The sequence below is a fragment of the Cnephaeus nilssonii genome, assembly GCF_951640355.1.
Source record: "Cnephaeus nilssonii genome assembly, chromosome: 4".
NCBI classification, from domain to species: Eukaryota; Metazoa; Chordata; class Mammalia; order Chiroptera; family Vespertilionidae; genus Cnephaeus; species Cnephaeus nilssonii.
Window position 1 is genome coordinate 43,212,959 of NC_137075.1, and position 135,235 is coordinate 43,348,193.

The 135,235-nt window shown below is 44.1% G+C and overlaps 3 protein-coding genes across 4 annotated transcripts in view; 1 reads left to right on the plus strand and 2 right to left on the minus strand.

Annotated features, from left to right (window-relative positions):
* BMF (Bcl2 modifying factor) overlaps positions 1-2,011 on the minus strand; it is a 20,743-nt gene extending 18,732 nt beyond the window's left edge. The window contains exons 1-2 of the mRNA XM_079769089.1: positions 1,823-2,011; positions 1,387-1,513 (exon numbers count right to left, since the gene is read on the minus strand). The gene's annotated coding sequence lies outside the window, so the exon portion shown is untranslated. The remainder of the gene's footprint in view (positions 1-1,386; positions 1,514-1,822) is intronic.
* Positions 2,012-14,786: 12,775 nt separating this feature from the next.
* Positions 14,787-15,408, minus strand: LOC307098504 (ribonuclease H2 subunit C-like). Its single transcript, XM_079769345.1, is given in 2 exon segments — positions 14,787-15,278; positions 15,281-15,408. Coding segments are annotated over 2 exon segments (486 nt in total). The 5' UTR covers positions 15,345-15,408; the 3' UTR covers positions 14,787-14,856.
* Positions 15,409-33,980: 18,572 nt separating this feature from the next.
* Positions 33,981-114,115, plus strand: BUB1B (BUB1 mitotic checkpoint serine/threonine kinase B). 2 transcript variants are annotated; one of them, XM_079768052.1, is made up of 23 exons: positions 33,981-34,205; positions 37,012-37,158; positions 44,948-45,007; positions 45,415-45,559; positions 60,533-60,729; positions 64,036-64,205; positions 68,850-69,064; positions 69,241-69,332; positions 83,090-83,319; positions 86,508-86,620; positions 87,136-87,251; positions 89,129-89,178; positions 94,554-94,614; positions 94,732-94,837; positions 101,811-102,085; positions 103,365-103,498; positions 104,165-104,305; positions 104,854-104,954; positions 106,108-106,257; positions 107,469-107,611; positions 110,674-110,845; positions 111,837-111,943; positions 113,329-114,115. In XM_079768052.1, the coding sequence occupies exons 1-23, from the start codon at positions 34,174-34,176 to the stop codon at positions 113,558-113,560; spliced, it is 3,189 nt and encodes a 1,062-aa protein (XP_079624178.1). In that variant the 5' UTR covers positions 33,981-34,173; the 3' UTR covers positions 113,561-114,115. The 2 variants fall into 2 exon arrangements, with proteins under 2 accessions (XP_079624178.1, XP_079624179.1); XM_079768053.1 differs by having other exon boundaries at positions 86,529-86,620.
* The last annotated feature ends 21,120 nt before the right edge of the window (positions 114,116-135,235 follow it).

Genomic DNA, 135,235 nt, shown 5'->3' on the forward strand with positions numbered 1-135,235 from the left:
TCACTAGTCTCCCTGATTTCAAATCTTTTCCCACAGCCTACCACTCCTGCCAGTGCTGAGCCTTAGATTGGTACGATCTGCCTCACAGGAGGAAGTGAAATTTTGCCCTTTCTCTGTGACCTCACTCACGGCCAAAATACTCAGGTTGTTGATACGAGTTTCTTGGTAATAAAGAAGTTCCTCTTGCTCCACCTGATGACTCTTGGAAGTCTGACCTTGGAGCCACCTAGCATCTTGAGTTCCCAGCCCAGCCCCCTCCACACTAACTAGGAACCCCTCTGGAGCAGCTAGAAGCAAAAACCACCTGAATAGTTAAGGATACAGAGAGACAATGTTTGTCACTGCCAGATTCAATTAGAGATCCCCTGGGAATTCTGCTTCCCAGTCTCTTGCCTTTGAAGAACAAGCCAAATGGTCTGTGGGTTGGTAAAGTACTTAAAGAAATCTCAGTTAAATTCAGAAGTCCTGGCTTTCCCAAACGCAAGCCGTCTGTCTCTCTGTCCCTCCACCCCACCTAGTCCTGAAGCTATGGTCCTATCCCTGCCCTCTTCCCTGGAGAGTGAGGAGATGGCCACTTGGATGGCAAAATAGGCACCTGGTTTTCTTTGAATATTGTTTCCCAAAGGGGGCTGCGGGGAGGGGGGGGGAGAACTCCAGCTTATCAGCACCAGGAAACAAAGTTTCCTGCTGAAAAGACCAAAGGCTGTCCTGCCAGTCAGCTGGCAGGGGCTCCCCTCCCGTCCCTCAACCTCTCAGCAAGCCGGCAACCCCAACCTAAGAAGGGGCCTCCAAAGCCAATCACAACGAGGACTCATTGTCTTGTTTCTTCCTTTGAAGCCCGTCACCTCCCCTCCCCCTCCCCCTTCCAGCAAAGCCCCAAAGTTCAACCCTTACTGGGACTGGACGGTGGGGGAGGTACAGCCAGAGGGTGTGGCTCTGCCAGCCAGGGTACCCTTCCTACTCTCAACAGGAACTGCAGGTGGGAGCCTCGGAGGGGTGCTGGGCAAGGTCAAGTATAAACTAGGATACAGTAAAGAGAACCTCTTCTCCCCGTCCCCAGACCTGAAGAGGTGATGTCCAAACTGGTAGGAGGGGCACTTCCTGAGAGCACTGCTAGGGAAGGCTTTATTCCTAGCAAGGGGAACTGAACTAAAGCCCGCCGTAGCCATCCCAGTCCCTATGGGCTCTAACAGGGATGCTGAACTTAAGACTCCACCTCCCAGGAGAAGGCAGAAGGCGCTCTGAACCTCGACAGGGGCTAAAATCTGGGGGCGCGCGCACACGCACACGCGCGCGCGCGCACACTCTCTCTCTCTCTCTCTCACACACACACACACACACACACACACACACACACACACACACACACACACACACACACCAGACCTGGGTGACTCCAGGAGAGAGTGTCGGCCTCCGAGTCGTGATGCCAGGGCTCCGCGCCAGGGTCCAGCGTGACGAGCTCTCGGGGGCTTGGCGCCCAGACGCAATTGGGAAGGAGAGGAAAGCCCAGCTGTTAAGGAGAGGGGCCTTCAGACTCCGCGGGGAGGCAGGACGCCCCACAACTTCCTGCCCTACCCCAAAGTAAGATCCGGAGACCGGGCTGTTCTCTGGCGCCCAGGTCGGCTCGGCAGTGCACCGCAGGCTCCCTTGCCCACCTGGACCCAACTCCTGGGACTCTCAAATGCTACGACCCCAAGTTGCCTCGTGGAGCAGCGCACCTAGATGTGGGTTCTGCACCCCGTTTCCACAGCCCAGCGCCCCAGTCCTTCATGGTCACCCCAGATACCCGCAGTCCAACCCTTCCCGGGCCCCCACGCACAGCGCGACTCCTCGCCCCACTTCGCCGAGGAGGTGCGATCCAACTCCGCCCGGCTCCCGGCCGCCCGGGCGCCCTCCGGGCTGTTGCGGGGGGCGGGAGGCGCGAGCAGGGGCAGCAGCCGCAGCGGGCGGGTGGGCGCGGGAGGAGGCCACTCCGCACCTCGCGGTATTGTTTCCAAAATACGCCCGCTCTGGGCATCCCGCAAACAGCTGATTAGGCCCCGCCCCCAGCGCGTCACGCCGACGGCTGGCCAATGGCGAGTGGAGCCCCAAGTCCCGGGCTGGGCGGCTGCCAGGGACGGTCAAGAATGTACGAACCTTCCCTTGGAAACATTACAAGGGGCCGAGCAAAATTCTGACCCGCGCCAGAAACGCAATTGGTGCGCCGTCCTCCACGCAGATTCTGTTCCTAACGCAAGCTCGGGAATCGCCAGAGAGTCACCCTTGCATTAGGAACGAGCGAGGGGGCGCCAAAGTGACTTTTGTCTTCTTTCTCGGGAATGGGCTAAATAAAAACGGCTCCAGACAAGGAGGGGAGGGGGAGGCTGAGAGCTTTTAGACGCGGCTGGTGGCGTCCAGTGGGTGCAGGTGCGGGTGCCCGTGGATCCTGGCCTGGTGGCAAAGCACCCTCCGCTTGCCGAGCGAGTCAGGAGAAACTCCAGCCCCAAGTATATAGGAAGCCTGAGAGCATGTGTCTAAAGCTGTTACTGAGTGGCTTTCAGATCAAACACATCCAAAGGGGCCCTCAGGTCCTTGACTGGGCGAGCACTCTTACAAAATAAGCATCTGGCTGAGGAGAGGCGAGATCAGGGACTGCTTGGGCAGTGGACACGCATCCTCTTTACCGCTGCATCCAGAGGTGGTGCTGGTGCTGCCAGGAGAGCAAAGTGCCCTGCAGATGGCATACCACCGGTAAGGGAGTGTGGAGCTTCACAAACATTTATTGAGCACCTGTATTGTGCGGGGTACTGTGATAGGTGCCAAAAACCGGTGTCTGTCCTAGGGAGCTTACAAGTTACTCGGAGAAATAGACCTGAAAATAATGGAAAGCAGGAGGAAATGTGCTGATTTTGGGATAATGACTGCTAGAGATGCAGAAAAATTCAGAATGCGAAGGCGGGAAGGCTTTAGGGAGAAGGCTTTTGAGTTAGGCCTTGAAGGATGGGGAACATTTTTCCATATGGAAAACCAGATAAAACAGCCCAGGCCTAGGGGCAGCAGAATAAAGGAAGCTGGGGAATCTGTCCTGGGGGCAGACTGGGGAATCTGTCCTGGGGGCAGACTGGGGAATCTGTCCTGGGGGCAGACTAGAGGATGGCATCATTGGGTGCACACTGCGATGCAGGAAGAGTGGGCATGGACAGGTAGGTTTAAGTCAGAGTACACAGGTGTCCCTAGAATGCCAGGTTGGGGAATCTGTACTTATTCTGGAGGCCAAGTGGAGCCAGCAAAGTTTTTATAGAAGATGAGGGACTTGGCCAAGCCTGAATTTTAGGGAAGATAAATGAAGGGGCCAGAAATGAATGCGAGGGAGCCAGTCCCTGCACTAGACCTGACGATTGATTATAGGGCCTGATCCCAGTGGCAGGGGGACTGGTGGTTGTAAACTGGGACAGATTTAAGCGGAGCTGGGACCCTTAGCCCAGAGGAGCCTGAAGTCATCTCATACCTTTTTCCTACCCATTCTTTCCCTAGCTCCTTCAAAGGGTACTTCAAAGAGAGCAAACCAGGCTTAGTGAGCACTATGGTTGCTAGAGTTAAAAAACACCGTCCCAAAAGGATGGAGAAGAGCGAAAAGGGAAAGACAGGAGACTCCAAGTTGGCCAGCAGCCCAGTCCCCCCAGGAGTTGACAGGCATCCAAAAAAGAGGTGCTGGAGCCAAAACGAGGTCTATTATTTTACCAGGAGGCTTGGCCAAGAGGGAGTGTCAGAACCTGTCATGCCACATGTGGGGAGATGAGGAGACCAACCCAGCCTCAGTGCAGGGTTCTCGGGAGCCTTCATGTTCGTCATGCAGATCTCCTTCCCCTCCTTCCTTCCATCCTTCCTATTGGCTTTCCTCCGGGGCCAGTGTTTCAGGCTGGCCACTGATGACGATGGGAAGGACTTAGGGTAAAGAGTGGGGCTGAAGGATGAAGCAGCTCTGAATCTGTCCTCTGGGACAGCACAGGCCCCCAAGGGCAGGGGTCATCCTAATTCCCCTGATCCACCCAAGCTGCTAAAGCTCTGTCTGCTTCCTCACAAGGTGGAGTTGGGTCCACAAGGCAAGGAAGCTGGTAGAGCAGGGTGTTCACCTGGGCTCCATGTATCTGTCACACTCACCAGGGTCTCCTCAGCTTTAGGGTCTAAGGAACCCCTAACACTGGCTAACTTGCGCGTGGGTTCACACATACATTTTTGGAGGGGTGGCTCCATAGCTTACAACAGTTTCCCAAAGGGGCCTGTGACCCTACAAAAGGTTAAAAATCATCCTTGTAGGGTAATGGGGCTGGGGAGCAGAGGGGGTCATCTTAGTGGGTCTGGGCAGTTTGCAAGATGAAGGGAGGGTCACACCCTCCAGTGACATTTCTTCTAAGACCTCTCTCCCAGGCTTTCCCAGGCCGCTCCCTCGGGCTAGTTCTAAAGGACACCTGGTGGCTTGGCCTCCTGTGTTATCAGCCTCTAAGGTCAAGCAGCAGGGGCCCAGCCTTCTGAGCCAGAGGGACCAGAAAAGACTGTCAGGGATAAAGGGGTCAGGGAGGTCAGGAGCCTCACTCCCCACCTCTCATCACTGTCAAAACAGACCCCTCCCTCTGGGCCCTTTCTCCCCTGCCAGACAGGGCAGACTCAGCAGAGTCAGGACCTACGCGGCTAGAGATCTGGGATCTGAGCCCCCTGTCCAACAGCAGCAGCACGCTAGTAACAGAGGAACCCTAGGCTTTTGACTAGGCTCAGAGCAAATGCACATTGCAGCTGCAGCAGCCTTTATTTTGGAGAATTTCCTTACTCTCCCCCCGCCCCTTTGCCCCAATTTGTTTTCTCTTCTGCTAACTGACCCTGGCTCTAGAAGGCGGGTCCCCAGAGAAAGGCAAAGTGTGCAGGCCTGAGAGGGAGACTGATCTTCCCCCACAATCCTGGAGGGATGCAAAGAGTTAAGAGGAGCGCTTTCAGCAGAAGAGAAAACCCAGCTCCCAGTAGACAGCAGGCAGGAGCCCTCTCCATTGTTTCACCTGGCTATAGGATTTCTCTCCGAGACAAGGAATGGGCTCTAAAACTCCGGTAACTGGATCACTGGGAAGGGAGGTTTTTTAAAAACCAGCTGACAGCTGAATAATAGGAATTACCAGGCAGGCCGCCCTGGGGTTACTGAGGTTTGTAACTCAACCCCCAGGGAGGGGTTAGATTGGAAACTGATTTATGGGGAAGGTGGGGGTCTTGGTGGGGGAGCCCATAATGGTTGACTCCTTTGCCTCTTAACTCCCTCAAGGAGGGATCCTGAATGTAAGAAAGACCAGGAACCCGGGTGTCCATCCCTTGCTGGACTTGCTGTGCCTGCATGGGAATTAGTCCCTCTCTCCTGGAGGGTTTGGGAGAGAGAGAGAGAGAGAGAGAGAGAGAGAGAGAGAGAGAGAACAGAACAGACAGCAGACAGACAGATTGGCTTCTGCTAATTGGATAAACAAGTGGAGAGACTTGATTTCCCAGTCAATGAGCTCACTGCATGCCAATCACTGGTTCAGTGAGACTGAAATAGAAAAAGCAGGTACTAAAGGGAAAACATTTGGGAACTCAGAAAACTGGATGTAAGGAGAAATGTGGAAACTGAGGCTGCCATGCTAAAGCCCAGTGGAACCTAAAAGATAAGGTGAAATCCATGAATTATGACATTCAGCACATATTCAGTTTTGTTTGGGGGAACATTCAATAAATATTTCCTGAGTGAGCAAATGGATGAATGTACATTTCCACATTTAAAAAATATGAATAGCCCGGCTGGTATGGCTCAGTTTGTTGAGCATCGTCCCATGCATAGAGAGGTCGCCAGTTCAGTTCCTACGCAGGGCACACGCCTGGGTTTCGTGTTTTGGGCTCAGTCCCCGATGGGAGGCATGCAGGAGGAGCTGATTGATGTTCCTGTCTCTCCCTTGCCCTTCCTCTCTCTCTAAAATCAAGAAAAAACATATTTTTGAAATAAGTGGAAAAAAACCTTCAGTGGAGGATTTACCAAGAATGTCCCATGTTACATTGTGTTTGCCACTTGGAATGGTTGGCCTTACCTGCGTTTCTTCTCACCAACAGAGCCTCCCCTTAGAAGGGAAAGGTGATGTCACCAATGCTTTGGTACCCTCAGACCACCTCCAGGCTTGGCGCATGATGGAACTATGTCTTTGGAGACAAATTTGCAGGAAAACTACAAGCATGGCCCTGAGGGTGGTGCCTCCGCTCCACTTTCCCCCACTTCCTGCCCAGCCCGGCGCTCAGCATACCTAGCCCATGGGGGGAAAGTTGGCTTTGTCCTGCTAAGAGACGAAGAAATCCAGTAAGAATACTCTTCCTTTAAATCTACCTCCCCCAGGATGTAGCCTCTTTCCTGGACAAAGCTACATCAATACTTCAGTACGTACTTTCCGTAGGATTGTCAGGGAAACCTCGGAAATTTCAAGCTGAGGCCAGAGAATGACCGATTGCTATCGAGGAAACCTGCCATCCCGGAAGAGCTGGGGACTGGTCCCTTCTGGGCCTGGAGCCTCCCAGTTTTGAATCTGGTGTTCCAGAGGATCTGGGCAGAGAAGGGGAGTTGGATCAGCCGCTTTCCCAGCCCACCCCTCAGCCCCCACGGCCCTGAAGTGGAAGAGGGTTCCTCTCTGGCAGTGAGAGAGAGGCTCAGTCTCCTAGGTGTGAGTTCACTAAACATTAACTAAGCACCTGCCCTGTGCTAGGCCCCTCGCCAAGGACAGGAGGTGCAGATGCAGGCCCTGGGGGATCCTTGAGCGTATCCACATCCTTTCTTCCCAAACATGAACCCTCCTATGCACACCTACACACAAACTAAGAGAAGCTTGGGGACAGGAGGAGAGTATGGCAGGGGGAGCTGCAACTGGACACGCTAAGAGTCAACAGCCTTCTGGAAATGTTTGATGCCCCACTTCTTCCCGGTTCCCAAAGCCCGCCCATCATTAGGTCGAATAGGAAGAACTCTGGACTAGATGTCTGGGTACAGTTCCCAGCTCTGCTATCATCAGATGACTTTCCAATACTCATATATATGTCCTTGCCCCAACAGATTCAGAGGTGGCATAACTTGGGCAAACAGTCTGGCTTGGCAGGGGTTAGGACTTTGGGGCGACACCAGCTTCTTATCCCAATCCTGGCCGAGGTCCCTGGGCTATAATCCAAACAGCTCCCACCTGCTGAGCTATCACCATCAGTGCCATTTTAGGACCTACTGAATGCCAGACATGTGACAAAAGGTGTCTCGTTTAACCCCAAACAACCCCAAGCAGGAGCTATCACCGTCAGTGCCATTTTACACTCAAGGAAACTAAGGTCCCATTTCTAAAGAAAGGCGAGCGGCAGCAGAGCTACGATTTGAGGCCACATCTGTCTGTCTGGCATGAAAGCTGCAGCTCACATCCCCTACATCTACTGCCTTGCAGGCACACCCAGTCCTTCCCCACAGGCAGAATTCACTCCCCTTCCCCCATCAATAACACCGTGTCCCCTGTGCCCCCAGAACAGGAAGGCCAAGCCTGAGGCAACCTAGCGAGGTAAATTCCAGCCTCTCTCAGTTGCAAACACTCCCACAGCTACCACCACCTGTGGCAGATGCGATTGCATCACCCGCAGGAAGCGGTCCAGCAGCCCAGCATCAGCTCTGGGGCACATTTTCAGTTCCTACTTCTAGCCTTGCCTGCGATGAGCCACGGCCTTACCTTCTACCCCTGCCTGACGCTGTGGGTTGAGGCTAATGTGCATGACTGGACAAGAGACTGTGGTCTGTCGCTTGGACGAGGTGTGTACAGGGCCAGCAGGGGCCCCTTATCCCTTTTCTGAATGCTGCCAGATGGGGGAGGGGCGGTTGGGCTGAAGGGGCTTTCCCAGCCAAGGACTAAGATCCTGTGGGCTCAGAGGAAAAGTCCTCCTGAATGCAGGAGACAAGTCCCAGGCAGCCACCATGACTTCACATCTGCCGTTCAAGGATGAGTACCCGCGTGTCTGGGCCATGTCCGGCTGTCAGGCGGGTCAGCGAGAGGAAGAGCCTCCCAGCACAGCCAGGGTATCGCTGGGGTAGTGTCTGGAGCCCAGTAGATCGGCAGACTCACTGAACTGGGCTTTGCTTCTCACTCTACATAGCTGTGGAATTTTCTGGATCTGAGGATAGCTCCTCGCCCCTGTAGTTTCTCTTCTGCCCACCCGGGCTTCTTTCCTCTCTCGGCCAATATCCTTCTCCCTCTCCCCCATGCAGCACTCTTTATCTCTTTCATCTCTCTTCCTACCCTGTTTTTTCCTGCATTTGCCACCTCTCTCTGGGCTCACCTAGGCCCACAGCAGCAATGGTCAGCCCTTCACGGGCTCATAAAATGCTCGACATTTTAGTGGAAGTCATCCTATGTGGCGTTATCATCCCACTTGAAAATGGTTTGCTGGAGTCTGAGGGACATTTTAAATGGCCCTGTGAGTGGCGCTGTCACTGTCTTTTCATTCAGAGAGAGAGCTATACGAAACCGGTGGCCGATAGATGGGTCTCTTGCAACCAGAGATGCTCTTTGCACCACTGAGCTGACTTACTCCTTGGAAGGGGTGAGGGCACCTGAATCAGTGATTTGAATAAATATCAAGTTGTTCTTTTAGGACCAGCCCAGCCTTGACAATATCGGTTTACCTTGTTTGAAAAAATGTCAAAATGCGATGCGTAACGGGGTAATGGTAGGGCCATCCAGGCTCTCTCCTGAGGGTCATCAAACCTGTTTAAGATGTAATCAGCCTTTAAGGAATAAAGCGGACCTCACGGATGCTGAGCGCTTCCTCCAAATCAGACCGGGTTACGGAGCCTATTCCAGGTTTCGTGGCCTCCTAAGCATCCTTGGAGGCTAAGTGGACTCGTGAGGAAGAAACCAAATATCGAGATCCATCCTGGATTTCACAGCTGGAGAAAAATATCAAAATTTCCTGGATGCTTCAGAGTGGAATCATTTTTTCATCCTGACCTCTCTCACAATGAGGATATAAAAATATACAAAACTGACCTCTGTATAAGTCCCTGGCATAAATTCTTATTGACCTTAGGAAGAAACTGCTTCCCCGGCTTACTTCCGCTCCAAGACAGGTCACCGACTAGGACCGTCACCGTTCCTTTGGACGAGGTAAACGCTCAGAGGGGAGGAGAACATAGGTTCTTGGTGTGCTTTGGTTTAGCATGCAGTACTTTGGGAAGCATCCCTAGAGTTTACTAGTTTCCTTGTCTGCAGGAAGCAAGTTTTGCTTAAAAGTTTATTTCTGTCATATAGACCCTGTAGGCAGAGAGCTTCTACATTCCATTTCTTTAGTATTTAAAATTTGTGTCATTGTCTTTGAAATGTGATTTTAAGGAATAATATACTCTTATGTTTTGGGGACTTTGTTTCATTTGATATCTTTTGGTTCTTTGGCAATGGAGATCTATTCCTATTTTACACATCCCTAATAGGTTCATTCTCTAATGCACTAAAGTGCATTCTCTAATGCACTTTATTACTTCTCTGAAAACAAACTATTTCCTTTAATTAAGTATTTATTGAGAACATACTATGTGCTCCAAACCATATTAGGAATGTTAAGGAGGCCACCTCCTGCCTGCCTTCTCACCTTCTGCCCTTATAGGTGTTTTTTTGTTTTTGTTTTTTTTGTGTGTTTTTTTAAAATATATTTTATTGATTTTTTTACAGGGAGGAAGGGAGAGGGATAGAGAGTTAGAAACATTGATCAGCTGCCTCCTGCACACTCCCTACTGGGAATGTGCCCGCAACCAAGGTACATGCCCTTGACCGGAATCGAACCTGGGACCCTTGAGTCCTCAGGCCGACGCTCTATCCACTGAGCCAAACCGGTTAGGGCCTTGTAGTTTTTATTGAGATATAATTGAGATATAATTCACCTACCATAAAATTCATCCATTTAAAATATACAGTCTAATGGTTTTTTAAATATTTCCAGAATTTTTTAAACACCATCACAATTTTAGAACATGTTCATCAACCAAAAAAGAAATCCCATATTCATTAGCAATCACTCTTCATTTCTGCCAACCTCCTCCAACCCAAATAATCACTAATCTGCTTTCTGTCTCTGTAGATTTACCCATACTGGGCATCCTATATAATAAAGAGCTAATATACTAATTAGACCGAACAGCAGAACGACCTTCCAGACGACCTTCTGGATGACCATCCGGACGACCTTCCAGATGAAGCTGGGGCTGCGAGGGCTGAGCCCCTTGCATGAATTTCATGCATCAGGCCTCTAGTTTCATATAAATGGAACCATATACTATATTGTCTTTAGTGACTTACTTCTTTCACTTAATGTTTTCAAGGTTCATCCATGTGATAGCATGTACCAGTACTTCATTCTTTTTTTTAATCACTGAATAATATCCCATTATATGAATATGTCACATTTTGTTTATCTGTTCATCAGTTGATGGACATTTGGGTTGTTCCCACCTCTTGGCTATTGTGAATATGAACATTTGTGTACAGGTTTTCATTTGAACACCTGTGTTTTTGCTCTTTTGAGTATATAGGAGTAGAATCTCTGGGTCAAATGGTAACTATGTTTAATCTTTTGAAGAATCATGTGGGTGTTTTTTTTTTTTAATATATCTTCATTGACTTTAGAGAGGCAGGGAGAGGGAGAGATAGCTAGAAACATCAATGATGAGAGAGAGTCATCGGTTGGCTGCCTCCTACACACCCCCCACTAGGGATTGAGCCCAAAACCCCAGGCATGTGCCCTAACCAGAAATCGAACTGTGACCTCCCGGCCCACATATCACTGAGCCAACCTGGCCGGGCAAGAATCATGTGGGTTTGACTTGCATTTAATTAATGACTAATGCTGTGAAGTATCTTTTCATGGGCTTATTGACCACTTGTATATCTTTGAAGAATGTCTACTCAAATCTTTGCCCATTTAAAAATTTAATTATATGTCTTTTTATTATGTGTTGTAGGAATTCTATACACATTTTGGATTCAAATCTCTCAGCAGATACACAATTTGCAAATATTTTCTCCTGTTCTATTAGTTGTCTTTTTTTTTTTTACTTGTTGTGTTAATGATGTCATTTGCAGCAAAAAGTTTTTAATTTTAACGTTATTCATATTGTCTATTCTTTCTTATGTCTCTTATGCTTTTGGTGTCTTATCTAAGAAACCATTATTTCATCCAGAGTCACAAAGATTTACACATTTGTTTTCTTCTAAGAGTTTTACAGTTTTAGCTCTAACATTTAGGCCTATGTTCCATATTTAGCTAATTTTTGTGTATGGTATAAAGGGGTTCAAGTTCATTATCTTGTGTGTGGATATCTGGTGGTCATAGCACCATTTGTTGAAAAGAGTATTTTGCCCCATTGAATGGTCTTGGTAGCCTTTTGAAAATCAATTGACTATATATGTGAGGGGTTATTTCTGGCCTCTCAATCCTATTCATTTAATCTATATATCTATCCTTTATGCCAATACCATGCTGTTTTGATTATTGTAGCCGTATAGTAACTTTTGAAATTGGGAAGTGTGAGTCCTCCAACTTTGTTTTTGATTTTCAAGATCATTTGGATATTTTTGGGCCCTTGCATTTCCATGTGAGTTTTAGGATCCGTTTTCAATTTCTGCAAAAAAAAAAAAAAAAAAAAAAAAGAGCCAGCTGAAATTTTGATTGCTATTGCACTGATTCTGTAAATCAATTAGGGAGTATTGCCATCTGAACAAGATTAAGTCTTCTAATTCATGACATGGGATGTCTTTCCATGTATTTAGATATTTTTTAATTTCTCTCAACAATGTCTCATAGTTTTCAGCATACACATCTTGCACCTCATTTAAAAATGTATTATTGTTCTGGCCGGTGTTGCTCAGTTGATTGGGCAGCAAACGGTTGTGGGTTTGATTCCCAGTAGGGGGCATGCAGGAGGCAGCTGATCAATGATTCTCTCGCATCATGATGTTTCTATATCTCCCTCTCCCTTACTCTCTGAAATCAATAAAAATATATTTTAAAAAATCTTTGAAGCCCTAGCTGGTTTTGCTCAGTGGATAGAGCGTCGGCCTGCAGACTGAAGGGTCTCAGGTTCAATTCCAGCCAAGTTGTGGGCTCAATCCCCAGTAGGGACTATGCAGGAGGCAGCCGATCAATGATTCTCTCTCATCCTTGATGTTTCTATTTCTCTCTCCCTCTCCCTTCATCTCTGCAAACAGTAAAAATATATATAAAAAATCTTTGGAAAAAAATGTATTATTAAGTATTTTATTGTTTTTGGTGCTACTGTAAATATAATTGTTTTCTTAATTTTATTTTCAGATTGCTTATTGCTAGTGTATTGAAATATAATTAATTTTTGTATATTGACCTGTTATTCTCTAATTTTGCTAAATTCATTTACTAGTCAAATAGTGTTGTGTTTTTCTTTTTGAGGATTCCTAAGGCTTTACTATGTACAAGATCAGGTCATCTGCAAATAGAGATAGTCTTTCCAGACTGCATAACTTTTATTACTTTTTCTTGCCTAACTGCCCAAGCTACAACCTCCAGTGCAATGCTGCACAGAATGATAAGAGTAAAAATTCTTGTCTTGTTCCTGATCTTAGGGAAAAAGCTTTCTGTCTTTCACTGTTAAGTATGATGTTAGCTGTGGGGTTTTGGTAGATGCCCTTTTTCAGGTTTAGGAAGTTCCCTTCTATTCCTTATTTATTGAGTGTTTTTATCATGAAAACATGTTGGATTTTGTCAAATGTTTATTCTTTGTTGATTGGGAGGATCATGTGATTTTGTTCTTTATTTTATTGATATTGGGTATTATATTGATTGGTTTTATATATTAAATTAACCTTGCAATCTTAGGAAAAATTCTATGTGATGTATAGTCCTTTTCATGTATTGCTGCCATCGGTTTGCCAATCGTTGGTTGTCTTCACCTTTTGAGGAGGCACAATTTACACAGAAGAAGGAATAGAGGACACTTAATGCAAAACAGTATATAACCAAGTACTATAATATAAGATACAATCAATGCTATTCTATTAAATACAGGCATACCTCGTTTTATTGTGCTTTGCTTTATTGCTCTTCACAGATGTGTTTTTTACAAATTGCAGGCAAGACCATCTACCAACAAAAAGATTACACTTTGCTTTATCTCAGCAGTCTGGAACCAAACACACAGTATCTCCAAATGCGCCTGTAAATATTTATTGTGCATCAACTAGGTGCCAAGTATTGTGGTTTGGGAAGATAAATCTGCAGGGGCTACGAGCCCTGGGGAGCCAGCATCCTCAAAGTCTGATGACACCCCCCCTCTTCTCCACTTCAGTCATGCCCAAGGGCCATTTAAAAAGCAGCCAGGACTCCTTGAGGATTCATTTAGGTGGCCAGAGATAATATGTGACACAGTTAAGGAGCCAGAATAACAGGGTAAGAACAAAGGTTTTGGAGTCAGACAAATGGGGATTAAAATCCCAGTATTGGCACCTGCTGGTGATAGGGGAATAGTAAATGAACTTCTCTGAACTTAGTTACATCACCTGTCAGGTGGAAATAATTACAGCGCTCTCCTGATGTGGTTGTTGGGGAGCAGAAAGTGTAATAAACTAAGCAAAGCACCTAGCGGAGTGCTTTGGTACATAGCAGATGCTCAACAAATCATAGTTATTACTACGTGACAAGCACTGTGAGACAAGTGTAGGGTAGGGGAAGGAAGTCCAGAAGAAGAGTGAAAAAAATCATTGGCCCTACTTTCAGAAGGCACATGTTCCAGTCAGGGAGTAAAATCCAGCACATACAAAATAAGTATAGCATTATAAAAACAGCATATATTTTCCTTAAAAGATCATATTATACAGGCTATGATAGGAATAAATGGCACTATAATATGTAAAGTCTTTGACACCAAAGTGCTTGATATTGGGTAAGTACTCGATAAATAGTAGTAGTAATAATTAACAGTTGCCTTCACCTAAGTGTCAGTCTAGATCTAGAACAGTGGTTTTCAAAGTGTGGTGCCTGGTCCAGCAGTATCAGCATCACCTGGGATTTGTTAGAAATGCAAATTCTTGCTTTCCTTGCCAGACCTACGAACTCAGAAACTCAGAGGGTGGGGCCCAGCAATCTGTTTTAATGAGCCTGCCAGGTGATTGGGATGCAGCGGTTCTAAATGTTGGCTGCACATTAGAATTACCGGGGGAGCTTTCAAAGAAAACCCTGATGCCCACGCGTCCCACAATTAGACCAATTAGAATCTCTAGGGATGGGATCCAGGCCTTAGAGTTTTTTAAAGTTCCCCAGGCTATTCAAATGTACATCTGGGGTTTAGGACTGTACCTCAAAGGTTTCCTTAAACCAGCAGTGGTCAACCTTTCGAATTTCATGGACCACCAGTGGTCTGTGGACCACCGGTTGGAGACCGCTGCTCTAGAAAGCCTTCCTTTGCTAACCCTTCCCTATTCTTTCCTATTATTGTTGTTTTTATTTATTTGCTTGTGGTTTTATATATACACTAGAGGCCCAGTGCATGATTGAATCATGCACGTGTAGGGTCCCCTACACGCTTTCGCTTTTCACGGTGGAGCTGGGTGCCTGTCCACTCGTGCACCAGGCCTTTCAGAAGCCTCCGGCTCGGCAGAGGCTTCTGAAAGGCCTGGTGCCGGAGCAGACAGGCACCCAGGTCCCCCACTTTTGTTTTTTTGTTCTTGTTTTTGTTTTTGCTGTGAAAGAGCTCATTTATTGGGGTGGTGGACTCAGTGGATCCAAAGTGGAGAGCTGGTGAAGGGATCGGTGGCTTCCAGTTTCAAGCGCTGGTTCTCAGTCCTGCGGCACCTGTTTATGGATCGCTTCGGCGAGGCTGGGCCAGGTCAGGGCCGCACGCACTTTGGCATCTGGGCCAGGGATGCTCTCCAGGCCCCACAGGGTGAAGCGGCTGAAACTGGCGGAGGCACGAATAAAGCGGTCGAAGTCCCACTCCAGCGCCTCTGGGGGTTCCACCAGCTCCTGCTCCTCCTTGTCGGATCCCGCTGAAAAGTCCTGCTTCCCCACCGACTGCTCTTCCATCACCATCACGTATCCCAGCAGGCCAGGCGGCACCTCCACCTCCTCGCCCCTCAGACTGCGGCCCCGAAACGACACTTGGAGTCCATCGGGACCCTGACGGATGGCGGGGGTGAAAAAGCACCCCACAGGGGCGGGCCGGTTAACCCGCACTTCACAGGGCAGGAGGTGCAGCGTGTGCGCAGAGTGACGGGGCGTAGGTGGATGCGGTGCTTCTCCATGTCTTCCTCGTCGCTGCTCTCCATCCTCTGCCGGGTTTCCGTGGCTCGCTGACTGAGGCCAGAGCTCGCTCCCCCACTTTTGATGGTCCGCGGCCGCTGAGGGGGTCTCCCCTGCTGTTGAGAGGCGCAGAGGGTGGGACCCCCTCAGCGGCCCGGATCTGGCCGTTGAGAGGCACAGGCACCTCTCAACAGCAGCGTAGCCCCGCTCAGTGGCAGCGGATCCGTGCCTCTCAATGGCCGGATAGGCCACCCTGAGTCCCGCCCCCCAGCCTCCGCCGCCCAATCGTGGGCGTAGCGGAGTGATGGTAATTTACATGGTACGCTATTATTAGATAGGACTAGAGGCCCAGTGCATGAATTTGTGCACCTTGAAAGGAATTGTGAGCCATGAGGCTGCAGTGGGCATGGGGGGTGGTCTTGGCCCATCCTCCATGCCCCCGCCTGGCCCCTCCCACTGCACAGACCCTCACCCCCGTCCCCCCCTCCAGGCCCCTGTCTGCCAGCAGCCCTGACCACCACTGCCGCTCCCACGAGCTGATGGCTCCAGCCCCGTTCACACCCGCTGACAGCGCAGAGCAATTGGGGTCAGCGCCAGCAGTGGATGCCAGTGGCAGCTGCTGCCCTGATCACCCCTCAGGAGCAGGGAGAGGTGGAGAAGCCCTCAGGGGAGATCGGGGCAGCAGCCACCCCTTGCACCCGCTGATGACACTGAGTGATCAGGACCAGCACCAGGCACCGGCAGTGGGTGCGAGCGGTGGCTTCGGGGCCAGCAGCAGGTGTGAGCGCCAGGCAAGACCATGGCACGCGGGAGCAAAGAATTTTTAGTAACCATCAGAAGCTTGCCTCGATGACAGCGACCAGCACCCTGCCTTGGTCTGGTGCCCCCGCGCACCTGCTCCACCATCCCGCCATGGCTGACACCCACCATGTTCCAAGCTCTGCTGCCTGCTGCTGATGCCTGCCATGTTTCGCACGCGCGCCCCCTGGTGGTCAGCACATGTAATAGTGACTGGTTGTTCGGTTGTTCTATTTGCATATTAGGGTTTTCTATATATAGGTGAGTGTGTTGTTTCCCTTGAGACAGAACTCTCCCAAAAGTAGGCACTTTTGTTATTTGACTCTGGCATAGTTGCTATCTCCATAGTCATAAACGTGGGGTAAATTGAATTCAACATTAGGACAAACTAAATGTTTTCCAAAAGTAAATATTTTGGGGGGACAGAACCCTCCAAGTCGTGTTAATCATGATTAAATGTTATTGTAAAATTTCACTTATACCCTAGTACCGTGGTCAGCAAACTGCGGCTCACGAGCCACATGCAGCTCTTTGGCCTCTTGAGTGTGGCTCTTCCACAAAAAACCACGGCCTGGGCAAGTATTTTGAAGAAGTGGCGTTAGAAGAAGTTTAAGTTTAAAAAATTTGGCTCTCAAAAGAAATTTCAATCATTGTACTGTTGATATTTGGCTCTGTTGATTAATGAGTTTGCCAACCACTGCCCTAATATAACATGTAATTTGTAATTATGAACTCAAATGCAGTATAGACGTTCATGTTTTCTTTAGAATTGTTCACATTTTGGCGTGGAGGGAACATGTAGTATAGTTCTGCTCCCCTTTGACCTTTGGGGGAGAAATAGAAAGCTCTTCCTAGAAGAAATACCTTTGCTAAATAACATTAATATTTATTGTACCCTTTTTAACGATTTGCCAGGCATTATGCTGAATGCTATATGATGATTTTACAGGTTAGGAATTTGGGGCTCAGAAGGCTGTCTTGTTTTGTGACCACATTTTAAATGTAGAGTTGGGGTTTGAAACAGGTCCAACTCAAAGCACTTCACAATACTATATAATCTCTATCTTTAAAAACTTTTTTTATTTACTGATTGATTTTTGAGAGAGAAATTGTTGTTTCGTTTATTGATTCATTCATTGGTTGCTTCTTGTATGTGCCCTGATGGAAGATCAAATCTGCACCTTGGCATGTCGGAATGATGCTCTAGCCCAGCAGTCGCCAACCTTTCAGTCCTCACAGACCACCAGTGGCCCGTGGACCACCGGTTGGCGACCGCTGCTCTAGATAGAGTTTTTGCATTAACAAGAGGGAGATAAGAAGATTCAAACTTTAAAATTAATAAATTTACTAAAGGAGGTTACGTAAAAGGCCCTAAAATACCCCTTCTCAATTTTATGCCGCTTCTCCCAAATCTGCCCTACAGGAAGGGAGACACAGGAGAAAACGGAGCCTCTTTCGGAACCTGAGGTTGAGCTGGGAGTCATGGAACAACGCATCCTACTCCCAGATGGACTGCCATCCCAGGGAACAGACTCTGAGAGCTTGGGCCTGCTGTTCATTTTTAATCACGCAGTTAAATTCCCTCTGGAGGAGAAGGAGGCATCTGCCTTCAACACAAGAGGGTCTCATGTCACCCAAATACTTCACTTATTCATGAAACAAGGAAGATCCTTTATCAGCCCCAATCCTGCACTGACCCAGACTGTCCCAGACGCAGTGCCCACAGCATGCTCACTGGCTGCACCCTGCCCAACCCGGTGTATCTTTGGTGCCTCCAAAGTCCAGGACAATTTCTTAGACAGAAAGAGAACTTGGTGTGAAGCTTAGCAAAGCATAAAAGTGAAAGGGAAGCCTGGGTAACCTAGAGCCCACATGCCCTCCTGTGTAAGTGGCTGTGCAAAATGACACCTTTAGGAGCAGTAGCTTCTGGCCTGAGTTCGGGAGAACAGCCACCAGGCTCCTTGGTGGTATTGGCCAGGAAAGCAGACGCTTCCTCTGCTCCAGACTGTTTCAGGGAAGTGGCTAGCAGTGGAAGAAGGGTGGGCTTGGAATCCTCAGACAGATGGGAATCCTGCTGTGCCCCTTCTAAATTACTTCTTTGAGTCCCAGTTTCTTCATCTGCTTATGGGGATTAAACCAGGTGACAAAACATGCAAGTCCTTAGCATGGGCCAACCACATAGATGCTCAGGAAATATTAGTGTATTAGTGGCAGGGGTATGATGGGTTAGCTGTCCAAGCCTTCTCTGTGGCGCCCCCCTCCAGAACCACCGGTGTCCCTGCTGCTCACTCTCTGTGTCTTTCAGAGCTATTGCTAATTAAGACAGGGTGAGACTTCTATGTGAAATACTTCTCTAATCATTCCCCAGCTGAGGCTACAGCAAACCCTCGATTTATATTCCCAGTACATAACTTAAAAACTCAAATAGCAGAACATAAAGTTGATTTTAATCCTAAAATTATTATTGTAAAAATTAAGACAATCTTGTGACCCCCGTTTCTTCACAGGGGAGACAGTGCCTCACAGACTGGGCCCAATCCCAGGAGGGCTTGGGGCTTTCTTCCTGGCTTTCATTTTTGGGTCTGGGTTCACATTTCTTCATTCTCTCAGAGTCTAGGGCTGAATTTCTAAAAGAAAGAAGAAAAGGAAGTAGAGGAAAAATGAGTTGTTTTCTTTAAAAAGGAAATGGTCCCAACCTATAAATGCCCCCAGTCCTCTGGAATGCCCACACAAACCCCACAATCCCAGCTTGGAAATCTGAACAAAAATAGCACCAGACCTCTTGGGATAGCCACAAATGTTGTGCTTAGTTGCATACATTTGCATACAGTTAGAAGCAAATACGCACAGTGAATTAATGAGGGCTCCCAGTGGTGATTGCAATCAACCCCAATATTACAAGCTGGCCAATGGGAAGCAGGTGGCATGACCACAGGGCAGGGCAGGACAGTGCTGCAGCCCAGAAGCAGCTACTGCTCTGGGGCCTCCTTGAAATGAGGGCCAGAAACCAGGGTCACAGAAACCTAGTGTTCTCTCTTGATCTCTCTGCCCTCCCAACTTCCTCTTTTCCCCTCCAGCTCCAGCTCCAACTGTCCTCCCTTCTCCCTCCAGATCCAGGGGAGGCCATGGCTTAGTGACTTCCTCCTGAAAGCTCTGAGTTAGGGTGGACCTGAGCGCCCACGCGATCCTCAGGCTGGGGAGCGCTCCCCAGTCTGGGAAGCAGGGGCCTGCTGGGCACAGACCCTTTGACAGTGCCCACCCCTCAAGAGAATCTGCATAGTAGCTACAGTGGAGCAGGCATACAGGAGCATTCCAGCAGCATGGAGACTTGTAAGGAAAAATAAATCTCCAGGAAGGAAGGCAGGGGAGCAGACCTGGGAGTGTGGAGGAATTTGGCCCAGATCCATTACACCTGCCTTTAAAATACACCATTAAAGTTTCATGCTTCTTTCTTTCCATATCTGTGGAACCCTTTGTTCTCTGGTCATTACTGACCAGCCTGGCTCTGGGACAAAGCCAGACAGATTGTTCTAAAGTTTGAATTTCTACTGGCTCTCTGCATCTAATGAGCTGTCACTCAGAACTCTGTCCCAGAAGCCAGGGCGTGCCTGGAGGAAGTAGAAGACAACAGCTGGGCCTGAGCCTCCCAGGTTAGAGGGAAGTCTGGATTGCCTAGACCTCTGGCCCCAAATTCCACACTCAAGGAGCTCTGTGCCCTCAGGCCATTAGTTACCTGGTGTCTGGAGGGCAGAGCCAAGCATGAGCAAGGTCTCTAGATCCTATCTAACCCTCAGCCCAGAGCCACACACATGGCATTACTACAGCTAGTTTCTTTATTCACAAGACTGTCCACACTTAGGCCAAGATGGCAGCTGCCAATATGGGATGGTGTGAGAAGAGTCCCCAAACCTATGGGTTCCCACAGCCTTTCCTGAGACTTGCCGATCCCACCGATGTAATCTCTCTTTTGGAGTATCCAGAGGCCCTGTTAAGATGCAGCTGTTGCTAGAAGAAAGCCTTGGAGAAAGGGACTGTAGCTTCCCCTGCTGGAAGTGTTCCAGCTTCTCTGTGGTAATATTCAGCCCAAACCTCCTCCCATGGGTTTTTTCCTTGCTGTGATTTAACAGGAACAGTAAGACAGACCCACAAAACATGTCATTTCAAAAGTGTGTTGCCTCTAATCATCCATACAGTATACCTACTTCCTGGCTCAAGCCAACATTGAAAGAGTCCTGTGCTGAATGCCTAGGACAGAGTTGCTCAAACCTTAACCAATCACCTGGAGATTTTATTATAATGTGAACCACACTTTGATTAGCAAGGCTGGAGAGGATTCAAAGATGAAAAAGACAAGGTCCTTGCCCTCACTTTCCTTTCAATCCAGACAACATTGCATGGGAGGTTGGGAAGAGCCATAATAGAGACACAGAAGAAAGCACAGCAGAGAGGATTTCATTGGTTTCTATCAAAAAGTGCAAGATTTCAAACCTCAGACCACTAGACAGGTTTAATATCTAAGAGGATTTGACAAAAGCATGAGCTGGGGAAGGGGTAGAGTTGGGGAGACACAAAAACTCGGAGAAGTGTGGATGAAACCAACGTCTGTATAATCCAGGCAAATGTGCTGCTGGGATTCTCACTTTTTCTATCTCCGTTCTGATGGAAATTGCTGGGAGGAAAGAGACCGCCATCTTGGACTGGCCAGTGGAGCTGTTTTCTCATAAGCAAAGAAGGCCCGCGATCAGCTGTGGGGAACCTCTGAGAAACAGCTAGAAGAAGTGCATCAGAGGGAGGTGCAGGAGGACCCAGATGTGGGCCCTTCTTGTAAAGGGAGAATGAAGCAAAGTGTACCAAGCAGCCAGAAGGAGTATAACGCTCTGTGGGTTAGTCTTGAGTTCTTGTCATTGCTAAGCAGGAGCCCTGCTTGCTTCTTTTGAATCAGGCCTGCTTTGAAGAGGTGCAGATTTCAGTACAGCCTTACATCTAACACCAGCCCTGAGGACCAAGGCTGATCAATGCCAGGCTTGTCACTCAGGGCAGGAACCTCACACAATCATGAGATTTTAGAGCTGGAAGTTTCTTCTTTGGGCCCAACACCTTCTCTTTAAGGTAAAAAAAATTACAACAAACTCAAACCTGGGCCCAGTGCTCTCTGGAACAGCCCACCATGCCTCCCTTTTCCTGGAGCTGAGATCCCACATGGACGAACAGCTCCACAGTCCTCAGAGAATCCTGCCTGTGCGTGAGGAACGAAGAGAAGAGAGACACATCCCCTCCCTGGGGTGGAGGGGCGAAGGCAAGGAGGGCTGGTTTGTCAGCTTTGGAGCGTCTTCAGAAACCAGAAGGTAGAACTCTGTGTCTGGTGATTCAGTCCCAAGTAGTAGAACCACAAGGAGGGCCCACCCTTCGCTGCTGAAAACAGTGGAAGTTAACCTGGATTTAACCCCCTGGCGTGACGGAGGGCCAGTGGGAGTGGGGCCCAATGGGTACGTAGCACCTGTAGGGTTAGAAAGGCTGGTGTCCGGGTTAGCCTAGACAGTCCCAGCATATAATGTTATCCAAGAATAATTATTAAACATTCCTCCTTTTACTACCCATCACTACTATTGTTTTACACAATTACTCCTATAGTCACTCTGGCATAGCTGCCAGTCTCTGACTGCAAAGGCTGAGGGATGGGGGGCTGAGCCCTGCCTGCCCCCATGGAGTCTTCCTTCCCTGCTGCAGCTCCACTCTGATGGTTCTAGATTAAGGTGACCAGATTTTAACATTGGTAAAGCGGGACATCATTGACCGGGGGTCGGGGGGGGGTGGGGGTGGGGGGTGGTGGTTAATATATTTTATTGATTTTTTACAGAGAGGAAGAGAGAGGGATAGAGAGTTAGAAACATCGATGAGAGAGAAACATCGATCAGCTGCCTCTTGCACACCCCCTACTGGGGATGTGCCCGCAACCAAGGTACATGCCCTTGACCGGAATCGAACCTGGGACCCTTGAGTCCGCAGGCCGACGCTCTATCCACTGAGCCAAACCGGTTTCGGCCCGGGGGGGGGGGGGGGGGTTCTTGATTAAAAATTTGGTCTATATTGTAATCGCTTTTGGTTTTTTTAATAAAGGAAATTCACTTCTTAGATCATCGTTGAATTTGCATCCTCTTTTCTTACTCATTATGTTAAAAATCTAAAAAAAATAATTAAAAAATTTAAAATTATATTATAAATTATTATATACATATTGCTTAAAAACACAGTAAGTAGGTACATAATTACATGAACATATTTTGTTAGTTTATAAATTAAATTAATTTGATTGTTATAAAGTAACTATATTTTAAAATTTATTTTAATCCTATATTTCTTTCTAAATAATAACAATACTAATTTGTATTATTTATCCTCTGAATTTGCCATAATGTAAGTCGTAAGTGTCACTTTCAAGGCCGGCGCTAGACTTTTTGCCGCCACTATAAAATATAAATAATACGAGTACTGTCTGCTAAATTCAAGAAAATTTATGTATTTATGAAATAAATAAATAAATTACTTACCTAAATTATCTGAATAGCTGATTTGTAATGACATCACTTGTTTAACTAGCTTACTAGCACGCAGTACGATGTGTATCGTCTGAGAGACAGTTACAAAATGTTTTCGTCGTTGCCAATCCCCAAAAATGCCATTGTTCATTAAGTCCAAACAATGGTGGTCGAATTCTAACAACTGATCAACAATGCGAACTTTGATAAGCAGTTCTCGATAATCAGTTCTCAACAATTATTTGTTATTATTAAAGTTTAACATTATAAAATTAACAAAAATAATATAAAACTCATATCCTGGCTAAATAGCCACATGGCCGCCGAAAACCGTATATTCCCTTCCTGTTCTCCCGCCGTTCCCTAGCTTGTCGTGCATTCTTTCCAAAAATCGGGACTTTTTTAAAACGCCGCGGGACGCAGGACAAATTGTTAAAAATCGGGACTGTCCCGCCAAAACCTAATCCTTACTGATATAAGTATGTTAACATGTATTGTTCACACTCCACTTATTTCCAAAAATAATTTGAGACAACTTATAGTAAACTAGAGGCCAGGTACACTAAATTCGTGCATGGCGGGGGTAGTGGTGTCCCTCAGCCCAGCCTGCACCCTCTCCAATCTGGGACCCCTTGAAGGATGTCCGACTGCCCACCGGGATCGGGCCTAAATGGGCCGTCAGACATCCCTCTCACAATCAAGGACTGCTGGCTCCCAACTGCTTGCCTGCCTCTGCCTGATTGCCCCTAACCACTTCTGCCTGCCAGCCTGATCACCCCCTAACCACTCCCCTGCCACCCTGATCGATGCCTAACTGCTCCCCGGCTGGCCCGATTGCCCCTAACTGCCCTCCCCTGCCGGCCCAGTTACCCCTAACTGCCCTCCCCTGCAGGCCTGCCCCTCCCAACTGCCCTCCCCTGCATGCCTGGTCACCCCTAACTGCCCTCCCCTGCAGGCCTGGCCCCCCCATCTGCCCTCCCCTGCAGGCCTGGCCCCCCCCCCCAACTGCCCTCCCCTGCAGGCCTGGGTCCCCCCACAACTGCCCTCCCCTGTAGGCCTGGGTCCCCCCCAATTGCCCTCCTCTGCTGGCCTGGTCACCCCTAACTGCCCTCCCTACTGTCCTGATTGCCCACAACTGCCCTCCCCTGCAGGCCTGGTCCCTCCCAACTGCCCTCCCCTGCAGGCCTGGGTCCCCCGCAACTGTCCTCCACTGCAGGTCTGCTTCCCCTCTAACTGCCCTCCCCTGCTCACCTGGTCTCCCCCAACTTCCCTCCTCTGCCAGGCCGATCACCCTTAACTGCCCTCCCTGCTTGCCTGATCACCCACAACTGCCTCCCCTGCAGGCCTGGTCTCCCCCAACTGCTCTCCCATGCAGGCCTGGGTCCCCCACAACTGCCCTCCCCTGTAGGCCTGGGTCCTCCCCAACTGTCCTCCCCTGTAGGCCTGGTCCCCCCCAACTGCCCTCCTCTGTCGGCCCGGTCACCCCTAACTGCCCTCCTCTGTCGGCCCGGTCACCCCTAACTGCCCTCCCTGCTTGCCTTATCACCCACAACTGCCCTCCTCTGCTGGCCTGGTCACCCCTAACTGGCCACAACTGCCCTCCCCTGCTGGCCATCTTGTGGCAGCCATCTTGTGTTCACATGGGGGTAGCCATCTTTGACCACATGGGGTGGCCATCTTGTGTCTTGGAGTGATGGTCAATTTGCATATTACTCTTTTATTAGATAGGATAACAAAGAAATGATAGAATCGTGCAAACAGGGATAAATGAATAAAAGACGTATAAAAAAATGGGGTGACAGTTTTTCCAGAAAATGTGCGTTAAGGGTAATTATTGTAACTGCACACAACTAACTTCCTGGCAGCCAAGTGAAGTAAAGGATACCTGGTGACTTAACATATCTCTCTTTATCAGTGACCTGGGACAAGACTGTCATCTTATTTGTGCCCCCATTGCCCAGTCGCACCTGGCATGGGATAGTAAATGCCCAAAAAGGATTTGTTGACTGAGTGACTGTCTGAATAAAGGAATGGGAGTTGAGTTGTGCTCTCAATTTAGCCCCAATATGCTGTGCAACTTTGGGCAAATAATTTATCTGAAGCTTGGTTCTGAGTCTGTCACTTAAGAGAGTTGTACTACTAGAAGATCTGTGAGACCTCTGTTCATTCTGACATTTGGTGATTTTTAACTTCCTCCACCTCTGGAGTTATTTCTCTGAATCTGGACATTAGCTATCCAAATATCCTCTGTTTAAATACACATATACCACATGAGGAGGTTAGCACAATAAAAAATCCATCAGCATCACGGAGGAAAATTCTCTAATGTTTATATCAGCTAGTCTCAGAGAGAAGTGTCTTGAGGGAGAGAGCATATGAGAGGTACATTTGGATATGGGTAGGAAAGGAAGTTCGAAGCCAGGTGTACTTGTCCAGGTACTCTGGGACTAGTTGAGATTTTGCGAGAAATAGAGAGGAAATAATAAGCCGGGGTAACTAGAAAATAGGGGGCATAAGGACAGTGAGAAATTTTGAGGGCACAGAAAGTTGCCAGAGAAAACACCATCAATTGTCCATGTCTGTCTAGCAGAGTAGCTGGGCATGATGAGTCAGGCCATGGATCCCAGAGGGGCAGTGGGGCAGGGATGGGGCGAGGGCCCATACCTTGTTGCAGGAGAGCTGGCCAGAGGACCAGATGAAAGGCACCTCTGGGCAGCAGGTTGTGAAGATGTGACCTGTAGCCACTGGGACTGTGATAAGCCATGGGACAGTCCTCAGGGTACCTGCATGGCTGAAATAGGACACAAGAGGGAAGAGCCTGTGTCCCGGGCCTCCAGATGCCCCCTCCACTGTGCATGTGCTGGGAAAGAGTGAGATCCAAAGCAAGTGACATGCTTCCCAAGGTGCCCACTTTTGTCTTTTTGTATAACCTGTCACGTTCTCTCCCCCTCACAGATATTTTTGCCATGAGTATAATGTTATAACTTTATTATTAGTCACTCACCCTGGGTAATTCTGATTTTTTAACCCCGGGTACATTGGCTTAATCACAATCCTTGGTCTATAGCCTCTTCCTTCATTGATCCAGGCAAGGCCTGTCTTTGTGTTTATTTATGTTTAATTATTTATTTCAAAGGATATAAGAAACATGAAAACCCAGTGCCAGAACTAAAATATGGGCCATGCCCACATCTACCTGTGTCTTCCTCCTTCACCCTATCCCTCTCCCCACCATAGATTTTTTTTTTTTTTAATTTTATCTCCAAGGCTTGTGAAGTCTCAGTGCTTCTGATTTCTAACCCGCTAATGTGCGCATGCTCAGAGGGGCCCAAGCCTTAGTCAATGACATGTGTTCACAGCGTTATGGCTGCAGTCACCAACTTGCAGTGAAGTCAGACTGCCCACAAATATATTTCACATTGTCTTAGAATTTTATCTAACCCGGGGTTTCTTAACCTTGGCACTACTAACATCTGAGGCTGCATGACTGTTTGTTGTGAGGGGCTGGCCTGTCCTTTGCAGGATGTTCAGCAGTATACCTGGCCTTTACCCACTAGCACCCCTGCCTCCAAACCCCCTAGTTGAGTTGTGACCATCAAAAATGTCCCCTGGGAGAAGAGCAAAATCACTCCTGGACAAAAATCACCAATCTAAGCAAATATTTGGCAATATCGAGTTCTGCAGACAAAGTGCCCCCCGCCCCCAATACACTCCCCTCCCTGAAAAAAATATGCACATCAGTCTGAACAACACCTGGGAGCTCGTTAGAAATGCAGAAGCTCAAGCCCACCCCAGCCCTACAGAATCAGGATCTGCATTTTAACAAGTTCCCCAAGCGATTCATGTGCACAGCGAGGTTTACCAGTAAGAAGCCCTGATGTAGATATATACACAAATTGCACTTCTGTGAATGAAGTGGGCCCAGATGCAGTGCTTCCCAATGGTGGAGGTCATGACCATTTTGGGTGGGACAATCTGCCCCATCCCCATTAAATGCCCACAGTGCTCCCTGGTCCCGCAATACCCTCACCCTCCAGATGCCCGCTGGGAAGCGGAAGCATGTGGGGTGCAAACCCCTGGAGAGGAGTATTTTGCAGTCTGGACAGTGTGCCTGACTGCAGGGCTACCTCAGTCTGCAGATGGGCCCAGGAGGCAAGGAAAGATAAAGAAGTTAAAACTTCACAGTGACCCCCATCCTTAAGTGGGGTGGAGGATGGTGCCATGTGATGAGTACTGGCCAAGGAGGAGCCACCCTAGCTAATGGGAACATGTAAGGGCCGGGGGCTGCAAGGAGGGGCGCAGGGGAGACACAGGAGCCCTCTGGGAGAGATAAGAGCCTCGACCTGCAGCCCAGTCCGAGCAGCTGGGGCAGTTCCCCCTGGTCAGGGCAGCCTCAATGGCTCAGTCAGGATAAAACCAATAGATGAAAACAGCTTTGCATCCAAGAACTGTGTCTCAAGTGAAGAACAGAATGCATCCAGGTGGGTGAGGTGCCCATTTTGTGCCCTGCCCTCTGACCTTCCCAGAGCAGGAGGAATAGGAGGCCAAATGGGATGCCCACCCTAGACTGGGAGCAGAAGGGGCTGGGTTTGCCCTCCAACCTTGCTGTTTGCCAGGTGCAGTGAGTCAGGGGCATCTCCAGCCAGGTCCCTATACCGCCGCTACGCTCCTACCCACAGTTCCCCAGATCACCAGTACGTTCACTCTCTTGCCTCCCTGTATTAGACATGCTGTTCCTTCTGCCAGATTAGTAACTCCTAATCATTTTTCAAGGCCCATTTTGGAAGAACTTTCTGAGACCTCCCTTCTCTCAGCCCCCAGGCTCAGGTGGGGGAAGGGCTGCCAAATTCTAGGCACATGCGGGGTTACAGCTCATAAGCTACCATGTTATAAATTGCTTTTCTTGAACGCTGGACTTGTGCTTTTTTTCATCTTTATACCCCTGGTGTCTGGCACAGCACCTGACATAAAATATTCAATAAATGAATATTGAGTGAACGAATGACATCCTAGAGTGCTTGGTCTAATAGGTCCTGTGCTAGCTATTCTCTGTTGTTCACTTCCCTCAGTAAAGTCCTGGGAATTCCATAATGAGCAAGAACTGCCACGCCCTGCCTCGTGGCTCCACACTTCAATGAGGGATGCAGGATGAAACAGTGGAACAAGCCTTTGACTGCTGGAAGGAGCCTGCAGGTCCAATTTCTTTGCAGTCGAGGAGGAAACTACAGCCCGCGGATGGGAGGGATGAGCCTTTCTCAAACCTGTCTGTGTGGCAGGGTCTTCCCCATGACAACTCCGTAGGGACTCTGTCCCCGCACACATCTCCCAGGTGGCAGAGGTCAGCCTCCCAATACCTCAGCTCCCCTGGTGAAAGCACAGGGACCATAGCTGGCTGACCTCCCTGCCTCTTCTCACGGCATGCACACTACCTTTCCTAACTCCTTACACGGGGCTTGGGTGGAAAATCAGAAACAGGATCAGATTCTGTCTTTTATTAGGAGATGATGTTTTCTAACTCTGCCTGTCTCTGGATTCTCTTCCCACTCTAGTTTTTTGTTGTTTGTTCTTTAATTGATTTCAGAGAGGAAGGGAGAGGGAGAAAGAGATAGAAACATCAATGATGAGAGAGAATCATTGATCGGCTGCCTCCTGTACACCCCACACTGGGGATTGAGCCTGAAACCCAGATATGTGTCCTGACCAGGAATAGAACCACAATCTCCCAGTTCATAGGTCGACACTCAACCACTGAGCCGTGCCAGCTGGGCTCTCCGCTTCAGTTTGGGGACCTGTGTTGGAAGAAAGGCATAGAAACTTCCCAGAGACGGTGTGTTCCGGAGACCTCTGCGCAGAATAAAAGCTGTGTGGTTCTGTCCTGGCTCCAGAGACTGGAGTTCCCATTGCTGGCCCGATCAAGCCCAAGAGTGAGCCTGGGACTCTGAAATGTGAAGCGTTCCTCTAACACTGCAGAAAGGAATAATATTGGCTAATCCTGGGAAAGATCCAAACCTCCAGACAAGGCCAAAAAAGAACAGCCTTTAGGGTAGAGGGTAGAGGGTAGAGGTGGGAACAGAGGCCAAATAGCTTGTCACCTCACATAATTCTTCTCTGAGTCATCTCACATCTAGCCATGGTCAGCTTCTCACTGTGCAATCCAAACATCTCCATGCTCGGCTCCCACAGTCAGCCAAACTAAGTTGCTTCCAATCGTCTCACCCTCTCCCAGCCTGGGGGCCTCTGACCTCTGGCCTTTCCTTGGAAAAGCAATGCAGAGTCCAGATCTGCAGGAATACCTCCCACGGCTGGGCCCCTCAGAATGTCAGAAGCAAACTTTCCACCGTCTGCACCAGGTCCCAGGAGGCAGCGTCTGAGCGAGGAAGCAATGGGAGCCCAGACATACCCACCCCCCAGATACTCCATCCTCCTGTCAGCTTTCCCACATTGGTTGGCTCGGCCAGGAGCCATCCCAATTGCTGTTCACTTATCATGGGATCACCACCTCCTTAAACAGGGATAGACCAGCATGTAACTCATTTCCTCAGGCTTCACTGCTATGGAGCCACAGGAACAGGGTGATGAAAATTGCATTGTCTCTCCCACAGTTAGCACACACAGTGCTTTGTGTGAATTAGAAAAAGCCCCCTCTGGATAGATAAACTTAAAAAAAAATTTATTTTATTGATTTGAGAGAGACAGAGAGAGAATGATCGATTTGTTGTTCCACTTATTTATGCATTCATTGGTTGATTCTTGTATGTGCTCTGATCAGGGATTGAACCGCAACCTTGGCCTATCGGAATGATACTCTAACCAACAGAGCTACCCAGCCAGGGTAACTTTTAAAGATGCCTCCTCTGAGTGAACAAAGCAGGGAAAAGTGTCCCCATTTGTGCCTCTGGTCAAGCACTCTTAGGCATGGCATCATTTGTACAATGAAATATGCAGCCCTGAGTCAGCCCCCTTTTCAAAGCGTCCCTCAGGTCATCTGGGTGTTTTCCAGAGCTCTTATGCTCACCAACCAGTCCAGTTCCCACCCGGGCCTCTGCCCTCCTCTTCCTTTCCTGCTGTCTCTGAGGCCACTGGAGGATATCTCACCTCTGGTGGAGCCAGCTAGGTGGGTGCTGATATCTAGGCCCAGGTGTGGCTGCCCAGTGTTCTCAAAATGGCCAGTCTTTTTTTTTTTTAACATATTTTATTGATTTTTTACAGAGAGGAAGGGAGAGGGATAGAGAGTTAGAAACATTGATGAGCGAGAAACATCAATCAGCTGCCTCCTGCACACCTCCTACTGGGGATGTGCCCGCAACCAAGGTACATGCCCTTGACCGGAATCGAACCTGGGACCTTTCAGTCGGCAGGCCGATGCTCTATCCACTGAGCCAAACCGGCTAGGGCAAAATGGCCAGTCTTTGATGCTAGAGCTGAGCTGTGCCCTTGGCAACTGGGCATGAAGGTAGTGCTGCTGGAGGCCAGCCTCACACAGAACTGACTCCTGCAGCCCCTGCCACAGGCCCCCTCTACACCAGGCCAGGAGTCCTCGGGGCCAGGCCAAGGAGGGTCATGTCCAAGGTGGATCTTAGGTGGCCCTCCCCATTCCTGTTCTCCACAAGCCCATGGGCAAACCCTCCTGCTTCCACCATTCTTCTTCCTCAAAAGCAAACAAAATTACCTGCCAGGGGTCCCACTCATCGGTTTTGGGGAAATATCTAACATGTTGGAGTGAGTGGAGGCTTCCTCTACATATGATGCTGGAGAACCTGAATTCACTCCTCCCACAGAAAGTGACACCCAGAAGGTGAAGTTTACTAAACATTACAACTGGTTGAATCCCTTAACACTGTACTGGGCTTGAAGTACGGAGCTGGCAGCATTCAGATCCCACTCTGCTCTTCCTTAATGGGAAGTCTCACAGTCGCTTTACTTCTTTGAGTCTGGGTCACCTCAGGTGTAAATTGAGCACAGTAGTGAATACCTGGAAACTTTCTAGATTCTCCAAGACCTTCCTGCACACAAAACTCTGGTCAAGTTAATGCCAGGGCAAAGCAGTCTAATTCTGCACTTCCTATTAGCTAAATAGCTTACTTAGCTCTACATCTAAATTTGTTTCTTAACAGCCCAGTTTCTGTTCTCAGCTTGTGGTCCATCTTGACCTTTTGGTTCTTCTGTCAAAAGTAGATAACTAGTATCTCCTCATTGGCATGTATATTTTTTGCATGTATAAGTGTAGAAATTCTGGGTCAGGCAATTTCCAATGGTTTGAGAAGACCCATGAAAAGTAAGGTAGTTCTGTAGAAAAGTAGAAGCATAGTCCAGAAAGGAGTTTTCATGAAGTTAAAGAGAAAAACCCAGCTCCTTGGATAGTAAACTCATACCCAGTCAGCAACAGCTACTGTGAGATGCAACTAGGCAGCAGCCAGTAGCCCCCAGCACTGGGCTAATGTATCTTTTCACCCTTCACCTCCCTACCTCCTGGCAACACAAGATGGTTTGAATTACTATGCCTTTTTCTCATTGGTTCTTCTACCTCAAGACACTTCACCACTGGTAAATACAAGATGCAGATGCTGCTCTGATTGGTTGATCTGTTGCTAGGGTAAAGGCCAGTGTGGTGATGCTGCTTTCCCAGATGTGGTCTCCTTCAGGCCCTGAACACACACACACACACACACACACACACACACACACCCATTTGGTCTCTCTTGACCTTCCTCCCATCCGTGGGACAGTCCCTCCCTCCTCCTGTGGTTGCACAGTAAACAAGCAGTCCATCCAAAGGGTTCCCTGGAGACCCAGAGGTTTTCATCTTAGCAGTTTAGCTTACTAAAGCTGGATTTTGTATAATCCATGAAGGCACAGTTGGGGGAAATCAGCCTTTGATAATCAAGAACACACACACACACACACACACACACACACACACACACACACACAACCTCCACAAGCAAGAGATCATAGATTTTCCTGATAACTGAATCCCTCTAACAGCCACTGGTGCAGATAGGTATGGCTTTGCATGTGAAGTAAATGAATGAAAATGAGGAGCTTGCTAGTCCTTAACTGCTACCACGTGCAACTGTGCCTGAAATTCCACCATTAAGATTTATTCCTTTATGTGTATTCTTCTCCTAGGGCCTAGGCCTACTGTTAAAATACAATGAGCCTTGGGTCCCGGGTCCGGGTGAGGCCGTGCGCCCCTGGATCCGGGTGAGGCTGGGTCCCGGGACCAGGTGAGGCCGCACACACCTGGGTCTGGGTGAGGCCACGCGCCCCTGAGTCCGGGTGAAGCCACGCCCCTGCATCCAGGCGAGACCAAACCAGAGGGAGTCGGATCTGCATTACCACCATTTGTCCACCATCCAGAGCTGAAAAGTCAGTGCCGACATGTACACATAAGGAACTGGTGGACATTGAAATTGGGTCTCGAAAGAACTGTTGGTCCAGAAAGAAACTCACTACAGACTGATTCATTTGCCTGTCAGCATAACTATTATTGCTTGTCTCACATTCGGTTCGTATAAGTATACTTCTAGTAACACATGATCTCACTCATCTAGGGGAAATGATGAACGACATAGACTGATGAACAAGAACAGACCCAGAAACAAGGAGGCATCGATTGGACTGTCGGGCCTCAGAGGGAGGTTAGGAGAGGGTGGGGGTAGGGGGAAGAGATCAACCAAGGGACTTGTGTGCATGCATACGAGCCTAACCAATGGTTAAGGACAACAGGGGGGTGGGGGCATTCGTGGGGAGGGGTGGGGGATGGGAATGGGGGGGATGAGGACAAATATGTGACACCTTAATCAATAAAGAAATTAAAAAAAAATAAAAAAGCCATGATATCTATAAAAAAATAAAATAAAATAAAATACAATGAGCCTAAAATCTGTTCTGAAAGATGTTTGAGAAAGTTTCGTTAGGATCAAATAAGTTTAGATATGTCAACATATTTCAGCAACCTCAGTAGTAGGTAGAATAATGGCCCCCAAAGATGTCCATATTCTAATCCATGGAACCTGTGCATATGTCACCTTATAGGTTCAAGACCTTGAGATAGAAAGTTTATCCTAGATCAGTGGTCGGCAAACTGTGGCTCGCGAGCCACATGCGGCTCTTTGGCCCCGTGAGTGTGGCTCTTCCACGTGTGGGCGCGCACGTACAGTGTGATTGAAACTTCGTGGCCCATGCGCAGAAGTCGGTTTTCGGCTCTCAAAAGAAATTTCAATCGTTGTACTGTTGATATTTGGCTCTGTTGACTAATGAGTTTGCCGACCACTGTCCTAGATCATCTGGATGGACCCAATCTAATCACATGAGCCCTTAGAAGCAGGGAGATTTTCTTGACTGTGATCAGAGAAAGAGATGTGACAGAAGCCAGAAAAACACTATGTTGCCGACTTTGAAGATGAAGGAAGGGGACCACAAGCCAAGGAATACTAGTGAATGCCTCTAAAAACTAGAAAAAAGAAAACAAATTCTTGCTTAGCCCAATGAGATCAGGTCAAACTTCTGTTATACCAAACTGTAAAATAACAAATTGGTGTGGCGTTAAGCTACTAAGTTTATGGTAGTTTGCTCTAGCAGCAATAGAAAACTAGCACCTCCCTCCGAGATTCATGATGCACTTTGGCATATTAGGATCTCTTGGGAGACTTTCAGTAAAGATGCTCATTTAACCCAAAATTTCAGAAACTTATTTGAACACCAAACACTTATTCTCCTGTAACATATATTAGCATCTTAGAAAATGATGTGGAAAGTACTGCATTCAAACATTAACTGTTATTAACATCTTATGATTTAGTTAATGTTTTCAATGTGATAGCAAGGTGAGAGAGACTAGGACACAGGACAGGTGCAACTCTGATACGATGATTACAGAACTAGAATCCAGCTCTTCTGAATTCAAGAGTTGGAAACAACTGGGTCAAAGTAGCCTAAGAACTCAGGACACACGTGAGACTTGGGGCAGACATCAGGGGGTGATCATATAGCCTGGCCAGCCACCCCAGAAAAAAGTCAAGCCAAGTGCAAGCAGTCAAAAATTTCTCCCTACATTCAAAAAATCAAAGACATTTTGGCGCTCAAAGCGTCTTTGACTTGGCCCAGAAACTGGCCTTACACGCAGAAAGCATCTGCAGAGAATTTACGAGTATACCCCTTAAACCTGCGGTGCCTGGCAGCCACATCCTGGAAACTACAACTCCCATTATGCACCGCGACTTGCGTGGGTTAAACCTGGGCTAAACTACAAACCCCAGAATGCCTTGAGCAAAAGGCGCGAATAAGAGCGGAGGGGCGTAGCTACGTCGTCCGTGCGGGACCGTTAAATTTGAAAGTTGGCGGCTGGTCTAGGGGTGGCTGGTTTGTTACGGAGTTAGGTGCATGCCTTTCTTACGTTGCAGAGCACCCTCTGGTCGCTTTGATACATCCAAGGGCCGATTGCAGAAGGGAGCCCAGACGGTCTGCGGCCCCGAGGAAAGGCCCACAGCGGGACAAGGACCTGAGCCGGGGATGCGGGATGGCGGCGAAGAAGGAAGAGGGTGCTTTGAGGTAGGTGCGGAAGCTGAGAGCTGGTCCTGCGAGGCCCCATGGAACCTAACGGGAGCCCGAGGCCCCGCTCGAAACAGTCAAGGAGAAGGGCGGACGGTCGGTAGAAGAGCAGGCCGGGCCGCAGCCTCCTTCCTGGTGGAGTCTGACGCCGGGGGCGAAGGTGCAGACTCCGGGTAAGCCCTGGCCACCGCATGGCCGGCTCTGAGACCCCGCCCCGTGCCGCTTCAGCAGGAAGGAGGCTGGGAACCCCAGGGTTACAAAGAACTTGGAATTTGGGGTGTGGGTGTATGTCTGCGTTTGTATCTCAGCTCAGCCATTTACTAGCTGTTTGACCTCGGACACGTCTTAATATGGAAAATATTGATATTAATCTTACCTTGCCGGGTTCTGGGAGAATTCAAAGTATTCGTAAAGTAACTGACTCCAAATAAGGGCTCAACAACTGGTAGGTGCTCTAATGATGGCAGTAGCATAGTTAGAAATCTAAAGCCTTCTCTGCGTGCTTGCTACTTTTCCATCTGTGAAATATGTATTACCTCCTCTAGGTTGGAATTCTCTGCGTTTTCATTTTTGGGGTACACAATACCTAGATAAATGTTATGCCATGAGCTCTTTAGTTCATGCAACAAATACTTATCGACAACCTACTGAGTGCCAGGTGCAGCAAATAAAAGAGACAAAAACCCTTACCCTCCTGAAACTTAAGTTCTGGGGTGAGATGTGGGTAGGGATAACAGACAATAAACGAGATAAATAAAGCAAAAGTTAGATGGTGGTCACTACTTAAAAAATAAAAAAAAGGTGGGGCAGAGGAGGCTGGTGCAATTTTAGACAGTTTTGAACAGGGGGCCTCACTGAGAAGGTGTCATTTGGGTCAAGACTTGAAAAGAAGCTCTGGAGCTAGCCATGCATTTATTTGGGGGAAGTGCAAAGGCTGGAGGAGGCGCTACACCTGGCGAGTAGCTGAAGCCTAAGGAACCAGGAGAGTCCAAGGAAATGAAGGAAAAAAGGTGAGATTGCAGGCATTGTAAGGACTTGGCTTTTACTCTCATTGAAAGTCATTGGAGAGTTTTCAGCGGAAGAAACATGGTCTGACATGAACTTAAATTGGATCACTTTGGCTGCAGTGTTTAAAAGACTAAAGGTAGAAAAGAATGGAGGCAAGGAAATTAGTAAAGTTATTGAAATAATCCAGGCAAGAGAAGTGGCGGCTTGAGCCAAGCTGGAAACAGTAAAGATGGTGAGAATAGGTTGATGTCTAGATATATTTTGAAGGTACAGCCAACAGGACTTACGGAGTGACTGGGGAGGTGTGCGAAGAGTGTCAAGGTTGGTACCAAGACTTTTGAGCAACTGGAAAAATGAAATTGAGATGAGGGAAGACTGTGGGAGGAGGAGGAGGAAGCAAGGGAGTAGTCTCAACTCAGTTTAGGGCATTTAACTGAGATAATTTAATTGCTAGTTTAAGAGCAAGAGAAGAAATTCAGATGAACTCAAGTATTTATTTATTGCTTACTAGTGTCCGATCCTGTATTAGACTATGGGGGATACAAAAATAAATGGCATGGCTGTTACAGGATTCACACAATATTAAAATGATGTGAGTAGTTACAACCTAAATGAATTTATTTTCTTCTTCTTTTTTTTTTTTTTTGTTAATCCTCACCCAAGGATATTTTTCCATTGATTTTTAGAGAGTGGAAGGGAGGGGGAGATACAGAGAGAGAGAGAAGAAACAACAACAACAACAACAACATATTAATGTGAGAGAGACACATCGATTGGTTGCCTCCCGCTTGGTCCCGAAAGTGAGGTACTTGCCCTTGACTGGAATCGAACCCATGACTCTTTAGTCTGTGGGCCAATGCTCAATCCACTGAGCCAAACCGGCTAGGGCTTAACTTCTTTTCTTTCTTTGTTAAAAATATACTTTTTTATTGATTTCAGATAGGAAGGGAGAGGGGGAGAGATAGAAACATCAATGATAAGAGAGAATCATTGATTGGCTGCCTCCTGCACACCCCTACTGGGGATCCAGCCTGCAACCAGGGAATGTGCCCTTGACCAGAATCCAACCTGGGACCCTTCAGTCCGCAGTCTGACTTATTTTCTTGAAGAGAGTTTTGCTCTTTCATCTAGAGGTCACAGATAACTTTCATTCAATTTTGAAGATTAGTGCCTAATCTGTCTCTCTGTTTTAAACCCAGAAATAATGCCTGTTATTCAGTTGTAGGCTTTTATCTGACCATGACAGAGTTCTGAAGTTCAGAGTCCATACCCAATATGGTGATTGCCCCCTGCCCATAGGCTTGATAGAATGGGGGCAGGGGGGCAGATGTGATCAGTAAAATGTATTTTTGTCTGCTTCTGCTCTGGGCTAGCTATATATGTAAACTTTAGTTTTAAGTCATCAGCTAAAACGTGGGTATCATTCTCATGAACACTTTGCTAATTTTAAATTAAACTAGATGATGCATTCCGTGGTAGGCATAGAACTACTTTTTGTCCACTTTGCCAAATTTATAATAATTGTTTCCCTTCTTTCCTTCCTGCCTTAAATTTTATTCTTATAATACTATCCACAATACCCTACTACATTCTCTCTTCCATTAGGCAAATACTATAGTCATAAACTTGGAAATCAGGTCACAGACTCAGAAGCTTAGAAGTGTAATAACATTACTAATGTGCATGCCCACAATACTCAACCTAATCATGAATAATCATTTATCTGAGAATATTTACAATAATCTTGTGATATATTTCAATATTGATATGAAACTTATTTTTGTTTTCCTCTTCACAGTGAAGCCATGTCTCTGGAGGGAGATGAATGGGAGCTGAGTAAAGAAAATGTACAACCCTTGAGACAGGGGCGGAGCATATCAACACTTCAGGGTGTATTGGCACAACAAGAATCTGCCCGGAACACTACTCTACAGCAGCAGAAACGGTGTGTAGAACAGTTGGAGCTCAACCTGTCATTGTTCATACCCAGCTCTGGTAGATAATGTGTGTGGGTCCATGCACAATGGCATTAGGAGTACTCTTCAAAAATTGGTAGTATGAGAATCTGTTCTCACATGTTTTCTCATCATGACAGATATCTGAAGAGTTCAAGTATGATTAAAAACAAGAGTTTTAGGATTTCATTTCATTGTGAAGCAGCCAAACTCTTGTATCGGTAGAAATGCATCTTAATACAGGGGGCAATGAGAGGCAAAGTAAAGCAAGTATCATATTACTACATTTTCCAAAAGTATTCTGTCATTCTGAATCCCAAACAGAATTAACTCTTTTATTTGATAGTAATCAATTAGAGAAATTTCTTCCTTAAATTCTGAGTACTGAATGAGATTGAATCCGCTATCTTTTATGTGTATTCAATTATTAACTTTTTAGGAAAGTATTTTTGATAATGCGCCAAAATGAATAGTGATCTCCAAAAAAAATGTAAACCTCGGAGAAACTGAATTTATACTAGAAAGTGTCTCAATAATGATTTAACGAATTCTGGATAAACAAAAACTGGGGGGAAAAAACTACATTATTCAAACAGACCTATGGAACTTGCTTTTCTTTGACTAATACATGTTTTGATAAATACGCTTTTTTCAAAAAAGTAAAGTATTGGTTTCTATCCTGGGTCTTTGACAAAATTCTTCCATCATAAATAAATTATAATTTTGGGTTATGTAATGAATATTCTTGTTCATCTCATTAGATCTTTAAAAGCATTGGATTTTATGATTTTGCTTCAGAGCTGGTAGTATTCTGTTCTTCCTGGCTTCTGTGACATTTTACTAGTTTTTTTTTTTTTCACTTCTTCCAACTACACCTTTTTCTTGTTGACTTCCTACTGCATTTACCTAAGTTCTTCCATGTTCAGATTTTCCAGGATTATTTAACTACTGTATATATCTTTTACTTGCTTTCCAAATACCTTTTTATCTACCTGTAATATATAATTAGATAAATGTTTCACCAATTATTAAATACTGAATCTCTTTTCTCATAAATAACCTTTCTTTTTCTACTCCATTTTGGTTAGTGATACCAAAAGTCACCTGAATGTTCTTATTTACTGCTCTCTTACCCTAATTTTATTTAGTTGGTTCCTAAGGACTAGCAATTTTTTAAAAGTATAATTTAATTCAGTGAAATGCTCAGATTTTTATGTATACTATTTAATCAGTTTTGACATGCATTTTAAGACAGAACATTTTCATTACCTCTCTCATGCCCCTTCCCAATCAAAGCAACCAGTGATTAGATTTCTGTCAACACAGGTTACTTTCGCTTATTCTAGAATTTTATATAAGTGGAATCATACAGTTCTTTTACTCAGCATGGTTTTTTTCATGTTGCATGTATAAATAGATTGCTCCTTTTTATTACTGAGTAGTATTCCATTTGTTTATTCATCAATTGGTGGACATTTAGATTCTTTCTGATTTTGTTTGTTTTATGAGTAAAGCTACTATGGACATTCTTATACAAGGCTTTTTGTGGGCATAGATTTTCACTTCTCTTGGAAAGGAATTGCAGGTCATAGAATATGTTTAACTTTTTAAGAAACTGCCAGTTTTCCAAAGAGGTTGTGATATTTTAAACTTCTACCACCAATGTACGAAAGCCTATTTGCTCCAAATCCACTCCAGTATTTGTCAATCTTTTTTGTTTTAGCCATTCTGGTGGATGTGTAATAGTATCTCATTATGGTTTTACTTCCCATTTTACTATCATGGTGACTAATGGTAGTGAGCACTTTTTTGTTATTGTTAATCCTAACCTGAGGATATTTTTCCATTGATTTTTAGAGAGAGTGGAAGGGAGGGTTAGAGACAGAGAGAAACATCGATGTGAAAGAGACACACATCAATTGGTTGCCTCCCACACATGCCCAAGATTGAGCCTGGAACCAAGGTATGTGCCCTGGAATAGAAACCTGGACCCCTCAGTCAGAGGGCCAACACTCGATTCTCTAAGCCAAACTGGCTAGGGCTTATTGGCCTTTTCTATAACTTCTTGTGTGGTGTATTAGTTAGACGTTTTGCTCAGTTTTAAAATTAGATTGCAGGAGTTCTTTATATAAACTGTATAAAAGTCCTTTAGCAAATATGTGTTGCAAATATTTTCTCCCAGTCCATGGCTGTCTCTTTTCTTGGTGGTATTTTTTGATAAGCAAGAAGTTTTTAATTTTCATGAAAAGTAATTCATTAGTGTTTTTCTTTTATGATAAGTGTTTTTTGTGTCATCTCTAGGAGATTGTTGCTACTCCAAAGTTGCAGTGATATTCTATGTTTTCTTCTAGTAGCTTTATTGTTTTAGCTTTTATGTTTAGGTCTATGATTCATCTTAAATTTATCCTTGTGTATAGTGTAAGGTTGGGGTAAAAGTTCTCCCTCCCTTCCCCCTCTTGCCTGCCCCAATATGGATATCTGCCTCCATTTGTTGAAGAGAGTTTTTTTATTTTTTATTTTCCCTATTGAATTGCTTAGGGACCCTTGTCAAAAATCATTTGCTTGTATATGTGTGTATTATTTCTGGACTCTATTCTGTTCCATTGTTCTAATTGTCTATTCTTTGACCAATTATACATTGTCTTGATTAGCTCTATATGTGGCAAGTTTTAAAGTCAGGTAGAGTGTGTCCTTCAAGTCTTATTGTTCTTTTTCAAAATAATTTTAGCTATTTTTGATCCTTTTGTCTTTCCAAATTTTAAATATCATCTTTTTAATTTCTATAAAAAACAGACCTGGGAGTTTGATTGGATTGCACTGAATCTATAGATAAACTAGAGGCCCGGTGCACAAATTCATGCACAGGTGGGGTCCGGCCGGCCTGCCCTGATTGGGGGTGGGCCTGGCCAGGGGGAGGGGCCGAGGGCGGTGGGCTGGCTGGCCCCGACCCTGGTTGAACTCCCAGTCAAACTTCTGGTCGAGGGGACAATTTGCATATTAGCCTTTTATTATATAGGATTTGGAGGATGGCTGATTTTTACTAGTAGTGTCTTTTTATTTTTTCACCATTTCTGCAGATAATCCCCTCATCTCGTACTTAAATTGCCATTTTAGCTTTATAATTGTGGCTGCTTTCCTAATGGTCTTAGTCTTAAAATGTTACTTGGTTAATCTTTTTGAAATCTTGTCATATTCAACATACTCTCCAATTAAAGAACCAACAAGTGGCTCATGCCCTTCTCACCTCTCCAGATAGCTCCATTTGTTCCCAATATTGATGTTATGTTATAGCTCAATTTCCTCTGGTTAAACTTTCCCACCTTCACAACTTAATTTAATATTGATTTCTCTCCTGGAAAACTCCCTTTTTCTTTCAAACGTTATGATTTCTTCACCTTTTTTTTTTTTTTTTTTAAATCCTTATTGTTCAGATTATTATAATTGTTCCTTTTTTTTTCCCCCATAGCTCCCCTCCACCCGGTTCCCACCCCACCTTCTGCCCTTACCTCCCACCCCCGTCCTCATCCACAGGTGTATGATTATTGTCCAGTCTCCTCCTGCACCCCCCACACTCCTTTCCCCCTGAGAATAGTCAGTCCACTCCCTTTCTATGCCCCTGATTCTATTATATTCACCAGTTTATTCTGTTCATCAGATTTTTTATTCACTTGATTTTTAGGTTCACTTGTTGATAGATATGTATTTGTTCATAATTTTAAAAAATATATATTTTATTGATTTTTTTACAGAGAGGAATGGAGAGGGATAGAGAGTTAGAAACATTGATGAGAGAGAAACATCGATCAGCTGCCTCCTGCACACCTTCTACTGGGGATGTGCCTGCAACCAAGGTACATGCCCCTGACTGGAATCAAACCTGGGACCTTTCAGTCCACAGGCCGAAGCTCTATCCACTGAGCCAAACCGGTTAGGGCATGTTGTTCATAATTTTTATCTTTACCTTTATCTTCTTCTTCCTCTTCTTAAAGAATACCTTTCAGCATTTCATATAATACTGATTTGGCGGTGATGAACTCCTTTAGCTTTTTCTTATCTGTGAAGCTCTTTATCTGCCCTTCAATTCTGAATGATAGCTTTGCTGGGTAGAGTAATCTTGGTTGTAGGTTCTTGCTATTCATCACCTTGAATATTTCTTGCCACTTCCATCTGGCCTGCATAGTTTCTGTTGAGAAATCAGCTGACAATCGTATGGGTGCTCCCTTGTAGGTAACTAACTTTTTCTCTTGCTGCTTTTAATATTCTCTCTTTGTCTTTTGCTCTTGGCATTTTAATTATGATGTGTCTTGGTGTGGTCCTCTTTGGATTCCTTTTGTTTGGGGTTCTGTGCGCTTCCTGGACTTGTAAGTCTATTTCTTTCACCAGATGGGGGAAGTTTTCTGTCATTATTTCTTCAAATAGGTTTTCAGTATCTTGCTCTCTCTCTTCTTCTGGCACCCCCATTATTCGGATGTTGGTACGCTTGAAGTTGTCCCAGAGGCTCCTTAGACTATCTTCATATTTTTGGGTTCTTTTTTCTTTTTCAGTTGGGTGTTTTTTGCTTCTTTGTATTTCAAATCTTTGACTTGATTCTTGCAATCCTCTAGTCTGCTGTTGGATCTCTATATTATTTTTAATTTCAGTCAGTGTATGCTTAATTTTAGTTGGTCCTTTTTCATATCCTCAATGGTCTCGCTAAATTTATCAGTCTTTTCTAGAAAATTCTTGAAAAACCTTATAACCTTGGTTTTGAACACTATATCCAGTTGTTTGCTTTCCTCCATTTCTTTCATTTGTGACCTGTTTCTTTGTCTCCGCATTTCAGCTGCTTCCCTGAGTTGATAGAGTGGCTTTGTGTGCTAGGTGTCCTATAGGGCCCAGTGGCTCGGCCTCCCCAGTTACCTGAGGTGGACACTCTTGGTACACCCCTTTGTGGGCTGTGTGCACAGTTTTGTTGTAGTTAAGCCTTGATTGTTGTTGGTATCACTGGGAGGAATTGACCTCCAGGCCAATTGTCTGTGAGGATCAGCTGTGTCTATGCTGGGAGAACTTCTGTGCTGGAGACACCCTTATGAGACAAGACATGCAAAAGCCTCTGTGCTCAGCTTGAATGGGGTGGAGTCTCAGGGCGGAGCAAACAGCGATGGCTTCCCGTCATCCCTGCCCTAAGAGGCCCCTGGGTCTCAGTGTCCTGCGATAATCGCTACAAGCACCTCTGAGAGAAAGCCACCCTCGAGTTTTGCCCGCCGCCAGACAGTCCAGTTTCTCCCTGAATGAGTCTGGGTCCCCAGAGTCTCGCCCGGAACTGGAGTTCAGAGTGGTCAGGAGCTTTTATCTCCCTCCCGATTGAGAAAGCCAGCCGCATACTCAGTTGCCAGCTCTCTCCGCGCATGCGTGCCTCGTACCTCTGGACTTTACTTCTGTAGCTCCTCTGAGTCACAGTGTGCTTTTTTCTTTCCTTCTAGTTGCAGAATTTCCACTCAGCCAGCCTTCCTGTGGTTCTGGATGATATCCATTTTGTCTTTTAGTTGTAGTTTTGAAATTGTTGTGCGAGGCAGCAGTTTAGGTGTTTACCTATGCCGCCATCTTGGTTTTTCGGCATCTTCTTCACCTTCTGAACCTGCTGCTTTGACTTCTTAAAGCCTTAATGATCCATTGTTGGCAATTGTAATATACTGTAATGTTTTGTATTTTTTGTTAATTTTTCATTTTAAACTTTGTCTTATTAGAGTATAAATTTCTTTGTATCAGGGACTATTTTATTATTATTTATATCAAACATAACCTCTTATACAGTTTTTGTTGATTTATCTAAATTGTGGTTTATTACCCAATATTTTCCCCTCTACTCTAACTGGTCAGTCTTAACTCTTAGTCCTTGGCCTTTCCCAGGTCTTTACAAAGTCATATTTTATACTTTCTTTAAGGCACTTCCCAAATTACATGATATTACTCTTCTTTGACTAATGTTGCCCATGGAATTTTTCTTTAACTCTAAGATTCTTTGTGTATGTGTGTGTATGTGTGTGTGTGTTTGTGTGTGTGTGTGTGTCTGTATCTGTATCTATTTAGTTTGTTTCATACTATTATCCTATATGATAAAAGCCTAATATGCTAAGGGTCCAGTTGTCTGGTCATCCGTTTACCAATCAAAGTGTAATATGTTAATGATATGCCAAGGCCGCTCAACCGCTCGCTATGACATGCCTGACCACCAGGGGGCAGGCACTCCAACTGGTAGGTTAGCTTGCTGCTGGGGTCTGGCCTTATCAGGACTGAGTGAGTCGGGCTGGACACGCCCTGGAGCCCTCCCGCATCCCTCCTTGGCCCCCGTGCACCGGTGGGATTCCTAGGCCTGGCCTGTACCCTCTCGCAATCCGGGCTGAGGGACTCCCCCCCCGCCATTCCAGTGCACAAATTTCGTGCACCAGGCCTCTAGTATACATATAAAATAATAGCTTTCATTTATTAAGTTATGTCTAAACATTTTACATTTAAGACTAATCAACCTAATAAGATAGGTACTAGTACTATTATTATTCCACTAGGGGCCCGGTGCACATTATTCGTGCACTGGGGAGGGGTCCCTCAGCCCATCCTGCCCCCTCTCACAGACTGGGAGCCCTCAGGGGATTTCCTACTGACGGCTTAGGCCCGCTCCCTGTTGGAGTCTGGCCTCCCTTTGCGGGAGGTGATCAGGCTGATCAGGGGAAGGCGCCAGCCCCATCACCCTGCTGCTGTAGCCACTGCCAGTCACCGCAGCCGCCAAGATATTTTCATCAACACGGACTCCAGTCCCATCACCATGAAAAAATGACAACTTTCTTTAGGCATTTTCAGGATGTGTCTTTCATAGGATATGACATTTCTTTCTTTTTTTTTTTTTTATCCTCACCTGAGGATATGTTTCCATTGATTTTTTTCCCCTTCCCTCCGATTGCAGGCTCAGCCCCTCCGATCGCAGGCTCAGCCCCTCAGATCACAGGCTCGGCCCCTGCCCCTCCGATCGCAGGCTCAGACAGAGGCTTTAGGCTTGAGCAGGGGGCCCCGCCCCTCTGATCACTGGCTCGGCCCCTCCCCCTCTGATCACTGGCTCGGCCCCTCCCCCTCTGATCGCCGGCTCTGCCCCTGCCCCTCAGATCGCAGGCTCAGCCCTTGCCCAAGCCTAAAGCCCCCGAGGCTTTAGCCTTGGGCAGGGCCCCCCACCCCCCGCCCCTCCGATCGCTGGCTTGGGCAGGGGGCCCCCGCCCCTCCGATGGCCGGCTCTGAGTGACCTGGGTGCCTAGGATGTTCCCAGGACCCAGGAACGTATGCAAATTAGCCGCCATATTTGTTGGGTTAATTTGCATACTCACTCTGATTGCCTGTGGGCATAGCGGAAGCACGGTCAATTTACATGTTTGTCTATTATTAGGTAAGATTTTACAGATGAGGAAACTGAAAACAGAATTTAAATAGCTTATCCAATGTCACTCAGTTAGTGTTACTGGAACTGCATTTGAACCTAGGGAGTCTTGTTCCAGGACTTTAAATTGCTGTGTAATACTGCTTTCCTATATGTTTCTTGGAATTTGTTTCTCTAATTTCTACATGTTTTGTTATGTTACCAGGCAGAATCCTAATTATCTCTATTATTATTCTTTCTGTTTAACAAACCCTCAAACTCCAGTGTAGTTATCTAGATTCACATTAGACATTTAATGACTAAAAATGGAGGTGATACATATTTATTTGGCAACTTTAACTATTGCTAATGTTAACATTGTTTTGTTTAAATTTTAGGGAATTTGAATCTGAAATTCGATTTTACACTGGAAATGACCCTCTGGATGTTTGGGATAGGTGAGTATTTTTTATTCAAACTTAACAGATGAATCCTTATGGCCATGCTTCTCAAATTGGGGTTTATAGAACAGTGTGCCAGAATATAAAATGTTGTCTTGTGGACAGAGAGACAGAATAATCATAGTGTCTCTTCCTGAGTTATTCAAGACTAAAGAAATTTCAATTTTGTAGCTGTGAACTACACCCTTTTATCCCCATCCCCATTATTTCCAATTGGCACTTATTAGAGATACTTGGAAAAGTCTGAGGGATACAAGCTTAGGACATGTCATTGAGGACCTCTAAATAAGCATACTTTCAATATATTAGGTATTTCTGCTTTAAAAAATCCAGAATGGGTCTTGAAGCAAAAACAAAAGTTTATTGTACTTTTAAAATGTTCTTTTCCTTTTCTTCCTGTTCAGGTATATTAACTGGACGGAGCAGAACTATCCCCAGGGTGGGAAGGAGAGTAATATGGCAACATTATTGGAAAGAGCTGTAGAAGCACTACAAGGAGAAAAAAGATATTATAATGATCCTCGGTTTCTCAGTCTCTGGCTTAAATTGGTAAGTTTCAAATACCACCTGAATTTAAAATATTAAACCAAAAGATTTTCTCTAGAAATACTCGGTACACCAAAAAATGGCAAAACCTGAGCCTTTTAGTAGATACTAAACATTTAATAAATATTCAATATTTGGTAAATTGGTTTTACTTTAAAGATAGATTTTAATATAATGTTTTATATCTCTTTACGAGTGATCACAAGGCTGGTATACCTTTCCATGGGAGTGTGTTGTTTGTTTGTTTGTTTTAAATATAATTGGGTCATGCAGTTGTATTGGAGGAGAATGTGTAGGATCTAATACATGATATCAGTAAAATTGGAAAAAGCTTTTGTAGATGATTCTGGTATCCCTTTCTCTGCTTTTTGAGAGTCATCATCATAAAAAATGTTGTTTAATTTTTCATTTGTCTTTGGGCTTCTTTTACCTAGTTTATTGCTCTGTCCAAAAATGTCTGCCTGACTATATTGTACTGTCTTACTTGACATGTAGTTCTTTTATTTCTAGAACACTCTTAAGGGTTTTTTATGAAAATATCTTCATAACTAATAATGACCAGGGTTTCTTAGACATTAATTTCATTGCTTTTATCCTAAAAGAGATAAGAAAAAAGTAAATGATAAATATTTAGAATACAGTGTTAGATAATGGATAGATACTTATAAAAAAAATAAATTTTAAAAATAAAATAAAATAAAATAAATTTTGTGGGGGGTTAAGAGATCAACCAAAGGACTTGTATGCATGCATATAAACATAACCAGTGGACGCAAGATACTGGGGGAAGGTCAATGGGGAAAAAAAGGAGACATATGTACTACTCTTTGTAATACTTTAAGCAATAAAATAAAATTAAAAAAATAAAAAATAAAAAATTATAAAAAATAGGTAATTAGATACTAGATTAGATAATTCTAAGTAATGGAATATTTACAGTGACTATTATAATATGACAAAATATTGATATTTGAAATTGATAAAATTTTTGGCTAAAATATCTCTTGAGGGAGGCTCAACTTTTTTTCTTTTCTTCAAATTTTATGTTTCAATTACACTTTACATTCAATATTATTTTGTATTGGTTTCAGGTGTTCAGCATACTGGTTAGACAATCTTATACTTTATAAAGTATTCCCCCTGATATTTTCAGTACACACCTGGCACCATATGTCATTATTATAATATTATTGACTACATTCCCTATGCTGCGCTTTACATCCCCATGAATATTTTGTAATTACAAATTTATACTTCTAATCTCTTCACCTTCTTCACCCAGTACCCAACCCCACCATCTCCCCACCCCCCTCACTAGCAACCATTAGTTTGTTCTTATCTATGAGTCTTTTTATATTTTGTTTGTTCATTTATTTTGTTCTTTAACATGTTAAGCGCCATGTCAGTCACCGGTGACTGAAACAGAAAGAAAGACAAAACAGGCTTGGCGCTTAACGTGTTAAATTCCACATATAAGTGAAATCATATGGTATTTGTCTTCCTCTGACTTGACTTATTTCACTTAGCATAGTATCCTTTAGGTCCTTTTGTGCTGTCGAAAATGGTAAGATTTCATTCTTTTTTATGGCTGAGTAATCTCACCACTTTTTTACCCACTTGTCTATTGATTGTCACTTGGGTTGCTTCCATATCTTGACTATTGTAAATAATGACCATAGGGGTGCATATATATTTTTGAATTAGTGTTTTGGGTTTCTTTGGATATATACCCAGAAATGGAATTGCTGGGTCATAAGGCAGTTCCATTTTTAATTTTTTGAGGACCCTCCATACTGTTTTCCATAGTGGCTGCACCAATCTGTATCCCCACCAATAGTGCACATGGGTTCCCTTTTCTCCACATACTTGCCAACACTTGTTTGTTAATTTATTGAAGATAGCCATTCTGACATGTGTGAGGTGGTATCTTAATGTGGTTTTAGTTTGCATTTCTCTGATGATTAATGACATTGAGCATTTTTTCATGTCTTTTTGTCATCTTTATGTCCTCTTTGGAGAAATGTCTATTCAGGTCCTCTGCCAATTTTTAAATTTGATTGTTTGGGGGTTTTTTGGTGTTGTTATATGAGTTATTTATAAATTTTGAATATTAATCTCATAAAATGTATCATTGGTGAATATCTTCTTGCATTCATTAGGTTGTTATTTTAATTTATTTATGGGTTTTTTTGCTGTGCAAAAGCTTTTTAGTTTGATGTTTTTTTGTTGGTTGGTTTCCCTTCCCCGAGGAGCTGTATCAGAAAAAATATTACTGTGAGAAATGTCAGAGACTGTACTGCCTATGTTTTCTTCTTAGCGTTTTATGGCTTTCAGTCTTACATTTAAGTCTTTAATCCATTTTGAGTTTATGCTTGTATATGGGGTAAGAATGTGGTCTAGTTTTATTTTTTTGTATGTATCTGTCCAATTTTCTCAATACTATTTATTGAATAGATTGCCTTTATTGAGTATTCTTGCCTCCTTTGTCAAATGTTAATTGACCATGTAGGCATGGGTTTATTTCTTGGCTCTCTGTTCTGTTCCGTTGATATATATGTCTGCTTTTATGACAGTACCATGCTGTTTTGATTACTAAACCCTTATTGTATAGTTTGATATCAGATAATGTGACACATCCAATTTTGTTCTTCCTTCTCAAGATTGCTGTGGCTATTCAGGGTCTTGTGTGATTCCATATCAATTTTTGGACTATTTGTTCTAGTTCTGTGAAACATGCTGCTGGTATTTTGATAGGAATTGCATTGAATCTATAGATTTTCTCAGAGAGTATAGACACTTTAATGATGTTAATTCTTCCTAATCATGAGCACAGTATATGCTTCCATTTATTTGAATCTTCAGTTTCTTTCTTTAGCATCTTATAATTTTCCAGGTATAGTTCTTTTACCTCCTTGCTTAAATTTATTTCTAGGTATTTTATTTTCTTTGAGACAATTGTAAATGGGATTGTTTTCTTAGTTTCCCTTTCTGATAGTTCATTATTGGTTTTTTAAAAAAAGCAACCGATTTCTGAATATTTATTTTGTGTCCTACTACTTTGCTGAATTCATTGAACAGTTCTAGTAGTTTTTGATGAAATTTTTAGGGTTCTTTCTATATGGTATTATGCCACCTTGCAAATGATGAGTTTTACTTCTTTCTTTTCAGTTTGGATGCCTTTTATTTCTTCTTGTCTGATTGCTGTGGCTAAGACTTCCATTCCAGTATTGTGTTGAATAAGAGTGGTGAAAGTGGACATTCCTCAACTTGTTCCTCATCTTAAGGGAAACGCTTTTAGTTTTTCCCCACTGCATATGATGTTAGCTGTGGGTTTGTCAAATACGGCCTTTATTATGTTTGGTATGTTCTTTCCTTTCCACTTTGCTGAGTTTTCATCATAAATGGGTGCTGATTTTGTCAAGTGCTTTTTCTGTATCTATTAATTTGATCATATGATTTTTATCCTTTATTTTTTTATGTGGTGTATCATGTTAATTGATTTGTGGATTTGGTAGCATTCTTGCATCCCAGGAATAGATCCCACTTGATCATGGTTAATGATCATTTTAATGTATTGCTGAATTTGGTCTCCTAATATTTTGTTGAGGACTTTTGCATCTATGTTCATCAGGGGTATTGGCCTACACTTTTCTTTCTTTGTAGTGTCTTTATCTGGTTTTGGAATTAAGATAATGCTGTCTTCGTAAAAAGCTTGGGAGTCTTCCCTCCTCTTGAATTTTTTAGAATAGTTTGAAGATAGGTGTTAGTTCTTTGAATGTTTGGTAAAATTCATCTGTGAAGCCATCTGGTCCAGGACTTTTTTATGTTGTAAGGTTTTTTTATTACTGCTTCTATTTCATTCGTTGTTATCAGTCTGTTCAGGTGTTCTGTTTTTTTCTTCGTTTTGTTTTGGAAGATTGTATGTTTCTAGGATTTTATCTATTTCTTCCAGATTATCCAATTTGTTAGCATACAGTTGTTCATAGTATTTTCTTACAGTCCTTTGTATTTCTGTGGTGTCAGTTGTTACTTCTCTTTCGTTTCTGATTTTATTTATTTTGGTCCTCTATTTTCCTTGATGAATCTGGTTAAAGGTTTATCAATCTTGTTCAGCTTTTCAGAGAACTTACATCTGGTTTTATTGATCCATTGTGTTATCTTTTTAGACTATTTTATTTCTTCTCTGGCCTTTATTATTCCTTCCTTCTACTCACTTTGGGCTTTGTTTGTTGTTCTTTCTCTAGTTCCTTTAGGTGTAAGATTATATTGTTCATTTGAAGTTTTTTTTTTATTTCATGAGGTATGCCTATAATGCTATAAATTTCCCTCTTGGGACTGCTTTTGCTATGTCCCATAGATTTGGAGTTGTTGTCTTTTTATTCTTATTTGTCTCTAAGTATATTTTGGTTTTTTCCTTCATCTCATTGTTTAACCCATGCATTGTTTAGTACAGTGGTTCTCAATCTTTCTAATGCCGCGACCTTTTAATACAGTTCCTCATGTTGTGGTGACCCCCCAACCATAAAATTATTTTCTTTGCTACTTCATAACTGTAATTTTGCTACTGTTATGAATCGTAATGTAAATATCTGTGTTTTCCGATGGTCTTAGGTGACCCTGCTAGCGGTTCTCAACCTGTGGGTTGCGACCCACAGGTTGAGAACTGCTGCTGTAGAGCCTAAGACCATCGAAAAACACAGATATTTACATTATGACTCATTAACAGTAGCAAAATTACAGTTATGAAGTAGCAATGAAAATAATTTTATGGTTGGGGGTCACCACAACATGAGGAACTGTATTAAAGGGTCGCGGCATTAGAAAGGTTGAGAACCACTGGTTTAGTAACATGTTATTTAGCCTCTGTGTTTTTGTTTGTGTTTAGTTTTTTTCTTGTAGTTTATTTCTAGTTTTATACCCTTGTGGACAGAGAAGATGCTTGATATGATTTCAGTCTTCTTAAATTTTTTGAGACATGTTTTGTGTCCTACAATGTGGTCCATCCTGGAAAATGTTCCACGTGCATTTAAAAAAAGTGTATATTCTGCTGTCTTGGGGTGAAATGCTCTGAAAATATCATCTAGTCTAGTGTGTCATTTAAGGCTACTGTTTCTTATTGATTTTCTGTTTGGATGATTTATCTTTAGATGTCAGTTGGGTATTAAAATTCCCTACTATGGCTGTATTACAGATGATCACTCCCTTTATGCCCCTCAAGTATACTTTCTATATTTTAGTGCTCCTATGTTGGGTGCATAAATATTTAAGAGTTATATCCTCTTGTTGGCTTGATCCCCTTATCATTACGTAAGGGGATATCCTTTGTCTCTTATTATAGCCTTTGTTTAAAAGTCTATTTTGTTTGGTATAAATATTGCTACTCCAGCTGTTTGATGTGTTTTTTTTTTCATTTCTATTTGCATTAAATATGTTTTTTCCATCCTTTTACTTGCAGTGTGTGTGTGTGTGTGTGTGTGTGTGTGTGTGTGTGTGTGTCTTTCCATCTGAAGTGAGTCTCTCATAAACATATGTAAGGGTCTTGTTTTGTTATCCATTCAGCCACAATATGTCTTAGGATTGGAGCATTTAAACCATTTGCATTTAAAGTAATTGTTGATATGTATTAATTGCCATTTTTGTTATTATCTTATCTTTTTTTTCCTTTTTCTTCTTAAAGCAGCCCCTTCAACATTTATTGTAATGTTGATTTGGTAGTTATGAACTCCTTTAGCTTTTTCTTATTTGGCAAGGTCTTTATTTCTCCTTCAATTTTAAATTAAAGTATTGCTGGGTAGAGTAGTCTTGGTTGTAGGTCCTTGCTTTTCATCACTTTATTTCGTGCCGATTCCTTCTGGCCTGAAAAATTTCTGTTGAGAAATCAGCTGACAATCTGATGGGAGTTCGCTTGTAGGTAAGTAAGTCTTTTCTCTTGCTGCTTTTAAGATTCTATTTTTGTCTTTAACCTTTGGCATTTTAATTATGATGTGTCTTGCTATGGGCCTCTTTGAGTTCATCTTGTTTGGGAATCCCTGCACTTCCTGAACTATTTCCTTCACCAGGTTAGGGAAGTTTTCTGTCATTTTTTTCAAATAGGTTTTCAATTTCTTGCTCTCTTCTCCTTCCAGCATCACCATGATGCTAATGTTGGTACAGCTGAAGTTGTCACAGAGGCTTCTTACCCTGTCCTCGCTTTTTTGGATTCTTTTTTCTTTTTGCTATTCTGATTTGGTGTGTTTTGCTTTCTTGTATTCCAAACTAGAGGCCCGATGCACAAAATTCGTGCAAGAGGAAGCCTTTCTTCCCCTGGCTGCTGGCACCGGCTTCCCTCCAGCACCAGGGACCCGGGCTTCCCTCGCAGAGGGAGGCCCCGCCCACCCATTGAAGCCTGCTGGTCGGTGGCCTGGGCCTCCCTCTTTGGGGTGATCATGGAGCCCCCCGATTGATTGCCCCACGAGCTGGTGGCCTGGGCCTCCCTCTGCAGGGCGATCATGGGGCGATGGCCAGTCCTCCGACCAATCGCATCGCACCCAACTTGGTTGGCTTGGCGCCAGTGGGTGTCATAGCATGGTCTTGGATGGCTGGCTGGATGGTCGTTCCGCTGTTTTGCCGTTCAGTCGATTTGCATATTACACTTTTATTATATAGGATGGCTGATTTGATTCTCATCTTTATTTGCTGTCCTGTTGATTCTCTGTAAATTACTATTTTTTTGTTGTCAATCCTCACCCAAGGATATTCCCCCCATTGATTTTTTTAGAGAGAGTGGAAGGGAGGGGGAGAGACAGAGAAACATCAATGTGAGAGAGACACATGGATTGGTTGCCTCCCACGTGAGCCCTGACCAAGGCCAGGGATCAAGCCTGCAACCAAGGTACGTGCCCTTGACCAGAATCAAACCCGGGACCCTTCAGTCCTCAGGCTGATGCTTTATCCACTGAGCCAAACTGGATAGGGCTATAAATTATTCTTCATTTCAGTTAGTGTATTCTTCATTTCTGACTGGTCTTTTTTATGCCATTGAAGTTCTCACCAAGTTCATTGAGCATCCTTATAACCAGTGTTTTGAGCTCTGCACTAGTAGATTGCTTATCTGGAGTTTTTATTTGTTTCATTTGGGACGTGTTTCTTTGTCTTCTCATTTTGGCAGCCTCCCTATATTTGTTTCTATGTATTAGGTAGAGTTACTACATCTCCCAGGCTTGATAGAATGACTTAATGTAGTAGGGGTTCTCTAGGGTCCAGTGGCATAGCCTCCCTGATCACCTAAGCTGGGCTCTCCAAGTGTATCCCCTGTATGGGCTGTGAAGACCCTCCTCTTATAGTTGAGCCTTAATTGCTGTTGGCACGTCGATGGAAGGGATTTACTCCTAGGCCAGTCAGTGTCAAAGACTGGCTGCAACCACTGACCATCAATCTCGAACCACTGTGCAGGATCAGCTGTGCAGGGGCCCACCCCACAGAGTAGGGATTACTTCATTTTGGCTCTAGTGCCACTGAGTCTGCCCCTTGGGTGTGTCACTTGTGGAGGTGGTTGGGTGGTGGTCGTTCGACTTGGTCTGAAGCTGTCCATAGGTTGCACTGGCTCTGGGGCCTCCCCATAGATGCAGGCCAAGGTCAGCTGCTGCTTGTGTTCTGCCCCTGGCCACCCAGCACGAGCTACAAAGTGATCTGCAGATGTTTGCTACTTGTGCTGGGCTTGGTCTCCAAGAGAGACCAAGCTATGAACCATGGCTGGCTGGCACTAGTGCCAGGTCTGGGGCCACTTAATGAGTGGTATGGGGCTTGCCGAGGCCAGATGCTGCTTGTTTGAGAGATTTTAAGTCTGAAGCATGAGCCAAGATAAGCCATTCCTATGGAAAAGCCACTGGAAACAGCTTTTTTGGGTCCACAATTTGGGTAGTGTAGGATCTCAAAGAATCACCAGGGCAGGTGAACAGTGATAGCCAAGTTGATAGAGACTCAGATATGGTTCCCACCTGCCTGCTCTGTGGTGAGAAGACTCAGAAAAGGAACAATGGTCTCTACCAGTATTTCTGTTTGGGAGAAAGTTGTTCCTCCAGTTCTTGCCCTGATGCCAGACAAATCAGTTCCTCTCTGTATGCCCCTAATGCCTTTGAACTGCTGCCCCTGGACTAGAATTTAGAGGGAGTGAGTCTGACTAAGCCTGTGAGTGGGCCCTTTAAGAGAAACTGCCTGGGACTCTGGCAGACCTCTGTCTCCCTCAGCCACAACCCCCTCTGGTTTTTATATCCAGAGGTTATGGGGGCTTATCTTCCTGGCACTGGAACCCTGGAATGGGAGGCCTTGTGTGGGGTTGGGATTCTTCACTCCTTAGGGGGGACCTCTGCAGCTGAGATATTCCTCCCAATTTTTAAAAATATATATTTTATTTATTTATTTATTTATTTTTTACAGACAGGAAGGGAAAGGGATAGAGAGTTAGAAACATCAATAAGAGAGAAACACCGATCAGCTGCCTCCTGCTCACCCCCTACTGGGGATCGAGCCCGCAACCAAGGTACATGCCCTTGACCAGAATCAAACCTGGGACCCTTCAGTCCTCAGACTGACGCTCTATCCACTGAGCCAAACCACTTAGGGCTTCTCCCAATTTTTATCTGCCACATGTGGGTGTGGAACCAGTTCATTCCACATGTCCACCCTTTCTATCAGTCAATGTGGCTGTTGCTGCTGGTGGTGCTTTTTTTTTATTGATCCAGAAAGAGGGCAAGAGAGAGAAATATTGATGTGAGAGAGAAACCAATCAATTGCTTCCTGCATGCGCCCCAACCAGGGTTCAAGCCCACAACATGGATATGTACCAGACTGAGAATCTAACCCACCACCTTATAGTGTACACGACGATGCTCCAACCTAGCCACACTGGCCAGGGCAATGTGGCTTCTTCTTTAATCTCTAGTTGTAGGACTTCCATTCAGCCAGAATTCACGTAGTTCTGAATGTTTATTGTTCTGTAGTTTAGTTGTAATTTTGATGTGGTTATGGGAGGAGGCGAGTACCATGTTTATCTATGCCACCATCTTGACTGGAAGACTCTTATATAATACTAGAAGCCCGGTGCACGAAATTCGTGCACGGCAGGGGGTTGTCCCTCAGCCCAGCCTGTACCCTCTCCAATCTGGGACTCCTGGAGGGATGTCTGACTGCCCGTTTAGGCCCGATCCCACAAGGATCGGGCCTAAACGGGCAGTCGGACATCCCTCTCACAATTCAGGACTGCTGGCTCCCAACTGCTTGCCTGCCTGCCTTCCTGATTGCCCCTAACCGCTTCTGCCTGCCAGCCTGGTTGATGCTTAACTGCTCCCCTGCCAGCCTGTTTGCCCCCATCTTCCCTCCTCTGCCAGCCTGGTCACCCCTAACTGCCCTCTCCTGCAGGGTTGATCACCTCCAACTGCCCTCCCTTGCAAGCCTGGTCCCTCTCAACTGCCCTCCCTTGCAGGCCTGGCCTCTCACAACTGCCCTCCCTTGCAGGACGGGTGCCTCCCAACTGCCCTCTCCTGCTGGCCATCTTGTAGTAGCCATCTTGTGTCCACATGGGGGCAGGATCTTTGACCACATGGGGGCAGCTATATTGTGTGTTGCAGTGATGATCAATCTGTATATTACTCTTTTATTAGATAGGATAGAGGCCTGGTGCACGGGTGGGGGCCAGCTGGTTTGCCCTGAAGGGTGTCCCGGATTAGGGTGGGGTTCCCTTGGGGCGTGGGGCGGCCTGAGCGAGGGGCCTGTGGTGGTTTGCAGGCCGGCCACGCCCCCTGGCAACCCAAGTGGAGGCCTGGTATCTGGAATTTATTTTCCTTCTACAATTGAAACTTTGTAGCCTGGAGCGGAGCCAAGCCTCCTGCTGCTCCCTCTGGGGTGGCAGCCATTTATGTGGCAGTTAATTCACCTTCTACAATTGAAACTTTGTAGCCTTAAGTGGGTGAGCCTGGCCAGGGTGTGCGGAAAGCTTTGCCTCCCCTGTTGCCGCCGGCAACCCTGGCCTGCTCTCTCAAGCTCCATTCTGCCGCCATTTGTTTGAATTTGTTTACCTTCTATAATTGAAACTTTGTAGCTTGAGTGGAGGCTTAGGCCTGCAACGGCTATTGGAAAGCTTGGCTTGCTCTGTTACCTGGGAAACCTTGCTCTCTGTGGCTGTAGCCATCTTGGATGGGGGTTAATTTGAATACTTGCCCTGATTGGCTGGTGGGCATGGCTTGGCTGGTGGGCATGGCTTGTGTAGCGGAGTGATGGTTAATTTGCATATTACCATTTTATTAGAGAGGATTCTTATATGTGTTTTATTAAGAGGTTACACTGGGTAAACCTCTAAAGTGACTTAATCCTGGAATTCTATGGTTATATATTGTTGGAGCTTTTAAAAGTAACAATTAATTGATGCTATCTTGGTGTTGGTATTGAAGAGCAATGACATTATTATAAAGTAAAAAAATCATAATCTAGACTAGAGCTCCTGAAAGAATGGTCTGCAGACTGTTCAAGATACGTATAAAAATTGAGTAGCCATTTAGAAATTTTGTTAACATTTCACATTGTCACAACATCCAAACACATTATCTATTTATCTAGTATCTTGTTATCTTGTTTTTATTGTATTTAAAAATATCAGTTCCATGATGGAATGGAAATTTTTAAACACACACACACACACATCCTCCCCCGCCCCCAATACTGGCCCCTTCACCACAGGTAATCTGAGAAACATTATTCTAGACAATCCTCAAATTCAAATGATCAGCCCTAGAATGGTCAGCAATAATCTTAACATTGTACATGGATAACAAGGGGCATATTAAATTATTATTTTTTTCTTTATGGGATAGTCAGGAGGAGTAACAGATGGTTTTCTGACTATCTTTTGATTTGCAGAAAGATGTCTCCAATCAGAGTTATTTTTATAAGGGATAATTACAGTCTATCTAAGGGGATGTTTATTTTTAGAAAAACCCAGTATTTTTAGTTAAAATTGTTTTAGTTTGGCTTTTTAGAGCTTACCAAAAAGATTTTTTTGGGGGGTGGTTACATATAATACAGTGCACAGATAATGTGTTGTGGAATTGTGCACCTGAAACCTGTATAATTTTGTTAACCAGTGTCACTCAAATACATTCAATGAAAAGGAAAAAGAAAAGATTTGTTTACCTTTTGGATCTATTACTCTAACCATGTTGCCCCTTAATTTATGTTTTCTTAAGTGATCTCATTTAGCACTCTGGAATAACCATGGGACAGCCAGCTTTTATTGGCGGTTCCATGCTGCACAGAGCTATTCAGAGAGTTGTTAATAAAGTGAAATCTGTGTTAAGACTGGATCTTACTTACACTGATAATACATTCAGAATTGTAACTTTGCTTGAAGCACTATCACATATGGGAAAACATCACTAATTTGGGTAAGCAGAGAAAAATCATTTACTGAATTACTGCAGAATTAAACTATAAAATACTGTTTTTATGAGAGAGATATATAAATGTAGCATTTCATTTATTCAACCATTTTCTACCAGACCCTGGCTAGGGATTGGGATATAGTAGAGAGCAAAGTTTTCTGTGTTTGTGGAGCTTGCTTTATTGTGAAAGACAGATGTTAAGCAATTAATTGTAAAAGTAACAAAAAAAGAGGGAAAGTATTGAGTTGTGTGGGCATACATACAAGGAGGACTTATTTTAGGCTAGACAATCAGGAAAAGGTAGATATGAGAGAAAATACATCTAATAAACAGGAGAAAATGTTAGCCTCCCTGATAGTAAAAGAACTAATTGGAACACTGAAATGCCATTATTACATGAAGTAAGGGAGTTTTAAAAATTGGTATTTGGGAATTACTATTAGCATTTTAAATTTGTATGACTCATGTAAAGGGCAATTTTTAACTTTTTAACATAGTCCTACTAGGATTTTTTTCTTAAGAGGGTAGTGTAAAACATGAATGGTTGTATGCATGAAGATATTTATTATAGAATTATTTGTAATTGTGCAAACTTAAAAGTTGTTTACTTTAAAAGTAATAGTGAAGAGTAAGCCACAGCATGGAAAAAATGAGTGATGTACCAAGTGTAATAAAAGCAATTTTGATTATTAAAGCTTTATAAAATGATTGAAACAATCATCTTATTCTGTATAAGACTAAAGATAGTACATCAAACTGTCAGTGGTGGGATTTTTAGTGATTTCCACCCATACCCCCTTTCTTGCTACTAGAATTCTCTAGAATTACAAGATCCCTTCTAAAATCCAGATTTGAGGACTCGGTCCCAGCACCTGAGGGAGGCAACCAATTGAAGTGTCTCTCTCACATCGATGCTTCTCTCTCTCTGTGTGTCTTTCTGTCTCTCTCCCCATCCCCCCACCTTTTCACCCTCTCTAAAAATCAATGGAGAAAATATCCTCGGTTGAGGATTAACAAAAATAAAAAGAGAATATTATACAGATTTAACTTTGTCATATAGCTCCCCCACCCAACACACATACATTGACTCTCAGGTAAATTCAGAATTGATTAGCTTTGACATTCAACTCCTGTCACACTTTTTTTTTTTCCAAACTCCTATCTTGCCTACACCCCTACAAACAATTCTCTATGCCTAGAGTGCCCTTCTTTCCCATTCTCTACCTCAGTGGTCGGCAAACTCATTAGTCAACAGAGCCAAATATCAACAGTACAACGATTGAAATTTCTTTTGAGAGCCAAAATTTTTAAACTTAAACTTCTTCTAACACCACTTCTTCAAAATAGACTTGCCCAGGCCGTGGTATTTTGTGGAAGAGCCACACTCAAGGGGCCAAAGAGCTGCATGTGGCTCACGAGCCACAGTTTGCCGACCACTGCTCTACCTGATATAAGTCTATTCTTCCTTCAAGGCCACACTCAAATATCATACCTTCTTGAAGTCTTTCCTCCTTTTTCTCACAAATTAACCTCTTCTGTTCTCTTTGTAGGTCCTTTTGTCTTTTTTTTAGGTCCTCTCAGTATCATCCTTACAACAATGTATTATAACTAGTGCCCCGGTGCACGGATTCATGCACATTGAAAGGATATTAATTAGAAGGTGGCCAGTGGGGTGGGACTGGGCGAGACGGGCTGGACACGCCCTAGAGCAGGCGTCCTCAAACTACAGCCCGCGGGCCACATGCGGGTGTTTTTGCTGTTTTGTTTTTTTACTTCAAAATAAGATATATGCAGTGTGCATAGGAATTTGTTCATAGTTTTTTTTAAACTGTAGTCCGGCCCTCCAATGGTCTGAAGGACAGTGAACTGGCCCCCTGTTTAAAAAGTTTGAGGACCCCTGCCCTAGAGCCAACCTCCCTTGGTTCTTCCCCAGCCGGCCTCCCTGGCACCGTGGCTTGAAGGGCGTCTGCGGAGTGAGCGGGGTCCCTCTGGCAGGTGGGGTCCCTCGGCCTGACCTGTGGGGATCGGGCAGAAACTGGCTCTCTGAGATCCCCCAAGGGGTCCCAGATTGCAAGAGGGCAGTTCTCCGGTGACATACCCCGGAATCTGGCTCCCTCTTCTCTGGTTCTGGGTTGCGTCACCCAAGAACCGCTGCTACCAAGTCAATGCAACTCGGCAACTCCTGCATTGAGCATCTGCCCCCTGGTGGTCATTGTGCGTTATAGCTACTGGTTGGATGGTCACTTAGCCTTTTATATATATACTAGAAGCCCAGTGCACGAGATTCGTGCACGGCGGGGGGTTGTCCCTCAGCCCAGCCTGTACCCTCTCCAATCTGGGACTCCTGGAGGGATGTCCGACTGCCCTCTCACAATCCAGGACTGCTGGCTCCCAACTGCTTGCCTGCCTGCCTTCCTGATTGCCCCTAACCGCTTCTGCCTGCCAGCCTGATCACCCCCTAACCACTCCACTGCCAGCCTGGTTGATGCTTAACTGCTCCCTTGCCAGCCTGTTTGCCCCCAACTTCCCTCCTCTGCCAGCCTGGTCACCCCTAACTGCCCTCTCCTGCAGGGTTGATCACCTCCAACTGCCCTCCCTTGCAAGCCTGGTCCCTCTCAACTGCCCTCCCTTGTAGGTCGGGTGCCTCCCAACTGCCCTCCCCTGCTGGCCATCTTGTGGTGGCCATCTTGTGTCCACATGGGGGCAGGATTTTTGACCACATGGGGGCAGCTATATTGTGTGTTGCAGTGATGATCAATCTGTATATTACTCTTTTATTAGATAGGATGGAGGCCTGGTGCACGGGTGGGGGCCAGCTGGTTTGCCCTGAAGGGTGTCACAGATAAGGGTGGGGGTTCCCTTGGGGTGTGGGGCGGCCTGAGCAACGGGTCTGTGGTGGTTTGCAGGCCGGCCATGCCCCCTGGCAACCCAAGCAGAGGCCCTGGTATCTGGAATTTATTTTCCTTCTACAATTGAAACTTTGTAGCCTGGAGCGGAGCCAAGCCTGGGGCTCCGGCAGCCATTTCTGTGGCAGTTAATTCACCTCTACAATTGAAACTTTGTAGCCTTAAGTGGGTGAGCCCGGCCAGGGTGTGCGGAAAGCTTTGCTTCCCCTGTTGCCGCCAGCAACCCTGGCCTGCTCTCTTAAGCTCCATTCTGCCGCCATTTGTTTGAATTTGTTTACCTTCTATAATTGAAACTTTGTAGCTTGAGTGGAGGCTTAGGCCTGCAACAGCTATGGAAAGCTTGGCTTGCTCTGTTACCTGGGAAACCTTGCTCTCTGTGGCTGTGGCCATCTTGGATTGGGGTTAATTTGCATACTCGCCCTCATTGGCTGGTGGGCATGGCTTGGCTGGTGGGCATGGCTTATGTAGAGGAGTGATGGTTAATTTGCATATTACCATTTTATTAGAGAGGATAGATTATATATATATATATATATATTTTTTTTTTTTTTTTTTTCAATGCAGAAACTATAGATAGTATGACCAGTGATTGTTTGGCACATAATAGACAGTAAGTGAATAGAAATCAGTTAACTGTTAATGCTTTTAATTTGTTACAGGGGCATTTATGCAACGAGCCTTTGGATATGTACAGTTATTTACACAACCAAGGGATTGCCGTTTCACTTGCTCAGTTCTATATTTCATGGGCTGAAGAATACGAAGCTAGAGAAAACTTTAAGAAGGCAGATATGATATTTCAGGAAGGGATTCAACGTAAGGCTAAACCACTGGAAAGATTGCAATCCCAGCACCGGTAAGATGCTTCTCTAGAGCTTGTTTTAACTCTTTATAACTAGTGGCTATAAATGGTCATTTTTGCATCTAATAAAGTACTCTCCATGGATTGGCATGTTTACTGTGTTACTATTCAGTTTTTAAAAGGCATATTTAACATACAGTAAAATGCATTCTATGGTGTACAGTTTTATAAGTAGTTTTCACAAATGAAAAGAGACATGTAACCATTACCATGATCATGATATACTAGTAAACTAGTTCCATCACTCCCTAGAATTCTATCATGCTATCCCTTTGTGGTCAACACCTACTCTCACTCCCAACCCCTGGCAACAACTCATTTATTCTCTCACCCTATAGTTTTGACTTTTCCATAATATCATATAAATGTAGTAATAAAAATATGTAGCCTTTTGTGTTTGGCTTCTTTCATTTAGCATAATGCATTTGAGGTGTAAGAGTTCTTTATATATTCTGAATACAAGTCTTTTGTCAAATAAGTGATTTGTAAGCCTTTCTCCCAGCTTAACTCTGGTGGTCTATTCATTCTCTTAACAATATCTTTTATAGAATAAAAGTTTTTAATTTTGAAGTAGTCTGACATCAGTTATTTCTTATGGATTGCGCTTTTGTTATATCTGAGAATTTTGTCTAGCCAAAGGTCACAAAGATTTTCTCCATTGTTTTCATCTTGAAATTTTATAGTTTTACTTTCACATTTAGATCTGTGGTCCATTTTGCATAATTTTAATTTTTGTATAAGGTTTGGGTCAAGGTTCTTTCTTTATTTTTTTGCAGTTGAAAAGACTTTATCCATTAAGTTGCCTTTGCACCTTTGTCAAAAATCAGTGTCAGTTTGATCATTTGTGTAGTTTTATTTCTGTTACTCTATTTTGTTCTATTGATTTGTATATTCATTAGTGTATACCATGTTATCTAGATTACTGTAGCTTTATAGTAAATCTGAAAATCAGGTAATATGAATTCTCTAACTGTTCTTCCTTTTAGCTCTTCTAATTCCTTTGACTGTAATGTGTTGATTTTTCTTGGGGTTCATTTAAGATATTTTCCTTCAACATTGGTTTTCAGCAGTTTGATTGTGATGTGTCTAGATGTAATTTAATCCATTTGGGGTTTAATGGGCTTTTACAATTTTGTTAAATGTATACCTTACACAAATTTTGAAAAGTTTCAGTCATGGTTTTAAAAATATTTTTCTGTGCCTATATTTTTTTCTTTCTTCTTCTGGGACTTCAGTTTTATATATGTTAAACCTTTTGATAATTGTTCCACAGGTCCCTGAAGCTCAGTTCCTGTTTTAATAAAATTTAAACCTTTTTTCTTTCTATTCTTCAGAATGGCCAATTATTGATTTTGTTTTCAGGTTCGTTTACTCTTTTGTCAGCCCTCTTCATTCTGATATTGAGTCCATCCAGTAAATTTTTTATTTTAGATAATTGTGTTTTTCAGGTCTAAAATTTCCATTTGATTCTTTTTATATATTCTGTGTCTCTGCTAAGAACTTTAGTCTTTTTATTCATTTTAAATGTTTCTACCTTTATCTCATGGAGCATAGTATAATAGCTGCTTTAAAATCTCTGAAAACTCCCACCACCCCTGTGTCATCTTTTTGTTGCTGTTGTTAATCCTCATCTGAGGATATTTTTTCCATTGATTTTTAGAGAGAGTTGAAGGGAGGGGGAGAGACAGAGAGAAACATTGATGGAAGAAAGACACACTGATTGGTTGCCTCCTACACAGGCCCCAGCCAGGTCCAGGGATTGAGCTTGCAACCAAGGTATGTGCTCTAGACTGGAATCAAACCTGGGATCCTTCAGTTCACGGGCCCATGCTCTATCTACTAAGCCAAACCAGCTAGGACACCTGTGTCATCTTACTGTTAGTATCTCTTGATTAACTTATTCTTTGAGAATTGGTCACATTCTCCTGGTTATTTGTGTGTCAAATTCGGATTATATCCTGGACATTTATAATGATACTATGTTATTAGACCCCGGGTCCTATTGGTTAATATTCTGTGGAGAATGTTGAATGTCGTAGTAGGTAACCAACATTCAGATGTCTCAAGTTGTTTCTCATCTTATGAGATTTCAGTGTCTGTTAAATATTGAAGACCTTGGGGGTCTATGTCATGTGTTTGCCTATTGGTTGTTCTGGGACTTGGGCAGTGGTTTATGTTATAGTTCAGTTCTCACAGCCTTTTCTGTGCTGCCATGGTTCTGCCCTGTGCATACATAACTGAGGAGTGAGTCTAGGGTTTGTGTCAATTCCTGTACAGGATTAGGAGATCCTCTTCTTCAGCTCATCCTCTCCCATATTTCTCCCATACCCATTGGCCCTCAGAGCCCCCCTTTCCAAGTCATCTGGCCAGAAAGATGAGGTTTCTCTAGGAGTTTTAACTTTGCACCTTTGCAACAATTCAAAACCATAAGAAAAAAGAGAAGGGAAAACAAACAGGAAACAACCCCATGTCGGTTATTTCTTCAAGTTTGTCTCCTCTCCACAGTTCACTTGCTTTTGTTTACTTTTCAGAGGCCTCAGTTGCTTTTTTTATATTATATCTAGAGATTTTAGTTCCAATCAAAGAGAGACAGGGGGAGGGGCAGGGAGGAAGAGAGAGAGAAGTATGTGCTATCATGGGCATACTCCATGTTGGCCAGCACTTGCAGTTTATTTTTTTGTGTGTGTGGTTTTTTTTTTACTCTTTTGTAATACTTAAAACTTTAGCAGCAGCACAAGAACTTTAGTCTTCAAACTTCTGCCAACTTTACTAAAGTAAAATGTTATGTTGGATGTAACTTTATTTTGAATGATTCCACAAAAATGGTGAGTTGTATGGAGAGAGAAAGAGACACATAAAGGCAGTGATAAAATAATATGGCAAGAAGTTAACAATTGGTGAATCTACATGAAGGGTATTTAGGTACTTTTTTACTCTTGTTAACTATTTTGTAAGTTTTATAATAAAAAAATGGTGGGAAACTCTGACTTTAATAAATTCTGTAATCTTAGGCACCCTGATTTTATCTTCAGACAAACCTAATGGTGATCTTCAGAATATTTTTAATTAGTCCAATTTGGACATTTAAAAGGGGGTGTTAAATCATTCTAGCCCAAACCCTCTCTGATCTCAAGGTGGTTTTCTTTATTCCTGAGAAAATAAACACTTGCTTGGGCTTTTTCTACATACTTCTTCTCCCATCCTACCCTTCTCCCTTGTTTGTTTTAACAAATTAGAACTTTTGAATCTGGTGAGTAATATTCATCTCACCAAAAGTTAATTGTTCATTTTTTACTTTAGACAATTCCAAGCTCGAGTGACTCGGCAAACTCTGTTGGTACTTGAGAAAGAAGAAGAGGAGGAAGATTTGGGGTCCTCTGTACCACAACGAAGTACACTGGCTGAACTAAAAAGCAAAGGGAAAAAGACAGCAAGAGCTCCAATCAGCCGTGTAGGAGGTGCTCTCAAGGGTATGTTTGTTAAATGTTATTATGGGAAATTCTTAGTCTCAGGTGGTAGGCAAATTATATAAAGAGATAATATATATGTAGACATTGTCCTAGTATTCTGAGTACTAGGTAGCAAAAAGAAGGAAGCCTAAGGAGAATTGATATCACATTGTACACAAAAAACTTGTCAGCGATTTTGTGACTTAATTTTAAAAAAACTAATATAGGAAGCATGAAGAGTTTTTGAGTTTAAGAGTTGTTAGTCGAAAAAAGATATGTCTTGTCAAAATAAAGTTTACATGTCCAGAGCCTCAGAGAATGTATTAACATGGTCTTTAGTCTTTTGGGGCCAGAAATTGGGCTCTCTTTGTACCTCTAAAGATGAACAACAATAAGCTTTTTTTAATTCACTATTAGGTAAATTTTATGTTTATAGCAACATTGAACAAAAGGTACAGAGAACAATAAGCTTTTATTAACTAAATTTATACCAGTTAGACATGTAAATGAGAATATTTTTTAAAAATCTCTTACCCTTTCTTGGTATCAACTTACCAATAGTTAGACTGTTTTTTGGAGATTCTACAATCCTAATATATAAAAACCCTGGGTCTGTCACATCCACAATGACCGGAGGCTCGGTCATTGTGGATGTCAACCCAGTCAACCCAGTGCTGACTGCTGTGGCTGTAGGCACGGTGACCCAACACTGACTGCTGAAGGGGCTGCAAATCAGGCCCGGAGAGAGGCAGGGTCTGATCCGTAGCCTCTGTGGCAACTGTTGATCAGCACTTGTCTCTCTCTTTCTCTCCGGACCTGGCCAGCAGCCGCGCCTCCATTTCTCTTCAGGCCTCCACTGGGGCTGCTGATCAGCCCTGCCTTTCTGATCAGGCTATGTTAATAGGCCCAGAGATGCCGACTGGCATAGAAACTGACCAATCAGAACCAAATATGGGTGAACTGTGATGAGCCAATGGTTGCCTAGGAGGCGGAGCTTTTTACGCGGACTGGCATAGAAAGTGACCAATCAGAACCAAATCCGGGTGAACTGTGAGGAGCCAATGGCTGCCTAGGAGGCAGAGCTTTTGACACGGACTGGCATAGAAACCGACCAATCAGAGAAACCAAGATGGTGGCATAGGTAAACACCTGAACTTGCTGCCTCGCACAACCACTTCAAAACTACAACTAAAAGACAAAACAGATATCATCCAGAACTACAGGAAGGCTGGCTGAGTGGAAATTATACAACTAGAAGGAAAGAGAAAAGCACACTGAGACTTGGAGGAGGTGCAGAGGTACGGAGGCACGTGCGTGGAAAGGGGCTGGCAACTGAGTATGCTGTTGTCTTTTTTCAATCAGGAGGGAGACACAAGCTCACGCTTGCTCTGAACTCCAGTTCTGGGCAAGATTGGGGACCCAGACTCATACGGGGAGAAACTGGACTGTGGCATCGGGCCAGAACACGAGGGCGGCTTTCTCTCAGATGTGCTTGTAGCAATCATTGTTCGTGCACGGTGCCGTGGTACACAGAGACCCGGAGACCTCTTCAGGGCAGGGATGACGGTCAGCCATTGCTGTTTGCTCCACCCTGGTATTTCCCTAAGACCCCGCCCCACCCAATTTACAATCCCAACAAACTGTGCAGAGGCTTTTGCATATGAATGGCCTGGCCCTCTGCAATCTAAAACCTAACATACTACAGCTGGGTCAGAGAGCCCCAGAGCCTCCAAAATAAGGCCCAAAGCTGGACAGCAGCTTGCAGTGCTTCATAGCTGGATCTCATCTGGGCATCTCCAAACCCCAAACAAAGAGGAGGAATCTGCAGATCTCTCTAGCTCCTGCTGGGTGGCCTCAGGTAGTGGCTGACTTTGCACCTCCTTGGAGATCCAAGAGCCAGTGTACCCAGTGGTCAGAGTAAGACCATCCAGATTACAACTCTTCAGATCCAGAAGAGACACACTCAGGGGGCAGACTCGGTGAGCGCAAAAGCCCCACTGAAGCAAGTCTTGCCCCATAAGGGAGTCTCCAGCACAGAAGTTCACCCATTATAGACACAACTGGTCCTCACAGCCAATTGGCTTGGAGGTCAATTCCTCTCCAGTGATACCAATAGCAATCAAGGCTTAACTACAACAAAACTGTGCACACAGACCACAAAGTGGTGCACCAAGAGTGCCCACCTCAGGTAATTGGGGAGGCTGAGCCACTGGGCCCTATAGGACACCTAGTACACAAAGCCACTCTATCAACTCAGGGAAGCAGCCAAAATGTGGAGACAAAGAAACAGGTCACAAATGAAAGAAATGGAGAAAAGCAAACTACTGGATATAGAGTTCAAAACCATGGTTATAAGGTTACTCAAGAATCTTCTAGAAACCTCCGAGATATTTAGTGAGACCCTCGAGGATATGAAAAAGGACCAACTAGAAATTAAGCATACACTGAAATAAAAAATAATATACAGAGTTCCAACAGCAGACTAGAGGATCCCAAGAATCAAGTCAAAGATTTGAAATACAAAGAAGCAAAAAACACCCAATTGGAAAAGCAAAAAGAAAAAAGAATCCAAAAATATGAAGATAGTCTAAGGAGCCTCTGGGACAACTTCAAGCGTACTAACACTCAAATTATGGGGGTGCCAGAATAAGAGAGAGAACAAGTTATTAAAAACCTATTTGAAGAAATAATGTCAGAAAACTTCCCCTACCTGGTGAAAGAAATAGACTTACAAGTCCAGGAAGCGCAGAGAACCCCAAACAAAAGGAATCCAAAGAGGACCACACCAAGACACATCATAATTAAAATGCCAAGAGCAAAAGACGAAGAGAGAATATTAAAAGCAGCAAGAGAAAAACAGTTAGTTACCTACAAGGGAGTACCCATACGATTGTCAGCTGATTTCTCAACAGAAACTATGCAGGCCAGAAGGGAGTGGCAAGAAATATTCAAAGTGATGAATAGTAAGAACCTACAACCAAGATTACTCTATCCAGCAAAGCTATCATTTAGAATTGAAGGGCAGATAAAGATCTCCACAGATAAGAAAAAGCTAAAGGAGTTCACCGCCAAACCAGTATTATATGAAATGCTGAAGGGTATTCTTCAAGAAGAGGAAGAAGAAGAAAAAGGTAAAGATAAAGATTATGAACAACAAAGTGACAACAAATACATATCTATCAACACATGAATCTAAAAAGTGAATAAAAAAATCTGAGGAACAGAATAAACTGGTGAATATAATAGAATCAGGGGCATAGAAAGGGAGTGGACTGACAATTCTCTGGGGAAGAGGGTATGGGGGTGCGGGAACAGACTGGACAAAAATCGTACACCTATGGATGAGGACAGTGGGGGTGGGGTTATGGCAAAGGGTGGGTGGGAACCTGGTGGAGGGGGAAAGGAACAACTGTAATAATCTGAACAATAAAGATATATTTTAAAAAATGCAGGAAAAATAAAAGAAACCGACCAGTCAGAACCAAATCTGGGTGAACTGTGAGGAGCAAATGGCTGCCTAGGAGGCAGAGCTTTTGACGCTGACTGGCATAGAAACTGACCATTCAGAACCAAATTGGCCGGCAGAGGAGGACAATTGGGGGCAAGATCAGGCCTGCAGGGGAGGGCAGTTGGTGGTGAGATCAGGCCGGCAGGGTAGGACAGTTAGGGGTGATCAGGCAGGCAGAGGCAGTTAGGGGCAATCAGGCCAGCAGGAAAGGGCAGTTGGGGGCGAGATCAGGCCTGCAGGGCAGGGCAGTTGGGGGTGACCAGGCCTGAGGGGAGGGCAGTTGGGGGGGACCAGGCCTGCAGGGAAAGGCAGTTGGTGGCCATCAGGTCTGCAAGGGAGGGTAGTGGGGGGGGGGGACCAGGCTTGCAGGGGAGGCCAGTTAGGGGCGAGATCAGGCCGGCAGGGGAGGGCAGTTGGGGGTGACCAGGCCAGCAGGGGAGCAGTTAGGTGTTAATCAGGCAGGCAGGGGAGCGGTTAGGTGTTAATCAGGCAGGCAGGGGAGCGGTTAGGGGGTGATCAGGCTGGCAGGCAGAAGCGGTTAGTGGCAATCAGGCAGGCAGGCAGGCAGGCAAGCAGTTAGAAGCCAGCAGTCCCCGATTGTGAGAGGGATGTTAGATTTGAGAGGGTGCCAGAAGGGAGTGGCAAGAAATATCAAAGTGATGAATAGCAAGAACCTACAACCAAGATTACTCTACCAGCAAAGCTATTGTGCACTGGGCCTCTAGTTAGAGTAAAAGAGTGTATATGGTCCTAAAGAACATTTCATTTAGATCATGACGAAGGTTGATTGTATCAAGCAGCCCACAACAGAGAGCACCCCTAATAAATGGACTAATTTTAATTTGTCTTCATTAGATTCAGTATGTCTCAACTGATTTCCATTGACAAAATTTTAAACTGAAAAATGAAGATTTAGGTTAGGTTAGTCTCTGATAAAACTAGACAGTGTTAGAATGATGACTGAAGACAGATGTAGAATTTGGTGGGTTTTTTTTTTATATCTATGAGTAAAAGATTGTAGGTGAGGGAAAGGAGAATATAAGTAACAAACACTGGATTAAAATATTACTTTGATTCTATGGTAGTAGAAGTAACCTTATCTGGCATCTGAGTTGTATAACTAAAGATTTTACATGGTTTTAATATTTTTCTCCTAGCTTCAAACCAGAACAGAGGACTCCAAAATCCACTTCCTCAACCCATGCAGAGTAATTCTAGAATTACTGTTTTTGATGAAAATGCTGATGAGGCTTCTATAGCAGAGCTGTCTAAGCCTACAGTCCAGCCATGGATAGCACCCCCTGTGTCCAGGGCCAAAGAAAATGAGCTGCAAGCGGGCCCTTGGAACGTAGGCAGGCCTTTGGAATACAGGGTAAGGACTCTTACTTTGATTCAGTGTCTTTGCCAACATAAAAAAAGACTTCAGATTTAGATTACAGGAGTATTTTTAGCATCTTTAAAAAGATTCTTCTTGCATAATTAGGCATGGTCTGCATATGTTGTGTCAGAATGTAAAGCCGTGGTAATTTTCATTTTCTTCATCTCCAGCCTCATGACAATACAGCTTCTGTGACAGCTGTACCCTCCATGCTGCCCAGTTTTACTCCATATGTGGAAGAGACTGCACAACAGCCTGTAATGTGAGTTTGATTTCCAGATTTTTTGAGGTGGGAATTATTAAGCATGGGCAGAGGTATCTATCCTAATTCCCAAAGGTATTTTCATATTTGTGGGTATGAAAGTAACCAAAGTTTTATGTTTCCTTTATGTCTATATTCCTTTGAGTATGTTAGGGCTAAAAGACCATTTGGTAATATTTTTACATTCTTACTGAAAAATAAACTTAATAGGTTTATATTTACACTAGAGGCCTGGTGCACGAAATTTGTACATGGGGGAGGTGTCCCTCAGCCCGGCCTGCACCCTTTCCAATCTGGGACCCCTCGAAGAATGTCCTACTGCTGGTTTACAGGGATCAGGCCTAAGCCGGCAGTCGGACATCCCTCTCACAATCCAGGACTGCTGGCTCCTAACCGCTCACCTGCCTGCCTGCCTGCCTGCCTGATTGCCCCTAACCACTCTTCCTGTATTTCTGTTTATAAGAAAGAGTGATGACTAGATAATTAGGCAGTCTCAGATTTGTTCTAATATATAACATTGTGGCATTATAATACTAGATCGTATTTTGTGCCCCAGTGCAACCTAACTCTTAAGTAATCTATAACCCTGTACTATATGGTAGGTAGTGTAGCAGAGTAAAAATAGATAAGATTTAGAGTAAAAATTCTGTCTGATAAGAGCTCATTACTAGGGAGGTTAGTCTTTTTAAAAAATAGATATATATTTTCTTTGATTTTAGAAATAGAGGAAGGGAGAAGGAGAGAGAGGTAGAAACTTCAATTGGCTGCCTCCTGTAGGCCCCCTACTGTGGATTGAGCCTGAAACCCAGAATCAAACTGGCAACCTCTTGGTGCATGGGTGAACACTCAACCACTAAGCCACACTGGCATGGCAGAAGATTATTCTTAAGAAAATAATGAGTATTTATGAAAAATTACCTGAAAAATTTATAGCACACATTTATAGATGTTTAATTTTTTTAATGTTTCAAATTACTTTGTAGAAATAATTATGTCAGAATAAATGTGGTATAGAAAATGTTCAACACTATTTTCATTAAACTCTTTTTCATGGCTGTCTTGTTTGACTTCTCTATAACATTTTTGTTTAGTTTGTGTTTTTCTTAATATGTTTCAGGAACTCTTGATTGATTAAGAAAACCAGCTAAACTTTGTAATAGGAGTTGTAAATATTTTCCTCTAGTTTGCCACTTATCTTTTGATGTTGCCTAGTAGCAACCATTATAACAATATTTTAATTTTTTACACAATCAAATTTTACCATCTTTGCCCTAGCCCAGTGGTCGGCAAACTGCAGCTCTGTTGACTAATGAGTTTTCCGACCACTGGATAGGGGCTTAATCACAAGGAACAACAACAGCCTGTAATTATTGGAATCAAGAGTCTAGGTCAGTGGTCGGCAAACTCATTAGTCAACAGAGCAGCAAACCGCGGCTTGCGAGCAGCATGTGGCTCGCGAGCCGCAGTTTGCTGACCACTGCCCTAGCCGGTTTGGCTCAGTGGATAGAGCGTCAGCCTTCAGACTAAAGGGTCCCAGGTTTGATTCCGGTCAAGGGCACATGCCCGGGTTGCGGCCTCGATCCCCAGTAGGGGCGTGCAGAGGCAGCCGATCAATGATTCTCTCTCATCATTGATGTTTCTATCTCTCGCTCCCTCTCCCTTCCTCTCTGAAATCCAATAAAAAAAATTTTTTTAATCAACAAATTTTACTATCTTTATGATTTTTTTAATGATAATTTTGTTTTTCTCAAATGTCATTTATTAGAAAATAAAATTTCGGAGAAAGTAGGAGATATAATGACAGCTGGGAAGTGGGTACAGTACACAGACCTCTTTAAATCAGGGGCATAGAGGATCAAAATAAAATGAGCTACTGGCATCCCTGGCTGGGTGGTTCATTTGGTTGGAGTATCGCCCTGTATACCAAAAGGTTGTGTGTAGGTTCTATTCCTAGTCAGGGCACATATCTAGGTTGCAGGTTCGATCCCCGGTTGAATCCCCAGTCGGGGTGCATCCAGGAGACAACCAATCAACCTTCCTTCCTTTCTTCCTTTCCACATATCTCTCTCTCTCTCTCTCTCTCGCTCTCGCTCTCGCTCTCGCTCTCGCTCTCTCTTATAAGTACCGCGCGCTAACCGATTGCGCCACTGGAGCTCCTCTCGCTCTCTCTTAAAAAGGCAATAAAAACATATCCTGAGGTGAGGATTAAAAAAAAAAAAAAAAAGAGCTACAGGCAAAAAGCCAGTAACACATCTATGGTTAGGGGCTTAATCACAAGGAACAACAGAGAGGTTCACTCCTGTTTCCCACTTCCCTTACCCCTCCCCACAGCATTCAGCTTTATCCTTGGTGTTTTCAATTAAACAAAAAAAAAAGAGTTTAAATTTTTTTGCCACCCGATGGTTTCAATGAATGCAGCTTCTTTCTCCAGTTATGGAATGAGTCAGCAAAAGGGGGAATTTCTGATCCTTGGAGCTGGGGAGGAAGCTGAAGAGGGACAAACAGTTCACAAAGTATCCCCCATTAACTCTGTTCCCCAATCATGAGGCACATCCAGCCTATTCTGGTTTAAAACATTAATAAGAAATTCAAAGTCTCTCCCTCTTTTTTTCAAGGAAGATAATGCTTTGGAGGCACAAGAGTGAATTTCAAATCCAAATGGTAGGAAATGAGGAGTATTCTAATATATAAAAAGCCAGGGGCCACCCTAGCTGGTTTAGCTCAGTGGATAGAGCGTCAGCCTGTGGACTGAAGGGTCCCAGGTTTGATTCTGGTCAAGGGCATGTACCTTTGTTGCAGGCGCATCCCTCGTGGGAGGTGTGCAAGAGGCAGCTGATCGATGTTTCTCTCTCATCAATGTTTCTAACTCTCTATCCCTCTCCCTTCCTCTCTGTAAAAAATCAATAAAATATATTAAAAAAAAAAAAAAGGCCAGGGGCCATCATGACCGAAACAACCAAACGGACAACCAAACAGCAGGCTGCGTGGGGCAATAAGACCAGCAGGAGAGTTAGTGAGGGACAACCAAACGACTGATCAGCAAGCTGCGTGGGGTAACCAGGCTGGCAGGGGGGTTAGTGAGGGATGACCAAACGACTGATCAGGCTGCATGGGGCGACCAGGCTGCCGGGGGGGAGGGGCAGTTGGGGGTGACCAGGCTGGCAGGGGGGACAGTTGGGGCTGGCGGGGGGGGCAGTTAGGGGCAACCAGGCCGGCGGGGGGGGCAGTAAGGGGTGACCAGGCCAGCGGGGAGGGGCAGTTAGGGGCGACCAGGCTGGCAGAGGGGGCAGTTGAGGGTGACCAGGCCGGCAGGGGGGCCAGTAAGGGGTGACCAGGCTGGCAGGGGTGCAATTAGGGGCAACCAGGCTGGCAGGGGGGCAGTTGGGGGAGATCAGGCCGGCAGGCAGAGGTGGTTAGGGGTGATCAGGCTGGCAGGGATGGCAGTTTGGGGCAATCAGGCAGGCAGGCAGGTGAGCAGTTAGGAGCCAGCGGTCCCGGATTGTGAGAGGGATGTCTGACTGCTGGTTTAGGCCTGATCCCGGGGCCTAAACTGACAGTTGGACATCCCCTGAGGGGTCCTGGATTGGAGAAGGTTCAGGCTGGGCTCAGGTCCCCCCCCCCCCCGCCCCCCATGCATGAATTTCATGCACTGGACCTCCAGTCCTACCTAATAATAGACAAATATGCAAATTGACCATACCTCTGACACTCCCACAAGCCACACCTACCATCCAATCACAGCGAGTATGCAAATTAACCCATCCAAGATGGCTACAGCCACAGAGAGCAAGGTTTCCCAGGCAACAGAGGGAAACAAGCTTTCCGCCAGCCGTTGCAGACCTAAGCCTCCACTCAAGCTACAAAGTTTCAATTATAGAAGGTAAACAAATTCAAACAAATGGCGGCAGAATGGAGCTTGAGAGAGCAGGCCAGGGTTGCCGCCGGCAACAGGGGAAGCAAAGCTTTCTGCACACCCTGGCCGGGCCCACCCTCTTAAGGCAACAAAGTTTCAATTATAACCCCAACAGAAATGGCTGCCGTCGCCGAGGGAGCCCCAGGCTTGGCTCCGCTCCAGGCTACAAAGTTTCAATTGTAGAAGGAAAATAAATTCCAGATACCAGGTCCTCCACTTGGGTTGCCAGGGGGCGTGGCTGGCCTGCAAACCACCACAGGCCCCTCGCTCAGGCCGCCCCACGCCCCAAGGGAACCCCCACCCTGATCAGGGACACCCTTCAAGGCAGTCCAGCTGGCCCCCACCCCTGTACCAGGCCTCTATCCTATCTAATAAAAGAGTAATATGCAGATTGATCATCACTGCAACACACAATATAGCTTCCCCATGTGGTCAAAGATCCTGCCCCCATGTGGACACAAGATGGCCAGCAGGAGAGGGCAGTTGGGAGGCACCCGGCCTGCAAGGGAGGGCAGTTGAGAAGGACCAGGCCTGCAAGGGAGGGCAGTTGGAGGTGATCAACCCTGCAGGAGAGGGAAGGCAGTTAGGGGTGACCAGGCCAGCAGAGGAGGGAAGTTGGGGGCAAACAGGCTGGCAGTGGAGTGGTTAGGGGGTGATCAGGCTGGCAGGCAGAAGCGGTTAGGGGCAATCAGGAAGGCAGGCAGGCAAGCAGTTGGGAGCCAGCAGTCCTGGATTGTGAGAGGGATGTCTGACTGCCCGTTTAGGCCCGATCTGGGACATCCCTCCAGGGGTCCCAGATTGGAGAGGGTACAGGCTGGGCTGAGGGACAACCCCCCTCCGTGCACGAATTTCGTGCACCGGGCTTATAGTATATATATAAAAGGCTAATATGCAAAATGCCCCCTTGGGAGTTCAACCCGGAGCCCGGGAGTTCGATTGCTTGCTATGATGTGCACTGACCACCAGGAGGTGGCGCGGAATGAAGGAAGGCCCCGGCCGGCAGCTGGAAGCCCCCAATTGGCCCTGATCACCAGCTAGGCCTAGGGACCCTACCTGTGCACGAATTTTTTGCACCAGACGTCTAGTTAAGAGATAAGAGTCCCAGTCTCTTCCTCCCAGCTCCAGGGGATCAATCACCACTCTAATCCAGCGTCCCTGAGAACAAAGAAAATCACTGGAAAAACAAGTTTTGGTGTTTTTTAAATCCTCACCTGAGGATTTTTTTTTTTTTATATGAGAGGTGTGGGGGAGGGAGAGAGAGAGAAATATTGATGTGAGAGAGAAACATTGATCAGTTGCCCACCCCTGGCTCATGCCATGCTGGAATGGAACTCTAAGCCTTTTGGTGCACAGGACAACACTCCAAATAACTGACCCACGCTACTATGGCAGGAGAAACAAGTCTTGATGGGACCCCATGCCCCTTTCCTTCAGATAAGGCATCCCTTTGGCTCCAGATTACATAGGTTTATGGTCCCATAGAATGAGGGAAATTCTTATTAAAAACTAGAGGCCCGATGCACGAAGATTCATGCAAGAATGGGCCTTCCTTCCCCTGGCTGCCGGCACTGCCTTTGCTCTGGCCGGAGCTGCCTTTCCATTCCGGCCTGGAGCCGCCTTTCCACCTTCCCACGCTGCCCAGAGGCCCAGAGCGGCTGGGGTATTGCAGAATGCCTGCGTCGTCACCATTAGCTGGTGGGCATCACGAAGGTACCGTCAATTAGTATGTTACTCTTTTATTAGTTTAGATGTGAAAGAAATGGAGCTTGGGAGAGAAGCAGCACAAGAGGAGTGCTGGGTTATGCGGAAGGCTTCCAAGGACTATCTAGCTGGCAGCAATGTTGGCATCTGCAGCCTAGGAGCCCCCTTCCCAGGACCCAGATGCCCTTGGGTGAAAGAAATCAAGGGCCAAGGCATCATATTATCCTACAGAAAAAAATGAAGAGAGTGACCCATGAAGGAGCAGCCCCACCATATTCACAGGGACCAGCTGGCCCCCAGAAGGGTGAGAGAATGGAGGGGTAGATGGCATATTCAGGGCAAGTCCTAGCAAAGAAGGTGAAGATGAGAGGAAAATCTCGTCCCACCCCCCCACCCCGAAAGACTACTAGTTTCTGAATACAGGTCCTTTGCAGAACTCCATAAGAAAGGCCCTTTCCTTACACACACAGGAATCACACTGCTCTCCTTTGGAAGCAAAATCAGAAAGTCTGGCAGCACAGGCCTTAGTCCAGCATACTCAGCCCTTCCTGCTCCTCCTGGACTTGTCCTTAGAGAGGGGAGCTCTAATGGAGGACTCACTGGGCCCCTCCCCAAATAATTCCTATAGAGAGAAAAACAAAACAAACAAACACAAATCTAGAGGGAAAGTCCAATAAAAACCTTATCATACAAAAATCCAAATAGTCTTCCTCTTTTTGCTTTCTGAGGCATATGTGAGTTTCTTCTTACAAGACTTTTGTCCAGTTAGGACAGTGGTCGGCAAATTCATTAGTCAAAAGAGCGGCAAACCGTGGCTCGCGAGCTGCATGTGGCTTGTGAGCCGCAGTTTGCCGACCACTGAGTAAGGACAACATTACTATTTCATTTTTAACAAATAAAAATAAAGCCCTGGTCAGTGTTTCACTCTCATGTCAATGTTTCTCTCTCTCCTCCCTTCCTCCCTCTCTCTGTAAAAATCAATTTTAAAATATTTTTAAAAAATTAAATAAATAAAGATATCTGCCCTGGCCAGTGTGGCTTAGTTGGTTGGAGCATTTTACACTGAAAGGTGATGGGTTCAATTGCTGGTCAGGTCACTTACTCAGGTTGTGGTTCATCCCTGGTCCAGGTGAGTGAGTACAGGAGGCAACCAAACAATGTTTCTCTCTCCCTCTGTCTCTCTCTACATTAAAAAAAAAAAAGATATCCACATTGCTCCCTTGACACAAGGTAAACTTAAAACGTGGCTGCAACCTCACAGCCTCCAACGGCCTGTTCATTACAACCAACTCAAATTCAGTCTGCAGAGGAAGGGATGGCAGAGAGCGTCTTACCTCCTATCACCGAGGCCCCATCCACCTGGATGGACAGCAAGGAGACCTGCCAAGGGCTCTGCCCCTTCACAAGGAAAAGACAAGTCACACAGGGAGAGTCCTCTCCACCAGCTCCATCACCAGCCTGAGGCCCAGGCCAGGGCTCTGCTGGGCTCACGAGGTCTTGTGACTTCAAGATCCTAGTTTGAACCAGCAGATCCTAGTGTGCACCTGACCAAGGAGAAGGTTCTTCCAGAATCCTTGCTCACTCAGCATACTCAGCTGTAGTTCCTGCTGCTGCAGGTCTTCCTTGGGGATCTCATCATACACCAGCATTTCATTGTAGGTGGGGTTGCAGGTTTTTTTTGAGCCACTTTGGTTTTCTTCATAATGGTTTTCTGAGGGTTAGGAAGGAGGAAAATCTTCACATAGAGGTCAATGTCATTCCCATCCAGGAGCCATTGCAAGCCCCGAATATGCATCACCATGATGAAGAGTTTATTGTTTTTGTAGGAGATGGATAGCTTCAACTCCCCTCCCCACTTCCAGATGGGATGGGGCCCAAGAGCCATCTGAGGACTTGGGAACTGATATGGTGCTTGAATCCTTTTCATCCCAAGGCAGGGGGTGGAAGAAGGTATATACCAAATCACACTCAGTCACCTCCAGGTGGTGTGGATCAAATGCCTCTTTTTTTTTTTTTTTTTTTTTTTTTTTGCTGTTGTTACTGCAACCTAACTACCTCTGCTTTTATTCATCCCATTGATTCTTTATGATGTCACAGATCTCCCATGTGAAGCATAGTAACCTCCATCTTGTATAAAAACTGCTGTTTGAAATTCTCTGCTATTGTTAGATAGTCCTTTGTTCTGTAAACTCTGTCATTTTTAGACAGTCTCTTATTCTGTAGAATAACTGTTTCAGTTTGAATAATAGAAAAAGATAAAAGCTTAACTGTCTGACCTTGTAAGCTAGCCATCTAACATAATGGACTAATCCTATCTAATAAAAGAGTAATATGCAATTTAACCATCACCCGGCTACACCCACAAGCCATTCCCACCAGCCAATCAAGAGTGAGTATGCAGATTAACCCAACGAAGATGGCTGCGGCCATGGAACAAGCAAGAGGCTTGGGTTTCCCCGGCAATGGAGGAAGCCAAGCTTTCCCCACACCCTGGCCAGCCCAGGCCTCCACTCAAGGCTACAAAGTTTCAATTATAGAAGATAAATAAATTCCAACAAAAATGGCGGCAGCCACGGAGCTTGAGTGAGCAGGAGGCTTGAGTTGCCCCCGGCGATGGAGGAAGCCAAGCTTCTGCAGCCCTGGCCTGCCTTGGTCTTCGCTCAAGGCTACAAAGTTTCAATTATAGAAGATAAATAAAGCCCAGATACCAGGGCCTCTGCTTGGGTCACCGGGGGATGTGGCCGGCCTGCAAACCACCACAGGCCCCTCGTCCAGGCTGCCCCACGCCCCAAGGGAACCCCCACCCTGATCCGGGACACCCTTCAGAGCAAACCAGCTGGCCCCCACCTGTGCACCAGGCCTCTGTCCTATCTAATAAAAGAGTAATATGCAAATTGACCATCACTCCAACACACAAGATGGCTGCCCCCATCTGGACACGAGATGGCCGACACAAGATGGCCAGCAGGGGAGGGCAGTTGGGAGGGACCAGGCCTGCAAGGGAGGGCAGTTGTAGGCGATCAGGCCAGCAGGGAAGGGCAGTTAGGGGTGACCAGGCTGGCAGAGGAGGGCAGTTGGGGGCGACCGGGCCTGCAGGGAAAGGCAATTGGGGGGGACCCAGGCCTGCAGGGGAGGGCAGTTAAGGGTGACCAGGACTGCAGGGGCGGGCAGTTAGGGGTAACCAGGCCTGCAGGGGAGGGCAGTTAGGGGCAAACAGGCTGGCAGGGGAGTGGTTAGGGGTTGATCAGGCTGGCAGGCAGAAGCGTTTAGGGGCAATCAGGAAGGCAGCCAGGCGAGCAGTTGCGGCCCAGCAGTCCTTGATTGTGAGAGGGATCCCAGATTGGAGAGGGTGCAGGGTGGGCTGAGGGACAATCCCCATGCATGAATTTCATGCACCAGGCCTCTAGTCCTATCTAAGAAAAGAGTAATATGCAAATTGACCATCACTCCAAGACACAAGATGGCTGCCCCCATGTGGACACAAGATGGCCAGCAGGGGAGGGCAGTTGTGGACAACAAGGCCTGAAGAGGAGGGCAGTTGGTGGGGGGACCAGGCCTGCAGGGGAGGACAGTTGGGGGGGGACCAGGACAGCAGGGGAGGGCAGTTGGGACCAGGACAGCAGGGGAGGACAGTTAAGGGTGACCAGACTGGCAGGGGAGGGCAGTTAGGGGTGACCAGGACAGCAGGGACGGCAGTTAGGGCCAATTGGGCTGGCCAGGGAGCAGTTAGGTGTCGATCAGGCTGGCAGAGGAGTGGTTAAGGGGTGATATGGCTGGCAGGCAGAAGTGGTTAGGGGCAATCAGGCAGAGGCAGGTGGGCGGTTTGGAGCCAGCAGTTCTGGATTGTGAGAGGCGTCCCAGATTGGAGAGGGTGCAGACTGGGCTTAGGGACAACTCTCCCTCCCCCCCACCCCCATGCATGAATTTCATGCACCGGGCCTCTAGTACTGATGATAATTCCCATATTTTTATGCCAAATGTTTGTTCTTTATGTATCCAAGATTACAAACTGTAACAATAACTCACACAAAGCCCTTTGTAAAATCTGACAAAGAAGCTGAAAAGGTAATAAATACGAGAAACTTCCTGTGTGACTTCGCTCAGAGATTTGGAAGAAACACCTCCCTCTGGGCCGCGTGCAATAAATGACTCCTAATTAACTGGCTCATTAAGGTGTCCTATATCTCACTCGCTGATTTATGATACAACAAATGCAAATCTGATTTCCTGATCAGAGTCCCTTGCTAGCTCCCCATAACCTATGGGATGAAACCCAAACTCCTTAACATAAATTATTAGACCATTTATGATTTTACCTCTAATAATATCTTTAGTTTTCTCCCCCATATATAGTCACATTATACTGTTGAACTTGTCTAGAATAGCCAATCTTTGGACATTTAAGTTGTTTTGTACTATTTTTGGCTATTATGAATAATGCTTCTTTGAACATTTTATGCGTTTTTGTGTACACACATGTTTTCACTTCTTTTGGGTATATACCTAGAAGGGGAGTTGGAGAGGTATGTATTAACTCCATGTTTAATATTTCGAGGAACTGTTAAACTTTTTCCAAAGAGACTGCTCCTTTTTTTATTTCTACAATGCCATAATGAGGGTTCCGATTTCTCCACATCCTTATTAACACTTTTTATCTATTTTTTGTTTCTTACTGCCTTTGTGAAGTGGTATCTCATTAGGGTTAGTGATGTTGCACATCTTTTCTTAGGCTTATTGGTCACTTGTGTATCTTATTTAAATAAATGCCTATCAAATCCTTTGTCTATTTTTCAGTTGGATTATTTGTCTTTTATAGTTGAGTTGTAAGAGTTTATATATTCTGGATAAAAGTCCATTCTTTTGTTTCTGTATCTAAGAAGACTTTGCCTACCCAAAGGCATAAAGATTTACTCCTATGTTTTCTTCCAAGAGTTTTATAGTTTTAGCTCTTACATGTCTGTGACCCATTCTTAGCTAATGTTTGTGTATATTATAAGGAAGGGTGGGAGTCCAACTTCATTCTTCTGCATGTGGATGCCAGTGTTCCAGCACCATTAGTTGGGAAAACTTTTTTTCCCATTGAATAGTCTTGGTATCCCAGTGAAAATCAATTGACCATAATGTATGGGTTTATTTCTGGACTCTTAAGTCTATTCCATTGATCTATATATCTATCCTTACACCAGTACCAAGCAGTCTCGATTACTGTAGATTTATGCCAACTTTTGAAATCCAGAAGTGCAAGTCCTCCAACTTTGTCCTTTTTAAATATTGTTTTAACCATCTAGTCCCCTAGAAATTCCATATTAAATTTAGGATCAGCTTGTCAATGTCTGCAAAATAGGCAGCTGGGATTTTGATTCAGATTGTGTTGAATCTGTAAGTCAATATAATAAATATTGTTGTCTTAACAATAGCAAATCTTCAGATCCATGAACATGGGATGTCTTTCCTTTGGTTATATCGTCTTTCATTTCTTTCAACAGTGTTTTATAGTTTTCAGAATACAAGTTTTGCACTCTTTTAAAAAATTAGCAGACTTTATTTTTTTGCTTGAGTATACTTATTTTATTTTTTATTCATTAAGGTATTACATATATTTCCTTAGTCCCCCATTGCCCCCCCCACCCCCCACCTGTTCATGCCTTCACCCGCCTGGTGTCTGTGTCCATTGGTTATGCTTATATGCATGCATACAAGTCCTTTAGTTGATATCTCCCACTTAGACTTTATTTTTTAGAACAGTTTTAGGTTTACAGAAAAAATGTGCAGAAAGTACAAAGAATTCTTATATACTAGCCCCACCTCTTTGCACATTCAATTGTTCCTATTATGAATTAACAATTTGTTATGAATTGACAAAGCAATATTGATTCATTATTATTAACTAACTAGAGGCCCAGTGAATGAAATTCATGACTCAGGGCAGGTCCCTCAGCCCGGCCTGTGCCCTCTCGCAGTCCGGAAGCCCTTGGATGATGTCCGACCGCTGCGGAGGCGGAGAGGCTCCCGCCGCTGTGCTCACCAGCCGCCGCTGCGCTCGCCAGCCATGAGCCCGGCTTCAGGCTGAGCGGCACTCCCCCTGTGGGAGCGCACTGACCACCAGGGGTCAGCTCCTACATTGAGCATCTGCCACCTGGTGGTCAGTGTGCATCATAATGACTGGTCGTTCCACTGTCGGGCAATATGAGAGGGCCCAAGCCAGGCCAAAAGACCCCACCAGTGAATGATCGGAGCTGGGGAGGGATGTGGATGGTTGGCCAGCCAGGGAGGGACTGTAGGAGGGCTCCAGGGCGTGCCCAGCCTGGCTCACTCAGTCCCAATTGGCCAGACCCCAGCAGCCAGCTAACCTACCAGTTGGAGCATGTGCCCCCTGGTGGTCAGTGCACATTATAGCGACTGGTCGACTGGTCGGAGCATCTGCCCCCTCGTGGTCAGTGCACGTCATAGCAAGCGGTTGAGCTGCCTTAGCATATCATTAGCATATTACGCTTTGATTGGTTGAACGGACGACCGGACACTTATGTAAGCTATGAACTTCCTATATAATAAAAGCCTAGCTATGAACTTCCTATATAATAAAAGCCTAGCATATTAGGCTTTTATTATATAGGAAGTTCATAGCTTACATTAGATTTTACTCTAATGTGTTTTGCAGTTCTGTGGGTTTTGACAAATGAGTGTCATAGATCCATTATTATAGTGTCACACAGAATATTTTCACTGACCTAAATATTCTCTCTATATTATTTATCCATCCCTCTCCTGAATCCTTGGCAACCACTGATTTTTTTATATATTATCTGTATAGTTTTGCCTTTAAAAAAATTTATTCTGAAATATTGTATTCTTTTTGATGCTGTTATAAATGGAATTGTTTTCTTAATTTTATGTTCAGATTATTCATTGCAGGTATATGAAATACAATTGATTTTTATATATTGATCTTGTATCCTACTTATATTATGAATTCACTTATTCTAATAGTTTTTAGGTGAATTCTTAGGATTTTCTATACATAAGATTAAGTCATCTACAAATATAGATCACTTTACTTCTTCCTTGCCCATCTGGATGCCTTTTATTTATTTTTCTTGCCTCATAGCCCTGGCTAGAACTTTCAGTTTAAATAAAAGTGGCAAGAATGGACATTCTTGTCTTGTTCCTGATCTTAGCAGGGGAAGCATTTCATCTTTTATCATTAAGTATGATATTTATATGGGTTTTTCATAAATGTCCTTTTTCAAGTTAAGCAAGTCGAGGAAGCCTTTTAGGCATATAGATGCTTGGACCCTACCATTAAAGGCTCTGATTAAGTGGACTGGGATAAGGACCAGGTATCTTCATTATGAAAAGGTATATAAGAAAATAAAAGTTATAAAGTCATTCTGACCAAGGATTGAGAACATCTGAGCTATCCTTATTGGGGCACTTTATACTTCATTCTTTTCAAACCTATATTACCACTCTCATTCTTCCCCTTCAGCTGAGAACCTTGAACTTACATCATCAGTTCCCTAAAATTGTATTCCTAATTCCAATTCTTTTGGGTGCTAAACAGTGGGAAATGGGGTATATTGCATAGGTTAATTTCCATTCATATACTGTGTTTGATTAAGAAATTGTATTGTGGCCCTGATGGTGTGGCTCAGTGGCTGAGTGTCGACCTATGATCCAGAAGTTCACGGTTCGATTCCCGGTCAGGGCACATTGCCGGGTTGCGGGCTCGATCCCCAGTGGGGGCATGCAGGAGGCAGCTGATACATGATTTTCTCTCATCATTGATGTTTCTTTCTTTCCCTCTCCCTTTCTCTCTCTGAATTCAATAAAAACATAGTTTTAAAAAACAAAGAAATTGTATTATGATATATATATTTTTTACCTATAAGAAATATAAATATTTGATGACCCTAACTTATGGCTAATTTTCTTCCTAATCATAACATAGTACTTAGAACATGATTGTTGATAACCAATGTAAATTATTTGTAGGCTCTTTTCTCAACCTTTTGTGTTTTTGTTTTTGTTTTAAAAATCAATCACATTTAGTCTTGCTGCTGACATTGTACTTGTGTCTTATCAAAACGTAAAAAATAACTCATTTAATCTGTATGGTTAATAATAATTATTTTGCTTCTTTTAGGACACCATGTAAAATTGAACCCAGTATAAACCATATTCTAAGTACAAGAAAGCCTGGAAAAGAAGAAGGTGATCTCCTGCAAAGAGTTCAAAGCCATCAGCAAGCGTCTGAGGAGAAGAAAGACAAGGTGATGTACTGCAAGGAGAAGATTTATGCAGGAGTGGGGGAGTTCTCCTTTGAAGAGATCCGGGCTGAAGTTTTCCGTAAGAAATTAAAAGAGCAAAGGGAAGGTATGAGTATTGATCTATTTACGTTTGTCATAATAACTTAACTTAGTTGTAGGAAGGTTAGTATATTAAGTCTGAGGAGAATTGCCTTATTTTTTTGTATGTTTGTGATGTTTCTACTGTTTCTCTTTCTATTTAAGCTGAACTCCCATTTCTGCTTTCCATGAGACCCCTGAGGGGAAAAAACTAAGCAACTAAGTCTGTGTTCAAAAGTAAAGGAAGAGAGGAAGCTCTAAACTGTAGGAACAGTTCATATTCACCATTGTAATAGGCAGACAGCTATGATCCCTGACATACATACATGTACATGTCATTAAGTACTTTTTTCATCGTGCCTGAAATATTTCACTTGACTTTTGATACTCTACCTGGAATTTCTCCCAGGACTTACTTAGGTTAACATACTCGGTCACACTGCAATCAGATGATATTTATTTGTATTATTTCTTAAAGACAGTATCTTCTTTCTAAATTAAGGCAAGTTTTACTGTAAGAGAAATTTGGAATTTTGGGAAAATGGGTAGCAGTTCTGTTTTGGAGCCTAGAGTACTTGGGGCAAGAGGTAGTGCTGAATGGGCTGAAAAATTTTGAAGTATAGTATTTGGAGCTTAAGGCATTAGAAGATGAGGGAGAGCACAGAAAAGGAGGTAGGGGAGGGTCCAAAAGTTCATCCACTTAGATATTTTGACTAGAATCTATACCAAGAAAGAAGAAATGTTTCTTTCTACACAGATATCCAGAATAACCTACTATGGAAAGAAGAGCTGGGAAATTTAACCATTACTTATAATTTACTTATGGAAGAATAATTTCTGAGTGCCAGGTGACAAGTTAGAAGCAAACTTCTATAAAGCAGACTGTTGTTAGGAAGTTTGGAATGACTTGCATTTGTCATATCAACTATACCAAGATTGACAAAGGTGCTCTGGGTTCAAATTAATGAATTGAAAAATGGAACCTATGTATATAGGTAGGAGAGGGGGAATGGTTAGAAAGCAAGGAGATGGTTGAGGCTTTTAAAAAACGGGAACCACCCTAACAAAGAAGTAGGCTAGGAAGGAAACCTAATATGAGCTGGGAAAGGAACTAGATACTCAGATAAAAAAATTAGTGTTTCCTTCAACTTAAGTGTCCATCAATAGATGAATGGATAAAGAAAATGGTGTGTGTGTGTGTGTGTGTGTGTGTGTGTGTGTGTGTGTAATGGACTATTATTCAGCCACAAAAAAAGAATGAAATCTTACCATTTGAAACAACATGGATAAGTCTTAGGGATATAATGAACAACATGGTGACTATAATTAATAATGTATTGTATATTTGAAAGTTGTTGAAAGAGTAAATGTTAAAAGTTCTCATTACAAGAAAAAATTTTTGCAACTGTGTATGGTGACAGATGGTATCTAGACTTATTGTGGTGATCATTTTGCAATATATACAAATATAGAATAATTATGTTGTGTACCTGAAACTAACATTGTATGTCAATTATACCTCAAAAAGACTTTAATAATTAAAAGAAAACAGCATTAAAAAACAAACAAAAAACTTATGTTTCTTTAGGAGAGGTCTAGCTTATACCAGATATATAGATGTAAGATGAAAGTACATTTTATTCTCAGCTAGCCAAAGAAGGAACTATGTTAGGCTTAGATAGTATTTGAATAGATGAAAAGACCTCTGAGGCTTTTTAAATACTAATTTCCTAAGCTGGTCTCTGAATCTAATTCATGAACATCTCTGAATCTAATTCATGAACGTGTAATTTCCCTGCTGTGTATAGTTTGCATTCTTATAAATCCTCATGCCTATAATGAAGTGGTTTCTTGTTACTATTAGAAACTGACTCAAAAGACTGTCACTGATTACTTACTATCAAGTAGGAATACTAGAAATGAGGAAGCCACAGGTAGGGCCTACAGAGACAAGTAGTTGTACATTCTTCCCATTGCTACTTCCAAATCATTTTTTCCCTTCTCCAAAACTCGACCTTCTTTCAGATCCGTGTCCTTCCATTTTTTTCTACCTCCTGAGCCTCCTTAGTCACTCCCCATCATTCATTAATCGACTAAGTACCTAGCTCTGTATCTTCCTTTCCACCCCTATAGCATCCAGTAGTATGACTTCTCGATTTTGTGTTTGCCATACCTCCTGTGATCTCTTCTTCAACCCTACTGCCCAACTCTTCACATGGTCTTACTTTTGACCTTATCACCCAATAACTTTTTGATCATGCACCCTGTTGATTGAAGCCAAAAAAATCCAGAAGTCATCTTTGATCACCCTTTTCTTACTGTGCCCACAACTAATGAATAAGCCCATCAACTCTACGACCCCAAATTTTCCAAATCTTTTGTTTATCACCACTCCCATTATTAATCCAAACCACAATCTTTTAGCTAGACTACAACTAGACTTTCTACATTCACTCTGGGCTTAATGCAATCCATTTTGCTCACAACAAATGATCTTTTTAAAAAATCAGATTATGTCACTTTACTTAAAATTCTCCAGTGTTTTCCATTATCTTAGAATGCAATATAAACTCTTTAACCCCATGTGACTTGGCCTCTGCTTACCTCTCCAACCCCATCATTTACTTTTCTCCCTCTTACCATACTGCATACCATGCTGGCCTTCATTTGGATCCTTGAGCACAGTGATATTGTTCCTTCATTAGGGCTTTTGTGCCAGCTAGTCTCTTGGCCTAGACTCTTTCCCTAGGTCTGTATATGATTGGCCCCTAGTTATTCAGATTATAGCTTTATAATGTTTCTTTCTGATAATGATCTCCCCTCATCACTGGCCTTAAATAACCCCTGACTTCCATCCCCTACCCAGTCACATATTTTCACATCACCTATTTTACTTTATTTTTAAACCTGATTTTCTTGTTAATTTGTGTGTGTGTATTTGTCTCCCCCAAATTGAATGTTAGCATCACATGACCAAGGACTTTGCATTATGTACCACTGAGATATAAATGCTCAAGAGTTGTGCTTGGCATGTAATAGATACTTTATTTTTTACTGTCTGAATAAATGAGACCTCAAGTTGAGGGTTCTGCACCACTTATATCATTCACATCTGTAATATTAACATCCATGTTAAGGACATGAAACCCAAACGCAGTTTTGACAGAGTAAATTGCTATGAAGAGTAAATGCCTGGGCCAACTTTATTGTTTCTAGCTGAGCTACTGATCATTGCAGAAAAGAGAGCAGAAATGCAGAAACAAATCGAAGAGATGGAGAAGAAGCTAAAAGAAATTCAAACTACTCAGCAAGAAAGAGCGGGTGATCAGGTTACTTCTCTTTTTTATTTTTAATACATGAAACTAAAGTTTATTGAAACAAATTTATGCAATGTAAAAGCCTAGAAGGTAAAAGTCCTCAACCCCCATTTAGAGTTTTCTGTAGTTCCTTAACTGTTAATAGCAGCAAAGTTGAACAGGAAAGTAATTTAACAAGTGATTTCAAATGGAATTAGTGGCATGTGAAACAATTTATTAACTTCTTAGTTATATTCTAAACCATTGTTTTGTTACCTCTAATTTTAGCTCTTTTTTTCTATTCATTCTCCATTAAAATGGGGCTAACTAAAGAAATTCAGTATATGGTTGGCATTCTCATAACAGTGCCAGTTGATACTAGGAACGTAAATTATTGGAAAGAACTTTTGTGGAACAGACATTTTATCTTATTGGTGGATATCTAGGGGGAAAGTATGATAAAGCTAACTTTGTAACTAAATATTGCAAATAGGTAGCATTTTCTAGATAGAGGGGACAAATTGATTTTGTTTATTTAATACAAACAGCAAGAAGAAAAGATGCCTACAAAAGAGACACCTGAACAGCAAATTGCTTCTGAGTCTCAGGAAATACCAGGAATGACTGTGTCCAATTCTGTTTGTCCAGTAAACTCTTGTGCCAGGTAGGACCACATTGATGGAAAGGATGCTGCTTATGGGAAGGCATTTACAACCAACCTCTGACTCTCTAGTCACTTGAAGTCTCTTTGACTTCTGTAATATAAAGACATGATTTTGCAAGTCTCTGTCACAACATAAACTTTGATGCTGATGAGGGAGGACAGGATAATGACTTTTTTCTATTAAAAACTAACACATCTTTCTTATAGAAGCAATCAAATGTAAATAAGTTTAAAAGGAAAAACTACCCATTTCTGCCACCAAGAGATGACTACTATTAACATTGTTTTTGTTTTGTTTTATAAAAATGAAAGTTTAGCCCTAGCACATGTGGCTCAGTTGGATGAGTGTCATCCCATGAACCAAAAGGTCAGGTTGATTCCAGATCAGGGCACATGCCTGGGTGTTGTGGGCTCTATCCCCAGGAGAGGGCGTGCAGGAAGCAGCCGATGATGTTTCTCTCTCCCTCTCCTTTTATTTTTCTTTAAAATCAATATAAACATTTTTTTAAACACATGAGAGCCCTAGCCAGTTTTGTTCAGTGGATAGAGCGTCGGCCTACAGACCAAAGGATCCCGGGTTTGATTCTGGTCAAGGGCACATACCTTGGTTGCAGGCTCCTCCCCAGCCTGGGCCCTGATCCGGACATATGCAGGAGGCAACCAGTCAATGTGTTTCTCTCACATCGATGTTTCTCTCTATCTTTCTCTCTCTCTTCCACTCTCTCCTAAAAGATCAATGGGAAAATAGCCTCGGGTGAGGATTAACAACAACAAAAAGACAAACACATGAGAGTTTACCACTTTGTAATCTGCTTACACTGTTAATGTTTATCAAACATCTATAATAATAAAAGCATAATATGCTAATTAGACCAGACGTCTTTCTGGATGACCTTCCGGATGAAGCTGGGGCTGCAAAGGAAGCCCGGGTGCCGGAGGGAAGCCCAGGTCCTGGGTGCCAGAGGGAAGCCGGGTGCCAGAGGGAAGCTGGTGCCGGCAGCCGAGGGAAGGAAGGCCTACTCTTGCACGAATTTCATGCATCGGGCCTCTAGTCTATATATAAAAGCCTAAACGACCAGCCAACTGGCCGGTAGCTATGACGCACACTGACCACCAGGGGGCAGATGCTCAATGCAGGAGCTGCCGAGCAACAGCAACTTTGCAGAGTGCCCTCACACACTCCAGGCCCCCTCAGGGGATGTTGGACTGCCGGTTTCGGCCCAATCCCCACAGGCCAGGCCAAGGGACCCCACTCCACAGATGCCCTTCGAGCCCTGGCACCACCCTAGTGCGGCTGGCTGGGGAGGGACCGCGGGAGGTTGACTCCAGGGTGTGTCCAGCCTGCCTCGCCCAGTCCCATCCCGCTGGCCACCTTCTAATTAATTTACTTTCACTGTGCACAAATCCATGCACCAGGCCTCTATTATTTCTATAATGGCTATAATGACTGAAGGTCCATCTTTTTAAGGAATTTTGATTGAGAGTACTAGAATATTTTCTTTATCTAGGAGTGAAGAAGATTAATAAAAAAGCCGCCTAGACTTTCTGTTGTTAATCTTCACCCAAGCATATTTTTTCCATCGCCTTTTTTTTTTTTTTTTGAGAGAGAGGATGGGAAGGAGTGGGGGAGAGAATGAAACATCATTGTGAGAGAGACACATCAATTGGTTGCCTCCCGCACAAGCCTCAACTAGGGGCTGGAGATTGACCTGCAACCCAGGTGTGTGCCCTTGATCGGAAATCAAACCCAAGTCCCTTTAGTGCGCAGGCCAAAGCTCTAACCACTTAGCAACCCAGCCAGAGTAAGCCTACTAAACTTAAAAATTAATTCTTTCTGTGGGTAGTAAGCACATCTTTTAAAACAATTTTCTTTATAGGGAAACTTCACTTGCAGAAAACATTTGGCAAGAACAACCTCATTCTAAAGGTGAGTTGCATTTGACAATGTCATAAAGAACTTGCTGATAACCCATGCTTTATGTAACAAGTGATAGATTTTTTTTTGATAGATATTTTTCTTAATTACAATAAAAAGAGTTGAAAGAAGGCAGAGAGGGGAATTAAGGTTATTATTGTATCTCTGAATCATGGAATTTATAAGCATATGATTTGAGATAAGAGACATTAAAAAAGTGTTTTGAAATATTTGGTTTAATATAAATATAAAGTTATACTAACTACCAAATAATCTTCCACTTTAGCTAGTGTACATTAAATCCCTCACGGGGATTTAGTATCCAGCAGCCAAGACTGGAAAGTGATCTTTGGAACAAAGATAAAAAGCTTAACCCTGGCCAGTTTGGCTCAGTGGATAGAGCGTCAGCCTTCGGACTCAAGGGTCCCAGGTTTGATTCCAGTCAAGGGCATGTACCTTGGTTGCAGGCACATCCCCGGTAGGGGGTGTGCAGGAGGCAGCTGATTGATGTTTCTCTCTCATCAATGTTTCTGGCGGCTCTCTATCCCTCTCCCTTCCTCTAAGTAAAAAAATCAATAAAATATATATATTTTTAAAAAGCTTAAAACTAAGACTATATTATATTCCAATTTGTTATCTTTTCCACTTAGAAACATGTTAAAATGGTAAGAACATGAATATCTACCATAAGTAGTTACTTAAAAAAAAAATTAAATCAAATCTGATTAAAGCTCTAATTCTAATAAACCTCCCACCAAATTATCGTATACTAGAAGCCCGGTGCACGAAATTCATGCACAGAGGGGGGTTGTCCCTCAGCCCAGCCTGTACCCTCTCCAATCTGGGTCCCCTGGAGGGATGTCCGACTGCCCGTTTAAGCCCGATCCCGGTGGGATCGGGCTTAAACGGGCAGTCGGACATCCCTCTCACAATCCAGGACTGCTGGCTCCCAACTGCTTGCCTGCCTGCCTTCCTGATTGCCCCTAACCACTTCTGCCTGCCAGCCTGATCACCTCCTAACCACTCCGCTGCCAGCCTGGTTGATGCTTAACTGCTCCCCTGCCAGCCTGTTTGCCCCCAACTTCTCTCCTCTGCCGGCCTGGTCACCCCTAACTGCCCTCTCCTCAGGGTTGATCACCTTCAACTGCCCTCCCTTGCAGGCCTGGTCCTTCTCAACTGCCCTCCCTTGCATGCCGGGTGCCTCCCAACTGCCCTCTCCATCTTGTAGTTGCCATCTTGTGTCCACATGGGGGCAGGATCTTTGACCACATGGGGGCAGACATATTGTGTGTTGGAGTGATGGTCAATCTGCATATTACTCCTTTATTAGATAGGATAGAGGCCTGGTACAGGGGTGGGGGCCAGCTGGTTTGCCCTGAAGGGTGTCCCAGATCAGGTGGTGGTTCCCTTGGGGCGTGGGTCGGCGTGAGCAAGGGGCCTGTGGTGGTTTGCAGGCCAGCCACGCCCCCTGGCAACCCAAGTGGAGGACCTGGTATCTGGAATTTATTTTCCTTCTACAATTGAAACTTTGTAGCCTGGAGCGGAGTCAAGCCTGCTGCTCCTCCGGCCGGCAGCCGTTTCTGTTTGAATTTGTTTACCATCTATAATTGAAACTTTGTAGCTTGAATGGAGGCTTAGGCCTGCAATGGCTCGCAGAAAGCTTGGCTTGCTCTGTTACCTGGGAAACCTTGCTCTCTGTGGCTGTAGCCATCTTGGTTGGGTTAATTTGCATACTTGCTCTGATTGGCTGGTGGGCGTGGCTGGTGGGCATGTCGATGGTATGGTCAATTTGCATATTGCCTTTTTATTAGGTAGGCTAATAAAAGCCTAATATGTAAATCGACCAACTGGCAGAACGACTGGTCGCTATGACGCGCACTGACCACCAGGGTGCAGACACTCAACGCAGGAGCTGTTCCTGGTGGTCAGTGCGCTCCTCTGGCTTTTGGCTGAGCAGCACTCAGCTGGCAAGTGCAGCAGTGGTGGTGGGAGCCTCTCCCACCACCTCCACTGCAGGCGGGTAGTAACGAGAGAGGGGTCCCAGACTGCAAGAGACCTGGACTGTGAGAGGATGTCGGACTGCTGGAGATCGGGCCTAAGTCAGCAGGTGGACATCCCCCGAGGGGTACCGGACTATAAGAGGGTACAGGCCAGGCTGAGGAACACCCCACCTCCTCTCCCCCCCCAGTGCACGAATCTCCTGCACTGGGCCTCTAGTAGGAAATAAAAGCAGGGAGGAACAGGTTAAACAACACAAAAGGATGTAATTGGCAAAAAATTTCAGCATTATGGAGCAAACAACCCAGTTTCTTTAACAATTTATTTTTTAAAAATTCTGCCCTAACCGGTTTGGCTCAGTGGATAGAGCATCGGCCTGCAGACTGAAAGGTCCCAGGTTCCATTCCAGTCAAGGGCATGTACCTTGGTTGCGGACACATCCCCAGTAGGAGGTGTGCAGGAGGCAGCTGATCGATGATTCTCTCTCATCGATGTTTCTAACTTACTATCCCTCTCCCTTCCTCTCTGTAAAAAAATCAAGAAAATATATATTTTTTAAATTCTATGGAATAAAAGTGACTTGAGAGACATTTTATTTTATTTTACTATTTATTTAATTTTTAGAGAGGAAGGGAGAAGGATAGAGAGATAGAAACATCGATAAGAGAGAAACTTCGATCGGCTGCCTCCTACACACCCACCACTGGGGATCGAGCCCTCAACCCAGGCATGTGCCCTGACCAGGAATTGAACAGGGGACCTCTTAGTTTATGGGTCAATGCTCAACCATTGAGCTACACTGGGCGGGCTAAGAGACATTTTAACTAGTCACAATACATAAATCTTATTCTGCATTCTCAGTTCAGACTTTCTCAAAAATTTTGGTAAAATGTGAAACTTTTGATTGGATAGTTGATGTTCAGAAATTGTTAATTCTATAGTTATGACTCATGCTTTGAGATTATGCTTTTTAAAAAAGAACCTCTCATAGAAATACATACTGAAATTTGTATAGATGAAATGATATGATGTCTTGGATTTGCATCAAAATAATCTGGAGTTGGGTTGAGTTCGGGGAGTGTGGTAGTGGTAGGGAATAAAGATAAACAAGATCATCCATGTTTAGATAATTATTAAACTAGAGGCCCAGTGCACAAATTTTTGCACAGGTGGGGTCCGGCTGGCCCGGCCCCAGTCAGGGCACACTGGGGCTGGGCCTGTCGAGAGGAGGAGATGGCGGGGCCAATCAGGGCTGGATGGAGGGGCTGTGGGCTATTGGCTATCGGGCTACTGGCCCACCCCCGAATGGGGTGGGGGGTGCCGATTGGGGGCCAGCAGCATGGGGAAGGGGCCATGGGTGGTTGGCCAGCTGGCCCTGTCCCTGATTCGGGTGCGGGGCCGATCAGAGGGAGGGGCTACGGGCTGATCAGGGTGGTGGGGGCCATCAGGGGCAGGGCCGGCAGGGGGAGGGGCTGCATGCCAATCAGGGTGGTGGGGGCCAATAGGTGGCGGGGCTGGTCAGGGAGAGGGGCTGTGGGAGGTTGGCCGGCTAGCCCTGCCCCCTATTGGGGTGGGGGGGCGATCAGGGGTGGGGATGGATAGGGGGAGGGGCTGCAGGCCTATTGTGGTGGGGCAGGCTGATCGGTGGCGGGGCTGGCCGGTGGAAGGGGTGGGGCGTTTGGCCAGCCAGCCCTGCCCTTGATCGGGGTGGGTGAGTCTGGTAGTGGGCAGTACTTATTAAAGGACTAGAGGCCCGATACAGGAAGATTTGTGCAAGAATGGGCCTTCCTTCCCCTGGCTGCCGGCACCACCTTCACTCTGGCCGGAGCAGCCTTTCCGCTCCAGCCCGGAGCTGCCTTTCTGCCTTCCCACGCTGCCCAGAGGCCCAGAGCAGCTGGGGTGGTGTGGAACGCCTGTGTCATCGCCATGGCGATGACACAAGTGTCCCGCCCCACCCTCGGCCACTCAGTGCCTGCCTATGCAAATTAACCCGCCATCTTTGTTGCGTTGATTTGCATACTCCTGATTGGCTGGTGGGCGTCATGAAGGTACAGTCAATTAGCATGTTACTCTTTTATTAGGTAGATGACACTTTGGTTGAATGGCCAACCAGATGACTGGACACTTAGCATATTAGGCTTTTATTATATAGGATACTTTTGAGAACAGTAACTGGGAAGAATGGGAAAGAGCAGGTTTGAGCAGAGGAATAAGTAAAGCTTCAATGCTGGCCAGGAATCAGCCTCAGCGAACCACATAGAGAGCTCTTGGGTAAATGGGGAAAAAAGGAGACATATGTACCTGATTCGGCTGGTTCGCTGGCCACTGTGGGCGTCATAGCGACCTGTTGTTAAGGTAGTTATGGTGTTACGGCCATTGGCTTTATATATATATATATATATATATAATCTTTACTTTTATGTGTTTGAAATTATCCTATATAATAAAAGAGAAATATGTAAATTGACCATACCTCTGCAACGCCCACCAATCAGGAGTGACTATGCACATTAACCCGGCAAAGATGGCAGATTAATTTGCATACACAGGCACCAGGCGGAGAGCAGAGCGGGAGAGCCGGCAGCTTGGGATGTGGCTCCCTTGGTCACTCCCCCCAAGCTGCCGGGAGGAGAGCAGAGTGGGAGAGCCAGTGCGTTGAGGGGGCATGGCTCCCTCGGTCTTTCTCCCCAAGCCTCTGGGCGGAGAGCAGAGCAGGAGAGCCGGCAGAGGCTTGGGGAGCTGGTGGCTTGGAGGACTTGGCAGAGCGGGAGGCCGTGGGACGAAGACAGAGCAGGAAGGGAAAACCAAGAGCGCGGGGAACACCAGGAATTCTGGGAATAGTAGTTCTGGTGGCAGCCCCAGGACCGGAAGAGGAAGCCCAGAACGCGGGGAGTACCAGAAATACTGGGAATTCTGGTGGCAGACGGATCTCCTAGACACTAGAGCAAAGTGAGCCTGGAGCAAGTTACTGTTGTGGTGGGGGATGGAGGGAAAGCAAAGGTGGGAGACATAAGTAAAATCAGAGTGTCTACGAAAAATTAAAGGGAAGATATCCTAAAACTTCCAGGAAATCTCCACCAATGAAGCAAAGAAAAGAAGGAATGCCTCTATTATTCTGTGAGCAACAAACCAAACTGTGTTGGGGTCTCAGACAATTCGCTCATATGATTGCAAAGACAGACAGAAACTCCCAGATTGGAGAGGGTGCAGGTCGGGCTGAGGAACCCACCACCGTGCACGAATCTTCGTGCACCGGGCCCCTAGTTCATTATAAAAAACAAACAGTTGCCTTTCTGCTTTCAAACAGTACAAAATATTAATTGATCTAGTTGCCTTGAAGAATAGAGCGTTTACTCTAAAGAGAATAAATCTAGTCTCTTTTTCTATAGGTCCCAGTGTACCTTTCTCCATTTTTGATGAGTTTCTTCTTTCAGAAAAAAAGAATATCAGGTTTGAGTATTTTTGTTCCATTTTGACACTTTAAAGTTTTCCATTTTTATAAATGAGAGTTTACTGTTATCTCTGTCAACAGAAAAATATTGTTAAATGGAATGTGTCTTTTTATAGTCCTCCTACAGATCCTCCACGGGTTTTAGTCCAACGAAAACCCCTTGCAGTTCTCAAAACTTCAGACAGCATCAATTCAAATGAAGATGTGTCTCCAGATGTTTGTGTAAGAAGTATTCCTAAGTTAATATAAATGGACTAGTGGATTGTTTCATTCAATTCTCAAAAAAAAAGTTTAGGTTTCAAGTGAAAATTAACTGACTTGAACAAAGCACTGGCCAGTTTTCTTCCCTCTCTCTCTGTAAAAATCAATTTTAAAAAGCACATGGAAAGATGCTTTTTAACATTATTAGTCATCAGAGAATCGAAACCACAGTGAGATACTACTTCATAAGCACTAGGATGGCTATAATAAAAAAAGACAGACAATAACAAGTGTTGGTGAGGATATTGAGAAATTAGAACCTTTATACATTGCTGGTAGGAATGTAAAATGGTATAGCCACTTAGTACAACAGTTTCTCAAAATGTTAAACATAGAGAGACCACATGATCAGAAATTCTATCCTAGGCTTATATCCAAGAGAATTAAAAACATATGTTAACACAAAAAAACTTGTACATGATTACTCATCGTATTATTCATGATAGCCAAAAAGTGGGAACCCAATGTCCACCAACTGAGGCATGGATAAATAAAATGTTGTATATCCACACAGTGGACTATTATTCAGGCATAAAAAAGAAAGAGGAACTGATACATCTTATAACATGGTTGAACCTTGAAAATACTTTGTTTAAGTGAGAGAAGCTAAACACAAAAGACCACATAGTATATGATTCCATTTATATGAAATGTCCAGAATAGGCAAATCCATAAAAAGAGAAATTAGCCCAGCTGGCGTGGCTCAGTGGTTGAACATTCATCTATGAACCAGGAGAGCATGGTTTGATTCCCAGTCAGGGCATATGCCGGGGTTGCTGGCTTGATCCCCAGTGTAGGGCATGCAGGAGGCCACCCATCAGTGATTCTCTTTCATCATCTATGTTTCTGTCTCTCCCTCTCTCTTCCTCTCTGAAATCAATAATAAAAATATATTTTCTTAAACAAAACAGAAAGTAGATTAGGGATTTCCAGGGAATAAGAGGTTAGAGGAGTTAGAGAGTGACTGCTAATGGGTATGGGGTTTTTTTTTTTGGGGCGGGGGGGAGGGACGGTGAAAATGTCCTGGAGTTAAATAGTGGTGATGATTGTACAACCTTGTGAATATGCTAAAAACCACTGAAATGTGCACTGTAAAAGGGTGATTTTTTTGGTATGTGAATTATATCTCACTTTTTTAAAGTGTGTGTGTGGGGGGAGTATTATGTTAAAAGCCTTAAGCACTTCTTTAAAAGTAACATAGCAAAGAATATTTGTTCTTTTTATATAAAATGCTTTATGTGGCAATAGAAGAGTTATGTGACCAACCATTTGACTTTAGTAATGTTCTGTTTTAACCACTATGGATAGTGACATGACTAGTTTATAAAAATTCAAGTCAAAGTAAATAACTTTTATCATTGACATTTCATTGAAGTTTTAAGGAAGAAAATCATCGCTGTCTTCAAACCAACATCTGGAAACTTGTCTTGAGGTGGAAGAAAATGGAATATGTTTAATCTGAAAATTTGACAGAAGACAAAGAGTGGCTATAATGATTAAAGCAGTGTATTCTCCATATCCTAGGGAATTAATCACTTGGGGAAACTTTTTAAACATGTTTTCCCCCATTTACTTCTTTATTGAGGTATACTTTACATCCAGTAGACTGTACACATTAATTGTACAGCTAGATGAGTTTTTACATGTGTGAATAACTTTGCAATTTCCACATAGATCAAGATGTAGACAATATCTAGCAACAGAAGAGACTAGGGAGCCATTTATGTCTGCAGGTGCTCAGGCCTCATTCTAGCTATACTGAATTGGAATTTCTAGGGATGAAGTCCAAGCATGTATTTTTTAAAACTAATTTATTTTTAATTTATTGGGCTGGCCAGTTAATAAAATAAGCACATATTTTTGTTTGTTTTAAATGCTCTCCCAGATAATTCTGATAGTTTACTGACTGCTATGTAAGGTAACGATGTAGAATAGTAATAATTATATACTGTGTTCCTGAGAATGCCACCAGAGAACATAATGAATGGATAGGCTGGATTTGGAGGTAGTAGTTCTAGGTTCAGCTGTTCAGAAATGGGCTGAATTATTAAAGGAGTCTATCTTAATCTATTGGGGTTTTATTTATTTATTTTAAAATATATTTTTATTGATTTCAGAGAGGAAGGGAGAGAGAGATAGAAACATCAATGATGAGAGAGAGTCATAGATCGGCTGCCTCCTGCAGGTCCCACACTGAGGATTGAGCCCACAACCCGGGCGTGTGCCCTTGACTGGAATAGAACCCGAGACCCTTCAGTTCACAGGCCGACTCTCTATCTGCTGAGCCAAACCAGCTAGAGCTAGTGTTTTGGTTTTAAACCTTTTACTTGAATTTTGTTAATAGATACCTATCAGAATTTCCTCCCTAAAAATAATATGTCTAAAGGGCCATACTAGGTATACCAGTTAATCGAATTTTTTTCAATAGATGGAGTTACACATATGTTGATATATATGGGATTTGATATGTATGCTATTTTGTTATATTGACAGCAAGCTTCAAAACTTCATATGTCAAACTTGCTGAAGATGTTAACATCATAGATATTTTACGCTTAAAAATGTCCAATTTCCTGCCCAAAAAAGAGCATTTGCGGGAAGTTTTAATTCATTACTCTATTTTGAATAGAAGTGCTGCTGAAAGTTGTTGTATACTTTGGGAAGTTTATGGTGAACATGCTCCATCTCAAGATACTTGTGAACGCTGGTTTAAACGCTTTAAAAGTGATGATTTCTATGTGAAAGACAACATCCAGGTCAACTGCAAAAGTTTGAAGACCAACAATTAACAAGCATTATTGGATGAAGATGTGTGTCAAACTCAAAAACAACTTGCAGAAAGATTAAACATTGCTCTGCAAACAATTTACAAGCAATGGGAAAGATTTTAAAAGAAGGAAAATGCGTGCCACATCAACTGAATGAAAGACAAATGGAAAACTGAAAAGTCATCAGTAAAATGTTGCTTCAATAGCACCAAAGAAAGTCTTTTTTGCATCGAATTGTGACTGGCGATGAAAAGTGGATTTATTTTGAGAATCCCAAACGCACAAAATCATGGGTTAATCCAGGTCAACCATCAACATCGACTGCAAGGCCAAATCGCTTCCGAAAGAAGACAATGCTCTGTGTTTGGTGGGATCAGGAAGGTGTGGTGTATTATGAGCTTCTAAAACCAGGTGAAACCGTTAATACTGATCACTACCGACAACAAATAATCAATTTGAACGCTTTGATCATAAAATGACCAGAATGGGCCAGGAGACATGGCAGAGTAATTTTGCTTCATGATAACACACCATCACACACTTCAAAACCAGTTAAAGACACATTAAAAGATCTTGCCTGGGAAGTATTAACCCACCTGCCATATTCACCAGACCTTGCTCCTTCAGATTACCACTTGTTCCAATTGATGGCACACGCACTTTCTGAGCAGCACTTTAAAACATACGAAGAAGTGGAAAATTGGGTCTCTGAATGGTTTTCCTCAAAACAAGAAAAGTTCTATTGGGATGATATCCACAAATTACCTGAAAGATATGGGAAATGTGTAGCTAGCGATAGACATTACTTTGAATACAGCACTTTTGATGTTTCTCTTGAAATTATCGTGTTTTCTTTGATTACAAAATCCGCCATTATTAACTGGTACACCTAGTAAGTCATATTTGCATAAAATGTATTCTTAGACTATAGATACCTATTTTACTTTAGTTTTATAATTTTTAGCCACATTTATTGATGTTGTTTTTTTAAATATTTTTATTGATTTCAGAGAGGGAGAGAGAGATAGAAACATCAATAAAGAGAGAGAATCATTGATTGACTGCCTCCTACACGCTCCCAACTAGGGATTGAGCCTGGGCATGTGCCCTGATCTGGAATCAACATGACCTTTGGTGCATGGGATGACACTCTCCCAACTGAACCACACATGCCAAGGCTAAACTCTCATGTTTATAAAACAAAACAAAAGCAGAACAAAGACAAATGGGGGGCTGTATCAGTGTTAATAGTAGTCGTCTCTTGGTGGCAGAAATGGGTAGTTTTGCCTTTTAAACAGTTATTTATATTTGATTGCTTCTATAAGAATCATGTTTGTTAGTTTTTAATAGAAAAAAGTCACTACCCTGTCCTCCCTCATCAGCATCAAAGTTTATGTTGTGACAGAGACTTGCAAAATCATGCCTTGATACTACAAAAGCCCGCAGGCCGATGCTCTGTCCACTGAGCCAAACTGGCTAGGGCTATTGTTTCTTTTAGATGTACCTCTCATCTCTACTTACAAATGTTATCAGAAATTTAAAGTATATGTCAAATTGATCATCTAGAAAATTAATATCTAGCATCCACAGGGGTTAAATGAAACAGGCACTTTTGTATACTGCAGTTAAATGTGTAAAGTAGTATAATCTCTTTGAGGGCAGCTATACCATATATATAAAGACCCTTAGTGTTCATAACCTTTTGTTTGATCTGATAATTCTACTTTTAGGAATTATTCCTAAAATATTAAGATATTCCTGAAGAATTAAATGTATAAGGATATTTAAAATAGTTGTATAATAGTAAAAAAACAGGGAATAATCTAAAAAAAATTGGTTGACTTCTGATAGACCCACAGTGTGATCATATTGTGTTTGTTTTTAACTGAATATTTATATACTCTTAATTGTTCCACAACATTATTTAGGTATTTCATGAGTTCAGAATCAATAATTAAAAGCAAGGTGAGCCCATATTTCTGCACTCTAGTAAAGGTTTTAGAAGGATATATGCCACACTGATATACAATGCTATGGTTTTTTGGGTTTTTTTTAAAATATATTTTATTGATTTTTCACAGAGAGGAAGAGAGAGGGACAGAGAGTTAGAGACATCGATGATAAAGAAACATCGATCAGCTGCCTCCTGCACAACCCCCACTGGGGATGTGCCCGCAACCAAGGTACATGCCCCTGACCGGAATCGAACCTGGGACCCCTCAGTCCGCAGGCCGACGCTCCTGAGCCAAACCGGTTTCGGCGCTATGGTTTTTTTTAAATCACCACCCAAGGACACTTTTTCCACTGATTTCTGGGAAGAGTGGTCATATTGTTTTTAAAGGATTTTTAATAGCACAGAAAATATGCTAAAAATATAATGAGTAAGAATAATATATACAGCCCTGGCTGGTGTGGCTTAGTTGGTTGAACATTATCCCATGCACCAAAGATCACTGGTTCAATTCCTGGTCAGGGCACATATCCAGGTTGTGGGTTCAGACCCAGTTGGGGTGCATACGGGAGGCATCTGATTGATGTTTCTTTCTCACATTGATGTTTCTCTCTCTCTCTTTGCTCTCATTTTCTCGCTCTAAAAAAAAAAAATCAATAAAAACATTTTTAAAGCATAATATATACAGTTGAACCTTAAACAACATGGGTTTGAACTGTCCAGGTCCACTGCTACATGGAATTTTTTCCAGTATACAGTTGGTCCTCCATACGCCCATGTTTTGCATTCACAGATTAACCAACCAAACAGTATTTTTCATCCGTGGTTGGGAATCTTTGAATGGGGAAGGCCAAATATATGCCTTATTCTATGCCATTTTACATAAGGGATTTTAGCATCTGGCAGAGGGAGGGGGTTACCTGAAGCCAATTCCCCATGACACCAAAGGATGACTTCTAAGTTAAGTTTTGGGAGACTCAAAGTTATCCAAGGGTTTCCTACTGTGCACGGGGAGAGGGTCTCCTCCCTTAACCCCACGTTGTTCAAGGGGCACCTGTACTAGCATATATTTCACTTGTTTTAAAATACTTGCTTTTTTTTTTTTTTTTTTTTTTTTTTTTTCCCCTGGCCGGGTAGCTTAGTTGGTTAGAGCATCGTCCCAATATGCCAAGGTTGTGGATCCCTGGTCAGGGCACATATAAGAAACAACCAATGAATGCATAAATGATAAATAAATGGAATAATCGATCTCAAATCAAAAAATAAAATACACTTTTTAAATGCATAGAATATGCTTGTTCATGTATCCCACCAGATATAAATCTATAGATATAGATAGGACAGCAGCGATTGTTTCTGGGGAGTGATAATTAAAGTGATGGGGAAGGTAAGGGTCAAGTGCAGGAGGGAGAATTTTTCACTATATGTCCTTTTAAATCCTTTGAACTATTTGACTTTATTTTTTAATATATTGTATATATTTTTAGAGAGAGAGGAAGTGAGAGAAAGAATGAGTGAGAAACACGGATGTGAGAGAGACACATCAATCGGTTACTTTCCATATGCACACCAACTAGGGACTGAACCCGCAACCTGGGCATGTGCCCTGACTGGGAATCAAACCAGCGACCTTTTGGTGCCCAAGACAACACTCAATCCACTGAGCCACACTGGCCAGGGCAAATTAGTTGACTTTTTAAAACCATATGTATGTATTACTTTTAAAGACAAAGACATTTTAAATATATTTTTTTATACTTTATATTTTGTTTTCCATATTTTCTACCATGATGGTGAGTTATTTTTAATAAAAATTAACTATTTGGCATAGAAGATTACTTAAAAACTAGTAGTATAGCAGATTACAGAACATTCTCTAGGCCAAAATAAGGATAAAAATAGTTTTAGCCCTTGAGTTCTTAGGTGAAATTGGTTGGGAAAATAACTATTGCCCAGTATTTTTCCTTTGTATGGAGATTCCTCATAGTGTATTTTTGATGAAATGTAGTTTGCTGTTTTCATGATACAAAACTTTTTTCTTCAAATGTTATGATGTGCTTTTTAAATTATCTTTTCTTAGAGATTCTGATATACTACTTCTGTACCCTGTGTTGAAAATCACATAGCTACTGTATGTCTCTCTAAGTAAAAAAGATAGGGCATCCATATGCTTATTGAAATATTTCAACTGAACTCTATTTGATTTTTATTTCAGGATGAATTTACAGGAATTGAGCCTTTGAGTGAGGATGCTATTATCACAGGTTTCAGGAACATAACTATTTGTCCTAACCCAGAAGACTCCTGTGACTTTGCTAGAGCAGCTCGTTTTGTATCCACTCCTTTTCATGAGATAATATCCTTGAAGGATCTCCCTTCTGATCCTGAGAGACTGTTGCAGGAAGAGGATCTAGATGTGAAGACCTCTGAGGACCAACAGACTACTTGTCGCACTATTTACAGTTCACCTCTCAGCATCAAGAAGCTGAGGTGATTGATGATTACAGGTTGCACAAACCAGGTTGTTAAAGTGCTCTCTTATTGTGTGTGCTAATCAGTTGTAGCAATTAATTATCATCTCTTACTACCTGTCAGGTACTGTGCTAAGTGCTTTGCATGATAATAGGATTCCCCCAGATAAAGTGTCAAAGGAATTTAGTAATTGATTTAAATATGCGGGTCAGAAAAGTACATTTTGATGGTTAGGAGACTGAGAGGCCCAGGAGGATCATGGTGTATACCTGATTGGGAGAGAAGACGCATTTATTTTTTTCCTTTAATATTAAGTTTAATAGTAGAATAACTTTTTTAAAATATGTATTTTTTATTGATTTTTTACAGAGAGGAAGGGAGAGGGATAAAGAGTTAGAAACATCGATGAGAGAGAAACATCCATCAGCTGCCTCCTGCACACCTCCTACTGGGGATGTGCCCGCAACCAAGGTACATGCCCTTGACTGGAATCGAACCTGGGACCTTTCAGTCCGCAGGCTGACGCTCTATCCACTGAGCCAAACCGGTTAGGGCAGTGGTCGGCAAACTCATTAGTCAACAGAGCGGCAAACCGTGGCTCGCAAGCCGCATGTGGCTCGCGAGCCGCAGTTTGCCGACCACTGGGTTAGGGCAATAATAGTAAAATAACTTGATACTAACTTTGGTTAGGCAATTAGAGATGTATTTTTAAAAAGTATATTTTGATAGAGAGGTGGAAATGAACAAAGAATAATTAGGAGGGAATGGCATAGAGAGCCAGAGACTAATAAGCCTTATGATCTATCCATATTTAAAAGTTGGCTAATTTTAGCAAACTTATTCCAGCTTCAGGAATATTCTTAAGTTTGCCAATTTTTGTTTTTAAACTGCATTTTCAGACTTTTTTTCCAACAAACTTTTTATCAGATTTGTTAGCATGTTTTCACCCTGAGTGATGTTGGTTTCCCTTTTTCTTGATCCTTTCTTTTTTGCAGAGTAAAAAATCCAGAGAAGCAATCAACAGGAAGAAAGTTAGTGTCTATTTCAGTTTTCTCAATCGTTTAGGATAGATATAGAATAGGCATTTACTATAGATTAGACAAATAAAGCGTAAGTTTAGAAATTTAATGCTAGGTATTGCTTGTTAAGTTACCTAGATTCTGATTATCATTCTACTTTTGTTTCGGGAAAATAATGGCCTTTGAAAATGAGACTATTAAATATCAAAATGTTATATAACAGATAAAATTGACAGGTATTTTCCCTATGAGGATTGACTGATTTGTAATTCTTTCAGCCCAATTATTGAAGACAGCGGTGAGGCCACACATTCCTCTGGCTTCTCTGGATCTTCTGCCTCAGTTATAAGCACCTCCTCCATCAAATGTCTTCATATTCCTGAGAAACTGGAGCTTACTAATGAGGCTACAGGTAAGTACACATATACCACTGACTTGTAAGCAAACATCTACATCCATGTGTAGTGCACACTTATTTATCTCAGCAAACTGAACTGTTTTTCTTTCCTAGAAGTTTCCATAAATTGTGAATTTCTAAAGTAGATTAGTACTAACAGAACATCCTATATAATAATAGGCTAATGTGCAAATTGACCTAAAGGTGGAACAACCAGTTGCTATGATGTGCACTGACCACCAGAGGTCAGACACTCAATGCAGGAGCTGCCTCCTGGTGGTCAGTGTGCTCCCACTGGGGGAGCGCCGCTCAGCCAGAAGCCCTGAGCTGGGCTTACAGCTGGCGAGTGCAGTGGCGGTGGCAGGAGCCTCTCCCACCTCCACGGCAGCACTAAGGATGTCTGAGCAGGCCTAAGCCGTCAGTTGGACATCCCCCGAGGGCTCCCGGACCTTGAGAGGGCACAGGCCAGGCTGACAGACCCCCGCGCCACCCCCCCCTCCCCCGCCCAGTGCACGAATTTTGTGCACCAGGCCTCTAGTAATATCATAAAGACCCGAGATAAATGAGTTTTGTTAGGTTACCAGTATTGATCATGCAATCTTGTTTTTCCCCCTCCTCTGTTATAATACTCATTTTAGGTTTTTTGGGTGTGTTTTTTTACAACTTCTCCTCTTCCCCCAGAAAACCCCATTCAGTCACCCTGGTGTTCACAGTATCGCAGACTACTACTAAAATCCCAACCAGAGCTGAGTGCTTCTGCAGAGTTTTTTGTAGAAGATAGACCAATGCCTAAGTTGGAAATAGAGAAGGAAATTGAACTGGGTAAGTACCATTGAATGCATGTCCTTTTGTGTATGACAGTGTACAAATAAGTGATTATTTTTGTATTTGAGCTTGATGCTTTTGAACAATAAATATTTCTAGATTACAAGAAACAGAATCATTGATAAGTTCTTGTCCTACTAACAATAGGAATTCTGTCTTCCCTTTCAGTATTTAATAAATGATTTTTTAAAATATGTTTTTATTGATTTCAGAGAGAGGAAGGGAGAGGGAGAGATAGAAACATCAATGATGAGATATAATCATCTATCAGCTTCCTCCTGCATGCCCCCTTTTGGAGATCAAGCCTGCAAACTTGGCATGTGCCCTGACTGGGAATCAAACTGTGACCTCCTTGTTCATGGCTCAATGCTCAACCACTGAGTCACACCAGCCTGGCTAACAAATGATTTTGAAAAGTATTTTAGCTGCTACTAACTGACTAATTACAAGGTGCTATTAGCCCTTAAACCAGGAAGTAAAAGCTAGGGGCCCTATATACAGTATATTTCAGTGTTTTTTAAATGAAATCAAAACCTTCTCAACAGATAATGAGGATTATTGCATTAAACAAGAATACCTAATATGTGAAGATTACAAATTATTCTGGGTGACACCAAGAAACTCTGCAGAGTTGACCATAATAAAGGTAGGACTGATTCCTTGTCATTACAATTACCTTGTAAATAAAGTGAGTTGAAGCAATAACTGTGTCCCCCTGGTACCATCAAATTCTTTGAATAGTCTGTAAGCTTCTTATAGGAAAATCACTGATGCTTCAAGAAATCACTCACCATTACATTCCAGGACCAGATATCAAAAATAAGAAGCTATTGTGTAACTCTTAATACGTCCAAACATACTCAGTATTCTGTAATTTTATCTTCTTGGGAAAATTTGAAATTTTCTGCCCTGCTCCAGTATTGACAAGTTACATTCTAGACTTCACACACACACAATATTATTTTGAAATTTTCATTCACCATCATCCCAGGGATTCACATTACCTCATTCTTAGATTGGATGCCCAGTTAATTGGATTTCATTTTTTCCTTCTTTCTTGGTTTAAGCCCTCATGCTTTAGTAGCTTCCTGAGAAGAGATGTATGGAATGTAAGTTTTTTGAAATCTTACATTCTGAAAATTTCTTATTCCACATCTTTACTTGATTGGTAGTTTGGATATTAGAATTCTTCATTTAAAACACTTTTTCTTTAGAAATTTTTTAAAAATATGTTTTTATTGCTTTTTAGAAAGGGGAAAGGAGAAGCAGATGGTCTTGTGGCATAGATTTGGTTGCTCTCAGCTCTTTTGTTATAGATTTACTAGAAGCCTGATGCACGAAGATTCGTGCTAGAATGGGCTTTCCTTTCCCTGGCTGCCGGCACCACCTTTCCACTCTGGCCCAACCCCTTTCCGCTCAGGCCCCAGAGTCGCCTCTTTCCACTCCGGCCCCACCTTCCCATGCTGCCCAGAGGCTCTGAGAGACCAGGGGTGGGGCAGAACGCCTGCGTCGTTGCCATGGTGATGATGGAAGCGTCCTGTCACTCAGCGTCTGAGTATGCAAATTAACTGCCATCTTTGTTGGGTTAATTTGCATATCACTCCTGATTGGCTGGTGGCGTAGCGGAGGTACGGTCAATTTTACATGTTTGTCTATTATTAGGTAAGATACCTTTCAAAACATCCCTTTACTATTATTTCTGTTGGGGTATTAGAAGGGCTGGAGGGAATGTTTTTAATCTGCCGACAATAACCATAGATTCTAATTGCTCTTATTTTTAAAATATCATTTCTTACTAGGTATCTTCTCAAACTATCCCATGGGACTTTTATATCAACCTCAAGTTAAAGGAACGTTTAAATGAGGAGTGTGATTATTTGTGCAGCTATTATCAGTACCAAGATGGCTGTATCATTTGGCACCAGTATACAAACTGCTTCACCCTTCAGGTTTGCAATAACATAAAAACAATTTCAAGTCCTCAAGTAGAGAGATTTGTGTTCCATTTAGCAAAAGAATTTAGTACAAAATTCTTGTTAATTCTCTAGAAGTAGACCAACTCATTATAAATGAAAAGCATTGATCATTTTCTTTTCCCAAGTTATTTTGACTGAGACCTCTTTTAACTTATATCAATGTTCAGACATATACAAAAGTAGATAATTGTGTAATGACCCTGTCATCTATGATCATCATCAGCTCATGGTCCCTCTTGTTTTAAATTCCTGGTTGGTTGATTCCAATTTCTCTGCCATGTCTGGTTTTGACACTTTGTCTATCTCTTCAAATTTGGGTTTTGCCTTTTAGTATTCCTTGTAATTTTTTCTAGATAGCCGATATGATATACTGGGTAAAAGGAACTGCTGTAAATACCTTTAGTAATGTGGTGATAAGGTGTGAGGGGAGGAAGGGGGAGCATTGTATAGTTCTGTGGTTTATGTTTTTAGGAGCCTATGTCTCTGTGTTTCTGTCCTCCCCTACCCCACCTCCTTGTGTGGAACGGGCTAGCCGGAGTGGGCTGGAGTTGGCTTTCCCTTCCCCGGTCTGGCAGGCTCTGGATAACTAGTTTCCCGTGAGGCAGGCCCTGTGAAGAACAGAGCACTCTGGGCTATTTCACATGGTTTCTTCTCTTCTCCTCCTGCAGAAGCACGAGAGACATTTTTGCCACTATTTACTGTGAGAACCTGGTCTAGCTCCTATAGTAAATGTTCACAAAAGTGTGGATCTTTGCTTACAGATCCTAGAAGAGTTACAGAGCTTTTTACTATGACCCCCACTGGATTATGTTTAGAACCCAACCACATGTAACATTTTCTCTGTAATGTTCTTAAGAAGGTTTTGCTGCATATTTTGACTGTAGTATGATTTCCCTAAATGGTTGGAATAAGGGTATTTTAAAACTACCATTTATAGAACACCTTTTATGGGCCAGGTTTGTCCTTAATGCTCTTAGTCCATTATTTCATTACATCCTCACAAACAATCTTATAGGAGAGCAGTGTTGTTAAAACTGGGACAAAGGCCCAACCTACAAAAGAGCCCCCAATTCTAGTACAGAACAACAAGAAAGAGGACAAAGCAGCAGCAAGCAAGGTATTGAATATAAGTGCAGTCACCCTAACTTAAAAGACAGTGAATTTTGTTGTCCTTCTATCTCCAGGATCTTTTTCAACACAGAGAATTGATTACCCATGAAATAACGGTGTTGATTGTTTATAACCTTTTGACAATAGTGGAGAAACTACACAAAGCAGAAATAGTCCATGGTGACTTGAGTCCAAGTACTCTGATTTTTAGAAACAGGTTGGTCCTTTTCATTCTTTTACGCTTCTGTTAGCTTTCTCTCAAACATAGATAGTTGCCATTTTCTTTTGCCTTTCAATAAATGCTACATTGACAAACACAGTATGTTAAGAAAATATTTGCTACCTAAAAATCAATAACCATTTAAACAGTCAATAGTTTAAAAGAATTCAAAGGAAAAAATTATTTTGGAAATACATTAATTCAGAAAAAAATAATTAACCACTCTGAGTATTGTGATGATTCCTGTCAAAAAGAAAATAAAATATGAATATTTTGGGGAATGTAAAGTAGATTGTCCAGTCTTTCTTTGAGTGGGACCAGTACAAATCTAGTGAGTATGCTAGCAAAACCAAGGCACTGCTTAGTTTCAAAGACCAAAGCTTAAGTCAGGCCAAATTAAGGCAATTGCCAAGGGGAATAGGTAAAAACCAGAATACAAATGCAAACTATGCCATGAAAAGGGGCTTAGTGTTCAAATTAAACCCAGCTTAGCCATCAGGTTCAAGGGGTAAGTGGAGAGCAGGAAATAAGAAATAAAGCCCAAATACTAAGAACTGATAAAATATAGAACACATTAAGGCATGTACAGTAGAATACTACTTGGCTATAAAAATACTACTTGGCTATCACCTTTTGTGATAGCATGGATGGACCTGGAGAGTATTATGCTAAGTTAAATAAGCCAATCAAAGAAAGACAGATACCATGTGATCTCACTTACATGTGGAATCTAATGAACAAAATAAACAAAAAATAGAAATAGACTCATAGATACAGAGAACAGACTGATAGCTGTCAGAGGGGAGGGGTGTTGGGAGGCTGGGTGAAAAAGGTGAAGGGATTAAGAAAAAAGAAAACCATATATATATAACATACAGACACAGACAGCAGTGTTGTGATAGCCAGAGGAAAAGGGGAGTAGGGGGTAAGTGGAGGTAAGCAGAGACATTGCTTGGGGCACTGGGAGCATGATGCAGTGTGCAGATGGTGTTTTATTGAGTTGTACACTTGAAACCTATATGGTTTTGCAAACCAATGTCACTATTAAATTTAATTAAAAAATAAAGAACGAACATATTAAGGCATGAACAAGGAAGGCATAGTCCATAGTTTTTGTTTTATGGGAAGGACTAGAGGACCAGCATACCTTTGTAGTGATTATTGGTCTCATGGTATTTGAGTAAAGCAATTTGGTTTAAAGATGCTTTGTCTGCCCCAACCCTGTGTCTACCCCAACCTAAGGTACGCAATTAACTTTCTCTGAGGCCACTGATATAGATAAAAGCAGCAATCATTCTTTACATTTCTCCTGATTACTTAATCTGTAAGAGAAGACTCAATTCAACTCTAAATTATAGTTGGTATGGAAATTAAAGGACCCCCCCCCCCCCCCCCGTATATTTCTGCAATTATAACCAAAAGAACTGGAGCATCCCACCTTCTTTCCTGAGATAGCAGAATCCTAAAATCTTCCCCAGGCATAATACAGCAGCATTTCTCATCCAGGGCACCAAAAGTATTTTGGATAAGATAATTCTTCATGCCGGTCTATTCCAAACATTTTAGGATGTTTTATGTCACTATTCTCCCATAACTGCCCCACCCCATCCAATTAAATACAACTTATATTCCCCCAGCCATGTGACCACCAGACTCCCCCCTCCACCCCCTGTGTTCCCAATGTGAAAACCCCAGGTATAGTTTTTATTTTCACTGTGTTTCACAACACTGAAAGTTTAGAGGATAATGATAGAGTTCTCTGGTCTACCGAAGTTTTAAGCAAAGGGATATTCAAAGCCTTTTAAGGATTGGGCATTTGTGCACTATGTATTTAGATATCCCTTCTTTTTGTCACGATTTGTCAAATGTGGTAGGAAATTTCATATACATTCAAAAGGATTTAAAAGAACCTTTTGAAATCATTTAATGCAGTGCTTATATATATATTTTTTGTGACAAAATGTGATCCAAAATAGTGAAATGCCTTGTCCAAGGTAACAGTGAGTGGCCAATTAGAGAGTGAGGAGATCTTCCTGCTTCTTTTTATTAACCTAAGAAACATTTTTCCTATCTCTCCCAAGTTTTAAAATATCTAGAAATTACAATTTTGTGATGGCCAAAACAGTTGCATCGTATAAAATGGGAGCAAATATAAATTTTAAGGTAAAATAGATCGTTCTGTGCTGTAGGCATACGTAAGTGGTTTAATCAAAGCCTGTATTTAGGAATAGAGGACCTGTCACCAATGTCAATCAGGGATTGGAGGGAACTAACTGAGAAAAGCAGAGAGACAAACACAAAAATAATCCGTTCTTTTCTCTCACATAATAGTTCCTACATCTCTTTGAATAGTAGCTTTATTGCATGGAATAGATAAACCCAAGGAAATAAAATTAATGGTGAATTAGTGCTACAAAATTATTTTTCTGTTTGTTTTTGTTTTAGGAAATAAGGGTTGAAATAAGAGTAAGGTTGATTTTGGTGTTAGTTTAATAAAAAACAGGATAGATTTCAATATAGGTAGCATTTTACAAAAAAAAAGAAGTCCTATATTTTCCGTTAAAATCTGGGAGAAAGGAACCTGAATGAAAATGAAAACTTGGAAAATCTAATCTATAGTAGTAAACAGAAAGGTTATGACACCTGTAAAAGCTTAATTTTCTCCATCATAATTCTCATCAGTGTGTAAATAAATCATTGCTTTTGTATGAGTTAATATGTACAGTGTAAGGCAGAGGCCTGCACTCTACCCTCAGTACTCACTTATGGAAACTTGATCAATGTTCTGTGGTGACCATGCACTATGGTTTAGATACTAATGTTTGTGTCACTAAACTAATTTTGACAATCCCCACTTGCCCACTTGGGTGGATAGACACTGCCAGTGCTCCTACAGGTGTAGTTTCAAAACTAACCACTGGGGGGAGCTGTTGGCATAGCTAAGACACACCTGCAATACCTCTTTTTTTTTTCTTTTTCTTTTTTTTTGTTTAAGACCAGCATGCAGCTTCTTTCATGGCCTATTTTTTATTATCTCTTTCTCTTAAATCTGGGCTTAGAATCTACGATCCCTATGATTGTGATAAGAACAATCAAGCTTTGAACATAGTGGACTTCTCCTACAGTGTGGACCTTAGAGCACAGCTAGATGTTTTTACCGTCAGCGGTTTTAGGACTGTACAGATCCTGGAAGGACAAAAGATCCTGGCCAACTGTTCTTCTCCCTACCAGGTAAGTGTAACATAAGCCTGAGCAAATATGGAGAGGGTTTCTTCATCTCTCTTTTTAGATAAGCTGTGAAAGCTAGTGTTTACTAATATTGTCTCTCCAGGAATAGATGACCTAATTTTCAAATATCATCAAGTCAAGCAAACTATACCATTTTTTTGCCACAACATTAAAGAATATACACAGACACGTGCAAACCCATGATTAACTCAGTAACCTAAGTGTCAGGACTATTTCTAGCACTTATCTATGTAGTAAGTCATTCTCTGTGATCTCTGTAAAATAAGGATAATCTGCTCTGTGTACATAAGAATTGTGAGGATTAAATTTAAAAAATATAAAGGGAACATTAGGACAAATGTAAAGTGTTTTATACATTATATGCACAGCCCTTTCTGACTCAGTTCTGGACAGATAGCATTTGCTGATTCATTATGTAGCATGAACCTGAATTAGTCATATGGACCACGTTTAGATCACAGCTGGAGTCCATGCAAACTCAGTACATCTACAAATTTGAATTTGATAGTCCAGTTGTTTTTGTTACCTTTTGTTCTTAAGGATAGTTGCTAGAGTTGGCTCCATTGATCACTTCTTTGGGGGAGCTTCTCCCTTTACTGTAAGGGTACGGGGCAGTCTACTAAAATCTATGTCATAAAATAACTTTAATCACTCCAGTATCTTTCAACTTCCTATATAAATAAATTGCCATGAATCCTGGTCTGTGTGGCTCAGTTGGTTGGAGCATTGTCCTATACACCAAAAGGTGGCGGGTTTGATTCCCAGTCAGGACATGTACCTAGGTTGCAGGTTTGATCCCCTGTCGAGCTGAGTGTGGGAGACAACCGAACAATGTTTCTCTCTCTCCCTCCCTCCCCCTCCCTCCTTCTCCCTCTTGCCTTCCTCTCTCTAAAAATAAATAAAAATAATTAAATAAATTGCCATGATAGTAGCAGAGAATTGTTTTAGCTGATGGTGCTTTTTGTGATTTCAGGTAGATCTGTTTGGTATAGCAGATTTAGTACATTTACTATTGTTCAAGGAACACCTACAGGTCTTCTGGGATGGGTCCCTCTGGAAACTTAGCCAAAATATTTCTGAGTAAGTATTGGTGATTTCAGGGTCTTTGCCTGCTCAAATAATTTTCTTTTTCTATTGGGTGCTCTCTCTGCTTTGGCAGCCTTCGTTTTCTTAGTCCCAATGCCATGATTCCATTAATTTCAACAGTTTTTATTAAGTATCAGTGGAGCACCTAGGACAAAGGAATTGGTAATTAAAAACAAGAAACTATTCAGACTTCAGGACATCATTCTAGACCTAGATGTATCATATAGACTGCAATTGTAGTATTGAGCCTCTTAGTTAGAAATGTTAGTAGATACATTTCATGAAAATAATTTTCTAACCAATTGGTGTTAGTGTTATACCCCTTTTTAATAGCTGTTGTTATCAAAAGTTAATAACCATCTCTTGAAGATAGTTAAATTTCTAAATTATATACTAATTGTAGACTATTATTTAGTGAGTGGGTAGAACCAAAGCAGAGAACTGAATCTCCTTTGTGAAGAAGTAAATGCTCTTTTAATAAGAGCTACTTGGTCTCAGAACTTTAGTACTCCCTCAAGTCTGATCATGAAACTTATTAAATACCCCATGTTTCACTTTAGTTTATCAGAGCTAATAACTTCCCAGAATAAGTTTACCAAGGTATCACTGATCTATTCTTTGGTTTTAAAAAATCAGTGTTGAAGATTTAACACTCCTTCTCCTTCATTCTCCATTCCCAACAATTGAATTGCATTTTTTTCTTTATTTAATTTAGAATTTGGCCAATCTTATTTGCCTCCAACATATACTTTAAAAATAGGCTTGAAATATAACACAAGACACATAGGATAGTTTCAGGTGCCTCCAGTTGTTTATGATCCTAGGTGGGTCTAACACAAACACAAACAGGTGGGGTCAGTTGGGATTTCCTAACAGCTCTGCCTTATAAAATAGTGGCAACTTCTCTGATTTGAAAAAAAAAAAAAAAAAAGTACAAACATCATAGACTAAGCAGCAGTTACTTCAGTCAAGCTTAGGATTCTCAGAGGATTGTGAAGATAATAAACCACTAGGTAGGGGGAGAGATTCTATAGTCTTTCTAATGACCTAGACTTTAGGAAAGTTAGAGGAGACAAAATTCATTTTTCTTCTATTTGTAGAAGAGAAGTGCTGCATCTTAGTAAACAGAGGAAATTTATTGGTTTAAATGAGAGACTTTTTTCTTTTAAGTGCATTGTATTATGGCTTTTCCCACTATGATAGTCTTTTTAAGTTTCACCTTGGACTTCCAAAGTGCTATTTGAATGATCTCTAACCCTAGAGTTCTAGGCATTACCTTAAATCATATGGTACATAAATGTACCACTGAGTTAAACACAGAAAGAATTTTAACTTTTACATGCCTAATATTGACAGAAATGGTTTTTATATATTTTTAGGCTAAAAGATGGTGAATTGTGGAATAAATTCTTTGTGCGGATTCTGAATGCCAGTGATGAGTCCACAGTGTCTGTTCTGAGGGAACTTGCAGCAGAAATGAATGGGGTGTTTGACACCACATTCTACAGTCACCTGAACAAAGCTTTATGGAAGGTAGGGAAGTTAATTGGTCCTGGGGCTTTGCTCTTCCAGCAAGATAGGCAGTCAAGTCTCTCACAGGTTCCTGCCTAAAACCACTGGTTCTGCTGTAGAACACTAGACCTGTCTATGCTATAAGCTACTCTAGGATGCATTTAGATACACTACCAACACTTTCTGCTTTTTGGTAGTGGTGTACTTCTAGGTAACTGGCGGTTTTTTTACACAGTAATGTACCTACTCTTCTTGTCAAACTTTAACAAAGAACTGTTTTATTCTAAATGGACTCCATGTGAATAGGTACCTTGTTGTCATTCATTGCATTTGTCTCTACTTTTCCCTTTCATAATTTGTGATGTGTACCCTTCTGATCACTGTGTATTTTGTAAATAATAAAATAGTATTTGTTAAATTTGTGCTTCTAACATCTCATCTACTTTTTGCCAACTAAGATAATAAATGGCTTGGTTTTGTAGACAGGAGCTGTTTTACCATGGAAATTTATATATCCTATATTTGGAACTGTTATGATAGGTTCGTAACAAGACAGTGGCCAGACATTTCTTTAGGTGTTCCTGACCTTTCACTAAGTGGTCTAAATTGAAAAGTAGATAAAATATTTACACAAGGCCCAATTTTCTTAACTTTCAAGTGGCAAGATTATGTTTTCAATATATCTTAATTAGAGGCCCGGTGCACGAATTCGTGCACCAATGGGGTCCCTTTGCCTGGCCTGCGGGATTGGGCCAAAACTGGCTCTCCAACCTCCCCTGAGAAGTCCCAGATTGCGAGAGGGCGCAGGCCAGGCCGAGGGATGCAGGAGGTTGGCCAGCCAGGGAGGGACTGTGGGAGGGCTTCAGGACGTGTCCAGCCCATCTCAGACACAATCAGCCGGACCCCAGCAGCAAGCTAACCTAGTCAGAGTTTCTGCCCCCTGGTGGTCAGCATACATCATAGCGAGTGGTTGAGCAGCCTTAGCATATCATTAGCATATTACACTTTGGTTGAACAGATGACTGGACAGTTAGCATATCAGGTTTTTATTATATAGGATGTTTTAATTTTTATCCACCCATCCCCTTTGTCTGTTTATATAATCTAGTGGTGCTGTTGCTACTGGGTCTCTTGATTGTGACAGTGGCTATTAGAAAGGAAAAGGAAAGGTTTTCATTGTGGTTTAGCAACCCTTTAGAAATGGAGTAATCATCATTCTGTTACATACAGAATGACTTGGTGGAGGCTTGAAGGAATAGAAGATTTTGTTGTTTGGAAGATTTGAAGAGACAGAGGTCAGAATAAAAAAATAACTTTGAAGTATGGAATAATTTGGAAGAGAAGTAGTGAGCCCCCAAATGGAAGCATGAACTACACCTGGCCTTGGTGATAGGGAAAAAATTGGTATAAAAGGGCACTGAAAATTATCTATTTCATATCTAAATATCAAAATTAGCAAATATGACTCCATGCAGATGCCTGATTTTTTTTTTTTTAAGCTCTAGTTGTCACTGTTTCTGCTGTGACAGTGAAGATTGCTGGAAAGTAGAAAATTCTAAATATATCTCAACTAAAAATATTTAAGCATATATAGTTGAAGCACTGAAACATGACTCTTCTAGATCCAAGTTAGAAATTCTTGCTCTTATCCAAAGTAACATTTTCATGTTTACTTCGCGTACAACTGATGATGTAAAGTTACGTATCTGTATCGTCTGTGTAATTGAGCCCTTCAGCGCCTCTGCTTTCCTCATTATTCAATCTACTGCTTTGCACAAAGTCATTACTCTGAGGCTGGACAATGAACCTAGATTCTTTCTTAGCATAAGCTTAGCTACGGTCTAGTGAATTCTTCAGCAACCTTGACAGCACGGCTGACAAACCACTGCTGTCTGGAGAAAGCTTTATTTCTGAAAGTCCACTCAGAGGAGAGGAGGAGAATCTGAGGAAGCTACTTACTAGAGAACTTGCAACTGTTTTGCCACCTCTTCCTCCATTTCCCATCCCTCCAACTCCAGGCCTTCTTTGTAGAGGAGAGAAAACAGTATCTGATCAGTTAGGACATCTTAGTATAAGCATAAAACCGCAAAGCGGGCACATTTTCATTTCTCGTATATTTTACGCTTGTTTGTCTTGGGAGAAAGAAGCCTGTGATTTTTGGCAGAAGGTTCAAATAATTCTTATTTCTTGTCTCACTAAGGCAAGAATAGCATAATGAGGACCTGGAAGAAAAATAAACATCTGAAAAGACAGGATTTTCACTTTTGTTTGAAAAGAGGCCATGGAATATACAGTGCCTCACCATTCACAAACTGCATCCACCACCCTTCTACCACTGACAGCCGTGTCCTCCTGTGCGGCCGTATGAGAACCGCCCAGTGACAGTGCTCTAACTGATGCCGGACCTGAGGCTGGAAACAAAACGGTTTCCTATAACAGCTGGACTTTAGACTGTTAGGTGAGCTATTACCTCAAGGTAGATAAGAAAGCCTTTCAGATGGTTAACACTGGCTCTTTGAAATTAATCTCCTTATTGTATTTAGGCTAAAGTTTTTAAGCAAAGAAGTGCTTCTTTTCTGTTACATCCAAAAATGAGAAATTATTCATCCAACTCTTTCTAATATGTTAAAATTTGCTTCCAATCTGGCTCCTAAAGTTAAGACTTGTGAGAAAGGTACATTAAAAAAAATTTTTTTAATATGACAAACTTCAACCTTAATGTGGTTCATAGTTCCACCAAAGATGCAAGAAGCCATGACTAGAATAGGATGGAGGTGGCATTTCCAATCAGTGTGGGGAGAGATGGATTAGTTCATAACTGCTGTGGAGGCAGTGGATTGGAGTTTGAACTCTCATCAGTGCCAGTGCAGTACCTCCGCACAAAGTGGAGGAGGCCCTGCCTCTAGTGGGCTCTGCCTCTCAGTGCACTGTTGCTCTCGGCTGATTCCAGCCGCTGCTCAGCCTGGTGCCCTTGTGCAATGAGTAAGTTCCATAGCTATGCACTGTGGCCTTTGCCTATTTTACTGCTTACCCACAAAACAATTTTAGATAGATAAAAAATGTTAATATAAAAAATGAAAATATAAAATACTAGATGACTTCATAATCTTGTCTGTGTAACATAAAACTAAGATATAAACAAGAAGATTGCTGTATTACTATAGTAGATAAGCAAAGTCTAACATGGCCACTTATCTCTCCCCTCAAAAACAAGAAAAACACGCCATAAATTCAAAGCAGGAAAAATTACTTAAAACATATACTTGTATCATCTTTCACTTGGATTGTCTCAAGGTCTCGTAACTGTCTCAGTATTTCCCTCACCTACCTCCAGTCATATATAAACCCTCCAGTAGCTTCCCCTCTCACACAGCACATCTGAAGACCTATCACCCTGACAACGCCCCACCAGATCTGACCTCGCTGTTTCCTGACCTCTGTCCTGACTCCTGTTTTTCCTTGTTCACTCCAGTCTGCCCACCTGCTTGCTGCTCCTCAAACATGCCAACTAGTTTCTCTCTTTATGGCCTGTTTGCTTTGCCATTTCTCCTGCCTGGAATGTCTTCTCCTGGGTTTTCACATTAATTACTCCCTTATTTCCCTTCATGTGTCTTCTCAAATATCCATTTTATCAGAGGTCTTCCCTGGCCATTCTGTACAAAACAGCATCCCCAAACACACTGCTATCACCTTCTACCCTTCTTTACTCTCTATACTATCTTTTCTTGTATCCCACTACAGTCAAATCTCATTTCTTGAATGTCTCTCATCTCGAATAATTCGGTTCTCGACCAAGTTAACAGACAAAAATGTCTTGGTTGTCGGCCAAAACTTTAGTTTTCAACCTGACAACCCTTTCATGCTGATACCTCAGCATGACAAAAAGCATTAAGCTTTTTGGAGACAGTGCTTTTGTTGTGGGTGATTAGCACTATTTTAAAACATAAAGAGGCCATCGAGAGTGCTAATATTGCTAAGGGTGTGAAAGTGCCTACAAAACAGCAACCACAGGCAATTGGATAGGTAGAAAAGCTTGTTGATGGGATAAAGGAAAAGCATTTAGCCAGTGATAGCATTTCACAGGCAGTGATATATGAAAAATTCCTTTAAGGCTAGTAGGGAATGGTTCTATAAATTCAAGAAAAGAAGTTTTTAAGAAAAGACATATACTATATATAAGAAAGATTTGAAATAGAATCAATTGGGAGTCTGGAATGGATTAATTCAACTTACATTATTTCTAATGATTCAGTTTTATAACAAATTGTTTCTCAGCCTTCTGGAATGAATTAAGCTCGAGAAACGAGGTTCCACTGTACTAGAATTTAAGCTCCTAAGGGCAGGAATTTTGTTTCCTGTAAAAATGCAACATAAACCTGAAATTTTCATCATTCACATAGTAAATAGTTGAAAATTGTGTTTGAGGATGAGGAGAACAAATTTAGTACATTATTGGGTGATTTGTCTGTTTTTATTAAATTTAAATATTTATTTCCTTCAGTTGATAAAGTTTCCTAATATTTATCTTAAACCTTGGCACAGGTGGTCAAAGATAAAGCACTGTTTGTAATCATTGTCCTCCCTGCTTCTAAGGCTCATTATTCCCAAAAGGATAATCAATATGACAGATCCTGGGAAAATAGGAGTCCTGGAACTAATACAGAAATGATGTCAGACCGTTTTGGGGTTTTTTTGTAGACTGGGGGTGCCTTGGCATTGCTACTGGAGGCCAGTCTTCCAATTTGGCATTGAGCCCATAGAGATGGCAGAGCCTGAGTTAGGCTTTGAAAGATGAGTTGCAGGCATTTTCAGCTTATGTTTTAAAAAAAGCTGAGGAGGAAACGTTATTGCCTTTAGGGAGAGTGTATTGTTAGGTCCCCAAAAGAGGAACGCACGATGCCAGAGTGGTGAGGGATTATGAATTTATTCGATCATCCGCACACCGGGTGCCTTAGCCTAGATGGCTCCAGCACCCAATGAGGGGAGTCAGTGGCTTTTAAAGGACTTTTGGCGGGATTTTTCTGGGTGGAGACTTCTTTATGCATACCCTGAGGGAAGAGAATGGAATGTGGTCACCACAAGTGAAAAGTGGTCTTCAGCAAAGGGAATGTCCATAGTGAAGTGACCTGAGAAGCCAGTTCCTGGGGGAAGGGTATCAACTCAATTGATCTATCAAACCTAACATGTATAGTGATGGAGAGAAGAAAGAATGAAGGCTTTTACTTTTCAATTTGTACATTTCTGCACATGTTATGTGTATTACTTTTATGTCTGTAGGATAATCCAGACTAAGAAATTATGGGCCATGGTTTTGTCATCTTTTCCCTTATTTACATTTTAAAAATAAAGAAAAGCCTAGTGAATGTTGTTGTTGTTGTTTTTTTAATGGGAAATGTGAGACTCTTTATTATCCAAATATAAAAGCAAGATTAATTTGGAATTAAAATGAGAAACTGAAAATAATTTTAAATCATTGAAGATGATATAGCTAAACTTTTTAGTATGCTAAAAATTCATATATGATCAAATGTTTTGTAATGTTTCTATTCAAGATATGCTTTGTAAAATTACCATCTTCCTACTATTACAACTTCCTATGTCTGTGAAGGGATTGAATTATATAAAGCTCAACTTTTTTTCAAAACAAATATAGTTTTTGGCTTTCATATAAAAACTTGACATTGTATGATTAAGAAAGAAAGAAAGAGTGATGAGCTTAAGCTAAACTTCTGTAAACATACTTTTTCCCATCAGAGCATACGGCTTTAAGTAATCTTGCTCTTGTAAAGGCTCCTGTGGCAAACTTTTGGCTGCTAAACATTATTGTCCCCTAAGTTCAGATTTCTCTCCACGGGAAATAGTGGTTGCCCAATCAAACTGCTAGTTTTCAAACCCCATGTGAGCAAAGGACGTCTTAACTTTATATACTCCCAGAAATTAGCACATAGTTCTCAAAAATAAGTAGTGAATTTAAATGTTGGAAACGTGCAGCAATGAGTTTTAAAAAATGTATATTAGAGCCTTGGGGAGGGTGGGGGGTGGAATCTATCCTAGGCTCTAAATGTGCCTGGTATGTCGATCTCACTTTCATATTTCTTGTGTCACTTCATGTATGTTTCTTTAACCTTCAGTTGTCATTGGCTGCTGACCTTACGTTGTGCTACACTTCATTGTCCTGTTTACTCTTTTCAGAATTAAATATTTTCAAAGATTTACTTATTCCATCAAAATGTGTACTTTATTTCCCACGTATGTTTAATTTAGCCTCACATTTATTTGAAACCGTTATATGAATCAGTGTATGCTGCAGTTTCAAAGTGGTTTAATCTTACTGGCCTGGTCATGTGATGCATTTTATTTAATTGTTTCAGTCCTGCAATTAGCAAAGTGAGGATGGCATTTCATAAAACAGATACCCATTAAAATCTGTGAACAAAAGGATGAGTATACATTTACTTGTGTGTTTTTTCTTTATTTTTTTCCCCATCACCATTTATCCCCCTATACCCTCTTCCCATTTACTTGTTTGATTTTGCATTTTTTAAACAAAATTGTAAAAGAAATTTGGTAACACTAGAATAAAGTAATAAAAATATTGAAAAGGATGATACATGAAGATTGGATCATTTAAGGAAATGGATAGCGAAGGATGAGTGTGTATGTGGTACAGTGAGGGAGTCCCCGTGAATCCAGGGGTCAGGTGGGCAGAAACGTGAGCTAGGCAGAGTAGACAAAAGTTAACGAGCGTTGCTAGGAGAGATTCCAGGTCAGCTGTATGCTGTCATTGAACAGATAAAAAGGCCACTTGCTCAGGACTCACCCAGTCAGGCACATCCCACCATGTGGACCAGTGGACGAGGTTCCATGGTGTATAGACTGAAAGGGCAGAGCAGGCCAGCACAAAATGTACTGTACCCTCCATCCTGTGTAACTATGTATATGACTCCTTTTTCTTAGAAAACTGCGAGAATGTAACAGTTGCATAAACCTGCCAATAGGAGTGTAGAGAAGTAGACTCAGTCCAAATTAAGCAATCTCTGTAACCCACGTCACTTCCCTAAGCCCACCCAAATGACCAACCCTTTATAACCTACCGCTCTCCCGGGATTCTCTCTCTTGCCCCACTGCTGTGTCAGGAGGAGGCTGGGAGCCAAACCCGGGTTTGAATAAAGACTCTTTGCTTTTACATCGGAGAAAAGGCTCCCTGGTGGTTGATTATTGGGGACCCTGAACTCTGGGCATAACAAGACCACAGGGCAGCCCATAACGCCTACCTTTACCATTCCCCTACTACATTATTAGTTGCCTAGGAAAGGTACATGTACATGCCTTACCTCTAACTCAAATGAGCTCTTTGGGAGAAGATCTGTGTCTTTTTATACCTAGTTATAACTTGCATGTAGTGCTCACATTATAGGACATCAACCTCACAGGCCTAGGACCTCCTAGAACCTCCTCCGTATTGAGGTGGCTCCCTGCCTTTAGTACCAAACCAAACACTAGCATAGTGGTTACAAATGCTCTCTAGAAACCAGAATGCCTGGGTTCAAATCCTGGCTGTGTGGCATTGAACAAGTTACTTCCTCTCTGCACCAATCTTCCTGTATAAAAGGAACCTGCGTGCCTATTTTACAGAGTATGGAGAACTAAAGCTTTTAATACAGATACTTGTAGATGCTTGTGCTGATTTAGTTCTGATGTTTAAATGGTCTAAAGTTCTCTGGAAACCTCTCAAGCACATTGGGATCCCAGTTAGTTGATTGGAGCCTCACTGTCTTGGATTAATTTACAGTACAGAGTATAGCTAAATCTGTTAACATAATGAAGATAAATGAAAGAAATGTATTCTGCAACTTTAAGGATAAGGCAAAACAATGTGTTTCTGTTGGGAGTTACCTTCAGGGAACCAAATATTTGTATAGTCCCGAGACAGTCTCGAGATCAGGCAAGTACCAAGCTATCAGAAAGGTCCATCTGGTCCCCAATCTTTAGTCTCAACGTCATTTCAACCCAAAGAGTCTCTGGCTTACAGCCTCTGCTGCTTCTGTGCCATGTTCAGAACGCAGGGATCTTGAAAAGACTGCCCCTGGTCCCGGTTGCTCTGATGGATCAGGCTGAGTCTTGCTGCTCACATTGGTGGGAAACAGGCTGCGGGTCCCTTCTCTAGCCACCTACAGACACATCTTACTCCTCTCCTCTCTCTCCCATATCAGAGGAACACATTTCTGGCTTGAGGAGCAGGGCCCTACTCAAGCCAAGATAGTTAGTCTCTTCCTGAGACTTCCTTGTAGAGTTTGGAACTATTTCTACTTTCTGCTCTGCTACATCCCTGTCCTGAGCCCATGGATAAAAGGTGTCCACTGCGTAATAGGAAAGAGGAGGCACAGGAAGCCCTGTAGACTTGATTCAGGAACTGGAAAACCTCATACCCTCCATCTGCTCCTTACCAGCTGCTTGATCTGGGCAGGTCAGTCTGCCATGTTTAAACCAGTGCTGATGGTTCCTACCCCAAAAGGTTGTTGTGAGAATTAAAAACATGATATGGTGCCCTGGCCAGTGTAGGTAAGTGGTTAGAGTGTCTGTGCACCAAAGGGTCATGGATTCAATTCCTGTCAGGGTATCCAGGTTCGAGCCCCGGCCCTGGTGCATGCAGAAAGCAGTCAGTGTCTCTCACTCTCTCTCTCTCTCTTTCTCTTTCTCTCTCTCTCCATATATATATATATATATGTATATGTATATGTATGTATATATATGTGTATATATGTGTATACATGTATGTATATCCTAGCTAATAAAAGAGTAATATGCAAATTAACTATCTGCTACACACAAAGCCACGCCCACCAGCCAATCAGGAGCGAGTATGCAAATTAACCCAACCAAGATGTCTGCGGCCACGGAGCGAGCAGGAGGCTTGGGTTTCCCCGGCAATGGAGGAAGCCAAGCTTTCCGCACACCGTGGCAGGCCCAGGCCTCCACTCAAGGCTACAAAGTTTCGATTATCTACACTAATAAAAGTAAGATGCAAATTGACCATACCTTCATGACACCCACTAGCCAATCAGGAGTGAGTATGCAAATTAACCCAACAAAGATGGTGGGTTAATTTGCATATGCAGGTGCCTAGGGGCAGGGCAGGACGCTTGCGTCATCGCCATGGCAAGGATGCAAGCGTTCCACACCACCCCAGCCACTCTGGGCAGCATGGGAAGGCAGAAAGGCGGCTTTGGTCGGAGCAAAGGCAGTGCTGGCAGCCAGGGGAAGGAAGGCCCATTCTTGCATGAATCTTTATGCATCGGGCCTCTAGTAGAATATAAATAAATCCCAACAAAAATGGCTGCGGCCACATACCTGGAGAGAGCAGGAGGCTTGGGTTTCCCTGGCGATGGAGGAAGCCAAGCTTTCTGCAGCCCTGGCCTGCCTTGGCCTCCGCTACAAACTTTCAATTATAGAAGGTAAATAAATCCCAACAAAAATGGTGGCAGCCACAGAGCTAGAGAGAGCAGGAGGCTTGAGTTGCCCCCAGCAATGGAGGAAGCCAATCTTCCACAGCCCTGGCCTGCTTTGGCCTGCACTCAAGGCTGCTAAGTTTCAATTATAGAAGATAAAGAAATCCCAACAAAAATGGCTGCGGCCACGGAGCAAGTAGGAGGCTTGGCTCCACTCAAGGCTACTAAGTTTCAATTATAGAAGATAAATAAATCCCAGATACCAGTGCCTCCACTTGGGTCGCCAGGGGGCATGGCCGGCCTGCAAACTACCACAGGCCTCTCGCCCAGGCCGCCCCACACCCCAAGAGAACCCCACCCTGATCCGGGACACCCTTCAGGGCAAACCAGCCGGCCCCCACCCGTGCACCAGGCCTCTATCCTATCTAATAAAAGAGTAATATACAAATTGACCATCAACACACAAGATGGCTGCCCCCATGTGGTCAAAGATGGCTGCCCCCATGTGGACACAAGATGGCCAGCAGGAGAGGGCAGTTGGGAGGGACCAGGCTTGCAAGGAAGGGCAGTTGGGGGGGACCCAGGCCTGCAGGGGAGAGCAGTTGGGGGGGACCAGGCCTGCAGGGGAGGGCAGTTAGGGGCAAACAGGCTGGCAGGGGAGCAGTTAGGCATCAATCAGGCTGGCAGGGGAATGGTTAGGGGGTGATCAGGCTGGCAGGCAGAAGTGGTTAGGGGCAATCAGGAAGACAGGCGAGCAGTTGGAAGCCAGCAGTCCTGGGTTGTGAGAGTGATGTCCGACTGCCCGTTTAGGCCCGATCCCAGTAGGATTGGGCCTAAATGGGCAGTCGGACATCCCTTGAGGGGTCCCAGATTGGAGAGGGTGCAGGCTGGGCTGAGGGACAAACACCCCCCCCGTGCATGAATTTCGTGCACCGGGCCTCTAGTATATATACATACATATATATATATACACACACACACACACACACACACATATATATATATATATATATATATATATATATATATACATATATACATATATATACATATATATATGTATATGTATATGTGTATATATATACACACACATATCTACACTAATAAAAGAGAAACATGCAAATTAACCATTATTCCGCTACACCCACAAGCCACGCCCACTAGCCAATCAGGAGCGAGTATGCAAATTAACCCAACCAAGATGGCAGCCAGCCTTGGAGCAAGCAGGAGGCTTGGGTTTCCCTGGCAATGGAGGAAGCCAAGCTTTCTGCCCGCTCTAGCTGGCCCTGGCCTTCACTCAAGGCTACAAAGTTTCAATTATCCTATATAATAATAGAGTAATATGCAAATGAGCCATCACTCCGCGACAAAATGGCGGCGCCCATGGCCACAAGATGGCGGCGCCCAGTCCTCTTAGCTCCGAGACCCAGCACGCGATCCCAGGCAAAGTGGCCGCAGGCTGGGGGGCTGGGGGTCTCAGGCCGGCCAACAGCGCCCCGCCCCTGAGGCCCAGTGCGCAATCCGGGGCAAAACGGCCACGAGCTAGGGGGCTGGGGGTCTCAGGCCAGCCGACAGCGCCCCGCCCCCGAGGCCCAGTGCACGATCCGGGGCTCGGGGCTGGGGGTCTCAGGCCAGCAGACAGCGCCCCGCCCCCAAGGCAAAGCGGCCGCGGGCTCAGGGCCTCAGGCCAGCCAACAGTGCCCCGCCACGAGCCCCGGCACAAAGTGCGAGATCCGGGGCAAAACAGCCATGGGCTGGGGGGCTGGGGGTCTCAGGCCAGCCGACAGCGCCCCGTCCCCGAGGCCCAGTGCACGATCTGATCGGGGCAAAGCGGCCGTGGGCTCGGGGCTCGGGGCTCGGGGCCTCAGGCCAGCCGACAGCGCCCCGCCCCGAGCCCCGGCACAAAGTGCGAGATCCGGGGCAAAAGGGCCATGGGCTGGGGGGATGGGGGTCTCAGGCCGGCCGACAGCGCCCCGCCCCTGAGGCCCGGTGCATGATCCGATGGGGCAAAACGGCCATGGGCTGGGGGGCTGGGGGTCTCAGGCCGGCCGACAGCGCCCCGCCCCCGAGGCCCGGTGCCCGATCGGGGCAAAGTGGCCTAGAGCTTGGGGGCCAGGGGTCTCAGGCCAGCAGGGCAGTGCAACCCCAATGCGCGATCTTCAGGCCAGGGAAGGCAACCTGGGCTGGAGCTGCGCACCCCCACTGGGCTACCCCCACCGGGCTATCCCCAGCCAGACTGAGATGGAAGCCTGGGCAGGGGTCTCAGCCTGGCTGGGCTGAGATGGCATTCTGGGCTGGGGTCTCAGCCTGGCCAGGGCCCGAACCCCTTCCAGCGGTGGCAGCCTGGGGTCTCAACCATTGAGTCACACCAGCCAGGCAGATATGAAGGAATCTTAAATGTTTCTTTTTTTATAATATATATTTTATTGATTTTTTACAGAGAGGAAGGGAAAGGGATAGAGAGCTAGAAACATCTATGAGAGAGAAACATCGATCAGCTGCCTCCTGCACACTCCCCACTGGGTGTGTGCCCCCAACCAAGGTACATGCCCTTGACCAGAATCGAACCTGGGACCCTTGATTCTGCAGGCCAATGCTCCATCCACTGAGCCAAACCAGTTAGGATTGTCCAATATGCTAAAGGAAAAAACCCTATCTAATAAAGAGGGGGTATGCAAGGGAGGGCACTTGGGGGTGACCGGGGTGTCAGGGGAGGGCAGTTAGGCGTCAATCAGGCTGGCAGGGGAGTGGTTAGGGGGTGATCAGGCTGGCAGGCAGAGCAGTTAGGGGCAATCAGGAAGGCAGGCAGGCGAGTAGTTGGGAACCAGCAGTCCTAGATTGTGAAAGAAATGTCCGACTGCCTGTTTAGGCCCGATCCATTGGATCGGGCCTAAACAGGCAGTCAGACATCCCCCAAGGGGTCCCAGATTGGAGAGGGTGCAGGTTGGGCTGAGAGACACCCCTCTCCCTGTGCACGAATTTCGTGCACCGGGCCTCTAGTAGAAGATAAATAAATCCCAGATACCAGGGCCTCCGCTTGGGTCACCGGGGGGCATGGCTGGCCTGCAAACCACCACAGGCCCCTCACCCAGGCCGCCCCATGCCCCAAGGGAACCCCCACCCTGATCTGGGACACCCTTCAGGGCAAACCAGCTGGCCCCCACCCGTGCACCAGGCCTCTATACTATCTAATAAAAGAGTAATATGCAAATTGACCATCACTCCAACACACAAGATGGCTGCCCCATGTGGTCAAAGATGCTGCCCCCATGTGAACACAAGATGGCCTCCACAAGATGGTCAGCAGGGGAGGGCAGTTGGGAGGAACCAGTCCTGCAAGGGAGGGCAATTGTGGGCGATCAGGCCAGCAGGGGAGGGCAGTTGGGAGGGACCAGGCCTACAAAGGAGGGCAGTTGGGGGTGACCAGGCTGGCAGAGGAGGGAAGTTGGGGGTGACCGGGCCTGCAGGGAAGGGCAGTTGGGGGGGACCAGGCCTGCAGGGGAGGGCAGTTAGGGGCAATCAGGCTGGCAGGGGAGCAGTTTGGCATCAATCAGGCTGGCAGGGGAGTGGTTAGGGGTGATCAGGCTGGCAGGCAGAAGTGGTTAGGGGCAATCAGGAAGGCAGGCAGGTGAGCAGTTGGGAGCCAGGAGTCCTGGATTGTGAGAGGGATGTCCAACTGCCCGTTTAGGCCCTATCCCTGTAGCATCCTGGTAGGATCGGGCCTAAATGGGCAGTCGAACATCCCTCAAGGGGTCCCAGGTTGGAGAGGGTGCAGGCTGGGCTGAGGGACACACACATTACCCCCCCCATGCACGAATTTTGTGCACCGGGCCTCTAGTGTGTGTGTGTATATATATATATATATATATATATATATATATATATATATATATACACACACACATACACACACACACACACTGAATGGCCAGATTATTATGATCTTTGAACGCATAATAATCTGGCCACTCAGTGTATATCCTATATAATAAAAGGCTAGTATGCAAATTGTCCCCTCAACCAGGATTTCGACCAGCAGGCAGGCCGGCCAACTGCCCATGTCCCTCCCCCTGACCAGGCTGGCCAGTCCCCACCCATGCACAAATTCATGCACCAGGCCTCTAATATATGCTGAGTGGCCAGATTATTATGCGTTCAGAGATCATAATAATCTGGCCACTTTGTGTGTGTGTGTGTGTGTGTGTACATACACACACACTAGTATTCATGCATGGGGGGCGGCGGGTGGGGGGTGGTCCCTCAGCCCGGCCTGCACCCAATCTGGGATCCCTCAGGGGATGGCCGGCAGTCAGACATCCCTCTCACAATCCAGGACCGCTGGCTCCTAACTACTCACCTGCCTGCCTGCCTGATCACCCCTAACCACTCTGCCTGCCTGCCTGATTGCCCCTAACCTCTCTGCCTGCCAGCCTGATCGCCCCTAACTGCTCTCCCCTGCCGGCCTGATCGCCCCTTGTGCCGCGCTAGCACAGCCAGGTTCGGTGAGCCTGAGAGGTGAAGGATTAAGAAAAGACAGACAAAAGAAGAAAGCTGGGGCTGGGTGGGACACTGCTCTCTCTGATGGAGAGTCAGCGAAATGGCCTGCAAGCCGAGTGTTTATTTTATAGCCAGATCCCACAAGGCAAAGTAAGGGCGTGGTTACAATATTCTCGTGAGTTTTGAACCTACTCAGTTACGTGCACCTGATCAAGCTTTGCTTACTTGGTGCACCTCCTGCAGCTTATATCACTCAGCCACGTGGGACCACAGGTTTGGACCATAACCTGTTCAAACTCTGTAGCCGCTCTCCAAAGCCCCTAACTGCTCTTTCCTGCTGGCCTGATCGTCCCTAACAGCCTCTGCCTCGGCCCCCACCACCGTGGCTTTGTCCAGAAGGATGTCCGGAAGACGTCCAGTCTAATTAGCATATTGCCCTTTTATTAGTATAGATATATATATCTGCCCCCGCCTCCCTTTCTCTCTTCCACTCTACAGAGAGGAAGGGAGAGGGATAGAGAGTTAGGAACATCGATCAGCTGCCTCCTGCACACCCCCTACTGGGGATGTGCACGCAACCAAGGTACATGCCCTTGACCAGAATCGAACCTGTGACCTTTCAGTCCGCAGGCCGACGCTCTATCCACTGAGCCAAACCGGTTAGGGCAACTTTCTCCCCACTCTAAAAATCAATGAAAAATAAATATCCTCAGGTGAGGATTAATACACACAAAAAACATAATATGGTTGCCAAACATGAAAGTTTCCTGGCTCATAGCAAGGAGCAGAGTCCTATCTATCTCCTCAGCAGCCAGCCCAGAACTGGGCACATGGGAGGCAGGTGGAACTGGTGGAGTCCATTGTGAAATCTAAACCACGATTGAAATGCCTAATGTTATTTAGTCCGGCCTCCAGCTACTACCCGTTGATGCCTTAATTTAACATGTCCATTTACCCCCTTCCAGGGCAGAAAATATCTCTAAATGTGTCAAAGAAGGTTAGCCAACAAATATTTAGTAAGCTCTACTGGGGCTCCAGTAAGGATGTAGAGAAATATAAGGCATGCTTACTCCCTTCAGGAAGTTTATAATTTAGAGAAACAGGATATTACAGGTTAAAAGCCAAGACAATAAAGAGAAGTGGGTCAAAGGACATCTCAAAGTAAGCCGTGAGCGGGAGCCAAAGGAGAGGAGCAGGTGTGTCAGGACACTCAGCGGAATTGAGGGCCAACTGGGTTGGGGTGTCCTGGAAGCCATCGTGGTGTGACAGGGATTGGAGGTGGTGTATATTAGGTTGTCTTCACCTGCACACAAAACATCAGAAAATCCAAAATACTATAAGGGGTAAGAACCACTGCTGTCCCACGTAAAAATGAGCCTGGCGTTCGGCAGCTCAGGGAGAACCCAGTTGTTTCCACCTGTCTATCCTGCCAGCTCAGCATATTGGTTTGTCTTCAGGCTGGTCCCCTTAGGGAACCACAGTTCCAAGCTCAACAACTTGGAGTAGCACAAGAAAACTCTCCAAAAACCCTCCCAGCCAATTGTCCCTCATTTCTTGGCCATATTGTCACATGTCCTGACAAAAGGAAGGGAATTACCAAAATGGGTCCAAACTAATTAAGATCCACCCCTGGGACTGGTGTCGGGGGCCCTTCCCTGAGTACACAGGAAGGGGAAGAATGTACATCCTAATACATTGGGTTTCTTCCAGCAAGTAAGAAGGGAGGTGAGATTGCTTTAGAGAGGCAACCAGTAGTGTCTGCTACATGGGTGGTGTTGGGAAGGAAAAAGGATTTGGTAGCAAAACAGCATCCTGGCCCTAGCTGGTTTGGCTCAGTGATTAGAGCGTTGGCCCCTGGACTGAAGGGTCACAGATTCTATTCCGGTCAAAGGCACGTCCTGATTAGAGTGTTGGCCCCTGGACTGAAGGGTCACAGATTCTATTCCGGTCAAAGGCACATACCTTACCTTAGTTGCAGGCTCCATCCTGTCCCAGTCGAGGTGCATGCGGGAGGCAAGCAATCATGTGTCTCTCACATCAATGTTTTTCTCTGCCTCTCCCCCTCCCTCCCATTCTCTCTAGAATCAATGAAAAATATATCCTCTGATGAGGATTAACATCAACAAAAGAATAGCATCCTGGACTCTGAAACAGATTCTAAACCCCTGTCCTGTTAGTGACCTGAGCAAGTGAGTTAACTTCAGGAAACCTTAGTTTCCTCATTTCTGAATCAGGATAATAGTTCCTACCTAGATTGTAAATTATATGAGGACAGGGACTTGAGCTTTGTGCCTAGCAAGTACTCAATTCCAATCCATTCATCGAATGGATTCATTCATTGTGTTAGTTGAGGATTTAATGAGTTAATGTATGGTAAGGACTTAGCACAGTACATAGCCTATGTGTTCAAGAAAGTTAGCTTTTAGCCAGTCATTTAGAGACATCAGGAACCCTCCACCTGTGTCCATTCGCTGCTTTGTAGCACCTGTGCTGCCAGATTTAGCACTAGTCCTTGCTCATGGTGAACTGAGGCGTGTTAAGGAGACTGCTCCTGGTGGACTAGGGCTGGGATGGCAAAGACCCCTCACATCCTCTGCTGAAGAGAGGACACACTTGTGATCCAGCCCCTGGGACTCTACAGTGTGTTAACTCTGCTCTGACCACTTTCTGAGCCGCCCCTCACATTGCTATAATGCCTCAGGGTCAAACTCCTAGCGGACAGGGATGCCCATTTCACTTTTCTTTTCCATCCCGTCTCAGCCTAGCCAGTCCCACCTTTTCCATGCTCTGACAGAGATGGGTCAACCCGCCCATAGAGGCTGCTCCCAGGAAAGGCTGGTCCCTAGGAAAGGCCTGCTCCCAGCCACCGAGCTGGGGAGTGAGTGCTGGCCCCCTCCTGAAGTCTGAAGGCCTGCACAGTCCCACAGAGACGAACGCCATCGGAGGCAGCACGCCCCTTTTCCCTTTCTGCAGCGCTCAGCCCATCAGAGCAGGTGTGCTCAGACCCCAACGGCGTGGCTCCCTTCAGGACCAACAGTCGAGCCAGAGCTGCCCCAGGAGTGCCTGCCTCAGCCACAGGGGTCGCAGGGAGAGCCAGGGCAAAACTCTGAGCCTGATTCCTCATCTGTGCAAATGGGGATAATCACACTGACCGTTTGGTGTTCTGAGGATTCAGTGAACTAACAGGTGGAAAGATCCTAGCCATACTATGCTGGCACATGCCAAATATTTCATAAACAAGCCCCCGAGTACCCGAGCTGCCGGGCGTCGTGGGCCGGGGCCCTGAGGAGGCCCCAGGACAAGCATCTTCCCAGAGGCTTCTAGGAAGGAGGGAAGGAGCCTCTGGCTAGAGGCTGGGGTGAGGGATGCTGTTGCAGGCCAGGCTGAGGACCCCCCCCCCCCCCCGCATCCCCCGTGCACAAATTTCATGCACCGGGCCTCTAGTAGTTCATAAAAGTGTTTTCAGCTGCTGCCACCCCATCTCACAAAACCAAGTATTTTCACATTTCCATTCACCCCTGGAAAAGGATCCCATTACTTGAAGCATACTGTTTCTCCTGAGGGGAAACTCTGGAAGTCAACAGCAGAGCCCCTAGCCGGGGTCACCCCTAATGCTGATGAGATTCTGGTCTGTGCTCCCCTCTCTCAGGCCCCCTATAGCACTGTGATGGACTGGGCAACATGGCAAGACCACTCTGACCCTCCCTTCTCTGGGTGTCTCCCCGCGGACCATGCCACTGCCACACGCTCTTCTGGCTTCCTCCAGGTGCCCCAGAGGCATGGGGGATGCTAAACCAGCGTTTCAGGACATAAGCCCTGTTTTCTGTCAGACAGCACTGTGGTCCCTTCGCCTCCTCCCACTGCCCTGCCCCTTGGTCCACACAGGTTCTGCAGCCTAGACTGGCTATTGGAATGCCTCCACGTTCCCTCTTTGCTTTTAGGCAGAGGGCCAGCCTTGGGCCTTCTGATCAAGGCCAGAGTGGCAGCAGCCTGGCAGTTGGTTATGACTCCTCCCAGGCTTTTCCAGTGTGCTCTAGTTAAAGAAACGAGTTCCTGGAGAAATCCCCCAACCTGCAGCCCTCCTATTCCATGGAGCATGAGAGAAACCCCCTGCCAGCCATCCCCCACACAGCTGGCCCTGCCCCCAGGGCACTTCATTACCCTGGGCTCTCCCACGCACGTGCACACACACTGGATGGAAGGACGAACAGGGCCAGAGGAGCGGGCACAGAAGGTACCCAGAGTATCTCTATCTGATGAGGCCCCTAAGCATCCTTCCTACTGGACCTCCAGGACTTGACCTGGTCGTCCTCCCTTTTGCTACCAACACCTCGGAGGCTGGGTGGGTACCCTTGGAGGCATCTGCTCCCCCGGCACCCCACCTGCCACGCAGGAAGCCATTTGGGAAAATCTCTTAGAGATGAGGCACCTGCCTCTGGCCTGGCTCTCCTGGAGGCCCAGGGCTAAGGGACACTTCTGAGGTAACAGCAGCCTTGGAGTGCAGGACGCGCCTCCAGTGACAACACCTGCTCATTAATCCAAGGCTTCTCTCTGGAGCCTGCCCTGGCTTGGATGGTAGGAGGTGAAGGCAAGTAGAATCTTCCTCCCTTCCTGGCCCTGAGGTGCGAGGTGTTGACGAGTGTAGGCAGGTGGAGACAGGCCCACTCAGCCATCAGAAAACCTGTGTAAGGCACCCTCTATCCATGCAGCACAAGGAAGTGGGGAGTGTGTAGAAGAATCTAAAGATCTAGAAAAATGTGGCAGTGAAAGGGAATTTTTCCCACATGCTAGAACCCTAGACTTTGTTCTGAAACTTCATTCTTTGGGAAAACCTATGAAGCATTAGTTCAGGAAAATTTTAGGACTTCATTGTTATATGGCCTTTCTAAACATATCTCCAGATGATTCTTTTAAAACCATGCAGTAAGACATCGTTAATGTGGGCAATCATTCCAGTTGAACCTGACTCACCGAAACGGTGCAGATGAGGCAAGTTGTTTTTGAGGCTGTAAGTATATATCCATTTTCAAAAACAAAAGAGCTTCAAGTGAAAGCCTTTATTAAGAAATTGTTGCCTTAGCCGGTTTGGCTCAGTGGATAGAGCATCAGCCTGTGGATCGAAGGGTCCCAGTTTCAATTCCAGCCAAGGGCACGTACCTCAATGTGTTTCTCTCACATTGATGCTTCTCTCTGTCTTTCCCTTTCACTTCCACTCTCTCTAAAAATCAATGAAGAAATACCCTTGGGTGAGGATTAAAAAATAAAAGTAAGAAAGAAAAAAAGAAAGAAATTATAAGGACATCATCGTGGCTGATTTGCATTGCTGCAACCTAGAGAGCCAAGATTCAAAAGAAGAAATACCTGTGGTGACATCGCCACTGCTCCATTGACTAAATTACCTGCGTGAACAGCAAAGGGAACAACAGGCCTGTAGGAGGGAAAACCAAGTTCCAGTCCTGACTCTGCCTCCAATTTCCAATATGACTTTGTTGAGTCACCTAATCTCTGGCCTGCAGTTTTCTCACCTGGAAAGAGGGGTGGGGCTGATGATCCTAGAATTCCTCTCAGCACCGTAATTCACCATATTCCAAGTAGGGGTGGCCAGAGCACAGAACCTCTTAGATGTTCATTCATTCATTCAGCAAAGATGCTCATTTGCATGAGCATCTCCTATGTGCCAAGCACCATGCGGGATTCCTGCCCTAGAGCGCTCACAACCTACTGGGATGAGCAGAGAGGTGAGTCCACTGGGATAAAGAAGGGCACAGGGCACACCACTGGCCCAGGAGCAACAGGCAGTCAAGCTTCGCAGGGTTTTCTCCAAAGGCTGGCAGATCGCACACTCCCCTTTCTACAACCTGTGAAAGAAATGGATCTCAGTTTGCAGATATTTTCACCAAATCAAGAAGTCATGCAACATTATAGAGCAGAGGAATGAGACTGTGCAGGCCATCAGTTTTCAGAAGTCCATTGCCGAGACCTGCACGGCTGGGTTCAGGATCTGAAGGAGGGGCCGGCGCACAAATGAAAATGCACAAGAAATAATGCACAAGGGATTTAGAAGGCATTGGGGGCCAGGTGGAGCCTTTTTCTTGAAGAGACTTCTGGCCTGGTCTGCTATTTATTTACTTCAATACACATTTTCCCTTTAGCAATGCATACAGGCATATCAAAGGTAAAGTTTGGTAAACAGTAAAAGGATTATCAGGTTTGGGAATTGCCTTGAGCCACCTCTATCTCAACAGAACAATCGGTCCTTAGCGCTGACACCCAAGGTCCATCAGCCTTCCACGTTCCTTGGTGACAGTATTGGCAAGTGGTGGCTTCCTGCAGTCCATGAAGACAAGAACACAGGAATCAACAATTATAGATTATGACACTCAGAAATTTAAAATTATTAGAAAAAGTGCCAAAGATGCTGTGGTGACCTTTGGCTGGTTTGGGGCCTCCAGCACCCTTTAGAAACAGCACCCTAATCTTCACCACATTGTGTCTAGTGACAGGAGCACTGTGCCCAGGCTACCCTCCCCACCACCAAAGGTGGATACATGACCTGAGGCGGCCAACCAGAGGCACCCTGCTCTGGGACCAGGTGTGAAGGTGCACTAGGTGGAGTGTGTGGGGGGAGCACTTCCGTCCAGGCCAATCCTGATGCCTGGAGACCTTGGGGCTGCCCTGGCTTCTGTCCTAACTTAATGCTCCAGACTTCTCATCAGTGCTAGGAATTAGTTACCTGATGGCTATAAAAAAAAAAAAAAAATTCTTTCTTGCTCAAAATGGAGTTAAGGTGGATTCCATGGCTGGTAGTTGGAGGACCTGACTAATTGAAGTTTTTGTGATTAATGCCATGTGCTCCAATACTGTGCAGTTCAATCAAAACGTCTATGTGTTCAGCTGGAGACCTTTGCACAGGAGGTGACTGAGGTCACGGTTTTGGAAGATTACTCTGCCACCAGTTGGTAGGTGGATAAGAATGAGCAACGAGCAACACAGTCATGACAGCTAAGAAGAAAATTCATGTTTATTGAGCTCTCAGGATGAGTGGTCCCTGTGCCAGGAGCTTTGTTCATTTAATTCCCACAATCCTGGAAGATGGGCAAAATCACCCCCATTTTATGGATCAGGAAATTGAGTTTAGTTGGTTAAATAACATGCCGAGGTCACTTGGTTGATGGACAGCAGAGCCGGGACTTGAAGTCAGGACAGTGAAAACTCATAGCCTGGGCTTTTAACCAAACACCACGTTGCTTTACTATGGAAGAAAATGTATGAGTTTTCAAAAAAATAATATGAGCAGCCTACTGCCACCTGGGAAATAAGGGCCAGGTTCCCATCTGTCAGCAACAGTGGGCCCTGGGAGCAGGAGCTGTCCGGTCAGGGGTCAGGGTGGCACCTGCAATGAAGCGGCCGGGTGTTGGGCTCCGCGGTGAGCTTTCCCAGGTTGACAGTCAAAGCCACAGAGAGGACAGTGTTCCAACCGAGTGTGGTAAGTGGGGAGAGAGGGTTAGGGAGTCAACACTGGAGCTTGGGCACCCACTGCTGGATACTGGGAGAAGGAAAGGAGGCGGGAGGGTGGGGGGGAGAGAGGGCACCTGGGCAGGCCGGGCTCCACCTGGCGCGCTCAGGGTAGCTGACCGGTAGGCGCATGCGCAGAAGAGCTCAAGATACTCACCTGCACACGCCCTGGTTTCTGACGGGGGGGAGGGGGCATGATTCCTATGGGGCGGTTGAGTGGCTGGTTTCACCGGTCCCTGCAAACCCAGGACGCCAGCGTTCACGCTGCCCAGCACCCGCGGTGTGCCATTCACAGCAAAACCAGCTGAGACCC

Bases quoted from the DNA above. Each gene is read 5' to 3' on its own strand.
- BUB1B (XM_079768052.1), top strand. From the start codon at position 34,174: ATGGCGGCGAAGAAGGAAGAGGGTGCTTTGAG. The intron at 87,252-89,128 runs GTAGGACCACAT...TTTTCTTTATAG, and splicing joins CCAGTAAACTCTTGTGCCAG to GGAAACTTCACTTGCAGAAA. The intron at 111,944-113,328 runs GTAAGTATTGGT...ATATATTTTTAG, and splicing joins CTTAGCCAAAATATTTCTGA to GCTAAAAGATGGTGAATTGT.